At 39.8% G+C, this 126,143-nt stretch overlaps 1 protein-coding gene across 1 annotated transcript; it reads right to left on the minus strand.

Annotated features, from left to right (window-relative positions):
- Window positions 1-11,863: 11,863 nt before the first annotated feature.
- TMEM131 (transmembrane protein 131) lies at window positions 11,864-108,833 on the minus strand. The gene is made up of 41 exons (XM_084496462.1): window positions 108,632-108,833; window positions 89,288-89,349; window positions 78,123-78,163; window positions 70,595-70,663; window positions 63,079-63,202; window positions 62,087-62,203; window positions 61,132-61,254; window positions 59,901-59,981; window positions 56,945-57,095; window positions 56,802-56,858; window positions 55,748-55,809; window positions 50,225-50,333; window positions 47,812-47,920; window positions 47,300-47,453; window positions 47,027-47,197; window positions 46,551-46,661; window positions 46,330-46,464; window positions 45,770-45,874; window positions 44,520-44,606; window positions 39,631-39,783; window positions 39,411-39,486; window positions 39,194-39,311; window positions 37,083-37,221; window positions 36,852-36,961; window positions 36,413-36,479; window positions 35,322-35,473; window positions 34,500-34,642; window positions 33,386-33,572; window positions 32,068-32,253; window positions 29,004-29,162; window positions 27,878-28,473; window positions 23,870-24,045; window positions 22,548-22,675; window positions 20,948-21,072; window positions 20,645-20,803; window positions 19,727-19,901; window positions 19,274-19,395; window positions 19,074-19,170; window positions 17,892-17,989; window positions 16,434-16,597; window positions 11,864-12,950 (listed from the first exon to the last, which is right to left on the minus strand). The coding sequence occupies exons 1-41, from the start codon at window positions 108,798-108,800 to the stop codon at window positions 12,657-12,659; spliced, it is 5,661 nt and encodes a 1,886-aa protein (XP_084352588.1). The 5' UTR covers window positions 108,801-108,833; the 3' UTR covers window positions 11,864-12,656.
- Window positions 108,834-126,143: the final 17,310 nt, after the last annotated feature.

The raw sequence follows: 126,143 nt of genomic DNA on the forward strand, positions 1-126,143 counted from the left end.
CCGTGTGGTGTGTGCCCCCTTCTTTGCCCACTCCTCCAGGGAAGGAGGCTGCAGCTGCAGCAGCTCCACATCAGAGAATCATCGAATGGTTTGGGTTGGAAGGGACCTTAAAGCCCACCCTGTGCCATGGGCAGGGACACCTCCCACCAGCCCAGGTTGCCCAAAGCCCCATCCAGCCTGGCCTTGAACATCTCCAGGGATGGGGCAGCCACAGCTTCTCTGGGCAGCCTGTGCCAGGGCCTCAACACCCTCTGGGTGAAGAATTTCTTCTGAATATCTCATCTAAATATACCCTCTTTTAGTTTAAAGCCATTTCCCCTTATCCTGTCATTATCTGACTGGATATCCGACACATTTTCCCCCATGTCAGACTCACAATGCTCGGTGTTGGTACCTCTGCATTTCAGAAAGCTTGCCTTAAGATGCTCTGCAAAGCATAAGGAAGTGAAAACTATCTAGTGTTACAAAGGGGAAGATGAAGACTCATTGAAGGAGGATGGAAGACTTATTTGGCCTGCCTTCAAGTCTCAAGAGAAAAAAAAAAAAGGAAAAAAAAAAAGGGAAGTGTTCCTTTTTTTGTTGTTGTTTTATTTTGTTTTGAATTTATGCATATCTAAATTTTGTTTGGTTCCCTAACGCCAGCTGAATCAGAAGGTGAAATTTGCATTTCATCCTCAGCTCTGTGCTCTAATTGCTCAGTTACTCACGGTGTCCTGTTTGCTGTCTGCCCCTCTGCTCCTTGGTGCCCCACTCCTCCTCTCCAGATACTTTTTGCGGCTCTGCTGCATGCACCTGTAGCAGGGGCTGCTGGAAGCTGAGCTTTTCTTTTTCTCTTACCTATTATTTCCCAATATTAGGGTTTGAGTGTGTGGAAAACGCCTCTAATTTGTAATCCCATTGCAGGGTTGTTCCCCAGGACACAGGGCCCTGCTGGGGCCTGGTTACAGCCGTGGAGCTACCATGCGTGTTGTGGGTGCTGCAGGGAGGCCTACACAGCTCCAGGGCTGCCTAATTAAATGGGCAGGTCATCAGTATATTTATGCAGCCAGCCAGAGTCAAGACTTACTGACCTAAACGACGAAACCCCTCAAAATGCCTGTTTTGAGGCCTAGTGTCCTATCTCAGACAGCAGCTGCTAACTTCTGGCCCTGAAAGGACGGAGTAAGCACAGCCTGGGGTTTCCAGGTGTGTTTGTACAATATTTTTGTGACTTGTGTTTTAGGAAACACCTACCCTCTTCTTCCTTTATTTCTCTTGGGGCTCTCATCATCTGAACCTCAGAGGAGAAGGATTGTGGGGTTTATGCAGTTCACGCATGGAGTACTGGAATTAACCCATAATGAGCTTGTCATTATGGCAGAGGTAGTTAACTAGAAAGCTGATGTCTTGTAAGCCAGAATTTTTAGGTGATTTTGTTTGTATTTTACTGATTCTGATCCTGTCTACTGCCAGATTATGGATCTAGGCAGACATTAATCTGCTTATTGTTCCTGTTTTGGTATTGTAAAGCAAGGGTAGGAGTTGTTTAAAGAACACAGGGCTCTTGAATAGTGGCACTAAAAGTGCAGGAAGGAAAACTTTTGAACTCCTGGTAGCTTCATAAGACTGATCAAGGAGAAAAGTAGAAAAAAGTAGAAAAGAAGGGCAGACGCATCAAAAGTGCTTAAACTGAGGGTATTTTTTTGCTTATGTGTGTTTGCTCTTTTCTTTAGTCACTACTTAAGCCATCAGAAACCTTGCTACGAAGGTGAGCTGTTGTGAGGGGGCTGTGTTCTGCATGGGGCTCTTTGGATCTTAGTAAGGTATGACAGCAAGCGGCGTAACAAACTTCACCATTTTTGCTAAAACAGAATAATAATAAAAAAAAAAAAAAGGATAGTAGCTAGGCAGTAAATCTCATGTCTCATCAGGTGCTGGAAACCCTGTTTTAGTGCAGCATTGGGTGAGGCTGGATGAACCCTCAGGGCTCCCCTAGAAGCAGGCCAAGTGGCTGGGGCCACGGCAGAAACTACTGCCTTGGGGACTTGAGCAAAAATGCCAAATAATGGCATAAAGTACCTTGGGTAGGGGTGTAGAATGGAGTTGTTTGGGGTGAATTGGAGGAGCTGAGTGTCTTGAACGAAATAAACACGGAAAGAATTTTGCTACGTGAGCAGATGTAGAAGAAAAGTTACCAAAAGCATATAAAATGGGGGAGAAAGAAAAGTGCTTCATTTGTTGAGAGTTTGAATAAACACTAAAATAAAAATAATAACTTTAGGCTTGCCTAGCATGTTGGGATACTATGCCTGAAGAGAAATAAAAACCTAGAAAACTAACCAGGTGCCTTAATGAGTGGACCTCCACACTTTCACCACTGAACTGTAAGAGCTGTATACTGCCCCATGTACAACTTGTCAACCCAAAATGCTGCTGCTAGCGCTGAGGCTTTTTTTTTTTAATTTTTTTTAAGGTGTCAAGAAAAAATCATAGAGGAAATTTTTAAGGCCAGCTGGAATTGCTGTGATCTCCTGAGTGCCATTTGTAGCCACACAGGGGTGCTGTTTATCTAAATATTAGGACTGTAATTTGCCACTGGGTAGAGAGAGGGAAGTGCATGATTAATATTTATTGAATTAAGAAAAATGTTTTCCACTTTGCTGTTTTAATCAGAATTCACAAAATCCTGCAGGATTTTTTTTTCCATCTGTGCATTAATAATGCTGTATTGACCAAATCTGTGATTTTTTTTTTTATGAGGACACTCCATTTTAATTAAAAACAAACAAACAAAACAACAGCAAAGCAAGCAAAGCAAAGCACTGTCCATTTTCTAAAACTGGCCTTACTGCTGTAATAACAGCATTATAGGGCTTTTTGCTTGCAGTAGATCAGTCAGTGGCACTAAAGCAGCATGCCCTGGGCTGCACCCTCATTCCCAGTACCTGACACCACAGGTTAAGGCTCCCTGCCAGTGCCCAGGTCCCACATTTGCACATCTGAAGCTAAGCTCTGAGTACAGGTGAGGCTGTCCTGTGCACTGCTTGTAGTAGTGCAGAGGTTGGGTTGTGTTACAGCTGAGACGAGCTACCCTTTTGAAGTACATCTCCAGACCATTGGGTTTGGCTGCTTCAAAGAAGGGAACCTTCTTTCAGTCCTCCTTTCCTTCCTCCCATCCTAACATGTGCATAATGTCTGAATTTATTACTAACTAAATTTCTAAATTAAATACAGCCAAACTATTTTCTTCCATCTTTTTTTTTTTTTTTTTTTTTTTCTTATTTTCTTCCCCACTCAGGTTATTGCAAAGCATGAAGCTATTTCCATTCTGCCATGACCTTTGGTTGCTTAACCGAGGCACTCAGCCTTTATCCTACTGCTGTCTGCTGAACCTCCATTAACTTCCACCCACCCCCAAAAACTGGAGGCCGAGTTGTCAGCCACAGCAGGGCCCTGACAGGCAGGCAGACGTGAGTCAGAGCTGGCAGCCAGCCCCGCATCAGACGCTCACAGGAAGAAACCTCCATGTGGCTGGTTTGCTGTGGGATGCGAGTGAGTAGTCCTGGGGGCTGGCATGGTCCTGTTAGATCCCTGCTCTGTACAGCACAACAGGAATTTCCCCGCGAGTCGTAAGCTGAGTCATAGCCACTTCGTGTAGAAATGGGTTATTGCGTAGTTTTTAGGGACTTTCTTCATTGCCAGACTCTAATCTCAGCAGAATTTTATTGGTAACTTGACTGCTGAAGGAGGGGACGTGCTCTGCGGACCAGGAACTGAAGGGGCTAAAAGGTCTTTCCCTTCCCCCAGAGCCAACAGCAGCCAGTGAAGCTGCTTCCCAAGGAGCATTTTAGTCTCCCATCTGGTACCAGTATTCCCCTGTTGAATGACTAAGCCAGCCCCCGAGCTTCTGCCATTTACCTGCGTTGCCATAAAACTGGTTGTCACCTTTGCCTAGTGAATATCGTCTTCCCCTGGTATTTGATATTTGTCCCCTGGTAGACATGCTGCACAGCAATTTTCTTGTAACTAATCCAAAACAATCTCATGCCACTTCTTGTAGCCCCATACCACTTTTTTTTTTTTTTTTTTTTTTTTTTTTTTTTTTTTTTTTTTTTTCTCCTCCCTGGGAATATTGCCTTAGCCCCCAAATTAGAAACAGACAGCCTGTGCCAGGGAGCTGGGTTTGTTCAGCCTGGAGGAGGCTCAGGGACGACCTTATTGCTCTCTACAGGTACCTTAAAGGAGGCTGTAGCGAGGTGGAGGTTGGTCTGTTCTCCCACATGCCTGGTGACAGGACGAGGGGGAATGGGCTAAAGTTGTGCCAGGGGAGGTTTAGGTTGGATGTTAGGAAGAACTTCTTGACCGAAAGGGTTGTTAGACATTGGAACAGGCTGCCCAGGGAAGTGGTGGAGTCACCATCCCTGAAAGTCTTTAAAAGACGTTTAGATGTAGAGCTTAGGGATATGGTTTAGTGGAGGACTGTTAGTGTTAGGTCAGAGGTCGGACTTGATGATCTTGAGGTCTCTTCCAACCTAGAAATTCTGTGATTCTGTGATTGGACGGTCCTGTGTGGACCTAGGAGTTGCACTCAATGATCCTCATGGGTCCCTTCCAACTCGGAGTAGCCTAGTATTCTATGTGCGGATGGCTTTTCACTCTCCCTCTATGTAGTTCTGCAACGTTCACCAGGAGATGTTCTTTTCCCCTTGATCATTTACCCCAAAGCAATTCAAGAAATAGCATTTCTATCTGAAGGAATAAGAGCAAGTATGTTTTGTGTCACATATGAAGAGAAGATGCAATTTGTCACTGGTTTAGGGAGCTTGTGTGTGACATGCTAAGCCTTCTCATGTCCAAGAGCTGCAAGGACCTTCACCCAAACCTAGAGATGCGAGGCCAGGGGGATTGCTGTGATGCGGCTGTGACGCTGGTGACAGCACAAAGGACGGGTCACAGCGCGGAGGCTGTCATCAGGGCCAGCAGCAGGCAGCGCCACCCCACTGTGGCCTGGGCCGTTGGTGAGTGCAGCTCGCACCTCCTGCTGGCTATGGCTCGCCTGATCTTCCTCGCCCTGGCTGTGCTGGGCATTGCCCAGAAGCCGTGGTTGCTGGATGATCACATGGATGCGGATACGCACGAGAGAATGCAAGAGCATGCAGAGCAGCTGAGTCAGGGCATGGCTCGGCTCCTGCGAGAGATGGAGCAGCAGAGACTGGAGCAGAGTCAGGGGGTCCTGGGAGCTCTGCTCTTCACTGCCTTGCAGCAGTGGCACCTCTGGGCCTTGCTTGACCTCCTTGTGCTGCTCTTTGGGCTCTGCCGCTGGCTCAAGAAAAGGAGCCGTGAGCCGGGCAGCCGCAGCAAGCAGGGCAGCTCTGCAAGAAAGAAGGAGGAGAACGGTGATGCGGACCAAGACGGTGACTCGCACACCACCTGGCATCTGGGCAGGGTTTGGGCTGATTGCAGCCAGTGGCCGGCGCCGTCCATGGCTGACAAGTGCAAGGTGGTGGAGGAGCTGGTGGACGAACTTCTTGGGGCCTGCCGAGGACTCTGCAGCAAGTGTCCCTTCAAGCCACAGCTGCAGCCGGCCATCGGCCTGGGCTGCCTCTCCGAAGGCTGCAGTGCCCGCCAAGACGACGTCGTCTACCGCCTGCTCGTGCCCCTGAGGCCTCCCCCTGGACACGCCTTCCACCCAGAACTCGGCGCCATGGGGAAGAGAGCAACGAGGAAGCCCGGGCTGCGTGTGGACCTGCAGTGCACCTGCGTGAGGGAGCGGCTGCTGGGGGACATGCTGTGCTTCCTCCACCACTCCGAGGACGAGCTGAGCAGAAGGCAGGAACCCAGCCTCCTACACACCCTCTGCACGGGCTCCTACCTCAATGTGGAGGAAACCACGCGCTGGTTCCAGGACCTGGTGCAAGCAGCCTGGCAGCTTCTGCCGCGCTCGCGCCACTGCTGCCTGACACTGCTGCCCTCCCGCCGCTCCTGTAAGATCAAGCTGGCCAACGCCTCCAAGAGCACCGTCTCCATCGAGATCACGCTTGGGGTGCAGATAGATGGCTCGGACAGCTTCCTGAGTCTGCAGTAGGCCACGCACAGCGTCGGCTGCAGCCCGGCGCAGCCACACAACACCACTTTCTCGAGCAGCGCAACACAGACACCTGTGCGCAGCCGGGCACTGACCAGCCAGACCCTTGGGCAGACTCCATTCCATCCAGGAGCTTCAGCCCATGCAGATGCCAATAAACTGCTTGTGTTAACATCCACTCTGTGTGTGACTGTCTGTGCAGCACTTTGGGGGGAGGAATGCAGGCATTGCCCTGCTCCAGCAAGGCCAGCTAGAGCAGGCTGCCCAAGGCTGAGCCCAAGATGTGCTAATTCCAGGCCTGTCAGGCTCGCCTCAGGGCCAGCTAAACCTGTGGAGAAAGTTCTTCTAGGAGTCACTGAAAAACACCTGAAAGACACTGTAGTCCTCAGTCCTAGACAACACAAGTTCCTGAGGGAGAAGTCCTGCTTAACAAACTTCTTTGCCTTTTACAACGAGCTTTCCCATCTAGTTGACCTAGGGAAGCCAGCTGAGGTCATCTTTTGGGATTTCAGCCAAGCTTTGGATACCGCTTCACGTACTATACTGCTGGGCAAAACGTTGCGCCCATAGCTAGATCAACGCATAGTATGATGGGTGAACAATTGGCTGAAGGCTCAGGCTCAAAGGGTTATGGCAAATGGGGTTCCATCAGGCTGATGGCCAGCCACTAGTGGGGTTGGCCAGGGCCCCATTTTCGGTCCACTTCTCTTCAGTGTTTTACATAAACGACTCGGGTGCAGGACTTGAAAGTGTTTTGAGTAGGCGACACTAAAAGTGTGACGCTGAACTGGGAGGCACCGTCGACTCCCTCAAGGGTAGAGCGGCCTTGCAGGGAGATCGTGACAGACTTGAGTGCCGGGCAGTCATCAACTGTATGAAGTTCAACAAGAGCAAGTGCTGGACTCTGCCCCTGGGAAGGGGCAATCCTGAATATACATGCAGACTGGGGGATGAGAGGCTGCATGCAGAGCAGCCCCACAGCAAAGGGGGTTCTGGTCCAGGGCAAGTTGAATAGGAGTCAGCAGTTTGGGGCACTGCAGTAGAAGGAGGGTACAAAAAGAAAAAGAGGATCGAGTATCCAAAGGAGGCCAACAAAGATGGTGAAGGGTCTAGAGGGGAAAACTTGAGGAGCAGCTGAGGTAACTTGGGTTGTTGAGCTTAGACAAGAGAAGGCTGAGGAGCGACCTCATCGCCGTCTCCTGCTTCCTCAAGATGGGAGCGGAAGGCGGTGGTGCTGACTTCTCCTCTGGTGAGCAGCACTAGGACCCAAGGGAACGGCACGGAGTTGTGACAGGAGAGGTTGGGGCTGGGTGTGAGGAAACCGTTCTTCTCTGGGAGGGTGGTCAGGCACTGGAAAAGGCTTCCCAGGGAACTGCTCACAGCACCAAGTCTGCTGCAATTCAAGAGGCATTCGGGCAATGCTCTCAGACGTGGGGCTTGATAGTTGGTCTGTCAGCCTGACCCTACCCGTAGGGAAGTCTGCTGCCTCCCTGGGGCCAGGGTCAGGGCCGTTGCCCTTATTGCTCTCTACAGGTACCTTAGTGGAGACTGTAGCGAGATGGGGGTTGGTCTGTTCTCCCACATGCCTGGTGACAGGACTAGGGGAAATGGGCTAAAGTTGCACCAGGGGTGTTTTAGGCTGGATATTAGGAAGAACTTCTTTACCGAAAGAGTTGTGAGGCATTGGAATGGGCTGCCCAGGGGAGTGGTGGAGTCACCATCCCTGGAGGTCTTTAAAAATGTTTAGGTGTAGAGCTTAGGGATATAGTTTAGTGGAGGACTGTTAGTGTCAGGTCGGAGGTTGAACTCAATGATCTTGAGGTCTCTTCCAACCTCCTCACCCTAGGCATCCTCCTGGGAACACTTGCTACCTCTTTCTCATCCACCGGTCTCTTGAGCTCTAGGGCCTCAAACCTGTTGCATAAGAATCTGTGATTCTTGCCTAGAGGCAGCTAGGCAGCCCCACCCCCAGGCAATGTCCTTGGTCTCTTGACGGATGGCAGACTTCAGATCCCCTGTTTGGTTTAGGCCAAGTAATTCAGCTGTGATTTTGCACAGCTTGCAAGGGAGTCCGGCGCAGATTCCAGGACAGTCTGCCCGCTTCACCTCTACAAATGCTCCCCAGCACGTACACCCCATAGGCTCCTTCTGTCACAGTACTAGGAAGCCCCACTCTCTTCTAAAACTTCAGGAGGGCCTGGGTGTACCCACTGAAGATACCACGTTGTCTAGTGTTAATGGCACTAACGCACACTTTTGCTTCACGGTAGGCAATGAGAGTGAAGTCAGGTCCCAGATACACCATCCTTCCTGAAGGACCACCAGCTGTTCCTTGCTTGAAGAAAGCCCTAAAAAGTATTTCCTTAGATAGTTTCCATAAAATCCTTCTTGACACTTCCACTTTGTGCACTGCTCTTTGTGCAGTGCGATTTGCTGCTTCCATCCAACTGATCCAACCGATGCTTTCAGACCTGAGCATTTTGAGCAGACCTGATACTTTTACATAGTTCTGTTAAAAATAAATAAATAAATAAAATCTTTAATAGGTAAATATGATAATATGGAAATAAGTAAATATGACAATGTTTTTTTGCTCCTTAATACTCTTGATTTTGATTAGTCCCCCTGAGTTTAGGCTAGCATTTTACTGTATTTTCTATGTCTCTTGCAGATTCTTGTGGATTTGTCTTCTGGATGTTTGAGTTCTCTACTACATAGGGGGAAAAAAGAAAAAGAAAAAAAGCATGCTCTACTCACTGTTGGATCACAGAACAGCTAAATAACTAACTCCGGGTAGTGAGTATGGTTAGCACTTGCATTCGGTGTGCCAATCCAGACATCCTGGATACTGCTTCACTACCGATGCAACTAAAGCAGCATTTGGATGTGACGTCCACCCTTGACTGGTTTTAGACGAACCCGGGCACTGGGCAAAAGGCAGTTTTGAAGCAGGACCTGTTTGAAGTGAGGTGACCGAACCTCAGCGCTCCCAGTAGCTGCAGGCACCCACTGGAGGCTGGGATGTTTCCGACCTCAGCACGGCTTTGTTCGTGCGGTGACTCACCGGGAGCTAAGGCCGCTGTCCTTTCATGAGGCCGAAACGCCGAAGCTCAGAAAACTTGCTCATAATTACAGGCTGGCAAAGCAGGCAGCGCCAAGTCAGAGCTACGCTTGGCAAAAACATCCCTCCGAGTGGGATAGCTGCAGCGAAAGGTGGCTCCTCACCCCGTGGGGGTCCCTGGCTACTCCCAGTTTCTCTTTTCGGTGGGTCTCTAGGACCTCTTGTGCCTTCTGAGTGCTTTTTGAAACAGAGCTAGCGCTAACGAAACTGATTGCATGTGAGGGATGCACTTAGCCAGGTCAGGCTTCCAGATTTCAACAGAGCAGGAACTTTGTAGGCTTTTAAAGTTTATTTGCTAAAGTTGGCAGAATAGAAATGCCATTTGGAGCACCAAAATAATTAAGTAGAATTAACAGTAATTATTTCCCCTCATTGCTGGGAACGCTGTATTCCCAGTAGCTTCCAGGTCTGGAAGAGGAGAGCTGACTCATGGTAGCCTGGCCCTGATGCTATTTTGGGACAGAAAAAAAAAAAAAAAAAGCTTTGAATTATCAGCAGGGCTGTGAGCTCCAGCCCATCTTCAAGGAACCCTACGTTAATTTTTATTTTTTTTTTCCCTCTGGTCCTTTTGAGATGGGACCTCCCTTGGGGGCTGAGCTTCAGCCTTGGTTATTCCACTTCTGAAAGCACGGCCTGCTCTCGTTTCAGGGCTTCTGACCTTACTCTGCTCCCTGGCTTCGCTGCCTTTACAGCAGACTGCAACATTTGCAGCCCTATCTGGATTTTTTTTTTTTTAATGTAGGACATCACTTGTGTCATCACATCTTCTTTTATTTTTACCTCATCATCAGAGGTCTGCCACCATCCACTATTTCCACTGTGCTGGGATGTCTGTGCAGAGGGGTTCTGGCTTATCACACCCCCCCTCCCTGCTTCTCCCCAGTCTTGAAAGCTTTGGATATTGCTTGCTCTTGAATGATTTTAGTCATAGCGAAACTAGAAATAATACTTAGGACCTAAAGGTAACCACATCAGAACCATCATCCAGCATTTTCAGCACGATAAAGCTGGCAAGGAGGTTTGCTGTTTCCTTCCTGAGCTGTGTTGTATGAACACAAACCATACAGAGTTGATTTAGAAATACCTGAGTTTTGTCCAATTTCATTTGACCAAAGTTCTGTAAATTAGTTAGGACTCATTTTTTCAGAAGGTAGCTCTTTTGATTACTGTACCTGGGCAGAACAGAGTGAAGGCGCCTTTCTAAACAAATTTTGAATAGGGAAAAGACTCAGAAAGAAGCTTTTGGCCCAGGACTTTTTCCATATAGATCAGCAGAGAATGGCCTGAAGGACTTGCTGCTGCTTCTCTTGTGAAACTGAAAAGCACCTGTCGAAGATCTTGAACTTTTGGGTTGTGAAATTTAATAATATTTAATTGGTGTGTGCAAAGAGACTCTTCAAAAGCAAGAAATTAAAATATTCTAAAGGCGGCAGAGGTTATTTGCATTAACACAAAGGAACAGCTCACATTTTTGGGGGAAAAGTCTAAATTACACGTGTTGCCTTGTCCTGTTCAAAGGGAAATTTTCAAAGCAGATTTTTTTTTCCTGTCCCCACAACTGCTTAAGCCACTGGAACTATCGGCGTATCCAGAACTAATTCCTGCTGATAGCCTCCATGGAATCAACTCTAATATAAAGAGCTGCCAGGGAAAGGAGGTGGTCCATTATTAAGTTCAGCAGCTTCCTTCACCCTGAGGTTACCGCTGGGTTACCTTCCCAAGCTCCATCTTACAGAGAAGCAGGCCCCAGCTTGCCAGTAGCTGAACTACTTACTCTTTATTTTGCATGCAGTAAGAGACTTGTTTGCCCAGTTGCTCAAAAGGAAATTACATATAAACCCAAGCTGAACGTTTCATTAGCTTGCATGGCCCTAGAAACGTTCAGATTTTAAGAACAAAGGAGTTCCAGCAAGTTTGCATTTCAGAGCTCTCTCTCTGCAGCTGCTGCTGGTGGCAGCAAGACAACAGCAACCTGACTTCTGCGGAGATTTTGTTTGCATAACACTAGCTGGAAAAGTGGTCAGTTCAACCCCTGTATTTATTATTTTTGCATATAATATTCTTTGTAGAATAAAGTTTTCACTAAAATATCAAAAAGGATTTTTTAAAGAAACTGCTGTAAATGTTGAGCAGTGCCACTGAGCTGTAAGTGATTTTATGATGCTAATATCTATTGATGCTTTCTTGTAACAGAAGGATGCATTTTTACCTGGCATTAGCACAGATGAATGTATTTAGTCACTTAGACTTGCCTTACAGTTAGTGGAGAGAAAGACACATTAAAGGGAGAGAGAAATTGTGTCTACTAATAGTGAAGTTCTTTAGATGTCGGAAAAGTGTTACAAAGGTATGGGTGCAGCATGAAGAACAGCAGCTGCTCTTATGCCCGATACTCACAAATTTTAATAGTCTAGGTGTTTTTTCAGCATTTTGTTATCCAGCAAATCTTCATGTGGGTGGCATCTCAAAGTGCTGTGTAACCCTGAAAACAATTTATAATTCTTACATGCTATACAAACCCATGCTGCTGAGAAACTGGGTTTCAGTTGCAGTGAAGTTTCTGTTAATATAGGCGCTGTGCACAGGAGATTTTGGCCTCAAGGCTACCACTGTCAAGTGGATTCATGCAGGCACAAGCTTAGAAAATAGTTGGAGAACAGAACTACAGTAGACAGATCTTGAAAAAAGCATTATTTATTTTAAAGTACAACCCAAAGTTGTATCCCTAAGAAATGCACAAGGTATCTTGTTTCTTCCACAAGTCTTGGCTGTGTGCATTTCAGTTCAACTTAAAAATGCATTCAGGTTTACAAATGTACAAACAGCACAGAAAGTGTATTACAGTCTTAACAGAATGCTCTTACATTCAGCCATTTTACTCTTAAGGTTTTGTGTTGTATTTTTTTTATTTTTTTTATTTTTTCCTTTTTTATTTTTTTATTTTTTTTTTTTACATTCTTAGAACCTGTGTTAACAAAGACAGCCTTATTTTAAAAAAATACTCTGCATTTTAGCACAAAGTGCCTTTTTTTTCTTTAAATTAGAACTTGGAGGGTAATACTGGAAAAAATTTAAAAACCCAAACCGGTACTTTCATAAAAGTATTGCATGCCAGGACCGTTTTATAGTTCAAATTGTTTCCTAAATGGAAGTGGCAGATGGTAAAATATGAAACCAGTGAAATTGTTCAGATTTACAGGCTTCAGCTGCAGTTTGGATTTGTGACCACACCCAGACTTTTTCAAGCTTATCTGCAATCTCACACTACCATATCGCAGGACAGACTTTAAAAACGAGCAAGTGGTGAAAGCGTGACTGGCGGGATGAAAGGGAAGGGAAGGAAAGGGGCGGGAGAGAAAAAAAAGAAAAGCAATGACCAGCAACAGCCTGAAAACGATGTTTCAAAAATCCGCATTCAGAATTGTTTCATGACCTGGATGAGAGTCCTTTCCTTTTGCTTGACTTCAGATTTCAGTTTTCGTGAGGATAGTGTGAATTAGACCAAGGATCTGAACTTCTTCTTCCAATTGTTGGGCTCCAAATTCTCCAAGGATTGTAGGTCTGTCCCATGTCTTCAGCAGGATTGGCAACGGTGGCAGCAGTGGATGGAGGAGGAGGAGAGGAGTTTTCACTACCCATGAGATCAATACCTGACAAGGCGTTTGTTGGAGTGGTGAAGGGAAGGCCACTGTTGAGATTACTTGACCAAATGGAACTGCTGAATGGAGTGGTGGACCACAGGCCGCTTGGGTTGCCAAGGATCGACTGCAGTAAAGACAAGAGCCCAGTGAGTAGCTGTCAGGTAACCTCTGTTGTCACCACTTTTTATTTATTTTTACAGCCCCCCTCCGAAACAAAAGTATTTAAGAAAAAGCAAGCCCGCTGTGGAAGCCCTTCCATCTTCACTGCAACGTGACGTTTTGAGATTCCTCTGGGCGAACAAAAAAGGAATCACACTACTAATGATATCACCAAGTGTGTCCAGTAACTGGTGGGCCAAAGAGTGCAATTACATCACAGGCTTTTACACTGTTTTCATTTGAGCTTATACATCCCCATATCATACTAGTTTAAGCACTACAGGTATTCAAGCTTAAACAGACAAAGGCCAAAATGCTTAAGCTTAATTAAACTAGTTAAAACAAGGTAGATAAACATGGTTCAAGTCTGGAAAAAAAAAAAAAAACAACAACACAATTCAATTGGAAGTTAGCAGTGAAGTTTATTCCTTGATCCTTTTTTGGCAGTTTGCAAAGCTGTCTCCTTGTATTCATACATAATCATTAGAAAAAATTATAGTTTGGATGACCCTACCTGTGTTCAGCCCCACTGTATCTCCCCATATTCCCAGTATTTGCTCTTTTCTCCTATCCAGATGAAGGCAGATGAGATGGAATAACTGGCCATTTGTCATGGAGTTCAGAGAGTCTGTCTTGGCTCTCAAGACAGGTCTCTCTGACAAGTGGTCATGGTGCAGACACAGCTGTGCTGCTACATGTCACAAATGCACTTAGGAGGCATGGGAGAGGTAACAGCAAGCCTAGAGAACGCACACAGACATGAACAAGGCCCAGTTTCTGTGAACTGCTTCATGACAGCCCAAAGAGCGGCCAGCAACAAGCAGGGGAATCTAACCAACGCTGTTGTGGAAAGTGATACTCAGAGGCAGCCAGAGATGGCAGTGAGAAAGGTTAGCCTAACTTTCGTGCTAATATTAGCCCAGAACCTGCTCCATGTAGGCTTAACGCACTACACACCTCAGTGCCAACAGACTTAGTGCACATATGCTGTAAATTCAATTTGCAAATATACAGTAAACTTGATACAGCCAAAAGGCAGCGGACTTGCTGAGTACGTGCTGTAAGGTACCAACACCCTGATGTTTGGATTTACTGGGTGGAGAGATGGCATCCCTTCCCAAGATCTCAGCCCTCAGATAACGCACACTGAAGGTTAACCAGTGGCAGTGTACTCTGCATCTGAAGACTAAAATCAGAATACTTTTAGAAAAGCAAACAAGGTAAACTCTGATTTTTTTTTTTTTTTAATTTTTTTAAATCTTTTCCCCTGGAATGAAGATAAATTCAACCTAACCATATCCAAAACTGGTTGGACACTAACACATTAGCAAATGGCCTTCACACAATTTGATACACAGAGGTGGATAGGAATTTTGAGCATCTGAAAGCGTTAAACCAGGCCAGCATCACTAGGACCCTCCAATGTCACTGAGATGTTGAGTTAAACTGGGGTCAGAGTTTGTAACCATTACATAACTAAATGGTTATATTTAAGCTATGCAAGCATTAGACTACTAAGCCTGCAGCAAGAAACACTCATTCTGCTGCTCAGCCAACATCCCTGACACACTAAATCCACTCTATTTCTTGCTATGGGCAAAAGAGCCAGGAACTATTCCTGTGTATCCCAAAAGCACCTGGGAGAGTCTGATAGAAAGGCGATTGCTCATGAAGTAGAAGCAGCCACCAGGTAGGGGCTGGCAGAGAAAAACACCTTTGATTAGACAGCTACTCCTTTTCAAGGCTTGTGGAGGGAGGTGCAAAGCAGCCCACACACAGAAGTGCACATAGGAAAATGGAGGGAAGATGAATAAGGGGCTGTCATTAGAAAGAAACTTGGGGAGAAGTAGCACTAATGCAGCAAGGCTTGAGGGGAGAAGAGACGCAGAAGTCAAAAGCTGTTTAGTACAAAAGTGAAGAGTTATGCATAAAATGGGAGAGCAAAAGGAGTAAGGAAGGATAAAGTCAACTCCCCAGAACCCTTCCTAGAAAAGAGGATAATACAGAAGCCACTATATAGCTGCTGTTTGCAAGAAGAGATCTGCCTCTTGTGCCAGAAAGAAGAAAAGTACAGATCCTGGTCTGGTACCTCTCCCTTATCTAGAATTTAGCTTCAGTGGCAGGAGTAGCAGTTTGCCTGTTCTGGCTCATCAAAAACACTTGAAAAAATGACTAAAAATTATCATCATTAAAAAGGCTCTGAACGTTTCAGTCTATTTTCTGCTTTCTTGTTTATCAAGTGATCTTCTTGAATAAAAAGGAACTAAAACTATTCTGAAATGCTATTTTATTTTCAAACTAGAGACTAACAATTCCTCTACATCATTTGTCTGGCTTCTGTCTCAATGCTTCCTGCAGCACACTTCTAGGTATTTGTCAGAAGTGGCCAGGAAACAGGTTGAGAGCTGGAGTGTTGTAGTTATCCTTGATCCCTCCTTCCATCACTTGATGAGAAATCTGCCCTCCATGTACCCAAAAATCAAACATTTCCGTTTGTGTATATTGCACATAGCAATATACATAGTTTGACACAGTGATGTTATAGCTACAGTTTTAACCACGTGACAAGGGATCAGCAAGCACGCGTCTTTAAGAAGCCGTGTGATATTCTCTGGATTCCCCTGCCTGCTGCCTGCCCCTACTCCATCTGAACTGCTTGCTACCAGGAGAAGTAAAAACTGCATCTTATTCACTGCAGAAATATTTTCAGAGGACAAGATGAAGAACAGTTTCACTTGGCACTGAAGACAACTATTGTGATATAAATTTTATTCTGACATAAAGGCAGAAGGACGAGAGCGCAGTGCTACAGTCTGTGTAAAAGCCTTTTTTTCATTTTTGTCTATACAGCTCTTTTGCTGAGACCTCCAAACTTAGTCAATTTAAAGACTTATGCTCAAGTCCCCTAGCATTTTTCTGATGCTGAAAAACACACTTGAGTTGTTTTGTTGTTTTTTTTTTCTCCTTTTAGATTATTATTATTAGGACTTCTGTTAATTTACAGGGAGGTGTCACACTGGATTCAGCAAACAGAATCAAAATCTGAAAGTTATCAGACGTTTGTTTTGCAACTGTCCGTCAAATTGGAAGTGACAGCAGTGGCGTTCAGCCACAACGCATGCGCAGAATGTCTCCTCACAATCCTCAAGTATGTGGAAACAGAACACGTTTTTGCTAAGTGCTGTATGACACTCTCATGATAAGTTTTATATGAACTAATTGACATGGCTTTGTTATCTGCATGTGAGGAGACTAATCACTTTGGCCAATGGCCATTTCAACTTAAACACATAGAACAATGAATACATTTAATTTTCATTTTCCTTTAAAATTCATCTGTTTGGTTTTTTTTTCATCTATATTAAAAATCTCCTAACTGAAATTACATGGCAGGTACAGAACAGGTCGGTAACGGTAACAAAGCGCTGTATTTGCGCTGAATACTTACTGCAGTTGTATGAGTTGGAGAGCTCGAGCTTGTTGGCCAGGAGGGTACAGAATCTGTAGCTGAAGGATCCCAGATGGATGATGGAACATTATTGAATTCACTCCAGTTTCTTTGAACATCCTGCCCATAAGCAGATCGAGCCGAACCAAGTTTGCTAAAGACCTCTAAAAATAAAATGAAATAAAACTGAGTACATGGCTGTTCCTCCTTTTTCAAGAACAACTGCAGACTAATATAGTTCACTGTTACTTCCCACATTTTTCTAGTAGGTCCTGGTGCAGTACAAGAACTGAGATTAGAAAAGGCCACACACTAACACAGATCTCATCTCACTTGCCCTGTATCAGACACTGGCTACAAAGTTGAATCAAGATTGTGGTGGGAAAAAACAAAAGTTCTACACTTACTGTGCACATTTCAGTATCGAGCTGTGGAACTGATTTTATTCCAGATACTGATTGCACAAGGCCAAATAGTCAGAGAATCTGGCACAAGCACAGCGATACTGAAAATCCTGCTGGTTCATTATAACAAGTGAACTACAGTTGGAGTAAGTGACGGTGCTGAAGCAGCCTCTTGCAAGCACTGTGCTCCTTTCCCAGGTAACTCCTGGTAAGGGACATGGCACTGGCTGTGCCCCAGCCCACCCAGACCCCAGCTCTGCTAAGGGAAGGAAAGGGCAGCACCAGCACTCATGGTTTGCACAGTCCCTGCACACAGAATTAATCCCAGGAATCTTACTGCAGTCCCTCAAGTCACTGGTGCCAGGTGTTTCGGATGAAGGTGAAAGCAGACCCCCAGCATTTTTCAGCAAACATACAATCGAACAGCATGCAGACACCTTAAAAAATACCATGCACTCCCAAACATCGTATGCAAATCTACGTTAAATAAGTAGAACATTTGTCCCCTACAATATAGCTTGCCTGCATTAAGGTCTCATCTTATTAGCCACTTATGGAAAGTTTACCTAAATATTTATATATTTAAATGCAGGAATTAATTGCTGGTTTTAATGTGCATCAGTTCATTATGCAGCCATATGAATGCTAGAGGAATACACAAGAGGAAAGCAACGTGAGGGATGGACCATTACCTCATGTATATAGCAATGGTTTTATGCAAGCGTGAACTGTTCAGGAAACCACAGGCTTAGTGGCACACTTCTGAGACTTACTGTAAAGCTTTGGGGGAGGGATGGAGGGGAGGAAGACCAACACAGAAATGTTTCTGAAACTGAGAAACTTCAAAGCAACTATTTTCAGTGCAACAAAATCTGAAAGTTTCCACTAACACTCTCTGGGCTGAAACACGGAACGTGGCACCAAATTATAATGCATTTTCCTATAAAGTCATCCTTTTTGGGGGTAGGCATGGAAGCAAGGGCCCATACTTAAAATGGTGTCACGGAAACATTTCTTTACCTGTATTTGGAAATACTTGAAAAGAAAACCTCACCTCCAGTTAAGTTAAAAGAATGTCCAAACGCAGAGAATGAATTGAGAGGCGTGAAGTCAGGACTGCTGGGATTGCTGATAGGACTCCACAAACCCGAACTGAATATTAAGGAGTAATGGGAAAGAAATACACAACTCGTTAAAAAAAAGCATTACCAACAATTAACAATTGCAAATACATATATACACACAAATGTGTGCGTACACATACTCATACACACTTATAAAAACTAAAATGGTGATAAAGAGTTGGAAAATTAGATTTTAATTTTAAAAAATGATTACAGTAAAACATTATCCAGTGTATACATCCACTTTGGAGCAGCACACTCCTCTAGATATAATGCTCTTTAATCTGTATACTAAGCTCCAACACAACTCTGAGGACAGCTCTTTTGCTCTGTTTTTCAGAATACTTGCAGACATAGTGTAGTTTGAGAAGCAGATAAATTATAGAACTGCTCAGGAGCTGTAACAAATGCTCACACTCTAGCTTGTGGGCAAGTTTATCGAAAATACAGATGGGCTAACTGGAATCAGTGATAAACATTTACAAAAACAAACCAGAAACCCACCCACAAACCTTGCTCAGAAAAGCAACTCAGTTGTGTATTAGAACTTGATTTCCAGTCTCATTCCTATTCCAGAAAGGCTAACAGACACACGCTGCTCTTTACAGACATGCACAGCCAAAATATATCAAAAAAGACACTGTGCACTGGGGAATATGACTGAGCGCAGCAATATTCTGTTTCTACATGTGACAAAAAGGACAGTTACTGTTCTGGTCTTAGTGTTAAAATCGGGAGCGACAGACATTGCTGTACAGCAATGTGAAAATCTGTCTATGAATTATTTTGAGTCACCCTGGTACATACTCCTCAATACTGAAACAGCAAAGCTGATTTCTCATTTGTTTGGATGTCCAGAGAACACAAAATTAGGAATGAGGGGGGAAGTTCCTATCATATCCAGAATATTCTTTTTTAAGATTTTAAGATTTTAAGTTCTGGTTTATTTTTATTTTGTAAATGAGAGATGCTGTGCCTGAACTTTATATATTAAAAAAAAAAAAAAAAAAAAAAACACACAGCAGAACCAGAATAAACTCTGCTCACTACCTTCAAAATGCTATTAACTGCTTTCTAGGAGCCTAGATATTTTCAAGGGGTATAAAGGTTACCTGTCAGATCCATCACTGTCAACAACTGCGTGGGAAATGCTGATATTGCTGGAAACATCCGTCTTACTTGGTGAAACCTTCGGTAAACCACTGCCACCTGCAACAATATATCTAAACTGAGCAAAAAGTAAACCAACCAACTAAATAGAATATTCAGGAAATATTCATAGGTATTTAGTATGCCAAGCTGGTTCTAGTACCTGGGCTCTTGTCATAACCAGCAGCTACAGCAGCAAAAGTGGGGTTACCATTCCTGCCTGGAAGAGAAGCTGCCTTTGCCAGCTTGTGCTTGGTACCACTAGGCTGCTTGCTTTTCATTTCGCTGAAAGGTAAAAGAAAGAAAAAAAAGGTTTAAGGTTTTGGACTTCAGCACTTTGATAAACAACCAACAATCCAATCTGGTAGTCGTGAAAGTGTTAACAACAGTTCAACAGTTTCTCTAAGTGCACTTTTCTCTAATCTACCAAGTTGTAACAAACCCCAGAAAAAAAAAAATAGCATGGTAAGATATGCACAGTAATATCTGCAAAAAGGCAGTTTCCATGGGAAGAGGAAATGGGTACGAGAAAAGGGAGATGAACCATATCGAGCACATCGGTTCCTCAAGTATTCTGTGCTTGTGACATCAGGAGGAAGTACAGATTTGAACTCACTTGCTGCAGCTGCTGTTCACAATGCTGCTGTAAGTGCCTCCGCGTGACCCACAAGGTAAGGATGCAGGAGGAGGAGGAGGAGATGGAGAGGCAGGGGTAGGTGAGGGCTGTCGTTGTTTCAGGAAAGCATCTGCATTCATGGTTTGTAGAGAGAGTTTATAAAGGTTGTCCGTAGCTATAAAAAGAAGCATAAAATACCTTCCTGTAGTATTTACTTTAAAATGATGGCTACTCATACTCTGCTACTATTCTGTTCAAATTGAGGAATTATTTCAAAGGCTCTTCCTGGTTACTGAGGAGGTGGCTCCTTCCCTGTATTCACCTACTGCTGATCAGGTTTACTAAATACTGTGAGACTGTCCATCAGTGAAAGCACCAACACAAACAGATTTGTACAGAAGAAAAAGAATGAAACTTTTAACTTTTCTAAGTGAGCACTGTGGAGAGAGATGATTTTATGATCACATGCAACCAAGAGGAAGGTGACTTGGTTCCCACAAGGGGACTTACCATGCAACCAAAACTTATAATAGTGCCCCATGCTAACCACTGCAATAAGGTGTTTCCAATGTGTCCTCCCAGGGAGGGATCACTTAATTAGTTTAAACTTTGGCTGCAGCAGACTCTAGCAAACAAAACTCCATCTGCTGCAGAAAATACATTTTGTTTTCAAGCGGCAGTTCTCATTTCCTTAGCAGCTTCTGAAGAATTATTCATCACTGAAGAACTATGGAATGACCCATATGGTCTTCAAATCTCCCGAATTGTACAGGTTGCTATTAGTATTAGGCCTACAGCAGAAAATGGGAGCACAGCTATGCAGTGAAAAAAGGCTAGGCAGGCTTAATCTGTTTATAGATCCTCCTACAGATATTCATTGCAGAAGACTAATTCTGTCATCCTTTACTGACTACTTACAGCTGCCAGCTTTGTGAAGTGGCACAGAGTCCCACTCCGGTGGTGGAGAATCCTTTTCGCCTTCTGAGCTGCTGGTGTTTCCTAGTTCATGTCCAGAACCACTGGGGAGAAATTTTGCTAATACTGATGGCCTGCTCTCCATTAACTTACTGTTTGGACCTATTAAAACAAAAACAAAAGCAAGTCCGTGGATAATAAAGCGAGCAGCCTTATAACACCAAACTGAGAATTACACATTTAGAAGGGGTTACAAACAAACAGAATGAAAGTTGCATGATGTTTCTGAAAACAGCCTCATACTACCTCTTGTTTTCGGCAGGTTTCTAGATTTGGACCCGTTCGCCAAGAGGTGCTGTGTAGATATCTTGGATGGAAAGGTCTTGCGCTGCTTGTTTTCCAGTGGGGGAGTATAAGATAATTCCAAGGAACTGAATAGAAATAGAGATCCATTTATTTTTTTGCTCTCTGAAGTGCTGAAGGATTTTTTATTTTTATATACATAAGGTACAATTCATACTTTTTCAAAAACTATATATATATAAAAATACATATGCCTGCCATAGAGTCAGTTTTATGGAAGACTCAACTCCTGTGGCTTTCTTACGTCAAACATGCTCACTTCAAAGCTATTCATGAACATAGTTTTGCTGTCATCTCTTGTATTTCTCCTATACGCAGCTCCACCCTTTCATCCTTCCTAACCCCAGCTCATCTCCTTCCCACACTACTGCGCATATGTACTATGGCTCACTCATCTTGCAGGAGCAGCCTTCATCCTGGAGCTCTACAATTACAAAACCTGCTTGATTATGCAGGGGCAACCACGAGATGGCAATTGCTGTTTTACTACTCTCATCCCCCTTGCATGCCCCTCATAAACTACTGCCATGAATGCACAGGATGATCTATTTATCAATGACAAAACTATTCCACCCCACCAGCAAATTTATTCGGCTCTATATTTTTATTTCTCCAGCTACATATGTCTCACTGTAAATTTTCTAGGGATAAACTTTATCCATTTCTTGCAGAAGAATTCCAACTCAACTCTTACTTGAGCCTTTGAATACTGTCACATGTAATAAACTTGTGATGTAGACGATAGAGGAAAGCAGCTAACAGTAAGAAGAAAAAAATTCAAAGGGACTTCGCCTGGCAATGTTCTCAGAAATGTTTTGAAGAAAATGAATGTATACTAACTACTCAAACTAAATCTCAGTCTAGTATTAACTACAGCAACAGGGAAAACAACGCAATATACCACACCTCAGTATGTGGCAAAATTTACTCTTGTGGCACTCTGCTACTGGTCTGACTTTAGAATTTCAGAATGAGATTTCAATATGAACAGGATACAGCAAGACTGAGGTTGTTTGTTTTCTCTACTCTATAAGTTGCAATCAGTTATCTGTCAGTGCAGGAAAGTGATTGACAGCAGCAGCATCTTTTAACAACAGATCCAAGACACTGATTTATTCTGATAAAAATGAAGGGAATTGCATGGCTGTAACTCCACCAAGAGCAACTAAAGGTACTCATGCTAACACTGGCTTACAGTGTTGCCACTAGAAGCTCCTGTAGAAATGTTTGCCTTGTTTTGTGTCTGTGATACTTTTTTTTTTTTTTTTTTCAAAAAAAACTTAACATTGCTTAACCTGATTTTCTTCTCTGGATTTAGTTCTCGTATTATTAACGCACCATACTCCCACCAAATAATTCATTATTTACAAGCTTCAGATATTCCCTGATACCAGGAATGAAGAGGAAGCTGCCTGAAGCTATCTGCTGCTGGCATTAGCCAGACTGGCAGCCACAATAGTTGAATACAGATTTTTCATTTTTTTTTAAATCAATCTTCCCTCCAAGCATGATGTCTTCTTACTAATAAACCCGTTATGCTTACCTGGTTTTCACATCTACAGGGATTTCTTTCTTGATACTTGTTAGCAGTTTTTTACTTTTCTGTTTCACTTGCACTGTTTCATTTTCAGTTTTTTCTGGTGTAACTTTTCCCTTTTGTTTTTCAGGTTCCTATAAAAGACATTATAATAGCATATCAACAATGATGAGAAGTAAATGAGAAGTCCCTCTTGCATTGCAACATACACAGTGCAAGTAGCACTGAGGAAAGAATACTAGCTGAAAATAAGAGCAATTTTGAAGCACAGAAGTTATCTTTTTACTTCTAATAAAGCACACTATCCATTTTTTCCTAGGTGTTTTAATTCCTGCTTCTCCAAACAGCAAATTAACACACGCTGAGCAGATCAAAGCCATGGCCTCAAAAAGATTAGCTCTGCACTGAGACCTACACGGCATCCACTGTATGCAGTCCAGGCCATTTATAACAAACTGCTTGATTTAATCAACGAAACGATGAATAAGTGCACCTTCCCCATACAATTATTGATTTCTAACTGTACTTCTAGAACTTTCCGAATGTGTCTATACAGTCAAATAGCCATCCTGAAAATCAAAAGCGATTAAATTAAACCGTAACTTTTAAAATGAAGTAGATGCACTTTTATCCCCCTCCAGCTAGAACGTCCATCTTTTCTAAAGTTCAAATTTAAGACATGCCAAAACTTAGGCTTTGTTTTCTTCTCTCACCAACCACCTTTGCTTTGTTTGGTTACATAGTACATGTTTTAGAAGAAAACATTCATGACAAACTGACCACTACACAAGTGGTTAAAGAGCTTTTGTTTATTACCTAGAAGCATGTAAGCTCAGTGAATAAACTAATAGTAGAGGTCTGGTTGCATTGGCAGAGGTAATTAATACCTGTTGACAAGTTACCACCAGCAAACTGACCCTTTGTAACCGATTAAATGCATTGTTTTAGTGTACAGTAACTATTGAGTGAAGTTAGTGTCCATACCTTGTGTTTTATTCTGCACACACAATAGGCTAGGAGCATGCACAGAGATGATTACCACAATTCTGCTGACAACTGGTAGCTTGTTCAAACTGTAGTCACTCAGGCACTTTGTCCCGAGACTACATGATTCAAGCATGTTCACTCTCCTCTTTTGTAAAAGAAAAAACTGAGAAGTGAAAGCAAGGATTGTAAAAGAGGGTTTTTAACATTCTTTCTTTGCTAGGTATTATAGTATATGAAGGCTGGGGGAAAAAAAGACCCTATTCCCAAGTGCCATGCTGCTCTCTAACAGGTGATGGATCCACCTGCTACAAAGGAGTCTCCTTTTTCAAGCAATGCTGTACCTCTTTGAGAAGTGGTTCTGTATCTGGGTTGGAGGTTTCGGTTGTGGTTGAAGAACTGTCATCATCTGCCAAGGAATCCTTCAGTTCATCTTCCTGTTGCTTTCCTTTCCCTCTTCTGTCCTTTTCTTCCCGTTTCTTCTGTGGCTTAGTCTTCCGCTGAAGTGTTTTCCCTTTCCCTGGGGAGATAAGGATGCTTCAGATTTTCAGCAGCAGTTCTCTACGATGGACTAGTTCGTTTCATTTTGGTGGCTAACACATTAAAAAATCTGAAGTTAATTTTCTGTTATGATACAGAAACATTTACAACCACTTCACACCAAATGTGAGCAATACCAAACTTGAACTCTTATCACCACTGTTACATTTATGTTCCTGAGCCCTACCTCCATTGCCTCTCTGTAGACATGGGGCACCTGGCTACATGCAGCGCTCCTCTGCTATGTTTCTCGGACTCAGTTTGACTGTTTCACCACGTAAGACTATATTTAAACGAGAACTTCAGAAGTTGGTACAGGCTTTATCATCCCAACAAATGAAGAACAGAAACGCTGAGCATGCTTGTCAGTTAAAACAAAACAAAACCTTACAGTAAGACTAGAGTGGAAGAGAAAGATCACTAGCAGTGTTTGCTTGGCAAAGATGCCAAAAAAAAAAAAAAAGAAAATTGAAAATCTCACACCCAAGTGAACTTTCTCTCCTTGACATGTTTTATTCTTCAGGGTCTACTGTTTTAAGAGCTATAGCTAAGCTGACTGTAAAACAGATTGGCCTTGACACATTTAAGTGTTACTGCATCTCAAGGTAGGGAAAATAATGCATTAAGTGTTCTTGAAGCAATCCACATATAAATAAATAGTGCTACATGAACAATCAATTATGTTTTTCCTGCATTTTCTACAGGCTAACTGAAATGTAGCCCAGTATAAGCTCAAAATGTAGAGGTTTAAGAACCTTCAAAATGAAGCCAGAGGTCCTGGCTTGCAAAATAGAAGGGTATAAAGCAAGCTCCTGGGGAGAAAAGAAAGTTATCGAGAAAAACATCAGTACAGAGAAACTGTGTGTGCCTGTAGAGTCATCATCATCCTACCATCGCCTCTCGTTATTCTCACACAGGATGACAGCATTCACAGTACTCTTATCATATCTTTCATTAGACATAATATATGCCCTTACCAATAAGATCTTTTAGATATTAAACTTCAGACTAAGCGTTTTCATTTATAAGCCATGTGATGCTTGCAGGACAGACTTAATAGTTCACTCCAAGATTCACTTAACCTGTGCTGAATAACTGGGTTCGACCCCTACTGGGATTTGTACCAGCTCACATCCAAATTCAGTTTAGTAGAAGAACAACTGTAGCTGTCATATTTAACTTGACAATATGTCTCTCAGGGACAGTTTGTACCAAAACAAATTTCCCTTCAGTATTTTAGTAAATACCAAGTACATATCAAAGGGAAGTGTCTTCATATTTTCTTTTTCAGACTTAATGTTTTCAGTATCAGTAACAACAAAAACATTGTTTTTTTTTTTTTTTTTTTACCATGAATGCAAATAATAGTGTAAATGCAAATAGGTCTGTACATAAATTTTATGGAGGTCAGCATCACACTTATTGGGGGTATTCTACTTTTGCCTCAGAAGGCCTCATTACAAGATTTGCATCAACTTTAGTCTACATTCAGGATTGCTGAGCAGTTTAATGCTCATCATTAGCAAAAAGGAATCTGAAGTGCAGTCATAAAATAAAAATGTAACATGAAGTAGCTGTTCAACAAAAAATCTAGTGTAGCCTTTGCAGCAGTCTACTAGGACCCATGTATTAGGAACGTAAAACAAGACTAAAATCCTGCACAAGATATTCTGACATAGAATTTTAGTTCAAAAGCTGCTGTTTCAGCAAATGTCTGCAACTGGCTCTAGCTATTTATCTAAAGAAAAAGATCGGTATGTGTATGTAGATTCAGACAGATATGGGACTTCCCCTACAGTTTATATTTTTGAAGAGGGCCAATGGAAACAGGCACATTTTATTTCATGTGTTGAGCTTCTCAAGGTCTAGTTATGGTTTATAGATAATGCTGGGGTTTCATATAAAGCTTACCCAAAGAGAAGTCCACGTGAACTTATCTTATTTATTGATCTGAGGTGGCAAAGAAGTCAAAAAAACCTACCTGAATTGCAAAAAAATCTCATTATATATTTTGCAATACATAACATGTTTAAATATTCAGCATAACACCATGCTAAAACACAAATGATAAAGAGGCTCCATAATAGGAAGAAAAAAGTGAATTTACCTGAATGCATTTGTGATCAGGAGAAAGTTGGAAAAAGCATAAAAATGAAAGTTGTGCCAGAAAGTGATTCCCATATAGATTGATAAAGAAAGAAGTACTTTATCATTTTTTAGAAAGCTTTCCAAACTGATAGACAGATCAATAGAAGCATCTATCTCAAGAAAACGTATTTAAATATGGTTGAAAAATGTAATCAAAGGTCCATCAAACACTTAGGAGCAACTACTCGCTAAGACAAGTTTCCAATACATAGACTGCTAGAAACTGCTGTATGTGCAAAAACGTTAATGTAGATATCTAACCCATGTTACTTGGATCAGGAATGTTTCTGAAATGAAACTCAGTTGTCCCCACATACTGTGTAGCAGCTCCACTGTACAGCAGTCTTGGAGTGCAAGAATCAGTTTTTTTGGACTGAACTACAAATGGAAGATCCACTCCTCAAACACTCCCAACCCTCCCTGGCATTCGAGTACATGGACTGGACCAGTCCACTGTAAATCCCCTCAGATGTGCTCCACAAAGATGTTGCACCCTCTCTACCAGCCGTTTTGCTCTGCGGAGCCCCAGTACTGCACTATTTGCTAACGTAGATGCTACCTATGAAACCTACCTATAGTCATGTAATTAGTTGGAGTACCATTTAGCCCTTACGAAGGGGATACCTGGCAAGCTGGTTTTATCTCTCGAGAGCACTTTTCTTTAATTCCTCCTACCACATCCCTCAGCTAAATTAAAAAACAAAACACAAAGTAGCAGCATGCTTCATTAGGACCCCAAAACCTCTCGTCACTTCAGTGTCCCATTTGAAAGTCCAAATGCAACATCGTATCCTGCTCATTACTAAAAACAGTGAAGCTTTCTTCTGTTGTTGTGCATGACCATACTTCAGGATGTACCTTCCCCACCTTTCTTTTCTTAATCTCTAATAAATTAAATACCAGTACCGTTTCTGCACAACATTGCTAGGATCAAGTGAAAAATTATTTAGAAAGAAACACATTAGGATTAAATTTGTAACAACATAACTCTGGGTCAACTAAAATGGCTAATACAAAAAGCATAGTAAGAAGTTATACTCTAACAAAGGGTTTATAGTAACATGTATTTTTAAGATACGAACATATCTGATGTATGAAATCCAATAAGTTGTCCATTAGACAACTGAAAAGATCCATAAAGAATTAAAACTCAACTCCAACCTCATACAGAGATAATGGTAACATTAATTTGCTGACCACCTGACATCAAGGATTTTCTAAAACAACTGCAAGCCTGAACATGAAGAATTCCATTCCTGAGCAATACCACAAAGATTTATAGATCTCTCCTCCTCTTTCTGTCCTTTCCTCAACCCCCAGCTCCAAGTACAAAAGTTGGAGGTGGGAGGGATTGATGCTAACCCCACAGGGGAAGGGGCTGCAACCAAAATCATTTTCTTCTTCAGAGGGTCAGATGTCTAAATATTCACATTTGCTTTCATCAGAATGTTCCAAAAAATGTGCAGGAAAATCTAGCACTACATGGAGAACTTCACTACTGTAAAATAGAAAGAGGAAGTGTTTCAACACACAGATGCATACAGAAGAGTAGGGAAGAGCTATTACCTTCCACACTATGAAAACATGACCTTTACAGCTGATTAAATCTTGTTCTGTGGCTTACATAATGAATCATCCTGTTAAAAAATACAGAATTGTATTACCTTTGTTTTTTGCTAGCGGAGATGGGGGCTGCTCTGTAAACACATCTGGGGACGGGGTTTCTGGGTGGTCAAAGTCTTTTTCCATAGTTTCTATGAGCCCAGTGAGATCTGAGTCCTCTGAGCTGTGCCTTCTGTTGCTGGCACATTCGACATGAGGTGTGTTGAGAAGCGGTAGCTGTGGCAAAGCACTTTCAGTCTGTTGCTCTTGCTGCTGGGGCCCGGATGCTGGGGCTTGCTGGAGGGGCTGCTCTGCCAAAGCTGGTGCCTGCTGTTGCGTTGACTGCTGGTTCTGCCTCGTGCCCTTGGCTCTTTTGCCTGCAGCATGAGTCTGAGATGTGGCACCTGAATCCAAGGTAAAGGGGCCTGTTCTGTTCACTGTTTGCATGGAAGCTGCTTGTGCTGAAGTCCTATTAGGTATGCTTGAACTGTTTTTGGATTTGATGTTTTCAACATCAGGTGCACTTCTATTGCTGTGAAGGTGTGCTGTTGCATTGCATTGTTTATGATTTCCTGCACTGGATCGTGAAGATGAACTGCCTGCTCCATAGATCCCTCTGGACGAGCCGTGATTGGAATCCGATCCAGGTGCATTCAAGCTGAAAGAACAGCAAATGTTTAAATGTACTCCACAATGTTTCCATTCTTCCACATGAAAAAAGAATCATTATGTCCGAAAGAAACCTTTAACTACACTGTTCTTGGCAAATAATCAATAAAAAGGTTGAGAACTTGTTTGACAAGTCAGTAGTTTTTACCATTTCCTGTTCACTTGCTCACTGTACATATAAACAAAAAAAGTAAGATGGCATTCAAAATTAATGGAAGAAAAGAAGCCTGCCTTTAAAAAAAAATTAGACCCCAAAGGTAGGAAATTCTGGCCTGCTTTTTTTTGCAGTTTATACCTCCCATTTTTCTAGAGCATAACCAGAAAATTTTGTGGGGTTTGCTTTTAGAAAGAGATGAATAATCCTCTCAACCACAAAGTCCATTTTAGAACTCATCTTCCACCCATGGGAGACTAATAATTCATTCATCCGTTCAAAAGAACGTATTACTTTTTAACTGGCCTTATAACTGAAGAGGAAAAAATAAAAAGGCAAAAAGAAAAAAAGAAACATGTACTTACCTTCCATCAGATGAAATTCCAACTATTCTCCTGAGATCAAGTGGCCTTCCCATATCAAATGGTGGGCTTGAGGCCTCAAAAGACAAGCGTCTCCTAAATGGCTCCCAAATTCCTTGAGCTTCTAGATAGGCTGTTCCAATTACCAAGAGAAAGAGCACACTGCAGAGTAGAGAGGCAGTCATTTAAGTATTTCTATGTTTTGAGTATTTTAAGGTTAATGACGTTAATTACACATGATGAAAAGTTTGTATCTTACATAAAAAAGCTGAAAACTGCATCCAAACCACATTTCTGTCTAAAAGAAAAAAATTACAGAAGTCTAGCATATGCACATCAATAATACTGAGAATAAAGGTTAAAGATGCAAATCTGATATGAAGGCCCCAATTATATTAACCCAAATTTTAAAAAAGATACAATCAAAATATTAAAATGGCATCCAAGTGGCCAGCAGCTCTCACAGACCGCTGGTGTAATTCTGTTTTAAAAGCAGAGATCCTCCATAGATAATTGTGCTGCTGTTCAGAGAACTAAAATTTAGCATTATTATGTCAAGTTTTACAACTAATTGCATCTGCTGCAGTCGTGTTTAGGAGTTCTCCACTTACGTAACACACTGCAGCAAACTGTATTTCTGATGAAGCCATAAAATCACTGCGGAGACATTCAGCACAGCGCTATGGAGTACATCTTCTAAAAGGTGGGAATTTTGGGGTGATGGTGGGGGTATGAGACACACCGTTGATTACTAAAGATTGACTTGCCTATTACCCTAGAAGGTTTATGCAAAGATAACTTCAAATTAGCAACTTCAGTTTCTGTTCTCAGTTCTGACTGCTGGTTTTTGTAAGCCAAATGTATGAAAGAGCATCAGTTCACAGAATAGGATGAGATACCTCTTGCTTAACTTTAGTTGTCTACAAGAAATTTAGTCTAGATATCATCTTAAGTTTTAACTGTCAGCAAAATGCAAGCAACTCTGGAGACCAACTCAGCTGGTTATAGCTGGTTATCAGTGCTTTTTTTCCACCCCAGGAATTAAAAAGGATCACAGACATATAACCTGACAGCAGATGGTAGGAAATATAAATTTAATCCGAAGTGTCAACAAGCGACAGAGAAGGTAAAAAAAAAAAATAAGGGAAGTTTTCAGACAAGCTTACACAAACTCCTACGCAAGAGAGCGACGCCTGCCTTGGGTGCTATACCATCAAACATACAATTACTTTTGGAATATAAAGAGTAAGGTATGACCTCATTCACTTTTAAAGTATAATCCATGGTACTATTTCAAAGCTTCATGAGACTGATACCAACAACAGTATTACATCTCTATAGTGCCATACAGACTCGAGATGGAGCACACAGGGGTTTCATACCACACCCCTCAGTGTACCAGTGCTGATCCATTCTGGATAAGAATCCTACTCCCTTTGCGTTAGCAAACTTTGTTGTTTTCAAACAACTTTGAAATTAAAAAAAAGCCACAGAACAAGTCTTGCTTTGTGGTCTTTTTAACTGCACTTTCCTGTCTTGCTGTGGTGGCAACAGTCCATTTTTTATTTGCTTCTTTGATTATAATAATAGAAAAAGATAACTAGCCTAGAGTGTTTATGTCATTTAAACTGGTGAAGAACACCATGCAGTGGGAAATAACATGTTCTAGACACAGTTGTTGGTAACACCTTTTTTCCCTCAAAGTTTTAGCCTGGGGCAAACTATGCATCCTTAGTAAGTTCATAAATAGGACTGGGTCCTTCACACAAGGCCTATCAAGTTGGACTTGAAAACTTGGAGCCACAAGTATGGTACCAATACATGCCAAGCAGTAATTTAGGGAAGGCACCTCAGACAATATTTTATTAAAAGAGAAAGATGAACTAGACAAGCTCAAGTTGTTAATTTCTAGAAATTAGGGATAACGGATAATATGGAACTATGTTAGTGGCAACAAGCAAAACTCTCTATTATGACTTCCTGAAAGTCAGAAGCTATCTGTGCACCCGATCCTTGGAATATTATGAAATGATCACATTAGGACTCCTCTCATTTGCTGAGTTTTGCAAGGAAAAAAAACAGTGAGTGAAAGGATTATTAGTATTCTGTATCATTTTGTAAAGTCTAATTAATAAATACAGTACACATAAAATTACAAACTACACTTAGGAGCTGGCAAACATCATTCACTCTATCAATAAACTAAGCAGATACATAGAAGAAAAATAAGATAAAAACACTGCATTATTTTGTAAAGTGCTGAAGAATAAAAAAGAAAAAGAAGCAAGCTTTATCTTCTCTATTTCTTTTATCAATCCCTAGACAAGGAAAGAGCTTCACCAAATATTTATATAATGCAGGGCAGCAAAATGGAAAAAATAGTATCTTAATCTAAAAGAAACACAGGAATATTACACCCCTGATTTGCTACAAAGGCTTTGGATAATGCTTCAGATTTGCAGCACACAGGAAAACCACTTTTTCGTCACAGCAGCAATTCATCACTCACTAAAATACAAGTTTAACACTAACTAAACAGTAAAAACACTTGTTGCCACTGATTATTCTATGGTTTTCTCTGGATAAAGGCAGTGGAAGACAGTGTCTCATATCCAGTAGACAAGTAGGAAAGCATTGTTTCTAACTTCAGATTATTCATAACTTCAGACTAAAAAATAGACAGGTAGAGGTTAGGCTAGGAAAACACAAAGGAACTTTCAACTCAAGTTTCAACCAGTCATAGCAAACGTGTCACTAAGGGGGGAAAAAAGTGCACCAATACAATGCCCTTCAGGTTCTCAGAAACTCCATTATTAGTATCACCAGTTGTCTGTCACTTGCAAGTGGCAGCAAAGTTAAATTCATCCAAGGCATCTGCTAAGCTCACTGCAGTCATTGCCTCATATCTTTCTAAAGCACAATACTCAAGAAGGATGCTTCAACCTGTACACAAAAAAACGGTTAGCAGAGCTCTAATGCCTGATTTGATTCAAGTTTGGCTGAATCTGTATTCAAATGGTGGTACTTCGTGCACATATACTGATAAGAACAAACATATACACACTACCTCATTATTCCTGAGGTAAGGATGTACAGTGCCAATTCCCAGTTGGGCCTGGGTAGCGCTTCTGCACACGTTGCTAACATATGATATGGAAGGGATGCATTCAAGATAAATACGAATTCAGAGCCTCCTGCAGTGATGAATTTTAATTCACGAATTACTCTGGAAGCTGTGAAATCGGGTGTAAACCTGAAAACAAAGTAAATAATGTTAGAACTTGTCATTTGAGCAGCACAAAAATTTGAGATAATATTCAGCCATTTAACAACCCCCACCCCTGCAATTACTGTCATGACTGGGATTCCATTCAAATATTTACAACAAATAATCCTAGCAGTACAAGTAATAATCATCCACACAACTAGCTTACAAATACTTATGAATACCTTTCAAATACTTCAAGATGCATTAAAAGTTCATAAACACCTATGCTTAACACATCTGATACTAAGTTACCCTGACATACCATAGGAAAATATAACTGAAATCAAGTTTTGACCAAATCTGCTAAAAAAAAAAAAGAGCTATAAATATAGTAAAAAAAATAAAGAAAAACAAAACCACAACAATGGCTATAGCTAAGCAATGGAACTGATCATTATGTGAGCTATAAAGTTTTTAAACATTTCACTTTTAAATCAAAATTGCATACCTTTCCAAAACATAGCTACGTTCCTGTCTCCAACTAAGATTGTTGCAGAAATACTAGCGAAGTTTCACTGCCTGCAATATCTTGTATGTTCTCTTGCATAACAGTACCATCTCCTGAACTATTTAGATACTGTATTATGAACAGCTAGCTTTAAATCGAAGCAATGTTAAAGAATAATTTTTGATGCAGACTTTTTTACAATAATAACTGGCAGAATTAAATAATTGTTGTCATTAAGATACCGGATATAATATTTAAGACTGAAATGCTGTGCATTGTGATGCTAACCCTTACACTAAAGGCACTTAGTATCTACTGCAATGCACCAAAAACATACATAAATCTCCAGCTCATGTACATTCGTAACCCAAATGAAGGAAGCGTATAAAAAGCTGTATATAGCCCTTTTCCAATGCAGAATAATATCAAAAATAATTCTATAGTCAGTCATGAAAACTTAAGTTCTTTAAAAATCAAGTAATTGTTTGCAAGAAGAGAGAGGTTTCGTGTTTTGTGTTTTATAAAAAAAAAAAAAAAAAAAAAAACAAAAACAAAATACTCAAAGCTTAAGTAAAAAACCTTAGAATTCAACTTCCTCTAAAAACAGAAATAGGTACACAGAATTCTCAGGTATGACTATTTAGATGTAAGAAGAAAAAAAATACTTACAATATGACAATGTCTTTAGAGGCATTGGCACTTAGTGCAAACTCTTGACAGTTAACTACTTTAAATCCATATCCTTCACATGTATAGCCACTGATTTCCATGGTTTTCACATTAATCTGCAGCTGCCCTGTATTTTCCACTTTAAATGTTCTTCTCAACGTGAAATTTGGTTCCTTGTATTTCATTTCTGGAAAAAACAGGGAAAAATAATTAATATTGTGCTAAATGGATATCCTTGACTATGCACATCTTCTACACCAGGGCCTATGGAAACCTTTACATAAATGACAGAACAGATATTTGTTACCAGACTCTTGTGCATTCCAACTCATCAGGGAAGAAAACAAGACCCCCAAATGTGATAGCGCTACCTCAGAAAAAAAAAAAAGAAAAACGTATCTCAGCTGTAAAGTTCTGTGACGTACTGCTTAGTGTAGTAGTATTCAGTGAAAAGTCTCAGCACTTGGAGTATTAAAACTTACTTTTTGTGCCTTAAAAGTGAAATCCATTGTTGAGCTACAACAGCAAAAAAAATCCCTAGCTCACAACATGACTAAGTAACGACTAAGCTTTACTTGAAAATTTTATTTATTTATTTATTTTTTACTCATCCCCTCAAAAAAATTCAAACTAATTAATGGCATATCTTGTAAATACACTTGGAAATCCGTAAAGCAATAAAGCAGATTTTAATATCAGATAAAAACTACACTGCTTTTACCAGTTCCTTTAGAAATACAGGTATTCTTGGCCCTCTGCTCAGAAGCAAGCCTGGGGCATGGAGCAGAAAACCTCTGACCCCAGAAAAAGATTTTGCCTGCGATTTAATTTTCATCAAGGAATCAAGGAACATCATATCCTTCCCTTTTCCTTGTTAGCCATATGCATGCAGATTCTGAACATTTTCAGTTTTTCTAATTTTCATGTTAAAATGAAAAGATCAAATATACCATTTTCTGTCTAAATTAAGAAGCAATTTTAATGTATTTAAAGGTTAAAAAATTCTGGCACACTAGAACAGGGAAAAAAACATTTCCACACATACATATTTTAAGTTGCACATGTAAAATGTCATTTATTTTCTGTTCAGCACAGTAGTTCACGAAGTACTCACTTTCTGAACAGTCTTTTAATAGTGCTTCTGTGATTTTAAAGCGTAAAGAACTTCCAGGACCAGGAGGTTTGCCTGCAACCTTCAAGCTCTCAGTCGTTCCCTGTCCTTGTACCATTATGGCATCTATTACAGTCAAATTATTTCTGTATGCAAAAAAAAAAGGGGGGGGCGGGTTGGAAACACTCATGAAAGGAATATGCAGTCTATTGCTTCTGCAAGCTTCTCTACAGAATACAAAGCTATATCCTAGTCCTGAAAGACAGAAATATAAGCAGTCCCACAGGTGATTTCCCACCATAGAGAAGTAGTATGAATTGCCATATGTATAGCCATATGTATAGCATTTGAAAGACTAAAGCCTAAGAAAGCATACAATTAACAGAAGGAAGCATACAATTAATAGAACAATGACATATTAGTTTGTCTTTGATCATCATATCAAAGTATCACATGATAAAATAGGTAAATAATTATGCAAACTCTTAAAGGGAAAAATTCCTCTTAAAGGGAAAAATTGAAATTGCAAACTCACATTGCAAATGGCATCTATAAGTAGATACTTTCAAAGCAGTACAGGATGTATTTAAGGAATTGAGTCAAACTATAGCTATGCTAATATATCTGTATTAGCAAGTACATACCAAATACAGCTTAACTACTGCAAAACATGTCAAAATTACATTTAAAGTAAATTTTTCTCCAGACGCGATTCTACAATTAGTCTTGTAAGAGTGATAGTTTCTTATAGACAGTAAGTAAGATTATATAAGTAAATAAAGATGTATCAGAAACTCAAACTCATTTCAGAAATATCTACCATACCTGACAACAATTAACGATGAAACAGTTTTATTAAGAACTGGAGTGAATTTTACTTTGACAGACTTTCTCTCACCAGGTTTTAATAATAGGCTTAAAACTGAATGACGAGCCAAGCCCTTTGTAAGGCCTACAGTGCTCTGTAATGGCTGGACCTTAAAAGAATAGGGAAAACAAAAGCAACACTTGAAAAAAAATGAATTTTTAACACATTTCATAGAACTTTTATTTATATAGAAAGTTATGTTATAGACAAGTGTACTACTAAATGGAACACACTGATTTTTGTTTTTTAAAAGAAAAAAGACTTTTAGAACAACAAATTCAATATTAGTAAATCATCCACTTGACAAGCGGTAGAACACAGCAAGATAGAATGGAGCTAAGCTATACTCATGTGGATTCATAAAACTCTAATAGTGGGAGTTGAGAAGGTTTTAAATGTATAGCTTTAAATACTAAATTAACATTAAGCCATTATGTAATGTTTTCTACCTTTAAAATGTCCCACTAGTAAAACATTTTTAAAATATTGTCTTTCCAGAGTAAAGAAAAAAAGGAAAAAAAACTTAGAATAGAAGATCTGTTGAAAAAAGTATATTTTGCCTAGTTTGCTTTTAGATGCATTGCAAGCATTAAATTGCTAACATAAAACTATTGCTAATATAAAACAAATGGAGGAGAAAGTGTCTGTATGTTGGATAAGGAAAGTATTCAGGATGTGGCATACTCTATACAAAAAAATGCATTAAGTTGTACACAAAATACTAAAAAAATATTTTAACAAAGAACAGAACAATGGAAAACTCAATACCTTGCTAATTTTAGAACTACCAAGCGTAAGACTGAATAATCCTGTATCAGTAAGAGAATTAATAAAGCAATAGTTTCCTGCAACTTTTGCAATTCTGTTGTAACACAAGCAAAGTTAAAATGTAACTGTTATATTTGAAGAAATATTTTTCCCATTTCCCAAGTATATACAATGTGGATACATACAATATCCACACACATCCTTCTAAAATTCAACACATGTATGACTGAACTCTTGAAAACAATATAAATGTATCCAAAGAATGTAATGAAATACTTACACAATTTCTGAAGACCTGGAACTCTAGAGTCCTCAGATTGAAATTAGTTGGCTTACTCAAATTAAACCTGAAACACATGGAAGTTGTTTTTTTGTTTGTTTGTTTGTTTCCCAGATAACTGAAGATAGCAACACACTTATACTAAGTACAGACTTTAGCACAAATCAATAGGTTATGGTAGGACTCAAAATGCAGCTGACAGAATCACTTGACTTACTTTATTTCCCCCCTCACCCCCTCAAGTTAAGGAAAAAAAAGTAAACATTGTTTTAGCTCAGCAAAAAATATATTCTATGGGAATTCACCCTAGATTCATTTCCCAACTGGACTAACGATACAAATTCTAGAAGTGGACAACACTATGAACAGTTTGCATTTTTTGTAAAATACATTTTGCTGTACAGTGAAAATACCCTTTGCACTCTAAGACAATACTTACCGTTCTAGCATTTTATCAACAAATGTGGATGGGTTAGAATACAGGGCTACAGGAAGGAACTGAACATACACAGGAACATCAGCTGGATTTTCTAGAAAAATTTCTTCTTCCTAATCAGAAACAGAATTTTTTGTAAAGCTTACATTTGATTAACTGTAATTAGAAGCTATTAAAAATGCAGAAGCTCTTAAAAATATTTTTTAAAATGGTACTACCAACAAAATAACTTACTGATGAACTGTTTGTATTCGTGAGTGGGAAGCTTAACTGGCGTGGTGAACTGAGTATGGAAGGCCAGGCCATTTCTGCTGTAATTTTCAACCGGACATCTTTCTGAAGGTCTGTGTCAACTTCAAATAGAGCATTCAGTCTGGAAAAATAGTTACAAAGCTTACTTTACAGGAGTAAAAAGGCAAAAGCCTGGATAAAAACCACCATGTAAAAAGCAGAGTGCTTAGGAGTACCGTGAAAACAGTATTAGTTTGAGAAATAGTATATCACATTTGTACACAATCAAATAAATTTAAACTCTGCCCATATTTACTGCTATTAAAAACTGCAATAGAAACCCCCAAATATGCTCCAGGAGACGAAGTGAAAAATTCTAAAGATGTTCACAATTTAAATATTGTTGTCAACATCCATCTGTTCCGAATTCTATTAGGGCCTATTTATGGATAAAGATGAGCAGAAAAGACAATAGGACTTCTGTACCGTATCTCTAATCTTTCAGTATTTGTCTCACATTAGTAGTCTCTAGACAGTGAGACAATTTTTATTGTTTGTGAGAAAATGTCTAGCTCTTACTATTGCAGAAACAAGTTTTGAGAATATGATTGAGATTCAGATCATTAAACAGAAATAACCCCAAATATATTTTAAAAGTTTGAGAGAGATTATGTAACAGTGGTTGACTATGACAGTTTGCAAAGGTATAAATAGTAGAAAGGAAAAACATCAGCCCTACTACAGCGTGTTTCTAACACAACATTCAGATATCCACTACCCAGAAGACATACTGTGCATCCATCACACTGTACAAGCGTGAAGTACAGTAAATCTGATGTATGTTAGCTGCAGTGGAAACCATGAAATATGTGCCTATACTCCCATCTAACAAATCTTAATGAAATCTTAATGAAATCTTAATGAATTAGCCACTTGGTGTAAGCTACAATTTTCACAAGTGAATGAAGTCCCTTGCTGTTAGCCAACCTGTACAACAGACTTGACTCCTGTTCCCCCAACAAGCTTTCCAACATGAGCTGAAACAAGACTAGTAGTATTGAGCTCTCCTGTTAGCAAAAGAGACCAAACTTCAAACCTAGAGATGTATTTTGGAGAGACTCTAAATACTCAAGTCAGAAACCCTCTGTATTCAGAAGCATTTTCTCCTGTGCTTGGATAGTGGGTTGATTTTAACACTTTTTAAAAACGCATTATATATTCACTAGAACTGCAACTTAGTCAGAAGTAGTTTTTAATAGTATATTCCTTTACTGTCTTCTTACTCCAGGCGATAAAACACTCCTGTAGAGAATTCTGTTTACGTCAATTTTATTCATGTGTTATTAATATATCAACATTATAACAAAAAAAGTGATAAAGGAAGTATGTTTTTGTTACTCTATTTAGTTACATAGTCACTTTGGTTTCTACAAATATGTACACATTTTTTGAAATGATAGTCTAGATGTTATCACCACCAAAGACACTTGCTGTTACAGTAAACATCTCTTGAAGCTTAATTGCTTTACATATTAGAAAACAGATGTTTAAAAAGTATATAGAAGCCTACAGAGTTTTCTAAAAAAAATAGATAGCCGTTATTAATGACTTTTTATTTAGCATCTCTCAAGGAGAAATACCAGACGATTTGACAATTCCCTGAAGTGATCTCAGAATAGCAGCAATAGAAAACCTTATGAAATCCTAAAGGAATATTGAGGTTACTACTTTAAACAGATTAAACAGAGATACTACAGAAACACTATAATCTCTTTTAGGAAAGTTTTTTTTCAGAATAGAGACTGTCCTGCTGTTGCCATGTTTTAAAGAACTGCAGCATGCTCCAGTTAATAGTAACTTCTAAGGCTTTGATTGACTAGAGGAAATTATTATTATGAGTAGTAAAAAGTTAAACATACGTGTTCTCTTTAAGGTTTTGCACAGAAGGCCAAATAACTCCTTTACCCTCTCTCATAGAGCACCACAATAATATATATTTTTATATATATATATATATGTAATATATATAATAAATCTGTATTTTATAATATCACATGTAACAGAATTATCTAGTGATTTAACATCTGAGGAAGTAACAGGCATAAAACACTTACCTATGGCTTGAGTTCTCTTTTATTTCTGTCCATGCTTTGAATAAGTTCTCATGCAAATCCCAGTCAGAATCCCACACATCATCTTGCATTGATATGCTGTGCTGAACTTTAGATTCCGCTTTAAAAACATAACATTTTTAAACCCTTCATGTAAAATCAATGCTTAAGCAGGAAACAATTGTTTTTTATTTTCATTAAAAAGGTGACAGTTACTTACATTTTGATAGAAAAGGCAATCCTACGTAACAATGATCCCCACATTGTAAACCAGGATCAAAATAAATATTCGCAATCTGCAAAACAGGTAAAATCAGACCAATTAAGAAACTGCACAATAAATCTGATGACCAAAGAAAGAAGGAAGAAGATTTGACTACAGGACACTTGTGCTAAAAACCAGAATTTGTGAACTTGTAGAAATAAGGCAAAGCACAAACCTTTGATTTTTTTCCTGGCTCTAAATCTTCTTTATTGCTTCTTAGCCTTTTATAATAAAACCTTACATCTTCAGACAGGGAGCGTATGTGTTGTATTTTCACTTTCTGAGAGAAGGAGTTCATAATGTTCAGGCTCTGGTGAACTACTTTCCCCTAAAGAAAAGAAAGGATGAAAAAGGCTGCATGGCAAGCATCTTCCCTAGCATATATATTTATGTAGACTGGCAAAGACCACAGTAGAGTGGCAATAAACTCAGAATTTAACTGTGCTTTCTTAAAAATGCCATTTGTAACTTTATGGTAGGTTTCTGTGAGTTAGACTTCTTCCTTCATCTGCTTTCAAATACAGTTCATCTCTCTTAAAAAGTACAGCTTAAGGGTTTTGGAGAACTAGGACAACAGTTCTTAATCAAATCATGCTTTGAGAGTGCCAGAGCAGAAACATTTTGGTTTTCTGAGCCCCCAAAAGAGAAACAAGCTTCTTTTAACAGATCTAGGACATAGTTACTACTAGTTAGGAATTATCTTAACAGAGCAGATGAATGAAGCTCCAGGCTATAAACGCTCCAGGTGAGAGACCATTTTAAAACACCCCTTCCTTTCCCAATGAAACTAGGACACTAGGCACTGAAACTACAACATTTAAGAGGAAAACAGTGCATGTTTTTTCCCCACCAAACCCTGCAACTTCTTCTAAGGCAAACATTATTTTATCTTTCAGATACAGAATGTAAGATTTCATAGTTTATAGTATGTCATGACCAGAATCATTGCAATGCTCAAGCTTTATACTCCCCACCCTTTTTAAAGCTCACTCCAGTGTGACCTCACTTGTAAGTCACTGATTCTGTAACCATATTTTTCCTCTTATCTCAAAACCAGCCGTGACAAGTATATGGCAAACAATAAATAAAAGAAGTGAAAGGCTACTCAAGAGTGGTGACCGGTTTTCCAAACTGCATAAAACAAATAGAAGATAGTCCTAGGCATTTAAATTTGCTTCTAACAAACGGGTTTTAATGTTCCCCATAAACCAATATTCCAGTTGTGGTTTGTTGGTTTTTATTTGTTTTGTTGTTGTTGGTTTTTGTTTGTTTGTTTTAAATAAATTTCTCAAGTGGGAAGATGAAGAGATGAACTTTGCAGGATCAAAATTAAACTGTGGTCTCAGGAAATAATCACATACTGAAACAGTTCTCAATAGCAACAACTGAAAAAAGAAATGAGACAAGAATAATACTCTAAACAATATATAATCCTGTTAAAATGAATAGGAAGCAGAAATTATTATGCCTGAGCTCCAACTACAGAATCCTATGAGTAACCAATTTCCACCAACTGGGCAAGATAAAGGTTCACTAAACAACGTAGAACAAATGAAAAGTAGTATACTGAGACCCTTACACAGAATATCAGCAATTAGACTTAGGTGCAGATACAATAAAATTATAAACAGAAACAGACAGCATGGGGAACTGGGCAGCCGCAGAAGAATTACTTTTCAATTCATTCCTAGGACGTAAGTGTTACTAAAATTGTAGCACCTAGCTATTCCTGGATGTTATAACTGTCAGATTTCTCTACCAGAAGATGGAACTAGAAGAACTAATTCTATTTTAGGCTTATTTTCATAAGTAATAGAAGTATTAGAGAACAACTAGGTGCAAGAGTATCATGAACTCAGTGATCACAAGTTTAGTTTGCCTTTTTCTTTTTTGGATTAATTGCAATCTGCTTTCAGTGTTCTCAAATATCAAAAGAACTAAGTGATCAACTAACAGAAGTAGTTGGGGAAGCTAACCGCTCTGAGAAGCTTGAGGCCTGAACTCAGAAAAGAGTCTAGAATTTTGTCAAAGGTGATAACACTCTCTGAATTTATGCTCTCAAACAAAATGCAGGAGCTCAAAGGCCCCCTGAATGAATCATCTTGTGAAAATCTAAGATAGATCTGTAAGTTACTTAGTCATTCTATAAGGATGAAACAGAAGGTTAGAAAATTACTCCTTTATGACTCCAAATTTTTCAGACCAGTTTATTGCAGTATTCAAGAGGAACAAAGATATTGACAAGAATTAGTATGTATTAACTAGGATGCAGCATATAGAAATTGCTTAGTCTATGGTGAAAGAGAAATGAACCATTAAGTTATTTTTGTTTATCAAAGACTCATGGAGCAGTTGATGAATGAAGTTAGAGATAGAAAAGTCAGTGCAATAAATATCCAGATAATGGTGAGGCTGTACAGTAAAATAGGACACACAGATAAAAGATAAAAAGTGACAAATAATCCCTGCAACTGTAGGCATGACTGTTTGACCTTGAGAGTAACAACAGACTTTAGAACAATTTGTGAAGCAGATTAAAAAGGGAGATGGGCTGGGTAATGGGACAAATGTAGCGATGATTTACTGAAGTCCTGCTGCTTAGCCTGTCTTCCCCTGATGAGCCCTATTGCATTACTTTTTCAAAAAGTAATTATTTATCTACTGAACAGGAGGGAAAGCACTTGATAAAATAGCACTGAAAAGGTACTATTTACGAGTACACAACCGGTAAGATCAACAAAAGGTGCTATTGGAAGAAGAGGTGATGAACAGGCAGTGTTCTAAGAATGAAAAAATCAGGATGAAGTAACTCCTATTTACTCAAGTTTACTAAATACTGGTCAATGAATATCTTTTATTAATTGCTTTGATACCAAAAAGTAAGAAGAGAGAAAAGTTTATCTTGCAAAGTTAAGAGGCATTTTCAGAATAGGAGGAAGAGCAAGCTGGCATACAGATTGACCTACTGAACTTGAGTAGGGAAAGTAGATTGAATTCAATAATTGCAAATATGAGATTGTGAATTTAGAACCTCTCTGTTCGAAAAGGCAAAGCAGGTAGAGGAGATGAAGGCCTGTATCTGGTCATGGATCCCACAATAGATTAAGACTATACAGGACAGACAAGGAAACAAAACCATATTTCCACCAATATGCGTTACTTGAGGTATACTCACTAGAGATAATTAAGACTTGCAAAAAAGAGTGTGGTAAAACCATACTCAGATGACAATGTACAATAGTGATCACTCGTTAAGAAAAGAGACTGCTGAAGATGAAAGATTAGAATGATGAGCAGGGAAAAGTACAGCCTGTAAAGTAGAATTAAAAAAAAAAAAAAACAAACAAACCCTACCTCGTGGCTTTTTAAAAAAACAAAACTACCAACAGGAAGCCACAGCAGAAGCACTGCTCTATACTAATGTCAAAAAAAAAAGAGGAGGGAACTAATTAAACTCAAGTACAGGGATGACATGGGATCAATGGTTACAAAATGACAAGGAGTAATTGTGGGCTGAAAATGCAGGAATGTTTGCAGCCGTAAGTGCAATCCAGGAGTAGCTTCTTAGTAGGAAGAAGGAAGGCAAGTGCCATTACTATCAAATAAAAGAAAGAGTGAGAACCTTAAAATACTGTAAAAATGCTTAAAGAATTAAAAAAGGGCCAGAGGAGATCTATACCCTTATTTGAAACCAAGAAAAAATGGGAAAAAAATTGTCCTGACTAAAAACAGTGCTGTGACAGTGGGGTTACGCACTGAAGGGAGCCCTGAAACATATGCTCTAAGCTAAACTAAGCATGAAACAGAATGTGTTTGCATAGACAAGTCATGTGAGCGGTATACAAGAGACACCTGTCAAATAGGCACCAAGCCAGACATTGCTTCAAGTATTTGTACAGTGTAGATATGACCAGTCTGTTCAGGAAGGTGCTGTCTATAAGACGTTGATCTCAAAGTGACCTGCAAAAGACAACTCACTACTGACTGCTTGCTGGAATGGGTTACCAAATACAATTTAAAGGTACAAACACCTCAGATTCAGAATATAGTCAGACAATAGGAGGTGTTTTGTTGTTCTGCCATAACACACTCTCCAGTCAAGTATTTTTTTCCTAAACCTGCACAGTAGTCACAGCAAAAACACTGGAGAACTGTCCCTTTTTTGTATTGCTGCTTTTTCAAAATATATTTAAAGCAGTTCTACTATTTCAGAAAATTGCCCAAGTAGTATTTCCATCCTGCTGTCTGTAACTCCTTTTGCTACTTTTCTTTTTTGGCTTTCAATCTCTCCCCATGATTTTCCATCATAGTATGTTCCCTACTCATTATAAAGTCACGTGACTCTGACTTCAATGAAATACCAATTCCAAAGTCAATATCACTCAATTCCCCATGCGTCTATGGTGATGCTGAATGCCCCATAACAGAAAGGTATTATCTGGTTAATAGCTTGGTGTCTGTAACCCTTGGAGTCTGTAACCCTAAGCAAAGACTCTGCCTTCAGCACTCACTGGAGCAGGGATGAGAACAGCCTCTAGATACTTTTGCAGACAGTTGTAGACCCTCAGAGTTTTCTTGCTTTCATGTTTGTGTACTCCATCACATACCTTCAAAGATATCTACTTTCAGTGTGGAAACAATACAATAATGCCTCCACAGAGATCAAGGAATTCTTACACTGAAACCTCAGTTCATTAGCTAGCTTTGCTCTTTGGCATTACACTTCAGAAATCTGGAAAATGTCTTTAGGTAATTTTCTCAGTCTTTGTGCTAATACACGCAGTAACCACAGTAACTTTAGAATGAAGCTGCAAAGAAACAGTTTTGGGATCATAACAGTATTCTAAGATCTCATTCAAGTGCTCAGTAGAGGAGAGATAGGGATAATTCATGCTTGGGACATGAGGGGGAAAAAGTGACAAACAGAATCATAAATAAAAACGAATCTCTCCAGTAATTTGACATATTCAAGACGAGAAGATCTCATTCAAGACTGAGATCTCTCTTGAAAAGATAGATAAATAAAAATATACAATAAGTATTTAATGCTGTGACCTATCTTACCGGAAAAGAAGGTGGAAGAAAAACATGTTTGGGGGAGCAAGTAAGAGAGCCTACAGCAATCACTGCCTTCACTGGTATAGTTAAAATCTGGAAGAAAAAAAAAAGGTAAGTTGAGGAAAAAATGTCAATTTCAGCTTTCACACATCTCTTCCACTTTTAAATTGCATAGAGTAGCAAAACCTGAAATTTTACAATTAATACAGCCTAGGCTATAAACACCTTTAAAACATGGAAACACAGATCAGGATTTCAACATTTTTGAAACAGTCATTTCATACTGTCAGGGAGCACGCCTTTGCTCAGTCATACTTGGCATCATTCTATGTGGAACACAAAAGCAAAATTAAAATAAAAGCTCTCCAATGGGGCATTACACAGGTCTCACCTGAGTGGAGCTCACTCTCTTGAAAAGCAGCAGGATGACATATTTAAAATGCATTACTACAAGGGAAGAGAAACTTCCCCAAGAACATTAGAAGTCATGATAAGACCTTGAAATAGATGTACACTTAGAATAGGGAGAGTGGAATAATAATAATTAGCAATAATAATATCCTTACTGGGGATGGTTGAAGCTGAAAATAGAAATAGAATGATTTGCAGGGAAAAGAAATAAAAGGCTTCAGGCTCTAAAACTGGAGAGTCACATACACGTGTGGACACAAAGAAAGTTCAAAAATCTCAGTTTCTATTACGTATTGGAAGCACCCTCTCCTACAAAAAAAATAACAGGAAAGGGATATGAAATTCAGGATTAACTGGCTGTTCTTCTCTCCCTTACCAACTTCAGTTCAAGATCTGTTTTCATCAATTGTCAGCAAACTGCAGTTTCTCCAAAGCAATTTTCACATAGGGTTTTGACAAAATCCCTTCAAAGTTATAGCTCAATTTCAGTTACTGACAATGTACTAAGAAGTAAATTATAAGTATTTCATGTAAGAAGGTTCTTGCCTTGACGCTCAAGAACCCATACTGTAAAGCATCAGGTGAGACTTAAATGGAAATTTCTGAAAGCCAGATGAAAAGCTTAATATAAGTCATTCTTGTTCCTTATGGGAAGATACAGAGTAGCATTACTGTAGTTCCCTGCAAGAGTTAACCTGCAGAGTTAACTTGACCTCCAGATGTCCCTTTCAGCCTTGGATTCTACCTGATATTACAATCTGTCCATTAATACAACACTTCAAAATTCACACTTAAAAATTAAACACTCCATTTGGACAACACCCATGAGTATACAATAAATATACCTCATAATCTGTTGTGATCTGTACAGCACCATCATGAATTCCTTCAAGTTCTTTTGCTATTAATTTTACTCTAAACACAGCATAATAACCTGATGTTAGTATCACCTGTAAATGGCAGAAAAGAGAGTCATCCATTGTATTTCATTAAAAACAAAAAGAAATTTCACTAAGAAACACATCCAACCATCACTTATTTCCTTGAACTGAATCAAAATCCAATTGAAACAACTTAGTGGTAAAAATAAAAATTCAGACACAAATATTTCTAGTGCTGATAAATTCCACTCTTCGCTAATTATAAGCATCACTGAGTTTACAGATATAACTCTCTGAAATTCCTCTTTCAAATTCTTACCAACCTGAAAGTAACACTATTACTTGAAATATATTACTAATAACTTCAAAAAGTTTACATGCTATATCTTACTGAATAATTCTTATGTAAGAATTCTTATTTTCCGTATCCCTTGCTAACATTAAATTATTAAAAAAAAAAAAATGCACCTTTTTATTCCCCTCCAAAATCTAGCTTTAAGCAATAGATTCAAAGAATTACTTACTGAAGACTGATCAGATGCAGTTGCATTTTGTAGTTCATGGTGGTTTGCGATTATTGTTGTTCTGTTTCCCTTTTCAGTTGTTAGGAGTTCTATGGCCAAACCATCCCCTATAATATGCCAACTTTTTATAGCCAGCTTAAAGAGAACAAAAAGGTACCGTTTCAGTAACAAGACCAATGTAAAATTTTTAAAAGGCAAGCTAAAAATAAACCCATCCTTACCTCTATCGGATTGCTGTTGATGACTGCAAATAAAATGCTGGTAGCTTCTGTTGCACTCAATATGCCAAAATCTATAAATCGTTCCTCAGTTTTTGGAGGCAGTACAAAGTACTAGAAAGATTGATAAAGGTATTTTAGCATATGTTAAATATAAAATATGCTCAAACTCTACTAAGCTTATTAACAAATTAATAAGTCAAATGTAGGAAGCAATACTGTGATAACCTCAAAAGTCTATACATTTTCTACGTATAACTAGAGGGAACAAATTTTTTTATTATTATTATTTTTTTATTTTTAGCAATAACAGAAGTTGCTTAAGGACAGATCTGGTGAAGTGGGTGACATTTTCCATATCTTTAAAATCTGTTGAAATTAAAAAAAAAAAGCCATCATCCCATAGAAGCAGAATAAAGGAAGTCACATGAAGATTGCCTCTAAGTATGCTGGAATAGCTAAAAAATGAAAATACTTACATCTAAAAATCCTGTGTATGCTCGGACAGGTAGGTGAAATTTAGAAGCATTGGTGATAAGTAAAATATTGTTATCTATATGAACAGATGATGTGGAAGGCATAAAATGAAGTGTAAAAATATATCTGGATTCATTAGGTGGAATTAAGACAGGTTTGCTGAAGTTCTGGACCTAGATCAGTGAAGAATGAAGATCAAAGTTAAAATTTAACAAAGTGCAGCATGCTTAAACATTTACTACTAGGTAAAAATGTTCAACCAAAACAAGACTTACTTTAAACATCGGTTTTGCTTCTTCTGGTAACACAACATCATGTATAAGGACTGCAAAATTGAATGTGTTTGTTAAATAGATTGGCCTTTCCACGGACTCAGAAGCACTGTCACGGATGTGGAAGAGTGTAGCAGCATGATCAAATCCTAAGTACCTATTAAAAGACAACAGTATGAAAAAAATGAAAACTTCAAGTATGTATGTATTTTTAAAATACATATGGAAAATTCAGGAAAATTTCCAATGTTTCATCTAGTCTTCAGCTACTCTAAAAAACAACTCATGCAGGTCACTATGAATCCAAGCCTTCAAATCAGTTTGTGTGTTACTGAGACTACCTCAACTATTTGTGTAAAAACAGAAAATTTGTACCAGTAGTTGTAGTTCTAAATTAGCTCCAGATACAGAAAACACAGGTACCACCTCTTTATATCCCTTCACTCCCCAAAAAGGCTGATTTTACCTTCTATATCAGCATTTAGTTTTTGAACAATGTTTAACTGTAAACTTACCCATCCAATACTTCTGCCTGATATGGAATTTCAAGCTTGGAGTAGCTCTTCTCTTTTGCTTTAACAGTTATCTTCCCAGAAGACTGTGATGCCTTTTTTGCTTTTGATGCTGTAAAAGAATATAAGCCATCCATCAAGGTAGATTAGCATGAGTGAAAAAATAAAAGCAAAGGACTAGCCCAAGTACCACAGAAGAGGAAAATGGATCTTAATGAAGTTTCAATAAGCATCTGACATGGAGTGAGTCTTGGAAGTAAGAGATCTGAATTCATCCCCCTTATACGAGTTAGCTGACATAGCTAAGGTATTGCCCTGGTTTTGTCTGGGACAGAGTTAATTTTCTTCCTATTAGTTGGTATGGTGCTGTGTTTTGGATACAAGATGAGAATAATGTTGATAACCCCTCGATGTTTCAGTTGTTGCAGAGCAGTGCTTACACAGAGCCAAAGACTTTTCACTTTCTCCTGCTGCCCTGCCAGCCAGGAGGCTGGGGGTACAGCAGGAACTGGGAGGGGACACAGCCAGGACAGCTGGCCCAGGCTGACCGAAGGAATATCCTGTACCACATGCTCAGCGATAAAAACTGCAGAGAATTGGCTAGGGCTCAGCAGCTCAAGGACTGACTGGGCATTGGTTGGCAAATAGTTAGCAATTGCATTGACCATCATTTGTTCTGTGTGTATATATATATATATTATTGGTTTTAATCATTATTTTCCCTTTATTTTCTGTCCTAGTAAACTCAGCCCATGAGCCTGATGGTTTAAACCACAACAGTTATGTACTTTATGGAAGCCTTGTTGTTCTCATCAAATAAACAAACATGTCCAGAAGGTAATTCAGATCCTAGATGAGCCAAATTCCCCACTTACAGTATGGATATATCCCTCTACACCAGCAGAACAGAAACTTGTGATGGCTAGGCTCTGTATTTACAACTACCAGTTGAACTGCAAGCAGAACGTTGGACCAAGAACACAGTAATAGAAATAGAATCAGAATCCATGCAAGAACCCAGACCACACAAGTGCCAAGAACAAAACTGACAGGTCTCTTCCAGTATCACAGAACAAGCAATGTTATCCTGATGGCAACATCACCAAAAAAATCAAGATTCAAATGCTGGTTAGTAAAAATCTCCAGCCCCTAAAGCCCCTGTATGTAGTAGGACAGCTGAAAGAGCAAATATTTATAGCAGGCGGCTTCACTGAAAATAATTCAGTGAGCAGTTTGACTGGACTTTTTTTCCACCTAACAATCCTTTCAAAAATCTACCATGTGTTAGTCAGTATGTCCTCATACAACTATTCCTTGCAGCTGCAAAATTCGGACATATTACCACCTCAGATTGACAGAGCTCAGCTATTTCAGAATTTAATATTTTTAGGCTAAGGCATATTTAACTCATCTAATAAACTGTAAGCTATTCAGACTCTGAAGTAATAAACAAAAGTGATAAATAAATCCTTTTGATGCATACAAATTCTGAAATTACATCTACACAATTCCTACTGCATCTATACAATTCCATTTTTAAGCAATCCAGGCTGAGACTTACAGCACCAACTAGTTAACACAGTAGCACCTGAATAGGTCAACAGCATTCTGACAGTTGATTTAAATCTCTAATGAAAATGGAGGTCCCTTTCTACAAAATGTCAGCATAATATTTACAGTCACACTACGTAGGAAGGAAATGAACCAGCACTTCGTTCATAAAGATGTAAATGAAAGTCGGTATCAAGTTATCTATCTTTGTAGGAAAGGTAACAGTGAGAGGTTTTGCCACCCTCACCTGCCTTTTTCTTTAATATGAATTCAAAATAACAAATAAAGCTAGCGTTCACAGTAAGATGCTCAAGCATGTGACAGAACCCTTTTTCTGTGGGCATTACAATATTTATGGGGAGAGGGTGGAATAGTATATTGCATTCTTCTTTAAACTTTGTAAAGCTTGAAGGGTAATCTCAGGGATATACTGTCCTTTAATTTACATTACTGTGAGGAATGTGTCTTTGTTAAGATTTCTCAAAAATACGTAAACAGGCATTTTAATAGGTTAATAATACTTTTTTAAAAAGGGTGTCTTAACATAAGAATACCACTTACGTTAAATACAATCTGATGTTCATTTTTTATATACGCACATATAGGATTGCTTAGGAATCCCCATTCTTCTCGCTATTAGTTAGTTATCAGTCTAAGTTACCAGCCAATTGTGACTTCAGAAACAACTCTTCAGAAATAATGTTGGAGGAGATGTAAAGAGGTAAAATTTTCCAGATAGGAAAATTCCATTTCCTCCTCAAAACAACAATTACCATTTTGTTAAGGGACCGGAAAACAATTCATGAAGTTTCAGGAAGTATAAGAAGCATTTGATGAGTTGTAAGAGGAGAGAAGCAGTACTTACCATCAAAGCTAATACTTGCAACTTTGGTATATTTACTTTCAGAGGCTTTCAACGTAACTGGCTTGAAATGTACTGTTATAGCTTCATTCTGTGGTGTAGGTCTAACACTCTGCAAAAAGAATCAAAATATGAAGCACCTTTAAATTTATCATTGTTAACACACTGTGTAGCCTTCAAGTACCTTTCAAAGTGGTACAACTGCAAATAGTTTTTGCACAGTTACTACAGGTCTGTCTTCCCTATAACAAAGCCCAATTACAAGAGGTTTTAGATACCTTTTTTCAGGTCCTGAAAAATCACTCAATATTCAGGAAAGTGGGCAAAAGAGAACTCTCCTTGGGAACACTGGGTAAAGTGACAGTATAGCCAGAAACACACAGATGAAACAGAAAAATATATATATTTTAAAGTTAAGATTTATTTTTTATTCTTAATGCCACAGGGTACAATAGCTACAGGCTATTTGTTTCTGCTTCATTCATTAACAAAGTTGTTAGCTGACTTGTGTAATTACTGGTGATACATTCAGCTCGTCTCAGATCCCATGTTAAGTCTGCAAACCTGCCACAGAAATAAAAAAAAAAATCTGAACAGAGAACAGTTTTGTAAATCTGAGACGATGTTCACTTTATAAGAAAAATTTTACACCATTGCCTTTTGTAACTGAGAATTATTGTTTTAAACTAAATGGAGAAGGCAAACTGGGCTGCAGCAGGATTATAGATTTTGAATATCAATACCTGAAGAGTCTATGCTGATTGCTGGCAAATTTTATCTAGATTCCATGGACAGAAACTGGGCACAAAGCACTTAAATGCTCTTATTCTTATTTTGCATAAAATTGGGATGGCTGCCATGATTCCTCCTCCCCAGCTGTCGTCTTCTGCTGTAAGAACAGCTCAGCTGCTCATGTAGCAGCTGCTAAGCTACCGCAAATTACAAGACACTGCACTAAGGAAAGTGAAATGAGTGCTGGTTTACCTTATGCTACGCTGCAGAGGTTTAGCACCTGCTTCATCAGCAGCTGAGCCCTTCTTGCTCAGGGAGGAGAAAGGCAGAAAGCTAGTGCTACATGCCAGTTACAGTTCTTCCAGTTAAACTGTTCTCAATTGTAAATTAAAGTCATAAAATTTTGCATACATAATTAACTTCTGCTACATTATATAACTAACACATGACCCTTAGAGGAAACAAGCTGCACTGCTCTTGTAGCTAATGAATAATCTCTGTTTGCTCAATTAGAGGATTTTGTATTTTGGATTTATAGCACTGACCTTTGTCAACCACCTGCATACGCACAGTGCAGATATTTGATACCTCTTGTCGTGAGTTGATTTATAAATATCACAATTTCTTTTTAATGAAATCCATATTACAAAACTGAGATCTTGAGGTATATTTAAAAAAAAACTTAAAAGCAGACAAAATGGAAGTCGCGGTCAAGTTCATAATTTTTGCATGGCTGAAAGGATAACCATTTTATATCAGCTTTTTTTCATACAAATGGCTGTTTTTGAGTTATTAAAGTTTAAAAGGATGCTGATTTCATTTGGCAAATCAAATAGAAGATACTCAAAAGGATAGTCTGTTGTCAGAAAAATGACTAGTTTCAGAGGTTTATTTCATAAAGTCACAAATATAACAAACCTAGGTGGATTTACTCAGAATATCCACAGCTAACGAATTTAGTTAAGGAAGTAATTTAGCACTGTTTTGTCAAAAAATTCTTAACTTTATCAGCCACATTTCTTTCTTGCTGCTTGACTACATGCTACAAAAGAGGGTAGATTTAGATTAGATATAAGGAGGAATTTCTTCACTCAGAGTGGTGAGGCCCTGGCATAGGTTGCCCAGAGAAGCTGTGCCTGCCCCATCCCTGGAGGTGTTCAAGGCCAGGCTGGATGGGGCTTTGGGCAACCTGGTGTGGTGGGAGGTGTCCCTGCCCATGGCAGGGGGGTGGAACTGGGTGATCTTTAAGGTCCCTTCTAACCCAAACCATTCTGTGATTCTATGATACTATGAACAGAAATACAACACTACGACAACTAAGGGAAAAACAAACTTCCTTAATAATCCTTCCAACTTTTTTTCCTCAAAATTTTACCCCATTTCATATAAAGCCCAAGCAAAACTTGTTTCCTGAGATGTGCCTTACGAACCATCAAATATGGACTCCTAAACAACAGATCATGAGAAAACATGCAAAAAAAGTTCCACTGAGAATCTAATACCACCAATTTTCTCAGAAAATCTCCAATCAACTTCTGCACAGAAAAATTATTTCAAATACATGTGCTTCATCAACATATGGTCCTTTCATGAAGTGCCCCAGCTGAGCTTCAAGACCCTGTTTTATGAAAATACATTCAATATCTAGCATAACAGTGGAAAATGTGGACCTTAAACTTTCTGGATAACATGAAATATGGGGGAATATTTGTGTAAGTGCTGGCAGTTACTGGGGGAAATTTATAAGGTTTAAGGGCTCTGGGGTATACCCATTCTAGTAAGACAAAGAAGAGTATGAGCTGAAACGTGTTCATCATACCGTTTACCTGTCAGCAAGCTCCCAAACATAGTTTTGCCTCATCCACCTACCATATTGCTCTAAAGACTGAGCAGGCCATACAATTTGTCTTACAGATAGTCAAAACAAGACCACTCCGGTGCAAGAGGAAAAAGGGCTGTAGATGCAGGCAGCACTGTAAGGGTGGTTCCGTTAGTATCAGAACAACCTCTGTGCTGTTTTATTCACTTTAACAGACAATTATTTTGTCAGTAATAACCTGGCCTTCAGTTTAAACGGGGACATGACTTAACTTCCACAGGAAACGGAAACAGAACCATAAAGCACCCATCCAGAATTGCCATGTGCTGAACTACTAGATTTTAATCTGTGAGGTAACTTTCCCTTGATTACTTTGAGATGCATGCACTCAAGCAAACAGACTGAAAACATACCTCTGAAGTAAACTGTTCCTCAAAGGTTGGTAAGAGCAATAAAAAAACCTATCCAAGTATTTGTGATGGAAGTAAGTACTTTCCTATAGAAGCATTTTTATTATCAAACTGATAGAACACAGCTTCAATATACAGCTAACAGCTGTCCTCAAGTTCCTGCTGCTTTATGCGTGAACAGGATCAGCAGCTGGAACTTTAAAATGGGCCTTTGCTTTTAGCAATCAAATTGGCTTAAACTGCCTCAAAGGAACATAAATTTTTTGTTCCAGAGAAGGGAAAAATTCACATGATCAACCGTCTAGATTTATTAGACTTTTGACAGCATGGCTTAATTGTTGCAGCATGACAACAGTTCATACATGAAATGAGCATGACGCTCCTTAATAACATAGAAAACTCTAAAAAATGCAAATAAGGAAGTTCTTATAAAGAGTTCTAGAACTCAAAAAAGAAAGTCAAGTGACTCACTATTATTTTCCTTAACCAAATTGTTGGAACACAGCATGACTAAGTACTTAAAGGCAGAACTACAACTCTGGCAACACTATTAGCAGTCTCTCATACAGATGACCTGAAGATATTTAGTTCCTCCAGCAGCCAGATTAAATATATGCTAAATATAGCCCTGGCCTTTTCTTCTGACATTAAGATGAAATCTGTGACAGAACTCTGCCTCACAGCTTTTAAACTCTAGCTCTAAAGGGCCAGAAATCCATTTAAGCCTTCCTAGAAATAAACCATTTGCCAGGTTCTTTCCAAAAATGCTTTACTCTTACCTTTTTGAAACTATTTGATTGGCACAGCAGTGAAAGTTCACACAGTGCTTTAACTACTAGGAAGGTTACACAGTTCACAAACTTCACAACAAAGTTGTACCTTAATGAGAAGAACAGTCGACTTGGATGTGCCATATGCAACACCAAAAATGCATCATATTTGTACTTAAATGAGGTAACTTTATCATCACAAAATTAAGTCCTAAAGCCCTTCAAGATCTCCAAATTCACCCCTTTGATACACTGTAACAGAGTAATTCATCCAGAAAAAAAAAAATATCTGTCATGACCTGTAGAATGGCCTACAGTCAATAGCCCTAAGACTATAGTTTTAAAAAGTGTAGATTTATTTATTTTTCTCTGGAGAAGTATGATTTAGGTTTTAAGTTATCAGATATCAGAAGCGATACTGGTGACTTGAATATAAAGTTATTTGTGTTGCACTCACAAGTTATGTTAGCCACTTTACAAAAAACATGGCAAATCTATAAACACGGGCATGATATCAGACAGCATACATCGCTGTAAAAGCTGCTTAATGAATTCACCAATCCTCTGATTGTAAGAATTATACAGAGATCTTTTTAGAGGAAAACAAAGACAAACTTTTCAATTAGAACATATTACCACACTCCATTGGAGGGTGGTTCATAGCTTACAAGGCTACAAGGGACCATATAGGATCATCTAAGCCTCACTAATGTAACAAAGAGCAGGACTTCCATTAATTAAATTCTCTTTGTACTATACTATGAATTTGTCTTGACTTGAAAATTACTTACCAGTAATTAATTACCAGTGAAAAATAACTTAGTAAGCATTGCAATTGACTATCACTTCAGTGGAAAGCTATCCTGGTTACTAAACGGGTGTCCTGTTTTCTACTGTAAATTTGTCTCACCTTAATGTCCTGTATCCTGTTTTATGTTTCTGTTAGACCTCTACCATTAAAATATCATTCCCTACAGTTACAGCTATAAGCTTCAAAAACACAGTAATGCTCTCCAAGAGCTCAGTAAGAAACCTTTGCCACTCCTTCAGTCATTCTTCTGGCTCCTTTGGTTTCTTTTCAACACATCTTTTGAAATGCACCAGGACAAGATATAGCTAACCATACAAATAAATCTGGAGAACAAGGAAGACAGGAGGAAAAGGAAGAATAACTGAGAAAAATAGAGGACACAAAATTGCATGGGAGAAAGGCATGAATGAATGAGGGTGGACCATGAGAACACAGCCAAAATTCTGTAAAAAAACAGAAAGCAGAAAATCCCCAAACTGGAATTCTGAAACTGTCTGTACTTTATATGCAGCTGCAGTGATCTCACTGGAAAGGGCTGTAGAGTGTTCTCAGGACTTTTTCTTATTTTAAGCTACAAGAGAGATGGACTTAAGAAAACAAGGGCCATTTCACAGTCTGCTTCTGAAAGCTACTCTTTGCTTATCTTAAAAAATTACATTGGACCAGCACTTTATACACTCTCAAAGAGTCTCAGTTAATCTCTCACATGCTGAGCTGAGTTACTACTCACAAGCAGAAAAGCTTCAATAGGCTACGGTATTGTAGACAGAACCTATTATATGCTGTTGAAAGAAGGCTATGAAGCAAATTAATTTTACCATGCATACACATTATTTCTAGTCCTACTAGTAAGTTATATTTTAAATCACACATCACCTAGCTTCTAATTCTGAACACCATATGATGAAACTGGAAATTATCAGTGTTTAGGAGAGGAAGTAAATCCAAGTAGAAAGTTTCAAATTGAAAGGAAATAAAACTTACTGTAATTGGCACATCTTTTGTTCCTGAATTTAATAAATGCAGATTTAAAATTTTTGGCAGATCTGTTAAAGAACAAAAAACATACCTGGCTATTAGGCTATATTAACATGAAAACCTTATACAAAGTCATCTGCACTAACTAATTCCTCATGTAAATCCACTGTTGTTCAGTGTTTAAAAGTGAGATTAACATGATAGCACAGCCAGTAGTCAAAATTGCTAGCACCAAGAACCTGACACACTTTAAAACTGTATTTTTGTATATAGCAGGTATTACATGCTTCAGTTAACCGTTCTTATTTCTAACTCATTAAGAAATGAGCTGGCTAAAAACACTAAAATGAATGATTTTGCCAGATGCACCCATGTTCAACATAGACTAATCTTATTTAAACTTTACATGTTAACTAAGCTGCATGGAAAAGTACTTCAGAGGCTACCTTGCAGTGTTGTGTTTTTTTTTTTTTAAGTGATATAAATGGACTATTTTTCATGAGTAGTGGCAAGCCCTTTTACAGCTTCAAAAGATAGCTTCAGTTTTTACTATTTTCTGTCATACACATACAATTTTTCTGATTTCACTAAATATTAACTTACGATGTAAAAAAAATTTAAAAGTGCTGTTTACACATTTGCACCAAAAAAGATCAAATCATAAACAAATGTAGTCAAGTTCATACACCTTTAGTGTTCCCTGTGTCTGAAAGTTAAAACCTATGCAGATATAAAGCAATCTTTCAAAAAAAAAAAAGTTCACAAAGTAAACTGACAGCAGTTTTCAGACAACATCATGTGTAACTGTGTAAAACTAAGGTCATTATTAGACTCATAACTGGATGTGCAGACTGCTGTTTGCTTGTACTCATCTCAAGTGCACTCGAAGGTGAATACATTTGTGCACAGTTGAAATGGTATTATCCTATTTTTGAAGCTGTCTCTTAAAGAAAAACACAGTATCACACCACAATGAATCCTGAATAGTACAAAGATAACCCATCTTTTTTTCTCTCCTCCCTCTTTACAAGTACTGTTAAGTGATGAAGTACAGTTTTACCTTGTGTTCGTAGTGTACCAAAATCTAGCATTTCTGTTGATGAATAGATTCCTGGTGCTTTAAGAAAAAAAAAAAGTTAACTTTAAAAAAACATCTTACAAATTAATTAAGCTGAATAACTTCAAAAATGCTTTTCTACAAACCTGTTGTAACCTCTACCTCAACAGGGAGAATGATAAATTCTGTGCTGTCTGATGCATTTGTTTTTATTCTAATGAATGCTGTATGATTATCTGCTTCTCTTGATGAAAAGCTGGCTCTCATCACTCCTTTTGTTTCATAGGGAGGAATTTCCTAATAAAATATTCAAAGCACATCTGTGAGCATAGTAATTACAAAAATTGCTCCCACACCAAAAGAATACAACTTAAGTATAATTGTATTAAGAGAAAAAGCTGTAATAGCAGCAAGAGATAGGCTGTATGTCTTTAAAGTAACCATTACACTTAGTTAGGAGAGTTCTTTCATTTAACATGACACTGATTAAAAATAGTTAAAACAAGAGGACTTTCATGCCCCATTGGTTTAAGTTCTACTTATTAAAACTCTGGCAAAAGGACAGTAGATTAAATAAATTGACAGAACCTGTAAGAAAAATCCAGTGACAAAAATGTTTTTGAGAACAGTAACATCAAACGTTGCTTTTACACATTCTGTTTTTTCTCTAAAGCAGACACGAGGCATACACGGTTTCATACACATATAGAAACACATGTCAAAACCATCTAGCTAAACTCAAATTAAAATAGTTTAGAATTGCAAGTAGCCAGAACCTTGTGGAGTTGAAACACTAACACTGCATGCTGTTCCTCTCCATGTTACGGAAGGGCTAGAAAGCTCAATTTTTTTTCCAATAGAAGATGAAAACCTTGATTTCAAATTTGAAGCTCCCTCCACTTCAAATGCAAATAAATATAGTAGAAAATTTTGATGAGTAGCCTTTGCACCATCTGATCTTTCTTCAGCTGACAGCTTTTTTCTTTTATGTTTTTGATAAAGGAAACTGGACACAATTCATATGGGTGCTGATTGTCTTACACATCCCTTCTGTGCTTTCTGTAGTACAAACTCATTATCAATCCATTGAGGAGGTCAAGCCATATTTTGCATGGCATAATGACTGTAGATGTATTCTTTGGAGGTGTCAAATATCAAAGTAAGTACATCTAACTACTACTATTTGATGAGGCCTTAAACTAAAAATTATACAGACCAGTCTAGCTCTCAAGTTGTTTCACACTTATTCAGAGACTTAACATAATGCAGCAGTTTATTAACACTTCCAAGGGTGTGATTTGACTCTTTCACACACGTAACCAGCAATCCAAGGTTTGTCAGATCCCTGAAGTACCTTTAAACAGTTATCACAAAAACACCCCTGCATATATGGACTGCTCTGTCCAGTCACTGAAGCATTTGGCATCAATGCAATTTGATACAACAATGCACACCCATATATCAAACTATCAGCATCATATTTCAAATCATTTCTTCTACTTTGTGGCTTTTTCTTACTGCAATGCAGCTCTTGACATAAGCAATGCAAACTTTTTTTGAAACACCAATGGTTGATATGACAGCAAGGGGATTAACGCCGAATAGTACTAATCTGTTTTTCTATGCAATACACTGGTAGCTTCCACATGCGTGCCAACACTTGTTTTAACTGGCAACCTGGCCTGGGGAAGCTGAAAAAGACACTCGCTCAAGAAACAGAAGTAGAAATACAGCAGGCATTTTAAAGTTTTCTGTGCTTTCACTAGTGGTCCTAACCACCACACTGGTATGTTAGTTACCTACTTAATGACGACTACAGAATTCAACATTCCCCTTATCTTTTGTCAGTGATCTTTACAAGCAATGTCATTTGACTGAAACTGTGTCAAAATATTAGGATTAAAAAAAAAAAATAAAAAATTAATGTTTACTTGTAACTCCCAGCTTTTGTTTGATCCTTCCACTAAATTTTTAAAATACTTGCAATCTGCAATGCCTACTCACTTGTTTGTATTTTCTGCATCTAAAATTAAAATGCTGCCATTATCATAGACATCCTCCAGAAAAGTCAGGAATTAATTTTTGTAATCTTTCTTCTTGACTTACTTGTAAATATCCTGGCCTTACTCATTACAACAGATATAACAGTCAGTAACTATAATGATACACTTGAGGAAGAGACAAGTTTTGGAGGCCAATGACTTTCAGACAAAAAACAGATGTCAAAAAAAGCGTAACTTTAATCACAGAGGAATATAGGTTTCATCTCCAGTTGGTTGTTGCCAAGTTTCTGATATACAGCACAAAGCCTAACTTCACCTTCAGTATGCTTCCAAAATTTATTTGACTTGAGGATATCAGTATGTGCTACTTCAAAACTACATTAAGCAAAGAATGCAACAAAATAGTTTTAACAGGCCAGACCACGTGTCCATCCAACCCATTATTCTGTCTCCAGCAGCAAATATGTAGAATAGAGTAACTGCATGGCATGCAAAGAAGAATATCCTGCAGAACAGTGTCTGGACAATTTTGACTCATGATTCAGGGATTTATTGTTGCTGGACACAATTCGTTTTATTTAATAGTCCTCAATAGGTTCTTCTTCCTTAAGTTCATCCAGCTGATTTTTCAACCCATGTAAATATTCCTAGCGATTTACTGGAAGGACTTCCTCAGTTTAAAAAACAAAAACAAAACAAAACAAAAAAAAAAACAAGTGTGTTTTCTCCATATTTGGCATTTTTCCTGTGGGCTAGATCCAGCTCACAAGCCATAGGAAGGACTACATTGCCCTGTATGTTCAAGTGGGTGTAATTAATCCTCTCATTTGAAAAAAGAGCTTAATGCAGATGACTTCTTGTAATTCTTCCTTCAATTATTCTTGCAATTTGTGTATTACGTATTATTCTTGTAATTCTTCCTTCAATTCCTATTACTGTGCAATTAATAGACTATGTTATTGTTTCACTTTTCACGGGCTACTTTTAACAATTACATGACAACAAACGAAGTTGGTAAAAACAAACAAATCCTAACAGTGTATCAAAATAAAACCTCCTCAAACACCTGTAATAGATGCTGCAAGACATTACTACTCACCCATAGTTTCCTTGTACCTCCTTGTTGACCTGTTGGAAGCTCTAAATGGAGATCACCTCCACTGGAATACATTTCTACCACCTAGGGTGGACAACAGGAAAATATTAACACTCAGTGTTAAAGGGAGCCTGTTTTAGCAATCAGATATTATAATGTGCAATGTTTGGCATTAGCAACTATTTGACCATCGCAGTTTCTCATAAGTTCCCTTTCAACTATGATAAAGCTACTGCTACACTTCATCTGTTGTCTGTAGCCTTTTACAGTTTGTAGATCATTTACTGAACAGAAGCACAACTTCATCAGCAGATTATTCATTTACTTGTTTGGTTAGGTTCAGACATTTCAGACATTTATCCTGCTTAATACAACAACTCTTGCCATTGCTACACTGTAAAGACACACTGTACTATAAGAAATTATAAATCATAGAATGGCTTGGGTTGGAAGGAATGTTAAAGATCATCTAATTCCAACCCCCCTGACATAGCCAGGAATGCCAGCCACTAAATCAGGTTGCTTAAAACCCCATCTAACCTGGCCCTGAGCACTTCCAGGGCTGGGGCATCCACAGCTTCTCTGGGCAACCTATGCCAGTGCCTCACCATACTGAGTGAAAAATTTCCTCCTAACATCTAATCTAAATCTCCCCTTTTTTAGTTTATAATAGTACTATATTGTACTTTGCAGCAAAGTCTAGAGAGAAATTCATTTTGTTGTATTCGTGTCACCGGTGAACCTTTCTGGCAGTATTTCTCAGATCAAGAGAACATTCTTTATTCGTTGATTAATGATAAAGCTCATCACTAATAAAATAGTGACAAAACATGGATGACCACAACAACCACCTCCTTATATCAATGCAAAACAATCAAAAGGGAGCTAAGAGATATGCCTGGATTGAAAACACAAGATCTATTTTACTTTGTTTCATTATTTTTCTCAATTATCAGTGAAGTTTAATTCTTTGTCTTGCAGTAATTACAACCATTTTTAAAATGGGAATTTTATAGTAAAAACTCAATCCATCGAACTAAGGAGATCCACGAACATAACCTATAATTTCTAGAACTGATTTACATTCAAACAGAGAAACATTTATATAACCTATAAAATTTTAAATATCCGCAAGTAGCTTTACAGTTCAAAGAATTTTAAGCAATACCACAATAAACAAAAGTACAGTCTAATATTGTGAGTATAAATGAGCGTTTCCTGCTCTTAGGCTCACCTGCAAAGGCTCACTGTGAGGGTTATGTATATTTATTATAGGAGAAAAACTGCTATTTACAGGAACTCGTGCCCCAATAAAGGGGCGCAAACGATAGGGGTTCGGTACTCCAATGCCAAACACCTGGTTCAGAAAAAGAAAAAACAAGCTTCAGTAGCTGCATGTAATTGTCGTAGCACCTCTTATAAATGCCTACTTTAGTAATCTACCTCTTTTAAATTAATTTTATAACATACTTCTAACCGAGCACTTAAAATCAGCATCATGCTAAAGCACTGAAATAAAACTTGTTTCGTTTACAGCAAACAAGTACCTCTCATAGCTACTACTTACTTACACTGACATATTTAGAACACAGGAAGTCAAAATACCACATTTGTTTCTGATACTCTGAAATAGATAGCAACTACAGGTTAAAAAGATGTGAAATATCCTTTAATGATACCACCATGGAACAAACTACCCATATGGGAAGGGTTGTTCCTGTAGTTTTCTGAATTTTGCCATGTAAGACTTATCTTTCAACAGCAGGATTTCTCTCACTTTTCAGACTCTTTCATCTGCATGGTTTATCTTTTTGAATTTCAAGTGAATAGATTTCTTTTTTGCCAGCTTAATGAATAAAATTGTCTTGTCATTATATCAGATGAACACAGAGCAAAAGAATGAGCTAGATCACTGCAATTAACTGCTCAAATAACACACAAAAAAAGCTGTTGGAAGGATTTAAAATCCTATATAATTCCAGCGACCTGGCTTAACAGTACCGCCCTACAGATATTTGCTGTGGTATTGCATTACAACAAGCAGCTGGGAAGAAAACTTCTTCAACTGGGCTGAAAAATATTGTTGAGCAAATATCCTTGGGCAGTTAAATACATGGTAATAGATACAGTGGAGGCTGAATCACACTTTACAACTTTTTTTCTGAAAGAATGTTCTCTACTTCTCTTACCTGATAAGTAAATACCCCATGGTTAGAAGTGTTAATAAATAAAGTATTCTCTACATTTCCCACTACTCTTGCGAGGAAAACTACATCGAAGGACGTATTGCCTCCTGGAAGAATTTTCTGGAAAAAAAAAAAAAAAAAACTGTTTATTGAGATCATTGCACCTTGCACATGAATAAAAAATTTTGTGCTACAGAAGATTTCCATGTGTTCTTTATTGAACACTGAACTTAGAAAGCCTGTTAAAGATTAGGAGGAAAAGCATATAATAAAGAAAACAAAACAGTATTTTACAACTAATGTCTAGTGCAAAATTATATTTAACCGTATTTTTAAGCTGAACTGTAAATTCAGAATTCAATCTTGCACAGAAATATTTTGGACTGAGTTTAGAGAACATTGGAGAACGGCAATTACAACTGAACTTTATGGAACCTGCTAAACCACAGGCCCTACATACAAAACTGAAACTAGATGACTATGTCTGACATTAACATGGTTAAGAGTTAACCCTACTGATACCAAGCTTTTCAACTTGCAAGTTCCTGTGACATGACTGTAGTAGTTACACCTGCATTAGGGTGACTGCTTCAGGCTAATGGCACTTCACTGGACCTACAATTTTCACAAAGACTCTAAGAGCAGCATGTTCCTCTACATGTTCTCAGGTACAGTACATTTAATCATCACTTCAGCAACAAGGGATGTCTGCTGTTAAACTCTGTGACAGCATATACTTCCACCTCTGACAGCACTCCTATAAAATATATTATTTCTTCTCTTCTACTAGGGTTTGCGTGCATTTCCACACTCAGGTCAAATTTGCTTGGTAACAGTTTTGAGATCAAGAACCGATGCATCTTAAACGCTTTAAGGTATGTAATTATTGCAATAAGTAGCAATAAGTAGCTCTGTTAAAGAAGCAGCAATGCAAGCAGGAATCAAGTTCACTTTCAGGAAAAAAAAAAAGAATTGGAAAAAGCAGAATAGCTTACCCTATTTTGAAAAAATGACGCATGAAAATGCGATGTTGTAGCAGATATTGATACTAATGTAATTGTTTCTTCTGAGCTAGGATTATGTAGGTAAACTTTTTCCATTTTTGGCATTCCAACCGGCCTGTCAAAAAACAAAACGTTTTAGAGTTAGAATTCTGGAAAACAGAAAAACACAACACTGGGCTTTGCCCCCTTAAGGCAGATAGGTACAAAGCAATCATAAACACTGATAATAAAACTTTGCATTAAATGTTGTTTTTTTTTGTTGTTGTTCTTTTCTTCTGAAGTAATATGCACATTGAATCTTAAAGACTTAGTTTTTCTGTTCTCTTATGGATTACTTTTTGTGAAGGTCTACTTAACACCTTATAACTTGGTATTTATCCAAAAATAAATGTTATTTTTCAGGTTTCTAGTTCACAATCAGAAGAAGCAAAAATTTCTGTTCCTATGCTAGAACCTTCAAATAATCCTCTTACTTCAAGCATTCCTTCAGTGACATCAGTATAGATGGACTTGAGCATTTTATCTGCTTGGTAACTGAAAGACTCCCATAAGCCAGCAATTTCACAGTTAATTCATTGTTTAGAGAAACCAATCATGCCTTAAACAAGTACTTTCTGATTCTACTGACAGAAAAAAAATTGAATGAAATGAAACAGCTCAACTCCTCTGACACTGAAGGAGGCTCTTTCAGCCTCTCCTGAGGATCAGCTCTCTGTTCCCAATTCTCACTGCAATTTCTCATGCTCTCCAGCTGAAGACAAGTTCCCAGCACCTTGTTGCAACTCTCGCTTGCCATAGTGCAGTTTCTCTTCCCCTGACCATGCTCAGGAAGCTTTCCAAGAAGGGGAACCCATCCTCTTCCTCTATTACATTGTGCTCCAATGAGTCTTCATAAGAGGAGCTTAACAGCCAACACCAAAACCAAAGCAGAATGATTCCAGCCAACAACAGCAGCAGGAATTGACAGAATATGAGGTAGATTTTGAGCACTGTATTACTTAGGAGCAACCTACATGATGAGCACATCACCTGTGCTCTCAGCAGAGAACCACCTATGTACAGAAAATCTAGGATCAGAGTTGATTTAAGTACCACTTTTTAATGATGTGTATGTAACGTGTGAAATAGCACAAAGCCAAGAGAATCGTGTTGAATGAACTGCTAATACTGTTCCTGTCAGAAAGGGAGTGGGGAAGTAAAACCCATTATTCCTGGAAACATTCCAAGTGCTAACAACCTCTTAAGGCCTGATCACTTTTCCTGTGCTGAGAAGAGGTGAATATAAGTCATATAAGTATATTTGAGAGGCTAAAACCTATAAAAACAACTGGTAAGCAAGCAGTCACTTGACAGACACCACAGTTCACTGAACTTCAGATTCCAGACCAAAACACCACATTATAGGTGAAAGGCAACAGTCATTAAAAAGGAATTCTATTGCCAAGACGACCTTTTATTTTACTGTTTTGTTGACCATTCTGATTTTATAACAAGTCTAATACTTTGTTTTCCTCAACTGTTGCTTTCCTTGTGTACTTTAAGCTTGATGTTAGCCAAATATACAGAAATATGAAAAACTTTGCTTTACCTCGATTTTACCATGTCTGATAGAGGAAAAAACTGGCAATGTGCTCCAGACACCTTTCATAAACCTACATCCAAGGTAAAAACCAGCTAAGGGATGCTCTCCAGGCTGTGGATTATCGAACCACAACCACCTGCACAAATACAGTATTACCTGGTGCCAAGTTTTACAGAATTTCCTGGAGCAGTCACAGCTAGCACATTTCATTGCGAGAAGCTGGTACAGACACACACCTTCAGGCAAATGTGAATTGTCAACACATGCAAGATTTTGCTCCTGATCTTTTGTCTCTGCAAAATGCTAGGTCCACCTACACTGATAAAAACAGATACATCAACCTGATACATTCAACGAGAAGATGGTAATTAACAGTGCTGAGGTGCCTGTTCAAATGGGTAAATAAAATAAGCCTGTGTTGATGTTTTGTTTTTTTTTTTTTTACTGCTGCACCTCAACTCTTTCCAATATTTGAGTTAGCATCTGCAGTACACTGTAAGGACGTCTTTGTAATGGCATTAATTTCTACTCTAGGGATCAAGAGGTAGATTGCTTTAACTAAAGGAAACCAGCTACAGCGAGAAGTTGGGGAGACAAGTCCTTGAGCTATTGGATCAATCTTAACGTGGAAAAATATCCAACTACTCGTTATAAAGCAAACATGGATTGAGAAACTGTCCTTTTAAAAGAACAACTACCATTTTTTCTTATTGCATATAGACACTTCTATAAAAACAGCATAACTTACAAAAACTGGTACCAATCCATTTGTAAAAAGCAAATGAAGGAAGTTCAGCAGATACATTCTTTCTCTTCCATCTCCTACTCTTTTCAATGAGACTAGAGAGAGAAACGAAGTTAACCAAGAGCTTCCCACTTAGATTAGGAAATGCTTGGAGTTACCCCTGGAGACTGAAAGGGAATGCCTTCTGCACCCTGCTGTTAAGAAAATGCTAGCTCCTCACATGAAGGAAGCCTGTGTGGTGTTCAAGAGTAGGGAATCAGCGAATAGAGCACTCTTCCTGTTTGACACGGGACTATACACATCGCTGGTTGAGCGACCCATGCATGCTACTTCACTAACTGAAGTTAGAGTAACTGAAGCACGGGAGTTTGAAAATGCAAATACGTCTCATTAACTGAGAAAATCAAAAGAAAACAGAAGGGATCTATATACTAGCCTATAGGCCAATTGTTTCTCAGCTACCAGATTATACCACCTTATAACAAATCAATAAAGTTCTTTTCTATTACACTTGACAAAAAAAAATTGCACCTATGTAGCATACAAAACAAAGCAAATGCCCCATTTTATATTAGGAATCCAAGTCTGATCCCATTAGAAGCATCATGATTTTTCCAAACAGTTAGCAAAGCCCTGTGTTCAAAACACCACTTGTTGAATCCTAACCAGGAATGTCACCAGCTGTGATTTGAATGAAGTTAGTAGCGTAATAAGCTGTTGTTTGCTTTGGCAGCATTTCTACGTGCAAACAAAAGCAGAGGTGGATCTGGACTAAATGGCAATTTACTGTCAACAGTTTCGTACATTTAACCAACTCCAACAGAAATGAAAATTTAATTTTGCAACATTGAAAAAAAAAAAAATCTAACAATCTCAACTTCTCGTGAACTTGAAGGATATCAAATGTACTGTATAAATGCTTGGCTGCACATTATAGGTACTTTGTAAGCCCTTTCACCATTTATAAATATACCTGTTTGAAATATAAGAAACAATTATTACTTACGACATCTAATGATTTGGATAAACACTTCAGTTGATAAAATTCTCTGCTATTTACTGTTAAGAGATGAGTTCTTGAAGAAAAGAAATCAGTTTACTGATTTCCCAGGTTCTTTTTTTAATTTAAGCCATACACTTGCAGGAAAGTCTCAAATATTCGAGCACTGCCAAACAATTCCTTTCAAGGCTATCTGAAGCATTCAAAGATGAAACATCCTTCCAAGTACTACAGCTCACAGGTGTGAAAATGCTACTAAATCCCCCTAAGCAAAATATTTTAAAGAAAATGCAAAACAAGATTGTTGATAAACAGAAAGCTGAAAGACAGCTTTTCAGAATACTGCCCTACAACCAAGAAAACTTTGAGCAAGGTCCCATTCTACAAACAAAGTGAGCACTGCAAGAATGCCCATCCACCACAGAAGCACACTAAAAGCATCTTTTCACGTATTATCATTCATTACTCTGAAAAGCAGAGGTAGCAAGACAACTTCAGCTTTAAAATAATTTAACATTTAAAACCTTTGATGGTAAGCAGTTCTAGCTTATATTGCTAGTACCCTAAACTTCTCAATACCCAACTACTCCATTATCAGAAGTTAGTTCTGCCAAAAGTTAATCACGAAGAACTTATTAACTTTTACTTTTGATATTGTCGGAGTTGAATTAACCCAGATGAAAGTAATGTATCCAGATTTATCAAGATTCAAGTTTTATCACAAAGCCGGTGCAAGATCAGAGTGCAAGCTACCCAGCATCAGTAGTCTTCATCTAGATGGGCCACCTGCAAGAGCTCCAATATGAAGAAGCATGCCAAACAGAGAAAGTCATATAGGTAATGACTGTCCTGCCAAAACAACCCCTGAGCTCCCAAAGTTATGGGAGACAACCCAATGGTTACTCTTTTCACAGTAAAAAACAGAAGGTTTTCGTGTTAAAAAATAAATCAAAATAAAAATCAAGTATTCCACCTAGTCTATCTAAGCAGTTCCCTGGAGCACTGATCTGAAAGAACTTGTCTCAGTCCCACCCCATTCCCAGAGGCCTATTGTATAACAAGAACATTTGGGATCTTCTGAGATGAACTAAAGATTTGCTTATCATAACACACAGTGCACATTTCCTTTGATAAATTTGTGATTACCTGGACTGTCTCCAAAAGGGTAGAATATTGTATTGGTTGTTTTATATTAAAACAGCATTAAAAAAAAAAACACACCAGTTATAAAACAGAAGTTTAAAGCCACTGAAATCTCATCTCCAGGTGGAGCACAGGATGTGTACCTACAGCATCAATTTATGAAGTGAATACTGATTTTGATTTTCTATGATCACTAGATAAAATAGCTCTTAATAAATATCAGGTGCTCATGTCGGCATGGTTTTGAAACATCTGATTAAACCCAAACAATATTAGCAGATGAAAAATGTCACAAGGATAGGTTTATTACCTTATGACTGAAATTAAATAGTGCAACCTTATTTAGCCTAGAAAAAATACATGTTGATAGTCCTACATTAATACAAACTTTGAACAAGCTTACTCTACTCAATGCTACTTACTAACAAAACCCTGTTTAGGTACAATTCTTACTAAGAAACTAAAGATGCATTTTATGCCTTTTCTATAACCCATTATTAACACAAAAGGAAAAGACAGAAACTGAGCATGAAAAGGCTGCCTAATTTAAAGCTATTGGCTTTTTGCCTTTAAGTCTGCATTATATGACTTCCAAGGTGGCTGGCACCTGCAGTTTATTCATACCATAAAGCTGAGTTACTCAGCATTTCTCCAAGTTGGTTCACTTTTATTTTAATGCCTAAATATATATTTTAAAGTGAACTGTGGGGCTCCAGATAAAAACCTTTTCTAAAGCTCTTTTTGACATCTTACTGAAGTTTTAATTAATTAGAAGACGATTTCTGCATGAAGTTATGATGAAAACTATGACAGCTAACTGAATGATCATACACTTCTAGATTTAAAAAATAAAATGAAAAATAAAATACATGAAGAACCAAGGTCTGACACACAGGTTTCCCATTTTAACTGATAATAATTAGCAATCCCCTGGTACCGTTCTGTATTTATTGTACAGAATTGTTTATATGCCTTTCCTGTGTAATGCAAATCAATTACTTTTAACAGTGTACTAGAGCTATACTATTTTGGTGCTTTCAGCGCCAACAAGAACAGCTTACATAAAAAGCCAAAATATAATGAAGAACAGATAAAAAAAAAAAAAAGGAAGCATTTCTGGAAATCCACAATAAAAGCACATGCAGCTTTCTTCAGAGAAGCAGGTAAACTACAGATGACCTTTAAAAGTAACATACTTCAAACTACATCAAAAGAATACTTTATTCATATCCACTTAGAATCAAAAAGCTATATAAAATATAGTTTTAAATGTCAAATTCTGTAATTATATAAGCTGAAAACAATTTTAAGAGAAATTCACTTAAAAACAAATCAATAAGCAAGTTTTTACAGGATTCTAGTTAAACTGCTGAGCAAACTGCTGTACAAGTTTGAGTCTGTACTGCACTCCCCATTATAATTTAACTATAACATAATGGTGTTTGTTACAGCAAAGATGCAACAGACCCAGGCTTACCACTAGGTATTTTACTACTCAGTTTAGAACCTCAATATCCTCTTAGCTATGACAAGTTACTGACAAATAAATAAGAAAAAAACATATGAAACGCTAGTGGTTCTGATACTTTGAATAAATAGTAAGGAGGGGAATAGAGTGATTTATTATGTTGCTTTTCTAATCAGAATATTACGAGTCCATGGATTATTGTATTTCTGTCAGACTGAAATACAATAACCTCTATAAAATGAGGCATTTCCATATAGCTTTACTATTTAGTGACATTAAGGTGTTTTTGTTGTTGTTGTTGTTGTTGTTGTTGTTTTTTGGATAAAGACTATTTCTGGAAAACCACTGTCTGCAAACAATATTATAGTTACAGCTTTTCCTTCTTCAGAAATGCCTAAGCATGTGCTGTATCAATACACAGGAGCCTCCTTGCATATATGTATAGTCACTGCACCGACCATACATTGGTATTTCCTACAGACAAGGAATACTATGGTTTTTATTAATAATTTGTGGTTTATTTGAAAATAAAACAGCTTTTCATCCAGAAGCAGTGCTGGCTGGAGATGGTGGAAATTTGTGTCACAAGCAACACTGCACTAGGGCATGCCTGGGCTGTTTTCTTTCTACCTTGTTGAACTGTTAACAAAACATAGGAAATGTCATCACTTCACTTTACATTGTGACAAAATATCAGTCAAGCACAGAAACTGCTGCACCTCTGCACAGCAAGGCCGGAACTAATTTCAGCTGTTAACAAGAAAGCAATGGTAGCTACCTATAATACAGTAACCATTCACTGGTAAGAAAAATCTCCATAGCAGTTCTCATGAAAAACAATTACAGATGGGTATCTCTTAAAACAAAAACAGCCTTCCTCCTCTCCGTCTTCTACCTTTTAGAGAAGTCATGTTTGCTGTCAACCATTCAATTCATCCACTGAGAATCAAAATAGCAACTAGGTGTGAGATGGAACACGGGCCTGGTCATGGAGGAGCCTCAGAGCTGCATGTTCACAACCCTACATCACTGTTCTAATAACTGCAGATCTATTGACAATTTTTCTGTCAAAGTTTCTTTTTGTACTGGACCATTTCTCAGCTTACAGGTTGGTCAAACACTTAAAAGAGTAGCACCGAGCGTGTAAGCACTCAAAAGAGCACTAGAACAAGCTGTGAGGATGACAAGAATATTGTGCACCTTTCAAGTTGCACCTGACACACTGGAGTACCAGCTCTCTGAGGTAGGGTATTTATAGGCAGAAAGGTAGAATTGCTTCAGTATGTTAGAAGTCTAAATTGAAAACTGTTTCCATTCTTCAGAGCAGTTGTACAAGGACATGCTCCAGCCCTGGGTACTCTGTGGAAGTGATTTCTACACAAAGACTGATGTGCAGCTACATGATGTTTAAGACCACATACACCAACTCTCTTGAATGTGCAGGTCAACTACATGTACAGATGAGGTATCAATGCAATCTGTATACACAACCTTTTCCTCCAGTTTTAAATGTTCTTCGGATTTATTCTATTTGTCTAAACAAATTGATCAAAAGATTTGTCCACTTACTGTTCATGGAAATCTAGCATTGGTGGCTCGAACCGGAGAGGTCGGCAATTTCCCCGATATAGGGATACACTGCAAGAAAAATGAAAAAGCTGTAAGAGATACTGTAGATGATACATTTTTACTCCCTTTCATCTTGAATTGCCCTGTCTTAGCAGAAGATTTATGAATACTAATAACAGCATAACTAATTCAACAGAAGAAACAGACTGACAAACTTGCCCAGTCAGAATATCAATTTTACCAATATTACATGAATATGTCATGCCTACAAGAAAGACTACCCAAGAGTACAATTTTTGGAAATGGATATAATAGAAACATCAGTCATCACTATTTAGAGGAAAACTAAGTATAACAGTAAATTAGACAGGTTTATATATTTTTTTCATAGCTATATCCAAACATCCTCCTCAGAATACATAACAAAGACATTCACATGCACATCATAAGTTTCTCTACTTACAACCACCCTAGCACATAAACCATCCTGGACCAATTTGCTGGTCCTGAGGCCATATAGGAGAAACCAGCCCATGTCTCTACTGCTAAAATCTCTTCATCTCCAAAGTACAACTACTTTGCTCTAGAAACATTCCTTGGCTTTGCCTGTTCTAACCTCCTGCTGGTAACTGTTTTGGAGAATGCTAGCAGATGACGGCTAAAATATCACCCAAATAATCCAGCAGTAAAGACCATAAATTATCTGGAAACATTCTCTGGTACTGCTTATTTTACCAGAACAGTCGTAGTCAGAGAGCACAATCAATAAGCCACAACTTAAGAATACAATGGCAGTTTAACTGACAGAAACATTTTCTCGTTCACAATGAAGCGACTGCAACCACACCTCTGCATCTCTGTAACACTCTGTCTTGGGCTGGGTAAAATTAATATCCACACAATGAACATACAACAGAGGACAATGTAAAAAGAAACAAACAGGAAAGGCTAAAGATTGGCTCAAGGTCTATGACAGCTAAATGGCTCAAGATCGATGGCTCTGCTTTTTCTTTAGATGCTTCTTTTTCTGATAGTAGAACAATACTTTGCTTTCTGATCCTTGTTTTCTGACTTGGCATTAACAACGACAGACTCCCGAAAACTGAGTTGCAACCAAACATCCTGAGTAAACAGAGCTGCTCCAAAGGCCACCAGGGCAGCAGAACCACCCAACTCTGCCTCCACAGAGAGAAAAGCAGAGAGGTAGGAGATGCCTTGTGGTTGGGCTTATGACAGCTGAGGTCTTAAACTTGATCAATCGAAGTCCATCCAGCACACTTCCAGGAAAACGAATTATCAGTCAAATTCAGATGCCTTTCCACAATCCAAAACCATTTAAAGAAGTTATTTAGAGGATTAAAACTTCAAAAATGGGCATTAAATCTTCCCTGTATTCTCAAATAGCCTAGATTTGGGCAGTGACAACACCACCATATTTTATAACAAATTCAAGAACTCTCCGTGATTCACTCCACTATTCTGTAACAGAATCTTCCCGCTTCAAGTATAACACGTGGAATAGGGAGGTCTACTTATGTTGATTGTTATACAGCTCTCCAGGTTTGGATGTTGAACTGTTTTCAATGCTGCTTAGAGCTTAGCCATTGAAAATAGCCTTATTCACATGATAAAACTAAAACACTGTTTTATACTTACTCTTATCTCAATAGACAGCTTTAGTCACACACTCATCTCAGAACAGTAAAAGTGAAGGTGCAAGACAAACGACAGGAAGAACTGAATTCAAGTTTACAGAAAATAACAATTTTTGCTACTGTCAAGTGCTGCTATGACTTGGAGTATTCAGAGAGCACTTGGGTATACCTTCTCAGTCTAATACTAAACCTCACGGGAACATGTGCTCAGCAAAACAAAAGTTAAAACAACAATTAAGTTGGAAAATTATATTAGCATTAATATTATGAAAGGATAAAATGAGTTTAGAACAAGTCTTCGAAGTGACCAACTCACTTTTCCACATTTATTGTAAAATTAAAAAAAAACGTTTTGAGTGCACTTTTTAATTGAGAAGGTTAAAAAGGCCATGCACCTCTATTATCAACATAGTCCTAACACTAAATGGAACTACTTTCCTTCTAGAATGATTATTAAATCAGTTCTTTCAGTAATACTCTATATATTTCTCCCTATTTTAAACCTCTGAATAGTCAGCCATGCAGAACCTCTGTTGTTGTGTTTGGTTGTTTTAACAAAGAACATATTTCTTGGTAAAAGGAATTAACTAAAAAATTTTAAAATTATGATTTTAAAATCATAGTCATTATCAGAAATATTTATAATATTTACCAAACTGATTGCAAAGATCAGTATTTCAAATGCATTGAAAATAGTCAAGAGTCACTTAATCTAATCGCAACAATCAGGACATATGCAACTCTTCACATACATGTAGTTTAAGTATCATTTTCTCAGAACTCACAGCTATGTTATCCCGAAAAACCACTTAGCACAGAATTTTTAAATGGCTGAATTTTGGTAATGGCAGCTACATCATAACAAATGCCAATTATAATAAAAGTAACTGTAATAAGGTTCAAATGGGAACAAACAATATAGGAATTCCCAAACTTTGTCTACTGAAAGGCCCAACATGAGTCAACTTGTAGCAGACCTACAAAACGATGGTAATGTCTGCTCTGCTGGGCACTTGCTCACTGAAGGCTGGATACACCCATGGGTAGGGCAACTTTACAGCATAATGACATTTAAGTTAATTATTATGCATGCATGTAGAGCTATTGCTTGCTTCCCAGACTAATATAAGAATTTAAACATTTTTTGTTCCCTACCCCTCCAAGTTGTCTAACCTTCAAAGTGCAAAGAACATGAAAAAAAGATGCAACTGAATGAGAAAGAACTCCTGACATCTGCCAACAAGCTCCAGCAGACAAGAATTAGCTGGAAGTCATCTGAGTCTATGAAGTTTCAGGAAAGTCTAGTTCCTCAAAGTGGTTTAAGATGGTCCCTACACTTTTACCCTTCTGTGAGAATTTTGACTTTAAAAGTAAGACTTGAGAGTAAACTACAAGCAGTCCTGGAAAAAAACATTTCCCTCACTGTACCATCCATTCTGTCACCAAAGTGAGAAAGCAGCATCCTACAAGATGTGATTGAGAAAAGGTAACAAACTCCCAATAAGTTTAATTACAGATGCAGTTATAAAGATGGTTAAAATATCAACACCTGGGAAGAGCATAGGTGAAATGGATATCCATCAGTGCCGAGATACAGTATTCTATTATCTACGGACATTCTGCAAAATTTTATTAAAACATTTTGCTGCTTATCATAGCATGCTACATATTCAATTTTAATCACCCACGCACACATCTGCATTTGGACAAAGTGTTTGTCAAACATAATAGAGTTCTGCAAAGTTGGGCAGTAACTGGTTTTCTGTATTCTTGCTTTACCTTTCTAGCTGTTCTGGGATTTCTGGAGGAGGTCGGTGCTCTGTGGAATCTTATCTGTACCATCTTTAATTGCTACTGAGGAAAATTCAAATCTAACATTACTCTACATGTATTTTTCCCACGTTACTTTTACATTCGTTTAAAGGGTTTTACTTCCTTTCCTGTGCCATAAATCAGCAATAAAAAGAAAAAGACAACATCATTAAACCATCAAATGGCAAGAAATTTCATGATTTTAGCAACACTTAGGCTCTTAGAAAGCCACTACTTTGTTATTTCTACTACCACAAAATAAAATGAAAATGTCTCCAAAAATAGCTATGTGAATTTTTAAAGTAACAAACAGCCAAATTTCTCATTATGAGTACTTTTTATGCCAGAATGTCCTTGAAAAAGTCATCTAAAAGCAGAACATTTTTGGCTAAAATAGTAAGTAACCAATCACATTTCCCTGACCACATCCAGAACTTGTAAATGTTAAAAAAAAAAAAAAAAAAAAAAAGTAAGGTTGAGCAGCAAATATCAGAAGATGTATTTAAATTTTTATAGTTAAAAGGATTTTAGAAATATGGGTATTAAAAGTAGCCTCAGGGAGAATGTCAGCTCCCACAAAACATTTGACCCCTTAGATATTTGGCAGTAGCCACAGCTATAAGCGCAGATGAATAAAGAACACTAGCAAGAAAGGCTTCTCATCAACTACATCCAGCTAGTGGCTGCCTCAGTTATGCCAACATTAACCCTTTATCAGGAAAACATAATATCAAAAGTTAAAATCCAAAGTTTTCTTCCTGAGGGGTTGTCTGGGGAAAGGGTGGGGAAAAGATGGAGAGAAGCTTGAATAGATGCACTGTAGCCTGATCACAGGCAAGAACAAAACAGAAATTAAATGGCTAGTTCGTTTCCCTCCTTCCAATTAGTGGTAAAAAGCAAATCAAAGAAATTAATAAACTGCCTAGGTGGGGAAGATCTACAAGCCATACCAAGGATTATAATCACTAATAAGGACTGTGAAGGATAAGTCATCTATAGAAGTTAAGCATGTGGAGGAGACACTCAGGAGATTTCAGTACTGCCATTTAAAAAAAAATCACCTAGAAAGAAAATACCTATAAAGAAAAATGCATGCAAAAGCAGTAATGGGAAGGGTGGGGGATGGAAATTGCACATTCACTTTGCAATATGGTATTGAAAAGTTTGCAATGCTGGTCTTTATCACACTGCGACCGAACAACAAATAGGCCAGTGATCTGAAGTGGAATGGGCAGTTTGTATGTTTCTTTTATAATGTGAAAATGAGGAGATTTTTCAAGTCTGCAAAGCCACTGTTTTTATTAGAACACACTCTAAACCACCACAACTTCAAACACAGAAAGCTATCTTCTTGGACAAGAAATTAAAAACAAAAAAAAAGAAAGTGGAAGATCTGTAGCCTAAGCCTCTTTCTCAAAGACCACTAAGAACAGGTCTAATGAGAAGGGAACTGGGGATGATAAACTCAACATGAGTCAGCAATGCACGCTTGCAGACCAGAAAGCCAACTGTATCCTGGGGTGCAAACCAGAAGAAGTGTGGCCAGCAGGGCAAGGGATGTAATCTCCCCCCTCTACTCTGCTCTCATGAAACCCCACCTGGGCTCTGCATTCAGCTCTGGTGGCCCCCAGCGCAAGAAGGACTCAGAAATATTAGCATGAGTCCAGAGGAAGGTCACAAGGATGATCAGACGGTTCCTATGAAGGCAGGCTGAGGGAGTTAGGGTTGTTCAGCCTGGAGAAGAAAAGGCCCCAGGGAGACCTACATTATGGCAACCTTCCAATACCTAATGGGGACCTACAGGAAAGTTGGGGAGGGACTCTTATCAGGGCGTGTAGCGATAGCACAAGGGGTAATGGCTTTAATCTAAAAGAGGGCATGTTTAGATTAGGTATTATAAATACGTTCTTTACTGTCAGGGTGGTGATGCCCTGGCACAGGCTGCCCAGCGAAGCTGTGGATGCCCCATCCTTGTAGGTGTTCAAGGCCAGGCTGGATGGGCTTTGAGCAACCTGGCCTAGCAGAGGGTGTCCCTACTCATGGCAAGGGGTCTGGAACTGGATGATCTTTAAGGTCTCTTCCAATCCAAACCATTCATTGATTCTGTGACCACAAAGTTTCATTGATTCTTGGGAGACAAAAAAGTTGCACATAATCCCCAAGTCCCAGTAAAGGCACCTTCTTTTTGCCATGGAGGCACAATGATTTAAACAAGATATTATTCCACTTAAACTCCATAAAGACTGACTCTACATAAGATAAAATACATTAACCACAGGTCTTATAAGTTCCATCATTATTCCTTGATTCATGTTTTCATCCTTGCAATCTGACATATTGCAGCACTTATAGCTGTAGCATACGTGGAAAATTTATGCTGCAGCATGAAGTGGAAAGATTAAACTGAGAGACTTCACAGGCAAGAAATGAACAGGCAGAAGTCCTGAAGGGCAGAGAGAAGCCTCCATTGTTGGGGAGGAGGAAATAAGAAAGATGTAGGGAAGGTGCAGCAACAAGAATTTTCAAGTTTTATGCAGACTTTTTTGACTAAGTCAAACTTCTTTAATTAAAAAGCAAATGAGAAGTTAGGATAATACAAGTTTGACAAAATTTACATTACCATAATACAGAAATTGCCTCAAGCTTCAGATTAAAATATGCAATAAGTGCCTTATTTCAATACATAACATTAACTCTTCTCTTTTACATTATCACAGAAAAGATAAAGTGAACTTGTATTTTAATTTCATCTGAAGTGAAAGACTTGCCACATCCTCATAGATTTTTCATGTTCGCTCTTTCCCCCTATTACCCTGCTTTCCAAGTTCACTTAGAAATCTAATACAAGGTAAGCCAAAACTTACAATATTTTCATACAAAACAGAAGATTTACATCACAGGATTTATGTCAATGTCTAATCAGGAGGCAGCGGAGTCTTGCAGCAAGTGATACAAATAGAATGAAGGCTTTTTAGGTATAAATTGAAAGAAGTAATGTTCCTCCCCCCCCCCCCCCCCCAAGATTTTTCAAAACTTCTTGCAAAGAGATGCTCTTAAACTCACACTTAGGCAACCTAGATCTATATACATACCAAAATAAGAACTTTTCATTAAATCCTCTGAAATTAAACAGTTTAGTCCTTCCCCTAGATTTCTTTGGGAAGAAATGGAAACAGCCTGTGAAAAAGTCTAGCTGTATTTCTTTAAATAGCTATGTTGTACATCCCATCTTGTTGAATGCTATTGTATAAGAAAAATGCTTCATTATTGCCATTCAATGCATACCATTAAATGCAAGGGAGTGTTTGAGGAGTCTTCAGAAAAAAAATTAGGGATGGGGGGGAGGGGGAGGAAGAGGCCCCTTTTGCTTCTCTGATACTACACATGCAAAGTTCTTTGCAAGAAAAAGAAAAGTATTGGAAGTAACATCAAAATTGTTCCTCAAAAGGACCCCAGAACTTTAGAAACAGGCAAACAAACCCAATCCTTTCTTAATAAAAGTTCAGTAAAATGATACAAAAATCTACAAGCAGTCTCTGTTTATCTCCCCTCTTTATTTACTTAAAACCACTCTGTGGTATGTATTATAAACTGAATTAAAGAATTGAACTTATTGATTCTTCAATTTCTTATTTCATATGCTAAGTGATTTAGCTGTCCTAGCCTTCTCAATATTAAAAATACTATTACTCACACAGATACAATGGGTATTTTCAGTGTAATAGTGGAGCCTCCTATTAGCAAGAAAACCCCTATCAAGTATGAATAAACCAAGTGAATCATATTATATGCATAAAAGGTGTGTCCTTCCTCACACATTCAAAAGGACATAAAATGAAATATCTAAGCAGAAGCATTTTCTCTATACACAAGGACTTTAAATGTAAAACATTTTCTAATATTTTTGTTTTTAAAATTTTCTCTGTACAATACAAATAATTGAAAGGTTACAAGATCTGTACTTGATTTTTGTTTACACTGCGACTTCATTATTCTTACAAAAAATATTAACAATCTCACAATAGGATGTCTGCATTAAACTTTCAGACAATTATGCTTACCTTTTCTGTTGATATGAACTGAGGCCTATAGTTGTCTCAGTCTGTAACAGAAAAAAAAAAATAATTGAAGAGACTGACAGTATTATACTTCCTGGGGGAGGGGGGGGGAAGCAACTGTTACAAGTAATTAGATCAGATTTTGAAATACAAAAGAGGAAGTTCTGATCTGGAGCAGAAAATGCAAATTGGCTTTTTTACACTTAATTACTTGAAGAAATTAAGCCATCAGCTTCTATCCAAAGACATCTTCGCCCCAGATGAGAACTACCCACAGTTCCAGTGACAGGAACTGCTACGAACTGTGAGATAAGCAGTAACTAAAAACATGAAAATTGAGAGAAAGAAAAAAAAGGACAACTAACGAATAACTTACCATAGACATAATAAAAATATTACAAGAAAGACACAAAACAAGTAACAGCCAAGCAATTATCATACTGATGTAATATAACAAGCTAGAAAACAAAGATATTATTAGGAAACTTAAATGTCCTTTGCAGCTAACAACCTTCTAGCCTTTCTTCTTCATACAACTTTACCACCTCTCTACTGGACATTACAGTTAACTACCTGAAAAGAAGGAGGTTAGGTTTTCTAAGAAATTCCAACTAGTTTAACCTTACTTGCCTAAGAAATCCCAGCTAGTTAAGAAGGCTGTGTATGGAATGTCCGCTTTGAAACATTAAAATCATAGAATTGAAAAAATCACAGGATTGAAAGGGACATTGAAGATCTAATTCCAACCCCCATTCTCCCAAGGGACACCTCCCACCAGACCAGGGTGCCCAAAGCCCCATCCAGCCTGGCCTTGAACACCCTCAGGGATGGGACATCCACAGCTTCTCTGGGCAACCTGTTCCAAGGCCTCACCACCCTGACAGTAAAGAATTTCTTTCTAATATCTAATATAAACCTACCCTCTTCTAGTTTAAAGCCATTATCCTTGTCATATCGCTACACTCAGATGCCTTCTCCTTCTTTCCTGTAGGCCACATTTAAATACTGGAAAGCTGCTATGAGGTCTCTCTTCTCCAGGTTTAACAACCCAAACTCTCTCAGCTTGTCTTCATTGGAAAGGTGCTCCAGCCACCTGATCATCCTTGTGGCTCTCCTCTGGACTCACTCCAATAGAGAATCACCTCCCTCACCCTGCTGGCCACACTTCTTTTGACATAGTGCAGGATACAGATGGCTTTCTGGTCTGCTTCTCATCAACCAACATCCCAGGTCCTTCACCTCAGAGCTGCTCTCAATCCGTTCTCCGCCTAGCCTGTATTTGTGCTTACAATTGCCCCAGCCCAGATGCAAGACCTTGCACTTGGCCTTGTTGAACTTCATGAGGTCCACGCAGGCCTACCTCTCAGGCTTGTCAAGGTCCCTCTGGATGGCATCTCTTCCCTCCAGCATGTTGAATGCACCACACAGATAGTCTTTTGCAAACTTAACTGAGGGTGCACTTGATCCCACTGTCCATGTCACTGACAAATATGTTAAACAGTGCCAGTCCTAATACCAACCCCTGAGGAACACCACTCATTACTGATCTCCACCTGGACATTGAGCCATTGACCACAACTCTTTGAGTGTGACCATCCAGCCAATTCCCTACTCATTGCGTGGCCCATCCATCAAATACATGTCTCCCCAATTTAGAGAGAAGGATGTCACATGGGATAGCGCAAAATGCTGTGCACAAATCCAGATAGATTATATCAAGTTACTCTTCCCATGAAGATACCTACTTTTAAGAAGTTCTGTCTTGCCATAGGGTACAAAGATCAAATTTAGGATTTCAGTCCTTCTCAAAAACGCCATTTATGTTTAAGCCCAAGAATATTAATCTTCTGGGAGAAGGAAAGAAAGGTTACAGGTTTGATAAATGCCTATGGTGCACACCTTGACCCACCTGACACAGTTCACACTCCTAGTAAAAGGATATCTGTTCTCAAGGGGAATGGGAATTTTTTCATATTGCATTTCAGAACTGAAGTCATAGCCCTTGGGAAGTCATCGCCCTTGGCTGGGCCACTGACTTCTATTTCAATTACAAATTACACTTTCTGTCCTTCTCTTTGCTAGGAAAATAAAAATCCTTTAAAAAATACCAAAGCGTGAAAGTGTGAAAAGACCTACAATTAAAGAAACTATATTTTATTTTGCTTTTTGGAGACGCTTAAGAAACTTTACAATTACTACTAATAATAATTTACTTCACAAAAATAATGCTTGATTCACAACAAGGACCAAATCCTTACCAGTGTCCTTGAAAGTGCATTATTAACCCTAATTAAATACCAACTTCCTTCCAATAGTTGATTTTTCTTTAGAAATTAAGTAAACTTCATAACTAAAGCACATCATTAAACTATTAGCACTTACCTAACAGTCAGACGACGGAGCCAACAGGCTCAGATCCTGTGACAGGGCAATCAAAATAGTTGCTATCAACACTGCCCCATCCCTGACAACTAGCTTTGGCTCTAGCAAGAGAGCATGTTTTTGACTGTTTGGGAGAGGAAGTTGTCTGTTATCTACTCTCTTAAGCATTGTGACTGGTGGCCACTATTCCCTAATACTAGTCTTAGCTTAAGACCCCACACAGGTCAACTTTTAGACAGAAAGTAGTGGAAACTAAATTTAACTCAAGAACATAGAGGAACAAATGGAAATACACATCATTAACAATAGCTGCACAGCTAGAGCTGTAGTTAACTATTGGGAGTTAAATTCTCTGGCTGATTTTACACACAAGTTTTCCCTCCTATATTCTGTAACTACAGATCTGCCATGAAAATATTAGTCTGTACATCAAGTTTAAAGTGACAAATCATTTTGGCAGGGCATCTTAAGTTTGAAACATTTCAAATATCTTCTTTAAATTAGAAGCACGAAGTAAAAATATACTGAAGACTCATGCTTATGAAGCTTTTTTTTTCCTTAAAAATGTCTGTTAAATACAACAAAATGACAAATTGATTTCAATGACTTTTTGGGGGCTTGAAATCCAGGTCAATCAAGAGCAAAGACACAGCATACCAACTTCAGCAGCTCATCAGCTTAACCATAGCATCATGGAACTAAACCAAAAATAAATCTCATGTGGCAGTTTCTATAATTATCACTCATTTTTATTACATGTCAATCTTTATAGTCTTGCAGTAAACAAAAACATACAAATGCGCTGCATTACATGTTTTAAATTACTCTTATTTGATATTCAAGCAAAATCATGTATTTACTATGTTGCAGTCTGGCACGCTATGTTTCCTGTGTGAAAACTACACCCCCTTTCCAAAAACTGTTAAACAAATACCAAGAACTGAAACAGTGAATCAGATCAATCCATTATATAAAGTGTATAAAGTGAATGTTTTGTTGAGTACTGCTGGTTTTTCAGGTAAAAAGAACTATAAATCAACCTTTCTAATAAATACAGCTTTTTCTTTCCTGCTGCAGAGGATAGACCTATAATACAGCAGTACAAGAAAGTGATTTATAGGAAAAATATATTACATCTTATCTGTACAGGAGAAGCACTACAAATAATAAAACAGTACCTTGCAATGGCAAGCTTAGTACAGATCCAGAAAGCTGCATTTGAACACTATTAGTATTTCAATGGATCTTATAAACTAAATTACAGGGGAAAAATACAATTGGAATAGTTTTCAGATCCAGCTGACTGCCTAACAACAAAAAAATAAGGTCAGCATGAGAAAAGCAGTAGAAGATATACAACTGAGTAGGATAATGAAGTGGGAGAGGGAACGATCAGTACTATGGGCTTTGAAATCCTCCTACCCCAAAAAAGCCTGCGTTCAAGTCTTGGAAATGGACTGAAAAATTTGAAGGCATTGATCAATGGTTTCAATACTTGGAACAGCTTGCCTGCAGGGGCTTACACCCTCAAAAAAAGATTTTGCACAGAGAATCTGTACCTGAAACCATGCCTTCCAAACTCAGTAACAGTTGTGGGATGATCCAGGACAACTGTCTGGCATACAAAAAGAGTCGAAAAAAACAGACCTTACAGCCTGAATGCTGCCTCTAAACAAGGGGGTTAACTGTAGCTGGAAAAACAAAACAATCCACAAAACCCAACCACCACCCAATTTTACTATCTCACCGGGTTGTTATAACTGCTATTCTTCAGTTCTTGGTAAGAGGTCACATTACCTAACACTACATTCAGTTATCTAAACATAGGCCTCTGCTGCCGCTGGAGATCAACGTCCCATGGCAACGTGCCTGGTCGCAGGCTGACAGTCCAGAAGGGTGCCCGGTTTCCCCTATGCCCTGTGCCATTATTTGCCACGTCCACATAGATGTCCTGGATAGTCCAGGGCATCTCAAATAGCACCGGTTACCTATGTTTAGACAAATGAATTAAAGCCCTAATGTCTTGAACAAGGTTAAAAAAGGGTGAAGGGGGGTAGGGAACAAGTGGAAAAAAGCTCTTGATCAAGACCTAAGGTTTCTGGACACCAAACGTATTTCTTTAACGTGAAATTCTCTAGTACAAAACCTTTCTGTATTCCTACCTCCTTCCAGGTTCCTTTTTCTGTAAAGATTCAAAATATTTTTATCTTATAGTAGGGCAGGTTTCTACTCATAGCAGAGCTACGTGCTGATTGCAACTAAATGCTGAGACAACTACAAAACTGATACACAGGTGGCACCTTAAGTCTTCATTGCTGCATTCATCAGCTCTATGGCAAGTAGTAGGATAATTGAAATAAAATTATTGATGAATATCTTGCTTAAGGTAATGTAAAAAAAAAAAAAAAAAAAACAAACCACAGACTGCTGTGATATGGGAAGTAGCTGAAAGTGGACTGAGCATGAGTCATTCCTGCCATGCACTTTCATGACCCAAACTCAGAGAAAGAAACAAAAAGCATCAGTTGACTTTAGCTGATGCAACACATGCTTATTGACAGTGGCTTTACAGCAGTCACTGGCTCCTGGGCTGCAATTAATGATTTTTTAAACTAAAGCCTGGGGATGGCAATTCTTCCTGCACAAGAAGAAACTGCTTTTTTTTTTTTTTTTCCATTAAAGGAGCAGAGGGACATCAGCTACTCATAAGCAATGGTGAAGAACTGAGATGATGGCTGTTCTTTTTGTAATATCACAAGCATTGAAATGGAGCTCCAGAGGCCAGCTAGTCCAATCCCCAGCTCAGAAGAGGTCCAGTTAATGCAGGTCACTCACAGCTTTTGGCCACTGGGTTGTAAATATCTACAAAGACAGAATTCCTACGATTTCTTTGAGTAACCTAGTCCAGCGTTTGATCAGCCTCAGGAAAAAAGCCTTTTTCCCCTCACATCAGTTTGGAATCTCCCACGCTGCAACCAGTGTCCAATGCTGCTCATCCTTCCACTGTGCAAAGTCTGACTCTGTCAAGTGCACGCTGCCCTTGAGGGGCAGCACGGGGGAAATCACATCCCTTATCTGCTGGCTCCCTTTTTGTTCATGCAGCAGGCAGTTGGCCTTCTTTTCAACAAGGGCACATGGCTGACTTCTGTTCATCTTGTTTTCTACCAGGACCCATCCAGTTGTGTTGCATGGTGTTATTCCGTTCCAGCTGCAAGTCCCTCTGAATGGCAGCCCTGCCTTCTTCCAGCGTATCAACTACTTCGCACAATTTGGCAGCATCCACAAACTTACTCACTGCTCTCTCCCCCATCATCCAGGTTGATGAAGACGATGTTAGGCAGCACTGTCGTAAATATCAAGCTCCAAGGAACATCACACAACTGACTGCCGGCAGAACTTTGTACTGCAGAGCACACTCAGAGAGGTCAAGAGTCCAGCAAACTTTCCACGTGCTTTTTTTTGTCCACTTATGCAGCCTCTATCTTAGCAGTTGGGCTATATGAATATTAATGCAGATCATGTCAAAACCATGTTTTAAGTCAACATACAATGTGAAAATCTGAGGTAATAAAAAAAATATTTCCATTTTACACGTGAATCCAGTCACCAATATACCAGAACCAAACGGTTGCCACTTCTGTTGAGGTAATAATTCTAGATTTACCATGTCATAACGAATGAAGTACAGATCCTGCGGAAAATATTGAAATTCCTCCAGCAAGCAATAGCAATGCTGATTTCCATGCATGTAACTGAGCCCCTTAGTATTCAGCTTCCTCATGTCAAAGCCACTGCAAGTCACATTACGGTTCTCTCTACTTGATTTTAAGGACAGTTGTGCTTCCGATTACCAGCTTTTGTGACTAACAGTTCATAGCAGTTTATCAAATTAACAAGTTTAGCAAATACGTATTAACAATATGTATCACACCATTCTCTCTTGCTATCTCAGCTATTCCACAATACGAGTAAATAGCAGTAAAAAAATTCTAGGAGTTAACCTGTAAAAAAAAATAAATAAATAAAGTAGGGGCATTTCATATCCTTACTGTGATAATCTTAAGTATAACGAATGAAGTATTTCATATCAGACAATTTGAAAATGAGAGTTCTACCATTTTCCTTTTTCCTTGTAAGAATATAACAAGAATTACTTTCCAAACGCTTATCCTCAGTGGAAGATCACTCACTATTATGCTGGAAATGTGAGATAACTATGGCAAGAGATCTCATGATAAATAGTTCACAAAAGGCTGTTTCCCAGGTCAATCTAAGAGCAAATGAAAACTTTGTTCTGAAACATAAATTTTGCATTACAGTTTACTTTTCACAATACATTCCTCAAAAAGTTAGGCTGTGTGTTACCTTCACATGAAAGGATAACTGCAATTGTTACTTTTAATAAGTTATATCAGCACTCCTAATATTTGCAGATGACATCAGTCAGAGGGGCTGGAAGCATCTGTCAGGTCTGGATGAGGCACTGAAGGGAGGCCTGAGACTGACAAGGTGAAATTCTGCTGAAGGAGAGCTCAAATATAAAACTGGGAATAACTGCCTAAGCAGTAGTTCTAAAGAAAGAATGTGTCTGGAACTCAGTGAAATGCAAACTACATGAGCACACAAGATGCTGTTGAAAATGTACATCTCATTTGGAATTATTAAAACAAGTGTTATTATGCAGGGAAGCAACTACTTTGTCCTTTTGCAAAACCTCAAATCATTAATGCCCTGATTAAGTGCCATGCCTCAAATACTGGATTCCTATTTGCCTGAGCACTAAAGAAAGCGACCCGGTGTTTTTAGAATTCTGTATAAATAAGCTATAGGTATTTTTAGTACAAAATGACCATAACAAAGAGGCAGGAAAAAAAATCAACTCAAATATGTATTAGAAATAAAAGAAAAGCAAAATTAACTTAGGTATGAAACATATGTACTTAGGGAAGCCTGAGAACATTACTTCACTGGAGGTTTTAACAACAGGGGAGAGAAGCATCTGCGCCAAGGGCAGTCCATCTACTCACAACACTACCCAAATAAAGTACCAGGTGATCTCCTGAGGTCCACTTCAATGAAATCTATGGCTGCGAAGTGCCAACCAATTAAACAGACTTCTGCAAATTGCCTACTACTGAAGAAACCTCCGGGTATAAATTAAGGAGAATCTTGTATTGAGCAGAAGACAATTTGCATTAATAAAATTCTTATGCAATGCTCCGGATCTAAATAAATTACTTCAAGAGTTCAAAAAAATTGTTGGGTTCTTAAGGGGACTGAATTACGTGAACCAAAGATGGCAGAAAGAAGTTCTCCCATTAGATCCATAGGCAGAAGCAACAAATTTATTCAGACATAAACCTTTAAGCATGTATGTTAGAGAATAAAGTTCTTGCTATTGCTCTGTTAAGGCTACTTGGTGGAATATTGTGTTCAACCTGAATATTGTGCGCAGTCTGGGGCCCCTCACTACAAGAAGGTCACCGAGTTGCTCAAGTGTGGGCAGGGAAGAGCAGAGAAGCTGGTGAAGGGACAGGAAAACAAGACTTATGAGAAGTGGCTGAGGGAACTGGGGCTCGAAAAGAGGAAGCTGAGGGGAGACCTCATTGGTGTCTACAGCTACCTGAAAGGAGGTTGCAGTGAGAAGGATGCTGGTCTCTTTTCTCAGGTACAAGTGATAGAACCCAAGGAAATGGTCTCAAGTTGTGCCAGGGCAGGTTTAGACTGGGTATCAGGTAGAATTTCTTCACAGAGGAGGTGGTCAAGCATTGGAACAGGCTGCCCAGCAAAGTGGTGGAGTCCCCATCCCTGAAGGTATTTAAGAGACATATAGATGTGGCGCTAATGGACAGGGTTTAGTGGTGGGACTCGGTAGATGGTTGGACTTAGTGACCTTAAAGGTCTTTTCCTACCCAGATGATTCTGAAATGGAGAACTCTAATCCATGTACTGGTAGCCCACCCTCAAAGGTAGTCTTCACTTTGCTACAGTTACCCATTAGCATTAACTAATGACATTTCCATTGCCACTTCATTTTTACTAAATGCAAGTGATTTACTTAAATATGTAAAAGAAAAATACCTTTTCAATAACTTGAATCACTTTAAGTCAGTCTGGTCAAGCACAATTTTCCCAATGCATTTTGCTTATTTTTGAAAAGAGAAGTTTAAAATGTGATTGGTTTCATAACATGCAATGAATGTTTGACAATAGTACCTAGTTCCAGTAAGTACAGAAACAGTATCAAGAGGATATACTGTTAACTGGAGAGAGGTGACAGCAATTCCTAACAAATTATGCAGGACCCAGCCCTTGATTAGAAAGCCCCTTATTTAGAAAACAATTCCTTCAAACAAGAAGAAGGCCTGCTTTGGCTGAAGGGATACCAAATTCTCCAATGATAGAAAAGTAAACCAAGATTGGAGATGGCTTAGATGCTATCATTTATTGAATATTATTTGCTTTATGCACAATTATTTTTGATATTTAAAAAAATAATTTGAAGGTCACATAACAACTAGACAGTAGCTGACGTCTAATAGTTACTAGTATGTCACTGTATTTACTCTGCAATGATGGATGATGTAGAATCAAGAGACATTTGTGAGAAATTACAGAAAGACTAAAAAAGAAACATTCAATGACATGCAGTAAGATTAAAACTTTAGGAACTGCTGTTCCCAATATATAAATCTGTTTTTACAGCAACAAATTTGCTCTGGTCTTATTTCTTAACTGCACTAGGTAGTCACAAGAGGTCACCATCTTAAAATTGACAGAAAAGGAAATAAATTGTAAGCTACAGAAAACACGCTGTATCATTCTGTTTAAAAGGAACTGGCTTTAATTATGTAAGAATTTTTGGCCTAAAAGCCGTAAGTAATTAATAACATAATATCTAACATATGAACCAATTATTAAATTTTTTGTCTCTTGCTGTGTTTTAAATTAAATATTCAGTGATGTATTAGGAAAAGTGGAAGCCAAATGCAATCCAAAGCACTGCAAAGTTTACACAGTCAGTGTTTGACTGTTCCACCCTCATATTTAAACTAACTTTTCACTGTTGCAATGAAGTCAGAACGATTAACAATTCATTTTACTTTTCCTTCTCATTTTTAAATCAATTATTGAGGTGGTTCACAGCAGCACCATCCTAGTTTTGAGAGCTACAGCAATTAAATGTGCTAATAAATAAATTTCAAAATCTGTAAGATTAATTTTAATTAGTTAAGTAAGGAGTCCTGTGGAAAAAAAATGCCTAAAATGTAGATAGCTGAATTAACTACATCCTTTTCATCTCAAAAATTGGGCCAACAACTGTCAGTCATTTTTATTAAGCCACTCTTGTCAAGCAAAATATATTCTAATCAAGTATGCAACAGAAATGCAGCTAAGCCTAGTGATTTTTTTCTTATATATTTATACTGATATGTGATATTTCCATGCAAATTAAAGAAATATTGAGTCAAAAATGCAGTAATTGAGACCATAACCACTGTTTGGAAAGTTTCCACCATTCTACTCTAAGTCCAAAAATAAGCCTATGTATGTATCTAGTAGAGAATGTATTTAGTGTGTGAGAGATAACTATTTGATTAGGGACCTGATTTTGGGGTGGCTTTTTTGGTGATGTTTTATTTTTTGTCTGTAACCTTTTCAATTGTCAGTTTGGATCAATTTGAAGGATCTTACCCTTGCACAGTATAATCTTAAAACCTGAAATAAATTATTTTTGACTTACTAATATTAAAGGCCGAGCAGTAGAAGAGGAAAAAACCCCACAACTTAAGAAATTAGATGGGGGTGTGGGGAGCCCTCACAACTCTGAAATAAATAATCACATCATGAACCCAAAACTACACAGCTTTCACATTTGTAGACTCTTCTGGACTAGACAGGAGGTAGGAACTGTAAATCAAATACTAACTAATGAAGTTAAACACAGTCACCTGACAGACACATGTTAATTGTTTAAACAATTACTGTTGTTGGCTGTTCTCCCCTCCCCATAAATCTTCTCTCCTCCCTTTCACCTACTACAGCTAACATCAAGGAATTTTATCAAAACATTCTCACCATACATACTATCCACAGGGCATACTCATGAAATTCTAGTCAACAGAACTTCAAAACTCAGTAACTCAAAAGCATTAAGCCATGCTGCTATGTCTTTCAACCCAACATTTATCACCATCTCAAAGTTTTAGTACATATTCTATTAAAGTTATGTATTTTTCAGGTGTAGTGCTGCCATTCTTGTCAGCTTTCTTTTGGCACATGACAAAACAGACAAGATAGTATTTGCAACAGCAGTCACCTCTCTTCATTGATGTGAACTTTCTTTAAACCTGGTGGTGACTTGGTGCCAAGGTCTACATTTACATTAAGGAATCCTGTAATGTCTCCCAATTCCTCTACCTGCACTATCCAACTGAATCATGACTTTATATCAAGATGAACCTTAAACACAAGGAAATATCCAGCTTTCCAGGGGCGGTGGGTGGAATTAAAAATAAAAGGGAAACCTGAACAAGCTGACCAGACAAAACTTGTGGTAAGCTCCATCAGTTTCCTGACATAAGACCAGGGTATGAGAGCCTCTGGACACACCAGTGCATACTGTTGAAAATAAACCTGGAAGGCCAAGAAGTTTTTGGACTAGCTGAAGTTCCATGTTTATCTGTCTTCAAAAAAAATGCTTACCCATGAGTTTCAAAAAAACAGCCATCAAGAAGGAGATGGTGCAACACTGTTAATTTAGATCATTTACTCTGAATACATACCTGCAATAGGTCTCCTTCATCAAAACGTAGCATTTCTATTATGCCATCCGACTGGATGAAAGCTATAAAGAAAGACAAAAAAAAAATAAAGTTACTTAACAGAAAAAAAACCATCTTGTTATTAACAAGAATCACACATCTAAAATCTGCAGTACCTTGTTTTTTAAATAAGATCAGAACCATTAAGGTTGGAAAAGCCCTCCAAGATCATCTGGTCCAACCACCCCCCTATCACCAATGTCACCCACTAACCCATGTCCCCAATCACCACGTCCAACCTTTCCCTGAACACCCCCAGGGACTGTGACTCCACCACCTCCCTGGGCAACCCGTCCCAGTGCCTGACTGCTCCTTCTGAGCAGAAATGTCTCATTGCCAGCCTGAACCTCCCCTGGCGCAACTTGAGGCCATTCTCTCTAATTGACGACCCAAAATATGAATGCAGAGTTTAACAAATCAGCAAACACAAGCTTATGATATTAATTATCTGAGAGCTCCACGATGGTCACATTAATAAGCAACACACTTTGTAGATCAGTCTTTTAGCACAACAATGCTTAACTTCAAAGTGAACAATTTCTTCTAGGTTCCCTTAAAAGATCAGCTATATGATGCCAATTCAGTATTTTGGCTGGTATGAACGATGGGGTACCTAAAGAAGTTTAATGCACTTAAGGCCATGCTGAATTCTGACACATAGAAATGGCATTTCAGTTTCGTAATCCTTACATCTAAAAGTCTTAACTGTACATCTGGAAAACCTTGTTCACATTGTTTCCTAATCCTCAAGAAAGCAACAACTCTCCCCATCTTGACAGTAACATAATAAAATTTGAAAGTTTAGAAATATTTGTACCAAGAACTTCCACATGACTCAAGTCAATGGAAAGCTCATGCCTCGGTCACATATAGGATACACAAATTGAGCATTCCTCCTCCACTCACTTCCTCTAAATGTTTGGTTAAGTAATTGTTCTCAATTCCTCTGAAAAGGGAATGCTCAATTCCTCTCTGTAGGGAATGCTGTTTTCTTTGAAAGACAAAGAAATAAGGGCATTGCCCTTCCTGTAAAATATAATAAGCTGTACAAGAATGAACATGGTTAGAGAAGAAAGCAGTTCAAAGAGATCCCAGTTTTACCCCTCAAAATTCTATGCCCCTCACATACAAATCACAAGTCTTTGAGATAAAATACAGTAACAACCTCAAGCCAGAAAAGTAAAATAAATAAATAAATAAATAACTCCTCCATATAAATAACTCATACTCTCTTCTACCATCCTTTTTCATAACTGTCTTTAAAATTAAGTTTGATGAAGTTTAGAGAGCGAGAACACACAGCTCTCTGCAAAGAGGCACAGCTTCAACAGGAAGAAGCTGAAGGTTTCCAGTTCACAGAAGCACACTGTGTGCTTCCAGAAGATGTTACTGCAATCACAGTCCAAAAAAAAAAGGGGGATTTGAATCTTCATCTCCCCCTTTAAAGTCAGTGTTCTAACAATTACAATTATAAGGTCACCAACATTGACACTCTTCTCTGATGTTTCACAAGAAAAAACAAAATATGCATTGTTTTCAAATGCTACTTAACATATCCACGTTTGCACATCCCATTTCAGGTCCCTAGCTCCCCCCATTTTCTGATACATCCTCCTAGAAAGTACACGGCTCCTGCACCTTGATTTCATATGTTCAAAAGTAAAAGTTAGCATCAACCAAAGGTTGCTGCTGCCATCTCCAAGCCTCTTTTATGCAAAACAAAAGCAAAAAAACAACGCCCCAAAACAACATGATGCATTTATTACACGTTATTTTTCAAGCTTTGGAATTGTGAAGCTGAGTGAGGCCACGCTGAGGACGCAGCCCCAGCTCATGCCGAAGGGTGAAAATCATGGTAGAGGGAGAGGCGGGCTCTGGCTATGAAGGAATGCACTGCACACCAGGCGTATAACAGTGGCATGAGCAGGACTAGTCATCATGTCAGCAGTAACTTACAATTTTGTGTATTTATCATTACCTTAATAACTTTCAAAACAAACAAAAGGCATCCTTAAGGTAAGAATTGGGGTATTTGTCAATCCTTTATATTGAAGAACTATACAGAACGCGGGGGGGGGGGGGGGGAAACCACACACACACCAGAACAAAACAGCATTAACAGCTGTTATAATATCAAGTCCTAGAGTTCATCAAGATCTGGGCTTTTAAAACTTAAATTACTGGAGCAGATCTGTCAGTTTAAAGTTTAATCTGAAAAACAAAGAACAAGAGGATTCTTGTATGTGCATTGCCGGTTGAATCAACATTTATGTCACTGCTTATTTTTGTCTTTAAAACCACCCAAAAACCTATACAAGAGTTGGATCACAGAAAGAGTGAAGCTCTGACACATTATGTTTAAAACCCAAGTACGACAGTTGATCGGGATTTCACAGAAAAGCCATGCCCATCCTCCGAGCAAAAAATCCAAGCTACGGATTAGCTGGTACAGAGGGAAAATTCTCCACTTTTAACTTAGGGAGACAACCAGAACGAGCTGATGTTTTCTAATGTACAACATTGAAAATAAGTTTAACAGTGACAGTTTCATAAAATATGAGCACCCCTTTCCTAATAGTGAACAGGAATTGTACCTCTGAGGTTGGGCTTGTTGGTATTCCTTTAGTTTTCTAGCTTTCAGCTCCAGAGATGAATAATACGCAGAATGTGACTGCGACATCAGGTGGGAAAAATAATAATTAGAAAACAGCTTTTTCTATTCACAATCTATCATCAATCAGTAAAATTCAAATAAGTTACTTCTTCATACGTACATTTTTACATCAAATTACAAATTCTTAATATTTTCTCTTAATATTTTCCACGAGGATTTTTTCCCTCTATTTTAAATACGATAACACTGTAGGTACTACACTTGAGCAGCTCAAATGCAGGCAACCCTTCTGCAAACACTTTTCTCAGCCACTCCACTGTTATTTCACCTTCGGTGTACCTTACGAACAAAGCAGCAGATGTTGCAGACCATTTTGAGCGGATGACACTGTTAAATAGAAGTGCCATTCATCATTGTATCATTTGAGAACTGTTTTCCTAGGGCAGGTGACGGTGCCAGGTGAAGTCAGAGGCACTGCAAAGCTTGGCTGCTGGCCATTTCACAGCAGTTGCTTCTGAAGGCAGATCACGAAGCAGTTTCTGCGGTTATACCTTTTACTTTGTTTTAAGCTAACTTTCAAGCTTCTGTTGGTACTTTATCAGTGATTTCATCAGAGCAAGGAAACGACACGTAAATACCTTCACCTTCGCGAGATGAAAGCTCGGTTTTGCAACCGACTCCGAATTCAGGCTGAAGCAACAAGTCACCTCATTCAAATGAGGCAAAAACAATTACATTTTAAAAAACCTCCACAGGTGAGTCAAAGGATCGCCCAAACCCCAGTATGAGCAGCTCTCAAACTGCCCGACATGGCCCACAGTGGGGACAAAGGCTTCTTCAGACATTTGCCCGAGTAGCAGCACGCTTCCTTCTGGGTACATGCCCCTTCCAGAATTAGAAGCAGCTGCTCACCACTTGGACTTGCAATACCTGAGCTAAACAAGTTCGCAAGGCAGTGGAAGCCCAAAAATAGCCTTTTCTGTCCCTTTATACAAAATATGTATGTCACCAGTGGAGAATAGGCTATTACCAATGCCAAAGGACTCTGCCAGCAATTAAGTGTGAGATCATCTGGGCACGCTGCATTAGGTGAACCATTCCCCACACTACAGAGGAAGAGGGCTGCTCCTACAGAGTCCTCGACAACTTCTCCTGGAAAAACTCCTTCTCAAAGTCTGTGCTGATACCATTGCGCCCCGTAATCAGCCTAATATCGCAGCCAGTCTCTAATACAAAAGGCAAACATATCCTACTACTGTGGCAGAGTGAACTGCAGCACGGTAAGAACTGCTGACTGCGCCTCTTCAGCCACCCCAGCCACATGCCTGGCAACTGCTTTGAGAGGGGCACAACATAACATTTGGGGTAGGAAGCTTTTCAGCTGTCACGGCACGATCCGCCACGGCGCAAATCAGCAGCCAAGAAGCCAAATTACGCATTAGGGAAATCATTTCTTCCTGACCCTCCAGGCAGCTGAAGCCCTGAAGCCTGATTAATAGTTATTAGTCAAACTTAAGTGTTATTAGCAGGTTCAGGGCCCAAAGAAAAAAAGGGATGAATATTCAAATCCACGTATTTCAAGGCCAGAAGAATCAGTCTCCTTTCCTCCTTGCCTATGCCAGAGTATTCTCTAAAAGGTAGACACAGATCTCTCGAAACAGACAGCCTGTATCCTTTAAAGCACCCCAGAAAGCAAATTTAAGGGATTCAGGAGAATCCCTTACAGTATCTGTCACTCTCACTACTAGGACATGACATGATTGCAGGGTCAAGCTTTGCAGCTTCCAGCTTGTGGATCCTGTTTTCTTCCTTTCAGACAGTAGGTTAGTATTGACTGAATAGATAAAATAAGCAACAGCAAATGCTAAAAATACTGTTTCATTTTCTGTTTCCAGTTTACAGCCCTTAAAATGTCAATTCATTGCTTAAGTTCGCTTTCCTATGAAAAACCCATAAAAAGATATCATAAAATAGAGACTATGAACATCAGTCTTTCCACTTGCTCCAAACGTCCCTTTTTTTTTTTTTTTTTACAGAGCCTTTATTAAGCCTTTTCAAACCCTTTAAAAGAAAAAAAAAAAGAAAAGCAGAACAAAAACCCACTACCACAGCTGTACTCCTCCTCCACCCCAAACCACAGTTTTCTTTAACAGAAAGGCGCTGTGTAGTCGTTATTACCAGTAGATTTTAAAGTGTTTACCCCTTTTCAACAATACCATAGCACCTGACGATGCATCAACACCTGAAGTAACAGAACTGGAAACATCATCTTGGCCAAAACGGATCCTGAGTTCACTTAATGTTCCTAAGTTTGTATAGCCAAGAGACATGTTTGGCTCAAATACACTCATATTTTAGTTGTCTCTGGTTCCAGCATTTTGTATTTCAGCTTAAAGTGAAAAAACTTTATAGAGACCTACCAAGTAACAAAACCCTAAAATCCTGCACTTCTCCAGGGTAAGATGGAACTTGGTATCAAAATCCCGTTAGCCAACATCAATCTTTAGATATGCCTGCATTACATACAGCAGAATAAATTTGCATGTAATGCGAGACCACTGCATACAGCAAGACTCTCGGTGCGTGACGATAAAAAACATTCTCCATGGTTCATAGGTTATGAGGCCTACTTCTGACTGAGATCTGATTTTTAAGGTGGCATTGCACGGTTTTCTTTCATTTAGCCACTGACAACTACTTTGGTTCAATAGGAATGTATGTTCTGGTATATAAAAACACTATTCTGAAACATTAACTTAGTTCTGCAACGGCTACTCCAGACCAGCCTTCATTTGTTTTTACATTAAGCATCATTACCTATGCTCTTAGATGCTTGTAAGAAGTATTTTCTCCCTTAACTCTTATCTAAACCAATTTTCTAACCCTTTTATAAGCTGTGTTTATAGATCCTGGTATCATCTACTCCGTGGATTTTCTCCAAATTCTGCAAATAGTGTCCTAACTTACTAAAATAAGGCCAGGTTGATTATTTAAATCTCTCCTAGTTTACAATAAGATTTTTTTTTTAATTAAAAAAAAGTCCAACTTCTAACCCCTAGTCTCAATGACTAAGCTCACTTCAAGCGAAGTGTAACCAGAGGAGCCAATTACAGTGTGCTAAATGCCATGCACCTCTGTCTACGTAATTGTAATTACAGCATTTGTATCACCACCAGTTAAACAGCACAACTGGAACTGGACAAGTTGGTTTTGAGCCTTTGACTATGAATTAACTGCTTATGCACAACCACACAATTCCAATCATCCATCCTGAGCAGTGGAAAACTGAGCAGCACATAAAGTACAGGCAGTTGGGTATATAATGATAAATAACATTATTATGAAAGAAAAAAATCACATGGTAAAAATTAAATACCAGACCGATAAACAGCGTTGAGCTGTAATGCAGGTGACCATTTTTATTGGCTTCAAGAACATAAAGGTCTGGTGAGCCTCAAGAAACACACTTCAGTTCAGCATTCAACACTATAAAAGCTGTTTAAAAAAAACAAAGCCATCTCTCCAAGATGGGACAGTCAGTGTTCTTATCAGAGAGTCAGTGTTCTTATCAGTCTGAGCATCTGCCTGCATCCTAACTGGTGACAGTTCACTGGAAAGGCGAAAAATCGTTCTCTTATGTGCCAGTGAACTGCAGGCAACCTGCTCAGAGAGACTCCCCAGCCAGTGTGCTTCCTTTCCAGGACAATCCTCTTGCAGTTCCACAGCCAATTCATTTGCTTCTTTTCCAGTGGTCCATAAGGAAGGGAAATGGATCTGTTTTCCAACAGACCTCAGGAAGAGCCATCACAGCCAAGGCTGTAAATACATACGAAGCAGTAGAGATCATATACAAAAATAATTTATTTTAACTCCTTTTATATAGAAATATATTCACTCTGTTATCATCCTTTAATAAAGCCAGCTTGCTAATTTTGTTTGTTTGTTTCTGTTGACATATTAGGCAGCTGAAGTAGGATTCCTAGATAATGCACTTCAATCATCATGTGTTGCTTTTTGGTTTTGTATTAACCTAAGTAAAAAAAAAAAAAAAAAAGTAGACTATTCATTAAGAACACCCTTTTGTACTATCAATTATAAACATTCGTTTTTATGACTTCAGATAACAAACACTCCAATAAGTGCTTATGCACAAACCTACGCCCAAGTCCATACAAGCTAAACCAACAGAGACAGGAGATCACTTGCACCGCAACACCTGAGTGCATGGATCTCGATTCCACAAGAGTGAGGGAGCAAACAGTTCGAATTTTATTGCACACAGCAGCACAAATTTGAGTCTGCACACCCAACTAAATCTGCATGTAATGCTTTGCTAACTTGTTCGTGTGTCTTTTCTGATTTCATTTATAAGACAAGCTGCAGGCTAGTTTTCTTCATACAGCCAAGATCTTTCCTAGTAAAGCTGTCACACTGAATTCGACCACTCCTCTCTTTCCCACTTGCTAAGACTGATGCAGATTTTTACTAACTCAGTTATCAGTTCGGTTTTAAAAGCCAGCCACAAAACAGAAAGTGGCAACATAGTTCTGATTCATAATATAGGCCGCAGAAAGACAATGAAGGTACAGCTTTGATAAAGGAAGAAAGCGGTTCTCTGCCCTGAAGACAGCTCACGTACTTGACTCACCACACTTGTTTCATGTTTTAGAAGATGGTGCAACTGCTTCACGGTTTCTTTTAAGGACAGAACAGGAGCTTGTACTGTCTAGAGGTGTTGTGTAATAGAAATACGCTTCCAAGAAAGCTATAGAAACATACGTAGGAAAAAAAAAAAGCTGACTGAAGAACATATAGTATATCTGTCTGATTTTATTTTTAAGAAAATTACTCTAGAAAGACAGAAAAATAGAATCATAGCGTACTTAAATACCCTTCTCAAACACTTATTACGTGCTCAGCCCATACTTCCACCTTACAGAAAATGTTAATTTTCATCACCTAGAGAAATTTTTCTTTTATTCTTTTTCTGTAATGAGTTTAAAACATCACCTGCCATTGACCAAAACAGTCAATTTCAGTTGACAGCGATAAATATCATAAAACCCCATATTTTAAAACCTCAAGTGCTACCTTAAAAAATGCTAGATGCTTTAAACTGCCTAAAAACATCTTCAAGTTGGTGCTTTACTTTTAAAAATTTCAGTTTTTTCCCCAAAGACACTTAACTGCTGGCTCCAAAATACTCCTTAGTATGAAATAATATCCCATTCTGTTTTTTCCAATGAAGAATTTCATAGAAGGGCATTAGAACACTGATTTTAAATAAGTAAGTAAATCTCTCATCTGAAAAAAATAAAAATTACATCACATTATTTTAAACTAAAGAGAACAATACTTCAGATACTCATGGAAACTTCTCCCAAATCATTAAAAGGGAGAAAAGAATGTTACATAGAAACCCAACATCTGAAAATAACTTTTTTTTCCTAGCTGTGGGCCATACAAATTGATCATGGCTTTTTATTCTTTCAGATGATGGCGATTTTAAATGTTTTACAGCTTCAATATGCTAAATTAGATTATAACTCTACAAATTTGTTGTAACTGAGCTTGCGCAGGCACAAAATTAATTGTAACTAGCTTCAAAAACAAGATAATCTGGCCTGCAATGTAAAAGGGAAAAAAATAACAGTCCTCTAAACTGTCTGTAATCTTCATCACATTCTCTTAATTTAGTTCTCCGATTTTAGACAGAAATCTCTAACTGTGGCAGTAAGTTTTGCCACTCACCTAGCACTGCAAATTGATGTGGGCACAGAGGATTTGGCCCTACTGGAATTCTAACCTTCACAGCACATAAAAACATTTAATATCTAGTTTACAACAAGTGACAGACAGTTTATAGCTTCTGCAGCCTCAGGAGAACAATGCATTAACTGACAATAATTGTTTATTCCTTCCATTAACATCAGCCTGCCAAACTTGCACTCCTATGAAATTAAGCCACCGAGCAGACCTAGGAAGCCCACTTACTCAAAAAATGGATTGTGCCATCGCAGCGCAAAGAGCTGCTTAAGAGATACATCCAGGCTGATTAATGACCTTAATAAGCCTAGGTTTATTAAACAGAGATCAAGAATTGTTCTCTGTAGAAAAGAGGAAGGAGGATGGGATTTTCATAGTTTCCAAAAAACCAAAGCCACAGAACAGGAAGACAGCACCATGCAGACACCTCCCGACATCTAAATGTTTGCCACCAGTGGGAATGCAATCAGAGAAAAGCTACAGCTATGCTCTGTGACTACTGATCAGCTTTTGGTTCCTACCTCTGAATCCTGAGGTGCTACAGAGGATGCTTTGCATCACTAACCTCAACCAATATAATCGCCCAGGAACAGTGGCCTAATGGGCAACACAGTTCTGCTCCCATCTCCTGATGCCCTTCTCTTTTTTATTTATTTGCAGTTATTTATCAGGGTGTGAGTGATTGAATTCACAGAACCACCACTGAATTGGAAGACATTAATTTACCTTTTGCTGCACAAGACCTGCAACGTGTTTAGGACCAGGCTGCAACTGGAGAGAGCTATTAGGAGGGAGGAGTGCCACACCTCCACCCTCTCCATGCTCATGTGGCAACTCTTACCCAAGTGTCCACTGGAAACAGCAATTAAGCCTGGAGGACAAGGAAAAGAGCAGCAAGATAACGCTTAATCAGCTACCATGCAAAGCTTATAAATACAGTGATCGAAGGTCAAGAAGAGGTAGAAGCAGCCTTAATGTTAAACCTCCCGTGCTAATGATGTGGCACCGACAGCAGCTATTGATTGCTCAGCACGGCATTCTGTTCCCTTGCAGCGTGGAAGCGGAGCCACAGGAAACAGCTGGCTGCAGCGCCCGATAAAACCAGCAAAAAACTGGGTGGAGAAGAGCTGCAACAAGTTCTGAAAGGAGATAATAACACGCAGACCGAGAAGAATGAAACAAAATAGAAGAATTGCAGTCTTTTTGGGGAAAAAAAAAAGTCCCAAACTGTTACTAAGGAACATCTTGGAAGCAGTTACCCCTGGTAAGTAAATAAACAGCCTCCTCCGGTCAGACCCTTTCAGAAACCTCTATGCCGATCTGGGTCGACACCCTGCGTTGCGCAGACCACAATTTCACCCAGTATTTCCAACCCCCTAGGCTTAGCTGCATGACATCTTTTGAAGAGACATCCAACTCTACTTCGAAGACCGCGAATAGCTCCGAACTCCCCACATCACTGAAGTGCCCCTTACCCAAGGTAACGGTGAATTATCTTTGCTCCAAAATACCTCTCTTGTTTCTCCTTTGATGTGTCTAGCACCAAGTCTCAACCTAAATATGCTTGATTAAATGGCCCTTCAGTATGACAAGTTTTCCCTTGGCATAGGTACTTTTAAGGCACAATTAAATTATGCTTTATCGTTCCAAATAAATAAATCACACTAAATCATGTCTATTTCATTTTTAGTACCTTATTCTAAAGTCTCTTTCCCTTGAGAAATTCAGTTTAGGACTCACAGTACTCATCAAGTCCTGGAGCTCTGATAAAATTTTCCTTGATAACTGGAAATTTGTTTCAGTCTTTGCTCCATCCGATAATGATATTTGGTGGTACCAACTGGCAGAGTTGGTACCCCCCCCGTGAAGATTCAATCTGTCAATGAGAATGACCTCTCCTTCAGCACCAGACATAAGCAGGCTTCCCCCAAAACCAAGAAATTTATTCATCACTTCATTATTTTGGAAGATACAGTTTAGCCCAAGCAATTTGGGCAGGTCATGCCCTGGTTAAGCCATGTGAAAGGCAACCGACAAGCCCTGTGAAGATATAAAAGCAGCTGTATGATAATATGGAAGCTGCACACGCCATCCTCCCTCCTGTATGACATTTAGGAACAATAACTTGTAGGACAAGGAGAATCTTAGTGCTTCCCCCCACCTCTGACAAAATAAAGCAGCTGGAGAGCTGGTGGCAAAGGCATTCCTGATAATGGTTGCTCCTGGCACCCCTACACGTCTCCCTGAGAGCTCCCCAGCCCGCAGAGCCACAGGGATGTGAACACCAGAGCAGACACAGGAGAAGGCCATGGATTCCCTTCAGGACCCAGCCCTCCGTGTCCCCTGCTGTAGGAACAGAACTGGCAGACTGGCAACGCTCCAAAACCAGACTGCCCAGGGTCTCCTCAGACACACAAGCTGCACGGATCGTTTGTTAAGTATTGCCTTGATGTCTCTCGTATATTAACATCCCAAGCACAATCCAATTCATTGTCATATTACTAGCAGCTGGCAAAGATGGAAAACTAATGGCTATATTGTTCTTCACATGAAGAATGGGGGTTTTACTGTTTTACTGTTGAAACAAAATTTAAAAAAAAAAATAAAAATTCTACAATCAATTTCCTTCAGTGATGCATGTGGAAGTTTCTGGATCCAATTATAGCTCAGCTTCTATCTAAATTTTATATAAATTACTACCACCATAGCACCAATTTCACCAGCATGCAGGATTCTGCTGAATTACAAATATTTCCATCAGTTGTGATAAAGTTATGATGACTTCCAACTGAGTTTTTAAGGTTGGAGGGAGGTCCAACCATAGAGTTTGGGGTGGACCTTAAGATCATCTAGGTCAGCCTCCTGTTGAAAGCATGGTAAACACTGAATTTGGGCCACATTGCTTAGGCTTTTGTATAGGTTGGTCTTAAAAATCTTCAAGGACGGAGATTCCCCAACCTCCCCAAGGAATCTGCTTCAGTGTCTGACCATCCTTATAGTGAAAGATGTTCTCGTTATGCCAAGCCAGAACCGAGCATTGTAATGACCCTGATCCTTGCATACTGAGGCATCAGCTATCCACGTTAGAAATGGCCTGAACAAGTCCATGCCTGTGTTGCAGTCTCAGGCTGGCCTTCAGGCTCGTGCTGTGCATACCTGCTGGCTGCAGGGTAACCTCAGCCAGCTCCATGTAGCAGAGGCACCTGCAGCAGCCCCCACCTGGTACAGGCAATTCTGCCACCTGGGTGGCCTCACCTTGATCTACAAGTGCAACAAGAAGTTCGTGCACGAACATCCTTTGTTTGACAGTAGAGATTATGAATAGAGTCACAGCACAAATTATGAATAGAGCTGTTTTCATGTAAGGAAGTCCTATAATAGCTCAAACAACCAAAACGGGATAACCCTTCCTATGGACAGGGGCTGCACAGTATGTTGCGTGTGAACTGGAGCCTGTTCGATGATGCACAACTCGGGCTTCCCAGCATCTGAAGGGATATGAGATTACCTGTACTATTATCTCTTTATAGCATTAGCTCTGATTCAATGATATTTTACAGAGTCCATATGACTTTCTTACTTGACTCATCACACACCAGCACATCCTGGCACAAACCAACCCTTCCCTGTTTCCATTTATGACCACTGCCCCTCAGCCTCCTGCCAAACATCTCAAGTCTGGCTCCCTTTTGTTGAGAACCACTATTTTGATATCAACAGGCTGCCCCTGCGTCCCTCCAAAGCCTCATCACCCCATGCAGCTTCCAGTCCCTCAGTCTCTCTCTCTGCATGACCACGTGTCACCTTTGTGGCCTTCCAGCGGGTTGGGGGGAGCAAAACTGGATGCAGTGTTTTAGATGTGGTCTACTAAATGCTGAGTAAAGGGGAACAATCTCTTTGTTCCAGCTACTGGCTACGCTCCCCTGGGATGCCAGGGTACATTGCTGACTTGTATGTAGCATTTCTAGCTTGTACCCCCTGCAAATGGTTATTCTGCCTCAGATGAAGGACTTTGCACTCGTCCTTGCTGGTTTCCATAATGGTCCTGTCATCTTGTTTCTCCATCTGTTTAGGTCCCTTTGAAATGTAGCCCTGAGCACACTGACTGCACCCCAGACTCAGCACACTCCATCTGCAGCACAATGACAAAGATATTAAGTAGGAGAGGTCCCTGAACAGAGCCAGGAGGAACTCCTTGTAGCCATCCTCCAAGGCAGAGCAAGCATTAACCACTGCAGGGAACAAGCCAAAGCCAAACACTGTACAGTTTATCAAGTTGCCTGGATGATTTTTACCATTATCTACAAATTCTGCCCGTAATTATTTGGGGAATATTTTGGTGCAGATCACTGATTCAGTAATTAAGTCTTTTTTCTGTATTGCTGGATGATTTTTTTTTTTTTTTTTTTTACGAGCTTCAGATAACCAGCTTTTAAATCCACTTAACATATACATCAACATTTCAAATGGGAGACAAAAATCCCCTGGTGGAAGCAGCTACCATGAAAACCAGCCAATTTCTTTACTCAATTTCAGTATCTTCTATCATCTTTAGTCTGAGTCAGACTTTTCAGCCTACAGCTTACCTATTACAAAAAGAAAGGAATTTCATAAGCCATTCAGATCAGACTAGGCTGAAGCCATCCAATTTCACACTGAGAAATAAACTATCTCGAGACGTTTCCAACACAGTATGCCTGTAAGGAAAGGAGAGAAACTTCAGCTTTTAAACGCTAACATGCCCTTTTTTTTAAAAAACTTCCTCTCTGTCAACTTTGCTCAGCCATTTTTCTCTTCACTATCACCCTCCTCTGCAATGACCCCTTCTACTTCATATCCGTGGACCTAAAAAGCAAGGCTGATGCACAGGGGCCATACAAGGAGGTTCAACAGACATAAGAGTGACAAATTATTTATATCAGAACCATGCTTGGCCATAACTTTGACCCCTATTCTCACTCTCTGAATTGGTGATTGAATCTATTTACCACCATCGTTAGCTGTACTTCCTGACTCAAATGGCTTTAAAAACACTCAAACCAAGGTGTGGGGCTTTATTTTTGGTTTTGTTTGCAAGTTTAAATAACTTTTAAAAAGTCTGCCTGCACTCTGTTACACCAAATATGTACAGTCCAACCAAGATCTGGATGTTCAGCTGAAAATACACCCAAATAAGCCTCAAGGCATGCTTGTGAAGACAGATTAGTTTTATGAAGAAAATCTAATGGATACATTGGTAAAAATAACTTTAAAAAGTCGTGCATGTTATAATAGAGCTAAACAGTTCTTTGAACTAACATTTTTAGCTTCATACAGGACACAGACAGAAGTAACTGTTAGTTACATAGTTTCATTTCCTGTGTATCTCCTCCCATTACATTTCATTCAGGTGTCCTTAAAACCATTTCAATGACTGTAAGAAAACTCAACCTGCTCTCAGTTCTCTACTGCTATGCACGCCAGGCAATAGGAGAAAAGAGGTATTAAAAAGGCCTCCAAGACAGTCTCAGTGAGAAAAGTAGCATCGCATTGCAATCCTTCAGCTCTTTATGACTTCCACTGCTGGAGGGAGAAAAGGCACCTGAATTTGTTCATGTAATATACCAGAGTACAAGTTACCCAAGCCAGTTTATCAGAAAACGTTGAGTTTTTAAGCAGATACTGCATCACATCTTTGCTACAGTCAGTAGGTTTCTAATTATTCCATGCAGACATTTCAGAAAACAGAAATAACTTATATTTCTGCATTGCTATTTAAAATGTTACCAGCTGCCTCTGTACAAACCGGTATCTGACACTTGTATTTATATCTAGAAAGATAAATACCTCCCCTTTAACTCTAATGGTCACCGATTCCTTTGGCTTCCTTGATCATGATTTTAATTTACAAGCCTTACAGAAGGAAAAAAGGGAAAATTGCGGCAGGAGTTACTGCCGCCAGATCTGGCCTTAACACCCAATGCAAGAAGGAAACGTGCATCCACCATCTTGGCATTTAGTCATCAAAAATGTTGAAATACCAACACTTTATTTAAAATGGAAAACAAAGAACATTTAAAATAACTGTAGCTCAGGCTCTGATGTGGTGAAGTACCGCAGATGAAGGGCACCAGCTGGATCTGAGCTGAGCGCCCAGCATGCTCACCCCCTGCAGCCACCACACACGGCGGGCTGGGTGTGAGCTCCAGAGGCCGCTGGCCAAAAGCGGGTCCAGTGAGAGCAGGCCCACCAAGGCGCTCCACAGCCCAGCTCCCAGCACCACCACAAAGTCCACAGGTCTGCTTCAAAAGCTGCCTTTTAAATGGGGAGAGAGGCAGGGCCCCCCCCACGGCCCTGTTACACCCAGGTGGGCTCCCGCTGTGGAGGCACCACAGCGGAGAGCAGCTATGAGCAGAAGGAAGACCCATCTCCACTGCCTTTTATCCTTGCCAAACCCACAAACACAGCAACGAACCAAACTGGTTCTAGGTTGCTCTTCTGTCACAGGACTTTTACTGCTGGTTATGCATGAACCACAGCATCCGCCATTTACTGTCCGACTCCCAGCGGATTCACCAGCGCGCAGCTTGAAGGCCTCTTCGCACTTGTGAACTCGGTCAGTCACGCCGGGGAGCCGTGGTGTGCTTATCTTTAAGCAGAGCTGAAGTGGCTAGGTTGTGAAATAAAGCGATACGTAGCAGATGATTGAGCTGTACTGCAACCAGCTGCGATTTTAAAACGCACAAATGTATCCAAATGACTCAACTCGTATTGCAACGCTGGCAATCAATCACAATTACAACCAAAAGGCTTGAATCAATCAGGGCCCATAGACTTCCTCATCAATGCCCACAGACTTCTGCAAAGTTTGGAGGGACCTTATCACGTCGGGCACTGCCCAAGTACACAGTACATTTCCTCCTGCGAGTGAGGGAACCGCAGCCTGCCTCACACAAACCATGTAGCTGGATGCTGCTAGGGGAAAAAGAGATGCAGAGGAGGGAGGAACAGCTACTTCAAGATTACACACAAGGTCACGGAAAATACGGGGCCTGAGCTTCCTGTCCGCTGCCTTACAGTATTTGCTTACACTTAATTTCACCCAAAGATCCTGTGAATGAGTTTGAGACCTTCCAGTCCCAGCACATGGTCACTACTTATCACTCATGAAGCAAAGATACAGCGCCAGCCCGACCAGCTCTCCCAAAGTTAAGCTGCAAAAACACAGCAAGATAGCATGGACAATTTTTGTTCTCACGGACCTTTCCTCACACCAAACATGATTTTATTTCACATGCTACTTCAGCTACTACAGTGTTTTCAGGTTGACTGAAGTCATTCTTTCTGGATCACAATTTCGTTTATGTCAGGGTCAAAACATTAGCATTAAGATCGATGGTAGGATGCTTTACATTAGTTCTAACAGCAGGATAAGAGAAACAAGCAGAGTACGAGAAGAGGTTTTTTAATGTTATTTTAAGCACATAAGCCGTCTCCCACATCACCTTCTTGCATTAGTTTACTTTTGATACTCATATGAAGTATCCCAGGTTACTGTTTTAGATATAAGCAAAAAGAAAGAGCTACCTGTCCCCGTTCAGACAATGGTAAAAGCAGAACCACCCCAGCAGCCCAGTGCACCGTCCTAACAACAGGAACACCCTTCAAGCTCATTATATTAGCGATCATTTACACTCGGTCGCTGCCTTAGTACGTATTAGTACAAAATATGTCAAGCCTTAGAAGAAAGAACATTCATCATTTTCACTGATTTAGCTGGTATCAAAACTTAGATGTGTAAGTAGAAGTTTTTCCCAGATTCAGCACTAGGATTTGAATTCAAAAATTACAGCTAGGGATTGAACCTAGCCTAAATATCCATCTTGTATCACATTTGTGAACAACCTGTAGGGTAGGTAACAGAACTATCAGAATAGTTTCAAAGGACTTTCAGTCAGCTCTCCAAACAAAAAGCAGCAAAATTCTCAAAAGCAACTTTTGTATAATATGAAGATTTTTTTTTAGGAAGTTTCACACTGAATAGGAACAAAGGAACAAGCACAAAACAATTCCCAGGTTTTAAAGCATGCTCATGGCAGACATTTGTTTTCAAAACATAATACTGACCCTGGGCTTATGGCATTACTACAGCCTCCTTCAACCTGAAGCCCACAAGGATATTTTGACACCCCCTCAAAAAAAAACAACAACAAAAACCACACGCTCATATATAAAAATTGAAAGTTGTCCTCAATCCAAGTGGCAACACAGTATATGGTAATTACACCAGGAAGGGATGAGTCTACAAAAAGCCTGAAAATCATATGTATTTGCAAAAGAAACTCTTAAGTTATATTTTCGCTCCTCCCAGATGGCAGGCAGCTCTGAGACTGAAAGCACCACTTTCTTCCTGTCATGTCATTCTTCTGCTACAGGTTCACAGATTTCCCAAGTGACAGAACCAAAACAAAAAAAACGTAACAACTTTCTTCTCAGTCTTACTCATTCCTCAGTAATACGGGGTCACTGAGGACCCAGCTAGACAAAAAAAAAAAAGAAGTCGCACATCCGTATTTAGTCTGAAATTGATGCTTATATTTTTTGGCCAGTCTACATAGTTTTCTCTGCTCTCATGTTTTTTTCATGTACTTTCAACAAGCTCTATTTCCCTAACACAGAGTGAGCATACAGCAACACCACTTTTTCCTCACGAGTTTGATTTACAGCTTGTATACACAAAGGATTTGAGTTTTGCTTTCTGCTGTTAGACAAATGGCAAAGCTGTTTATTTTCCATTTTTACTCCCAAACTCTAACTAGGACTGGGGACCAGAAGCAGCCACGTCAATCTGAAATACGCTGGCATCATTATTCTTCTTACTTGTCACAGCTCCACAAAGGACGGCTTGCTGCTCCTACTCCAGAGGCACATGAAGCAAGCATTACTCTTCTGTGCATCGGCTCTGTCCTTCCCCCCACTTCTCCTCAAACACATGCACAGTAGAAGAAAGCGTTCTCCTCCTTCATTTTTCACTCTGTTTTTGTGATATTCTGCTTTATTATTCTCTCAGGTCTGTCATCCACCTAAGCACCTGCTCTTTTTTTTTTTTTTTTTTTCCTCCCTGCAGCATCTTCTCTGGAATTGTACTGCACCGAGCCTTCCTACAGTCACCTTCACCTGAGCGCTGCAGAAATAGGACGGGAGCAAGAACACACAGCCTCGGTTCCACCTCCTGTCCACAGTTTCCTTCCTGCAGCTGTAGTAAAACACATACGTCCACGTTTGCGGGATGGAAAGGATATTCCTATTTTCTTACTTCCTGTTTTTTTTTTTTTTTTAAACAGTGTCTTACTATGTTTAACTTGACACAACGTAGTAGAAGCTGAGGTGCCAAACAACAGAGGCAGAAATGCCCTCCCCTCCCTTCCTCCGAACTACCACTTCATCTCGAGCTCCTACCTACTGTCCAAACTGGTCCTTCCTCTTCTGAGCTCAATCACTGCCCCTTGCAGAATGGCACTTAGACTGCAGTTAAGATCAGCGGGACTGGATCTCACAAGCCATCATTTGAAGAGCCTTACTTTAAAAATCCACTGCTTCTTGTTTTTGTTTCATTTTGTTGTTATCTTCTTTCCAAGGCTACACACGTGCATTGTACTCAAGAAAACACTGGAGACAACATTTTTAAACATATGATCCACAAACGCAGGCCATCAAAGAATCATTCTAAAGAATCCATGAAAGATGAATTTAAAAAACAGCAGAAACTCAGGACACCCAACAAAGACTTATTCGTAAGCTTAAACATACTACTTGGAGTCTGCACACAAGGAATACATTTTAAATAACGAACTGTATTAACACAAGGAAATGGGATCAGTACAAAATCTTCCATTTTCACGAAGGACTTCAAGCATATCTTTTGAAACTCTGTGGACCAAAAACTGCCTTCGTTTATCCAGGAACACCAAGGAAGTCCATAGAGAAACAGCAGTCTCTCTTCCACGTATCAACAAAGCCATGCAAGGAAGTCTGTAGAGAAAGAGCAGTACCTCCTCCACAAACCAACAAAGCCATGCCACGGCTCTAGCTGTCCCAACTTCCAGGGCATGAATCAATCCCACGACATTGGCATATGACATCTCCGATGGCTCTTGTATACTCACGTAAGCTATTACACGTGAAGGAATGCCATCAAAACCAGAGTTAGAAACACACGTTTCTGAGGCACCTGCATTTGAGCTATTCTAGGAGCACGAGACGCTACAGACTGAACCGAGAGACTTGCATGTTTTTGTTGCTGTAATACCGAGGCTTTTTTACGCTGTTTTCTACACGTTGAATTCTCTGAAAACGACGAAACGGAGTGGACGATGCGAGCCAAAACTGATCGCTTTTAAGACTGACATCATTGCATTTGCAGAAAAGGGTGTCAATGAGGAATTCCTTGCACCGAGACGTCCTTTAGGGAAGGGAAGGGTTCTGTATCCGTGCCTGTGCTGCTACCTGCACTGTTGGGATCCTCATGGCTCGCTCCAGAGGCACTGTTAGGACAATCTTTGCCACCCCCTACCCCGTGCCCTTCCAGCTCTGCCTCCTCACCCTCCTACCCCCCTCCAAGCCCTCTCTCAGCGCAGCAGCTCGCAGGCAGCGCGATCCCTGCCTCCCCCCATCCCCGGGGCTGGCCGAGCCGGGGGGCTGCCTGCCTTTATCTCCCCTTCACCCCCCTCCCTTCCCCTCCTTCCCCTTTCCCCCGGCCGCCCGCTCGCCCTGGCTCGCTCCCCGCTGGCCGCCTGCCGCCGGCCCTTTTTTGTCCTCCCCTCGCCGCGTTTAAAGGGCAGCCTCCACAGGAGCAGGGGGCAGGAGGCAGAGCCCAACTAACAACGGCCCCAACGGCTGAGGATGAGGAGGAGGAGGATGAGGAGGAAGGGCAGAGGGGCGCTCACCTTCCTTCTCGGCCTGGGCCGCGTGGAGCAGCACGGCCAGGGCGAGGCGCAGCGCGGCGCCCCACCACGACGCCGCCGCCGCCACCCGGGTGCTGCCGTGACGAGGCGGGGAGCGGGAGCCGGGCACGGGCACCGCCGCCGCCTCCTCCATCCCCGGGGCCGCCGCCATCGCGCTGCCGCCGCCGGCCGCGGGTCCGCCGCCTCTCCCCCAGGCCGCGGCGCGCGCGCGGAGGAGCTCGCCGAGGGGGCGGGGCCTGGGGGCGGGCACCGGGGAGGGAACGGAACGGGAACGGGGCGGGGAGAGGGAGGAGGGAGCGGGCGCCATTTTGGGTGAGGGCAAGGCGCCCCCTTCCCTTACCCGTAGGCCCGCGGAAGACCCTTCTCATACACACATATTTTCCCTTTTAACGCGACTTTACGCTTCCTTTAATATCTACTCTCCACGAAAACCCATCTCTTCATTTTTCTCCCCTCGAAGCCTCACGGCTCGCTCTCATTATTCCCCCCACCCCCAAACCGTATCGACGGCTCTTCTGCCCGCTCTCAAGATGGCGGCGGCGGAGCGCCCGTGTGGAGGCAGGGGGCTGCCCGCTGAGGGCGTCCCTGCATGGCGGCTGCCGCCTGTTAACCCCCTTTTGTCCCCGCCCTGCCCCCCTGTCGGCAGCCCTAAGAGGATGGAGGGCACTGGGGGCCCTCCCTGCAAGGAAACAGCCTCCCAGTAGCGTGGCATCAGCATTAAAACCCCAGGCAAGGGGGCTGTTGCACACCTCGCGCAGGGTGTGAGGCGTGGCGTGATGCCAGCCATGTGTAGGGGAAAGGCAGAAGTCCCCCTCCAGCCATTTTAGCAATGTGCGGCCTTTCTGCCTTCACAAGACATGGGATGGAAAGTGCGGTTGGAGGGCATGTGCCTTATTACAAGTACAGGTTGCACATCCGTCAGACAAGGTGGCTTTGGGAGTTTTGCACCAGTGCTGAAAGGAGCCCCGGGTGTCCGCTTTCCAAGGTTGGCAGGGATGCTGCCAAAGCCATCTCGGACAAAGTGTCAGAGGGAAAGGGCCGTGGTACAAATGGTTTGTGTTCATTGATGAACTGCCTTAGGGTTTTAGAGTAAAATGCTGCATGCACCAGTGCTCTCCAGTCATTCATTTCCGTACAAGGTCAGCATCCCATATCGGGTCTGAAGTTCTTGAACATGTGGTCATGTTTTAGCTTCCACAGCAGCATAATGGATTTGGATTGCATAGTAGATCCAAAGTCTCAAAGGAACTGACTGATGCACAGACTAAAAAAAAAAAGTGAGTAACATTTATTATGGCTCTTACACAATCATACTATACACTGTTCTTTATTGTCAAGAACACCCCAAAGAGACATTGAAATCCTGTATATCATAGCTTTCTTGGACTATGGCCACAGCATCAAGTAGGTTTATTCTTGAAAATGGAAAATTAGTAACACTGGGTCGAAGGCTTCCGCAGCAACAGTGACCATTTCCAGAAGACATGTTGTATGAGAAATCAAATTAAAGGACTCTATGTAAATATTCAAGCTGCATAATTTTTTGACCACTGCACTGAAAAAGCATGTATGTGAATGAGTGACTGGGGATCATGAGTCCCCGTTAACGTTTCTCAGAACCACCCAAACCACAGTGAATATGAAGTCAGATCAATGCTGTGAGCAGAAGCCCACATGTTGACATCTGTGGGGAATAGGTATGTGCATCAAAGAGCACAAATTAAGGACTCAGAAAGACAAACAGCAGTTAGTGCTGCTTCTTTATCCCAGTGGATGTTGCATGATCTTGATTTTACCTTCTTAACTAGTCTTCTACTGTACACACATCACTTTTCTGGGAAAAGAAGTCAGCTTTTTTTCTGTTTATTCTATTTTAAATCTGATGTTGCACAACTGAGCAACCAGGCTTTCTCACTGTAATTCATGCTGTAGCGCGTTCCACAACTAAAATGAATGGGAACTCTAATGAAACTAAGATGTAAGGATGGCAAAATCTGCCTCAGAGTAAAAATGGAAATACCAGCTGTGTTATTAAAAAAAAAAAAAAAGGCTATGAAATAAAATGAGATAACAACTGCAAGTCCTACCATTATGGTATGTATGAATCTTAAACCTTACAGTATAAAAATACAGCCAGTTTTTAATTGTTCTGTACACAGAATGTCTTTCTCCAAGGATATTATTAGATGTGTAGAAAACAAATAGCTCACAGTACATATTCTCCCTTTCATCTTTGTCCAGAACTCCCACTGTTTTCAGTCAAGAGTTCTGTGAAGGAAAAAACAATACAATATGGTTCAATGTCTGTAAATGATAAAGCAAAAGGCATTCTGTTAATTTATTTCTGAATTAATCTGGGTTATATTATTTCATACATGTTTGAGGCTCTTCAAGCTGCTTGGCTTATGCATGCAGGGCATATGAATATTAATATTTGGATATTGCAGTATTACTTGAGCCTATTGAAGGGTTTTTAAAAATACACAGTTCTTCTACTAAAAGAAATAAATTATGATGGGACATAGAACATAGTTCTTATGGAAATATAATTCCACAGATGAACAGAAACTGTGTGAGTACTGAGGCACTGAAGTTCAACAACTGATTAGTCATATGAAGGAACACCCACTTCTACTGGAGAACGTCAGAAATACTTTGAAATGGGCAGTCATGACTCTGTAGTTATTCTCAGCTTTGTTAGCACGATTGTTAAAAAATGTTAAATGGAACACAAGAACGTACAGTCAGTCTACCTTCAGTGTTGGCTACCTTCAGTGGAAAGTTGTGTTCTTAAAGACTGCAATATTTACTGACCTATGGCAGTTTAAAATATTTCTCCTCTGCATACCCAAGTGTCAGTTTCCAACTGTCATGGAAGTTACCTACACTTATAGTTTAAACTCTTTTTCTAGGCAAGGAACAACCAGAACTGCTGAAATATAAATGTGCAGTTTCCATCCTGACATCTTTGCAATGGAGGCAAAAGCTTCTCAGAGAGTGGTGGAGCAGTTAGTTAGAAGCCATAGCTTTGTCAGCTGCTGGTATTCATTAGGGGTTGTCTGTCAGACTCCTAAAACTGTAAATGGATGTTTGGACCACCTCAGAGGGTTACCTCTTCTGTGAGACACTGATCCAATCCAGTTGATGTTGCACTGTTCATGGGACCCCTTTCACAGGTGCAGCAGGGAGCCAGTAACTCTCAGTTGGAATTGTGGACTCCTAAACTGGCATGGAGATTTCTGTTGTCAGTATACCCCAGGTTACCTTCACTTTGCTTTTAAAAGATGTTGAAAATGGTTTAAAATATATCAAGAAAAGAAAGAAATGGGGAGAGAGGAAGCTGTTGAACCATCCAGTCAATTTCCTGCCAGTGGAGACGTACTTCTGGTAGATCATTTGGAAATATATTTCAAGTTCATTTTAAAATGATTTAACTCAAAGAATTCCTACCACTTCCTCAAAAAAAAAAAAAAAAAGGAAAAAAAAAAAAAAAGGAAAAAAAAAAAAAAGAATAATAATAATTGCACAAACCCTGGCTCTTCATTGCCAACAAAGCTTTCTGATATTCAGTCTTTACCCACCCTCTTTTCCTTTACTCCTACTTGTTCCCATATATATAAACCCAAGATTTTCTCCCCATCCTTAAGGTTTACATTACTTAAGCATTTGCCAGCTGGAGACATGCTTCCGTCTACCTCTGCTTTAAGATGTATTTAATACTAGATGTATTTAGCTCTTTTAACCTTTTTGTATAGCACAGCTCTTCCGGATAATTCTTGCTGCTGTTCCTTAAATTGCCTCATTTGCCTTGGCGTTATGATGGATTGCACAGAAACGCTGCACATACCAGCAATGAGTCTGCTAGGGAAAAGTTGTCCTTTCAGAAACGTTTCAATAAACTTGAGCTGCCCAAATGAGTTTGCATCACTTCGGCATCTTGCATCACTTGGCTATATTTTTGAGCTAGTACCAGGCACCCCGCAGCTGGGTTTACTGCTCTGGGAATCTGTGGCTTGTCTTTTACTTGCCGATACTTTGCAGCTCTGGGTACTCAGCAGGACCTGTGAGCTAAAGGCAAACCCTGCAACCAAGGATGAGCGGCTCAGGGCTCCCTCCTGCTTCATTATCCATGGCAGCTGCAAGTCATTGAAGGACTTTGTTTCCAGCATTTTATTTATGGCATTGCGAAACTGGTGCCTTGAAGAAAACAGAGGAGATATGATATACTGGAATTTTAATATTCAAGTTTGTCTACAAGATTTATTTGCAGTGAACCCTTGTTCCTTTTTTCTTCATTCCATTATTCTCTAGATAAACAGTGGTAAACTTGCTTCTTTTTTATTCTTTGTTTGATTTTAATTTTCTGTTCAATTTATCATTCATATGACCATGCACCTAATTTAGAATCCAAAATGTCACATCATTTTTGTGAACCTATTGAGAGAAAAAAAACCTTTCTTTCTTTAAGTATTTTAGATTTTATGAACTAAATGCATTGATCCAGAAAAGACTTCCTCAAAGAAGGGGGTGAACAACTTCTGGTTGGTCTTGGTATTTATGACAGCTGCTTGTGCTGAGAGCTTCCTTTCAGCTTTGTCATGATAAAGACCACCACGCTGTGTGATTTGGGCCTACCAGTTTCCTTTAATGAAGTAAATTAGACGGTATTTTAAGGGCAATAGTACTAGCTGTGGTAGCTCTATGGTGAACTGTGATGTGAACTGTTGCTGTGGATATGACACTTTGGAGGGAAGGAAGAGACCTCGACAGGCTTGAGAGGTGAGCCTGTGTGAACTTCATGAAGTTCACCAAGGCCAAATGCAAGGTCCTGCACCTGGTTTGGAGCAATCCCAAGCACCAATACTGGCTGAGTGATGAGTGGATAGAGGGCAGCCCTGTGGAGAAGAATTTGAGGGTACTGGTGGATGAAAACTCAATATGAGCTGGCAATTGGGTGCTTGCAGCCCAGAAAGCCAACTGAGTCCTGGGCTGCATCAAAAGAAGCGTGGCCAGCGTGGTCAAAGGAGGTGATTCTCCCCCTCTGCTCTGCTCTCATGAGACCCCACATGGAGCCCTGTGTTCAACTCTGAGGGCCCCAGCATAAGGATATAGACCTATTGGAGGGGGTCCAGAGGAGAGCCACAGTGATGATCAAAGGGCTGGAGCACCTCTCCTACAAAGACAGGCTGAGAGAGCTGGGGTTGTTCAGCTTGGTGAAGAAAAGGCTCCAGGGAGACCTTACAATGGCCTTCCAGTACCTAAAGGGGACCTACAGGAGAGATGGGGAGGGACTCTTTGTCAGGGACTGATAGGACAAGGGGTAGTGGATTTAAGCTAAAAGAAGGTGGATTATAATTAGATATTAGAAAGAAATTCTTTACTGTGAGGGTGGTGAGGCTCTGGCACAGGCTGCCCAGAGAAGCTGTGGATGCCCCATCCCTGGAGGTGTTCAAGGCCAGGCTGGATGGGGCTTTGGGCAACCTGGTCTAGTGAGTGGCATCCCTGCCCATGGCAGGGAGGGGTGGAACTGGATGATCTTTAAGGCCCTTTCCAACCCAAACCACTCTGTGATTCTGTGATTCTACACATATCTTTTTGTTGCATGCAATGGGCATTAACCTTGTTCATTTGACCACGGCTTTATGTTTCCCTGGTGCTGAATCTGTGTCATGCAATTGTCATAGCACAGCCCATCTCTTATGTTGTGATGCCTGCACCAGAGAGACTTGGTTGGTCTGATCTGGGGTGACCCATGGCATATAAGTTTGATATGTAAAAGGTGAAGACACTGAGAGGAGCCTGGCTAGAAGTGGGTATTGCACAGCTGTACTACAGTGACATGAGCTCTCAGTGCTGAGTGACTGCACGGATCACTGCTATTTGACCTAACTTGTTATCAGTGTCCTCGTGCCCTACTCATCCCATGTGGTGGTGTGCTATGGGGACATAGTGAACCTGGGAGATACAGCACAAAGGGTTCGGTCCTCCCACAAAGTCCAACACAGCACAAGACTTCAACACCAGTTTAGTTCTGTGCTTAAGAGTAGTGTCAGAGAAGGGAACTGTTCCCATTTGACCATGTCTTTGTCGGATGTCTTACTGGTACGCTCCCAGCTTTCCAGTTTCAGTCCCCAAGGGTGCAGCGACACAGCCCACTCGGGCTGCCAGCACAGTTGTATTGCCTCCACAACGCTTGGCAACCTGGCAAATTTTCTTTTCTGGTGGCGTAGCTGATAGGTGTTCTGTTGTCACAGCAAGGTATGTGATATTTATTCCTCCCATACACTCCACTGATATAGCAAGGCTGGAACTTTGTAGCACGCAACTCCTCTCAAGACTGGCCTGGTTCTTTGCTGAACTGCAGAGAAGAAATTGAAGGTTGCTGACGTGTTATCATAGTGTGGTACCCACAGAATCATCCTAGATGGGTGCTACATGTGCTCAATTCTGTTAAATTTTCTGCTGAAAGAGAAGGTATTGAGTGCAAAACCACTCTTGCATGCAGAAGCAGTCTATTGATGCAAAAGAAGGAGAGAGCAAAGAGGAAGAAATAGAAAAGGAATAGTCCTGATCTGAGTGTGACCAAGCAAATACCCTATTCAGCCCAAAGATACATAGATGACATTCTTAAATTCCTAATGCTTTTCTGAGTGTTGAAACTTCATTATAAACCTGTTTGTTTGTTTGTTTTTTTCTTTGAGTTAAATGGGATTCCACCAGAATGGTGATATGCTCAGCTACATGTGTGTTTTCTGGTGAGCACATCCAGATATCCTCTACCGAAGGATATCTGTGCCTGGGTGCAAAGATATCAGTTAGCTACTCAGACTTGGCAAGTACAAGTGATTTTAATGGGAAATTGAAAACAATCAATGTGCTTGATCATTTATCCAGTTGTCTCCATGCAGGTTCAGAAGCCCAGCTAAAGACACCTCCATCTGAAGTTCGTGGGCTGTGTTTATTCAGTCCCAGACTAGCTGCCAATGCACGTAGAACCCAGACATCCCTATCAGATGTCCCTAGCAGGACGTTTTTGTGAGATGCTGTTGATTTCAGTTCATCAGGTGAACAAAGCAATACATGAAGCGTGCAGAGAGGGCACACATCAGGGACAGTGTCACCTATGGATTCTGGTTACCATCCGGGCCCCTCATCCTCAAAGAAGGAGACAAAAGTCAGAGACATCTGTGCATGGAGATGAATTTGCGGGATGAGGCAGGATGAAATTGTGATGGTAAGTTTTGATTAAATGGCCTTAAAACTTGAAAGCAGGTCTGTGTGCTTGTTTCTGCCTTCTGTGCTTGTGACGTCTCTTCTCAGCTTTTAAAACTCTCTTCTGGACAAGCTCGAAGAGTTTGATGATTACCTCCTCCTTGCCCTTCAGACAGCTCTAGATATTTTCTCCATCTAAGCTGTGTCATATGCTACATGATATGAAGACTGAGTAGGAGGATGTCTGGATTTTCCTGTCCTTTCAGGTAGCCTGTTATAATTCAAAGTGGCATTATGGGTATACAGTTTGGGTGTGCACTTCTTCTTTTTTGGTCTTCTGCTGTCTCTTTCATTTCTCTTTCTGGGTTGGATTGTATAAATGATGGTTCTTCACTGTTGGCTGACTTCCCCTTTGCTGCTGTGGGTAAAGATCTCTTTCAGTTCTGCAAGTTAAAATAGAAAAAAAAAAAAGAGAGAGAGAGAGAGAGAAAGAGCAAAATCTGGGGTAGGCTCTCATGATGCAGCTTTATAGCTTTGAACAGGCTTTCACTGGTATTTTATTGCTATGGACTGATGGACATCACTGTAACATGTCTCCAAGCTCATCCTCTCCCATGCTGGGGAATAAAGGCTCCCAAGGAGCAGCATGGCAATATTTATGGACAAGAGTTAGCCCCAAGGTCTGTAGAATGCAGTAGTGCTATCATTTGAGGCTGGCTTTGCCTTATTTGTGACCTCCCCATATTATTTTAAAATACATTGTGCTGTCCTTTTTGTGCTGTAGGCTCTGGGGGAAAGAGCGGGGTCTGCAGAGCTGAGGGAGGGAGCTCACGAGTGTCATCTCCTCCCCTTCACCCTTCAGAGGAGATACCAGGTCTGCCAGTGCAGACAAAAGAGCAGTGGCACCAGCTGGGCTGGACAGGAGTAACGCAGCTCCTGCAAGAGGCTGCATTTACAGTGTGGGGCTGAGCTGTCTACGAGCAGGTTGTAGCAGGTGCTTTGGGAACTGGCTCATCCTAACTGGGTTAATGTGTGCTTCTGTCCTGCAAAATTGTATCTCTCAAATCCCAGACGCGCATAAGCTGAGAGGTGGTTGAGTGTGAAACATCCCAGTCTTTTGCTGTACACGGGAGTACAGAAAGATTCAAAAGCACTCACTTGGATGAGGAGCTGCAGTGGATTACAGGGACAGGGAAGCTTGTCCTGAAGCTCCTGAATAAGCAGTTGATTTTCTTAAGAATGAAATACTGAATGTTGAATTTTCTTGAAGAATGAATTGTTTTGCATAAGAACCAGCTGCTTTTCATCCCCATCCCACCAGCAGAAGAAGAGCTGTCAGCCTTGCGTGTCCAAACTATAGGTGCCTGGGCACACATCAGCATGGAGGTGCAGTTGCTTTTAACAGAAAGAATGGGGGAGAGAATGGAGAGCCACAAAAAGACAGCGTTAAAGGATCCTATACGTACCTCTAGGGTTATGTCTAGCTGGATGAGTGTGGGTCATTGCTTGTCTACTCTTTTGCTTTGAGCTACCAGGATGCAGGCCAGCTCTGATAAGAAAAATGAAACCACAATGGTGTGACACTGTGCTTGCATTTACCATAACCACTCTCCAAGCAGGGTTTACCAACACAGCTCTTAGCTTTCTGGTCAATGCAGCTACCTAATATCCAGACCAATCTGGCTTGCATCCAGCCAGCTCAGACCACAGGCAGCTGCATGTAGTGCCCCGCACAGGCACTTTATTCTCATTTACATTTTTCTTTGGCTCATTACAGTTGTCAGCTATCACAGTGGCTTCTGCAGCAGTCGTGCATGGGCAAGAGCAAATTGTCAGTCCTTCTCTGAACTGCTCTTGCGACAACAACATTCTTGGTATATAATTTCATCTCTTTTGGATTGTTCAAGTAAAATCTAAGAATGAGAATGTACTGAGGCCAAAGAGGGGAAAAATGAAAAACAGAACGGCTCTAAGCTATTACTTATTTAAAGTCACTTTGAAATGAAATTAAGCTTTTCAAAGATGAATGGGTTTCTTATGACTCCAAAACAAGCAATGAGCAACAAAATCTAGACTTGCTTGTGCAGAAATGATTTAGGTGGTGAATGGGGAAGAGATGCTCCTAGTGGGCTGAGTTGCACAAAGTACACTTGCAAGTTCTTGAAAAACCCACGTAGGAGGGAGTCCCACAGCAAGTTTGTAAACTGATATGACTCAACATCATCCAGATAAGGTTTTCACAGGGGAACAGAAGACAAAACCTCTGATCTTGGTTGCTGTCATAGAAGACAGGGTAGTAAATGGTCCTGTTAGTGTCTCAATCATAGCTTACGCAGGACGTTGTATTGCCGACATTCCTTTGCTTCGTATTGTACCAGTATTGTACTTTGACACAGTGCGGCTGTGTGAGTGTTTCAAGGGAAATCGATAGTTCTTCCAAGAGGAGGCCACCAGGGCCGGGTGTGTCAGAAGAAAGGCACAAGATGAAAAGCCACCGAGGGGACTTCCTGGCCAGGAATTATGCAGCAGGCCGTCAGCCTGCTTTCATAGGAACAGAAGTAAAAGAAACATCCTGAGAGAACTGAACCATCCAGGCAAACAGTGACAGACGGATCTGGGAAGTCCAGCTTCTCCCTCAAGCAACGTCTGCTGGTGCTGGAAATACTCAGAAAGCCACGCTGCGCTTAAAATGAAACAAACAAATAAATCTACAAGAAGGAAACAAACAAGCCAAGATAATGAATTAGCAGCCAAAGTACATGCTTGCTGTGATAAAATGGCATTTTGACAATAAAGCTGCATGAAATGCTCCCTTGCATTTGAACAGTGCCAGCCATACAAGATAGAGAACAAAGATCATTCAGGGCCGTAATCAGGAGTCTGAGCCCTACCGGTTCTGGTCTCATCCAGAACTTGCAGGTACTAACCTCCTGATCCCGCCCAAAAATGTTTATTTATCACCCCTTCTGGTTTACCTGCATGTTTCTCCTAAAATATGCAGAATGCAAAACACTTCAAAATATCAGTAAGTGAAGCTTCAGTAGTTTCTTGTGTGGTTCGTAACTGGTGATCCATTCAGAGTCAAGAAACAGAGATGCTAAATGGTTACCCTCAGAAAGCACAGAAAGGCAGGGAGAGGGAACACCATGGCCTTGAACCATGTTATTTATGTAGAAGACCTATACTTTTATAAATAGATGAGAAAGCATACTTTTTTAAAAATCATGGCCTAATAAATAAAAAGTGGTGCTACAGTGAAATTATATGAAGTTCTCAAACTTGTTACTACACTGGATCATTGATAAATAAACGTGTTGGTACCCTAGTGGCTACCTCTATAGAAAGCTGTAGTAAGCTTCTGGAGCACAAGTGAAAACTGAATTATTCATAGTTTAGCTTGTCATTTCTTTTCATGCTTCATGTCTTTGAAAACAGTGTCATTTTTAGCTCTTCAAAATACATAGGCACCAGTGTCGTTTTTGCAAAACTATGTATTTTAAGGAGGGTGTTTAAACAGTGCTGGCAACTTCATCTTCCTAAATGTTAGTGTTCTGGTTTTCATCTATATAAAGAAAGCGGGTTTGCAGTGGAAAACCAAGTTTTTAGGCTCAAAAACTATGGTTAGAAAAAATATTTTGAAAATGAAAACATAAATGAAAAAATAACTGTGTTAAAATCGGACTACGATGCCTGCTGCAATATTACTGTCACTGGTGCAGTTGCTGTGGAGAGCAGTACAGGTATAAAGGCACAGGAATTGACTTGTAGCTATTCCAGCAGGGCAGAGCCCCATGAATCACCCTATGAAGCACACATCAAATCCTTTTATGTAAACATCATACCGGGCTGGCTCTAATTCCCCATGCACCCTACGAGGACTGCTGATGTGGCATTCCCCAAGCGCACATTTGCTTTGCGTAATTGTGGGCAGTCGTCCTCCGGCACCGTGTGCCTAAGTGTAAGCTTCTACATCGCCTGCTATGGGTGAGCAAAAATAGATGGGGAAAAGCAAACTCTGAGCATGGCCACGTGCTCACCAGGACACCTCCTACACCTCTCGTGGCCATGGCTCCCCCAGAAGACAGGATACATCCTGTGCACCACAGTCCCATGCCTGGATCCAAGCCCATGGAGACCCAGACCATGTCCTGCTGGGTCTGCATCATCGTGCAGGGGCTCCAGAGCCACGTCTCTGCCATCACCTGAGGCTTCCCAGCAGCCTTCTGCTCCAGTACAGTCTGCTGAGGGCCCGTCTGTGTTCACAGCAGTGTTTAATTTGCTGAATCAGGACTCCGCGAACTGATTCAGACCTAGGTTTTGGTGACTAATGCCAGGCACTCCCTTCCTCCTAGGCAGCAGTAGCTACTCAGTGCTCCCGAGCCCTGTTCAGCCAGGCAGCTACAGGGCTGGAGACCAGCTGTGCTTTCCACCGTGTGAACAGGTGGTGACGGATAAGGCCTTACTTATCCCCAGGTGGTTGGTTTTTATTCATGCAAACGTGTCAATTAATAGCCTGAGCTTTTTTTTTTTTTTTTTTTTTTTTTTAAATCTGTGTAGTTGGACGGTCGTAAAATATAATCCTTGCACACCCTATAGTTTACAGGACTGCTCTTCTCGAAGAGAGAGCCTGGGTGGGGTACTGTGAAACTCCTGTTGTTGCTCCTCTCAGAGAGCTGGGATCGGATGGAGAGTAGAACAAATATCTTGGGAATATTTTTAGCACTGAAAACTGTATGATAGGCACAGTTTTATCTGTGTAAAGCTGTCTTCTACCAGGTTGTTTTATCATTCTCATGTAGAAGCCTAAGATTTACAGGAACGCTGAATGAAAGCTCTGGCCCAACTTCCCTTTGCCTCTCCTCATCCATCAAGCATAAAAAGCATAATAAAATATAAACGCAGCAATTTCACACTCCGATAACTATACAGCTCCAGGTGCTCTCTGCACTCCTGGTGCAACTTTTCCCCTATTTTCTTCAGCAGGGATTGGAAAGCACTAGCAGTTTGGGCATCGCTGTGATCTCCGTGGTTCCAGGAAGCCCAGTGGTCCTAACAGGCTTTGGTGTGGGGCTGCCTGCTCAAGTCTGGGGATATCCCAAATTCTTTATTCTAGGTCTCTCTATTGGTGAGATCACAATATTTGTTCTGCTGACCAGGCTCATCCATTACATGCAATTTGTGTCTTGAGAGCTTCGATGTGGTATCAATGATACCCCCGTGATCTAAATCAATCTTCTGAAAAAGCTGCAGAGTTTCTTTTGCTTGGGCCAGATCTTCTTCCTGTGGGTTTTCTTGGGTATCTTCGGTTTTCATATCTTGAGCTAGATAATTTATCATCCGCTGAAATATCCTTGGCATATGCATGAATATGAAAGGTGCTCTGTAGAATTTGCGGTGGTTTTGTGCTCTGCCTTAATTTGTCAATGTCACCGTAATTGGATGACCCAGACTCCAGATCAAAACCAATAAGACGCTTTGCTCTTGACTGCAGGAAAGTGGGCCACTATTTGGAATTACATTTCTTGTAGTTATTGCAAAGCTTTGACTCAGTTGGGGAAGTCATTGATTTATTTATTTTTTTTATTTTTCCTTAATAGTTTCACTATGGGTAGTTCAGGATGATGCAGATGTGGTCAGGCCACTTTCTATCACCCAATCTAATCCCTCACAGTTAGGCACTATGACAAGAAAAAAACATAAGGGCGTATTGTGTTGTGTCACCTTATGATATACCTGTCTGTGCTGCTCAAATCCTTGCAAATTTAATGAAAATGGTTTGTATTAGAGCTTTAGCCTCTGTACTTTGTCTTCTATGAATGCTTCCCTCAACTGTATACCAAGTGTGATGTTTCACTTTTCTTTTCAATGACACGCTGTGAAACATTTGGCTATTGTCATTATGGTCTGGTATGTCAATTATGTTTTGTTTTGTTTTGTTTTGTTCTCACTTAGAGTCCCAGTTCTGATGCTGTGTGAAGCAGCGTACTGACTAGGAGAAAACCTGACTGCACAGCTGTAGTTTCAAATTCTCCAACAGGTTTGCTTAGGAGCAGCATTGCACAATGACCTAGTTTAGAGGTATCATGGGGAGAAATTCATCTTTGCTACTCCCTACTTATTCAAGAAACACCTGAAGCCTGGAGAACTCCCTGGAGCCGTATCTTTGCCTTCCAGCTTTCAGTGGGGGGCTTCGACACTGTTCCAGAGCCCATTTAATCTGTCAGGTACCCCACAATCCCATCGGGGCCCTCACATGAAGGTGACTCCCACTATGGTAGCAGTAGAAAAACTGATCACACAACATACTCCACTGAGTTTCCATAGGTTTAATGGAAGATGAATATGAATTTCCAGATTTAATGGAAGATGAATTTGTGTTTGTGCCTGCATCAGGCAATCACTGACAGTTCCATGTTATTCTGGCAGTATGTTTTCTTCCTCTTTGGCTCATGAGTATTTTCCATGGATCACATTTTCACCAAATCACAGCCCAACAGCACTCTGCCTTTTCAGCTATTGACCTCTGCAGAGCACAGCAGGTGCCTGGACAGCTCATCACATGTGTTCTTCCAGTCGTTGCTGGTTGTGTGTTGACATCTCCGCAGCCCCTGTTTTCCTGGACGAAGCTTCCCTCCATTTGGGCAAGTCCCCCTGCTGTGGCCTTTGTCTTCACCTCATCTGCACGCACCATCTGGGCTGGGATCCCCCCAACAAACAGCTTCTTTCATCTGACCCATGGGATGCCTACGAACACATTGCGCCTGGGCCTCCTCCAAAGCTTTAGTCACTTCACTAGAAATGTTTCCTTGAAACGTTGCATCTGCTCTAAATGACTCACCCTGAGGCTGGGAATTCACAGCTGATACTTTTGAAAATCCACCCTAAATTTCTTCCTCTGTGATTGTATCTCATTCCATAGCCCGTCCATTACATTACCACCAGTTACATTTTCTTCCTCAGTGAACAAACTACTATTTGCTTTGTTAAAACTCTTTTCAAAGTTACACAAGTAATACAAGAGTTTCTGAAGGCTTCCCCCCTCCCCAGCACGTGGTCCCTGGTATTACTCATTCTGAATTCAACAGAGTAAGTTCTGCTTGACTTGAACCATTTTCTGACCCTGGACATACAGGGAAACCCCCTGCAAAAGCTTCCTCAATGCAAATAACCATCTGCCTAGAGGTTGCCCCATTTCTGCTCTTGGATGTGCTGTTTATTTGGCATTTCCATGTCCATTTTTTTCCTTCCTGCAGCTCAAGAAAATGTCTATAAATGTCTGTTTTGCAAGGTGCACTGCCTGCATGTGAAAATTCGTGGCAAAAGGCTTTGGCCTTACCATCCAGAAGCCTCCAGATGCTGTCCTGTTTCCCTTTACCTGCAGTGAGCAACAGCTCGGTGACTGGAAAGCCCTCCTACTCAAGGGCAACACATTTCTTGGAAAAAATGCTACTTCAATTCCGAGCCCACTGCCATGGTTACAAAGTAGAAAAAAAGCTGGTGGGAAAGGCAGTAACACCCCAGCCCAGACAGCAGCGCTGGTTTCCTTTACGACCACTTGCTCAGAGGCAGCAGTTATATAATAAATATAAAACTGCATTGTGTGTTATGGAGAAAGCACAGCACTGTCTTTTGGAGCAGCTGCTCTTGGGACTGATCATTTTAAAGCATTCATTGCTTTGCCTATCTGCAGGGGGCTACGGGCTGCAACCTGGAGGCAGCTAGGGAAAACTGCCAGAAAGTTAATGGTAGAGATAAAACCATGCAGGTTTTATTTGAGGAAGACCTAAATCAAGTCAAAGCACTGATGAGAGACTCACATGACTCTCCCAAGCCTGAATCTGGCTTTGGGCTGGGACCTAGACCTGAGGAGTTTTGCTTTGAGGTGACCAGGCTTGTTGCTAAAATACTCTCCTTGTTGCAAACAGCAACCGAGGCACTTTGCCAAACCATCTTGTCCTCACTGTCAGCATGAAAGAACATTGACTCATCGCTCTGCCAATCTGGTTTATGGTTGCCGTGTGGTCAGAGATCAGGAGGGCAATGTAAGGCACCGATCCAGGTGGGTTACCAATCCCTTTGCAACAAAACGTTTGCTCAGAGCAGACATTCATACACGGGCAAACATCAGAATTGTACATCATGGCTTTTTTTTCCCTCCTTCTTTTTGACTTTTAAGTGGAAAAGAAAAGCCTGGAATAGTTTCTTACTGCGGCGGCACAATCTCACTGAACTTTATAAGCTCTGTGCCATAGAATGACTTTCACACGGCACAACAGCTGACACATAAAGATAAACAGCATTATTTTATCATTTCTGTGACTCACCTGACATCAGGCCACGTTTAGTCATACTTCAAGGAGCTTATTGATGGGTAGGGAAATTTGTTTTAGTTATCAAGCAAATGAATATTTTAGTTAATTTTATTTATGGTATATATCTACCACTGTAATAAAATCAAACTGAGAGCAAAAGTCCTTTCTGAGGCCCATGGCTCACAGCCTCAGATTTGTAGGCAGCAGAGAGCTTATTTATTCATTTGCGTCTGCCTTTTTCTTTCTCCCTGAAGGGGAAATTGCTTAGTAAGCAGGGCCTTCTGGGCTCAAGAATAGTAATACTAGATGTGTGGCTGAGAGCCCTCTATCCGTGCTTGGCTCCTTGCTGAGGGAAAGCTGGGTTGCTTCATGTTTTTCTCATGAAGGGTGACTTTTTCCATCATTCTGAACATGAGAATGATCGACCCCCCATTGCCAAAGATATCTGAGATCTGCCCAGCCATCTGCCATTCCTCTGGGACCATGGTGCTGTGCCTCCCCTCCCTGCAGCGTGGATCCAGGGTTTTCCTCTCGCAGAAGGAGGGAGATGAGGGTACCTTGGCAGCCTTCAGCCCTGACGCCTCCAAACCTGGCACTCTGCTAACCCAGCATACCATAAACCTTTTCTTATCAGTAAAATGCTCTGATGAAAGAGGAAGCCGGGAGGTGACATAAAGAAGAAAATGACCCACTATAAATGCACTTTTCTAAGGTGATCAACAGATCACTCATTGTTCCTCTTACTCATTCAGCCAGCTTCTAGACACTTCTGCAAGGAGTATTGACTATATAAAACCAATATGTTGCAAAATACTTCATTCTGCTGAAAAGCTGATTTTTGTGTTTTTCAGTTCTGTTCCATTCCTATGAAGGCAGGAATGAAAAATAAAACTGCCTGTATTTTAACAGTATTAAAAGAAATTGCTTAAACACAGCTATTTGAAATGGAGGAAAGGATACTAGCAATGGAGGAAAGGATACAACGGAGATCAACTTTTTCTGGCTGCTCCATTGAGAAGTCCCTGCTAATACCCAATTTTATTAGCATTGCTGAGACACATCATCAACTGCAGCATCAGTCCTGCCCTAGGTACAAGTTGAAAAATAAAGCTGTATTTTCTGCTCATTTTCCTGTGATGATTTTCCATATCTCCATTGTCCCTCTACTTTTTGTGCTCGACTGCTGAACAGCTTTTGGGCACAAACTTCTTTTCACTAAGCAGATACAGCTGAAGTTTTCACAGTGCCTGCATTCTCTAATTGGGAAAACCTCAAGACAAATAGGAGAGGCTACCAGATCCCTTCCTGTCATTTGTAATAATTTTCAAAGAACACAGAGAATGGTATAGTCTTGTCAAATTTTCAGTAATCTCAGAAAAAGACATGGGAAGATCCTAATGTAAATACCAAGTTGTGGATGTTATCTATCCTGGGAGGACATCTTGCCAATCAAACTAAAAATATACCCTTTAGTAGAAAACTGCCTGAAGCTCTAATTAGCTGCCTTTTTTTTTTTTTTTTTTTTTTTTTTTTTTTTTTTTTTTTTTTTTTCCTGTAGGCAGAGCATCATATTTATCAAAGTGTAAGGCAACCTTCAATGTAAGGTGACCTCTCCTTGTCTGATTGAGCAGAAAAAATATCAAATGTTGCATGCTGAAAATTCCCTGAATTATCATTGAAAGCCAGAAGGATCCTATGTCTCACCAGCTACTTCTAATGCCCCACAGAGAGGAGAGAATGATTGTGGAGCAGGAAATGTGCTGTCTCAGACTGCTGCCTGTGAGAGCTGGGCTTTGCTCCTGCATGTGGCAGTCGCTGGTTCCATGGGAAGTCAAGAAAAATCCAGTTGGTTTGAAAGAACCAGTAAAAGTTATACTTCTTGAAGTCTTGAAGGGTATTTCCAGGAAAATTTCTAGAGAGAAGTGTATAGAAATGACAGTAAAGACTTCTTCTGTAAAGAGCGTGTGGTT

Source organism: Aythya ferina, assembly GCF_964211825.1.
Source record: "Aythya ferina genome assembly, chromosome: 1".
NCBI classification, from domain to species: domain Eukaryota; kingdom Metazoa; phylum Chordata; class Aves; order Anseriformes; family Anatidae; genus Aythya; species Aythya ferina.

Excerpts from the sequence above, each read along its gene's own strand:
- TMEM131 (XM_084496462.1), bottom strand. The coding sequence starts at position 108,800 with ATGGCGGCGGCCCCGGGGATGGAGGAGGCGGCGGCGGTGCCCGTGCCC. Across the intron at positions 47,198-47,299 it reads AAGCAAAACCGATGTTTAAA|GTCCAGAACTTCAGCAAACC; the intron begins GTAAGTCTTGTT and ends TCACTGATCTAG. Across the intron at positions 19,396-19,726 it reads GTGAACAGCAGCTGCAGCAA|CGAAATGAAAAGCAAGCAGC; the intron begins GTGAGTTCAAAT and ends TTTACCTTTCAG.